The 124,051-nt window shown below is 45.4% G+C and overlaps 4 protein-coding genes across 6 annotated transcripts; 1 reads left to right on the top strand and 3 right to left on the bottom strand.

Annotated features, from left to right (window-relative positions):
• Positions 1-19,857: 19,857 nt before the first annotated feature.
• Gp2 (glycoprotein 2) lies at positions 19,858-36,163 on the bottom strand. Of its 2 annotated transcripts, none has more exons than XM_087908527.1 (11): positions 36,013-36,163; positions 34,765-34,907; positions 31,714-32,142; positions 30,115-30,396; positions 29,415-29,626; positions 28,766-28,914; positions 27,376-27,621; positions 26,264-26,426; positions 24,673-24,757; positions 23,010-23,054; positions 19,858-20,316 (listed from the first exon to the last, which is right to left on the bottom strand). In XM_087908527.1, the coding sequence occupies exons 2-11, from the start codon at positions 34,844-34,846 to the stop codon at positions 20,258-20,260; spliced, it is 1,752 nt and encodes a 583-aa protein (XP_087764653.1). In that variant the 5' UTR covers positions 34,847-34,907; positions 36,013-36,163; the 3' UTR covers positions 19,858-20,257. The 2 variants fall into 2 exon arrangements, with proteins under 2 accessions (XP_087764653.1, XP_087764654.1); XM_087908528.1 differs by having other exon boundaries at positions 34,765-34,956; positions 36,013-36,114.
• Positions 36,164-39,958: 3,795 nt separating this feature from the next.
• On the bottom strand, positions 39,959-53,065 carry Umod (uromodulin). Of its 2 annotated transcripts, XM_048460501.3 has the most exons (11): positions 52,910-53,065; positions 51,185-51,322; positions 49,338-50,123; positions 49,146-49,253; positions 47,750-47,958; positions 46,720-46,868; positions 44,649-44,894; positions 43,239-43,401; positions 42,513-42,594; positions 41,788-41,829; positions 39,959-40,284 (listed from the first exon to the last, which is right to left on the bottom strand). In XM_048460501.3, exons 2-11 carry the CDS (start codon positions 51,282-51,284, stop codon positions 40,223-40,225), a joined length of 1,947 nt encoding a protein of 648 aa, XP_048316458.1. In that variant the 5' UTR covers positions 51,285-51,322; positions 52,910-53,065; the 3' UTR covers positions 39,959-40,222. The 2 variants fall into 2 exon arrangements, with proteins under 2 accessions (XP_048316458.1, XP_048316459.1); XM_048460502.3 differs by lacking the exon at positions 52,910-53,065 and having other exon boundaries at positions 51,191-51,322.
• An 8,814-nt stretch (positions 53,066-61,879) lies between these two features.
• Pdilt (protein disulfide isomerase like, testis expressed) lies at positions 61,880-93,878 on the bottom strand. The gene is made up of 12 exons (XM_048460523.3): positions 93,665-93,878; positions 88,581-88,780; positions 84,342-84,548; positions 79,032-79,165; positions 77,759-77,896; positions 74,039-74,149; positions 73,832-73,957; positions 70,802-70,999; positions 66,943-67,063; positions 64,695-64,873; positions 63,159-63,248; positions 61,880-62,241 (listed from the first exon to the last, which is right to left on the bottom strand). Exons 2-12 carry the CDS (start codon positions 88,771-88,773, stop codon positions 61,969-61,971), a joined length of 1,770 nt encoding a protein of 589 aa, XP_048316480.3. The 5' UTR covers positions 88,774-88,780; positions 93,665-93,878; the 3' UTR covers positions 61,880-61,968.
• Positions 93,879-96,213: 2,335 nt separating this feature from the next.
• On the top strand, positions 96,214-122,789 carry Acsm5 (acyl-CoA synthetase medium chain family member 5). The gene is made up of 14 exons (XM_048460159.3): positions 96,214-96,554; positions 98,489-98,708; positions 102,544-102,754; positions 105,279-105,486; positions 107,418-107,561; positions 110,816-110,969; positions 113,521-113,600; positions 114,996-115,119; positions 115,953-116,033; positions 116,150-116,251; positions 118,585-118,712; positions 118,792-118,891; positions 121,710-121,829; positions 122,169-122,789. The coding sequence occupies exons 2-14, from the start codon at positions 98,508-98,510 to the stop codon at positions 122,250-122,252; spliced, it is 1,737 nt and encodes a 578-aa protein (XP_048316116.2). The 5' UTR covers positions 96,214-96,554; positions 98,489-98,507; the 3' UTR covers positions 122,253-122,789.
• Positions 122,790-124,051: the final 1,262 nt, after the last annotated feature.

Here is a 124,051-nt window from a genome sequence, read left to right as displayed (position 1 = left end):
CCAGGGTTAATGTATTAGTGCAGTTTCCTGTGACTGTGACAGAGTATTCTGACGGAAGTGACTTCAGTGGGCAGAGGTTTATTTTGGCTCCAGATTGCAGTCCATCATAGCAAGAAAATCAAGAACAGTAACTTGAAGCAATCGGTCACCTGTCTGGTCAAAAGAAGGGGCCGATAAACTCACACTTACTGCTGCTCAGCTCCCATTCTTACAGTTCAGCATAGCCCGTGCTTAGGGAATGACGCCACCCACAGTGGACAGATCTTCCTGTATCCATTAGCATGATTAATATAACCCTTCACAGGTGTTCTCAGAGGCCCATCTCCCAGGTGGTTCTAGAGTGTGTCAAGTTAACAATTAGACTAACCACATCAGCCACATAGTAAAGCTAGTCAGAGACAAGACTGGAACTCAAGCTCTCTAAAATGTGTGTTTCCAATACCTGACAGTGTCGGAGGGGGAGTTTCTTCTATACTTTATCACGTCTAGTCCGCAGTTTACAGGTGAAAAACCAGACACAGGAGGTAAAGCCTCTCGCCTGAGGATGCAAAGGTAGATCCAGTCTCTAGGAGTGCTTTTCTCAAATGAAGCCCTCCCTGGGGACAGAATCTATCCCACGCCCTTCATCTCAAGGCTCTGAGATCATTTCAGCTGAGGAGGAGAGACTGTGGGAGCTGAAGACAGTGGATCACTGCAAGGACTCGGTGTCTTCCAGGCACAACAGGGGGGCTGCACATAGGAAATCACAGTGCTTGTGCCGGCATGTGCAAGGGCTGAGGAAGTTCAAGCCAGGGAACAACCTCAGCACGGAGCGAGGCAGGGGTGGAGGTCAAGATGCGGTCCCACTCCTAGCTGAAGATCCATGGTGATTAATAGTCTCGGGAAGAGGGTGAGAGTTTTCTTGAAGAGTACAGCTAGCTCCCAGTAGGGCTAACACGCTCCAGTAGATGGTTATAAACATAAGAATGTATTAGGCAGCACTAATCCCTTTATGGATTAGAAAAAGTGATGCAAAGTTGGGTGAGTATAGATTGAGGAGGATCTGGTAGAGGATAAGGGAGGAGGATGAAAATGTTCAAAATTCAATGCATAAAATTCTCAAAAATATTACATAATAGAAATACTTAAGGAAAAATCCATCAGACTAGAAAGTGAAAATACCCACATTGCTTTGTAGTTTCATTACTTGCTACAATTTAGGGAGCAGGTGATCTTGGGTAGCTCAGTCGGTTTTCTACCTCAGTGTCCCTCATCTGTAAAACAGGACTAATGTCATCTTACCCACGGAAAGGGAATACTCTGCTCTTGCAGGATGCCGTGACCACCACCATCTCCTTGATGTCTTCCCTTCCCAGCCTTGGTGATGCGACTTTGAATGCCTTGGAGCCTACTCCCCACAGGATCCTCGTAGAAACCTCACGAAGCCTTTCAAACGCCAGAGTCATCAGTTGTTTCCTGATACAGCATGTCATTTTCCTGATCGCCATCCAAGGAGGATGTCCCTACTGCACATGTTTTGTTTTTATTTTTTGAGGCTGATGCCAATACCTGGGGTTCAATCAGCTAACGATAGACTGGATCTAGAACCAATCTCAGGATTGCTTCTAATTCAGTTTTAAAAGCTCCGTTCAGGGCCGAGGAGATAACTCAGTGGGTAAGAGCACTTTCTGTCCAAGCATGAGGACACAAGTTCAAATCCCCAGCACCCATGTGAAGAGCTGGCATGGTTGTGTGTGCACTGAGGAGAAAGGAGAGACAGGAAGCTCACTGACCAGCCAGCCCAGCCAAACGACAAGCTTGCTTCTGGCTTAGTGAGAATTCCTGTCCTGAGAAAATGAAGTAGAGTGAGTGACAGAGGAAGAAACCAGACATCTCCCTAGGGCTCCATACCATACGATCACATACCTGCACACTCATGAACATGCACAGCATATAAACACACACATCACATGGACACATGCAACACACAAGCTAAATTAATTAACTAATTAAAGCTTTATTCATTTTCAAGCCAAAGCAGACCACAGAGGACTGGATTTCCCATGCTGTTAGCATAACTCACTGTCTTCTTGGTAGCAACCCTATCCCCCAAGTTCCCTTTTCCTTCTCCTCACGGTTAGTGCTGCCCACAGCTTCCTGCACATTGCTCCAGGCTGGCATCTGGAGACTCTATTTCGCCCTTCCTGGAATTTCCTAGGTCCTCTGGCACGTGTGTGTTTATTCTGGTCAAACGTCATTCCCTCTACTCACCCAGAAAAGCCCCAGTCTCTGACAGCTTCCCTCCTTGCTGGGAAAGGCTCTCCTTACCTCACACTCTATGAAGACAGACTCGGTGGGAAGTCGGAAGTGACTGCTGGGAAGTGATTTGTCCCATAGGACATAGGATTGCTCACACACAACTTTTGGAGGAAGTCTGTTGGCCTTGGAGAAGAGAGGATGGAGTGGCTTGCTGCTCTGGAGCAGGCTGTCTTTCTCATCCACCTTCCCCTTCCTTCTTCAGCTGAAGCTAGTAGCAAGCTGCTCACAGGTGTTTATCCAGAGTGCCTGTGTCCCCTTGAACTTGAGTTCAGTGAGAATATGTCTTAATGGAGCCCCTGCAGGGAAGATGGGAAGAATGGGTCTCAGTGCCTCCCCAGCTTGTTCTCCACTGTCTGTCTTTATGCCAAGATGGCCCCCAAGCCTAACCCTCCATGGGTAGGAACCTGTGCTCTGCAACTGTATTCTCAATGAACAACCTGCAGCCAGAGAGACCTGCACACATCAAATCTTGAGCCCATTTCTAGCCTTCAGTGTGACCATGGCAATAAATGCACTTGGTTTCTCCAAGACGCAACTTCTTCATCTGAGAAATGAGGTGACATGCTTTCCGGCACTGCTGAGGAACACAAGCTGGATAATGTTGGTACAGTGCCTGGCACCCCATGGGACCCCAGCCTTTCTCCTCTCTCTCCATGCTTTCAGAAAACCTTTGCCAGGCAAGGCCAATCCATTCGGGTGTGACTGATGACAACTTCCATCACCTACAGAATGAGAGCTGCCTTTAGATATATTCTGATTTTTAACTCATGCAACTGTATTAATAGGGGCTATTATTAATTCTTCCAAGGCCTACTTTGCAGAGGAATAGATTAAAAAGTCCTAGAACTTAAGTTTGGCATGGTAGTTCACACCTGTAATCCCAGCACTCGGGGAGGCAGAGGCAGGAGGATCACCATAAATTCCAGTTCGTAGCAAGTTCCAAGACAACCTGGGCTATGAAGACCCTGGCTCAGAAGGTTAAAACCAAACTAAATTAAAACAAGGTGTAAACACAAACAAAGTGTCCAGGAGTCCAATAACACACCAGGACTAAAGAATGGAGCACTAGATCCCCTTCCCTGAACCTCCAGCCTGACTGCCTGTCTCCTGGGTAAGATGTCAACCCGTGTGCCTGCCTTGCAGTTACATGCTTATAAGCTCAAAGAAATGATCACTGAATGGAGGCTTGATTGTTGAGGCAGGGAGGGGCTCCGTGGCATCCTCCCTGTGACCCTGTCTCCTAAGGCTGATAGAAGACAGAAGACACCCTTGCTGTGTTCTGAAATGTCCCCTCCTGCCCAAGAAAAGGTCCTTGCTGCAGTTTTCCACCGGGAGGAGTCCTGGAAAGGATTCAGCACCTGCCTTACATCCCTTAGCAGCTTTCTTTGCATGACTAAGAGGAGAAAAGTGATGCTCTTGGCTCCTGTGCCCTCCAACCTTAGTGACAGCAACCAGGAGGGTCCCCAGCTCTCAGGTTCTGGAGAAGGTGCCTCCCACAGGGCCGGGAGGCAGAAGGATAATGTCTCAGACCTCCTAATTCTAGAGGGAGGGCATGTATGCCTTAGCCAGGGCGACAGAGACCCACATTGGGGCTCCAGAGGGCCCTGGGAATTGTGGTTTCCCTCCCCCATGCTCACTCTCACACTCGCCACTTCAGGGAGAGAAGAGGGAGGGAGCTGGCAGTGACTGAGAGCTCCATCCAAAGCCAAGCATCGATCTGCCTCTTGATGTTGTCATAGCAACTGCTTTTCCACACAGGGAGAAATCAGCTGGGCACCACTGGGCCCTCTTTACCCTCTAGCTCCCTGCTCCCCCCCCCCACAATCCCAGATGCTTTTCCTTCTGCTCCTGACAGTTGTCCTGTGCTGTCACGGCCCCCCCTTCTCCCTCACCCAGGTTCTTTATCCCTTCTCTTCTGCTTGACAACCCCCATGGCTCACTTTTTCCTGAATCCTTCTTCTGGCCATGAGGTCTCAGGCCCTATGGCTGTCTCCTGGACACCCACAGAGATTAAGGGAATGGGTGGATGGGATCTTCTCCTGATCCTGGCTACACAAGTCAGAGTCTTTCCCTACCTCACAGAAAGTTCATTTGTTTCTTGTTCCCCAGGCCCAAGTCTCCTTGGGGAGAGGGCACAATGTCACTGAGCCACTTTGCCTGAAAGAAACCGGAGAGGGAGGAGCTCAGATCCTAAAGTCAGACGGGCCTGGATCCTACTCCCAGAGCTGCCACTTTCTAGCTTTGCAGAACCCTGCAAGCAAAGGTTTCTTGGAACAGGTTCGTCGGTTGAAATGGAAAATACAAAAAGAGTGAGCACTTACTAAGTTATGGTGAGGACAGAATAAGATGCTAATAGCAGCTCGCATGAGCTAGGAATTGGTGTTTGGTGTGTATAATCCAGTCCTATGATGTTGTCACATGGTTGCCTCCAATTACAGAGAAGGAGGAAGTGCTCACAGAGGGCATGGCTTGCTGAAGGTAGCTGGGTGGTGTTCCTTGGGCATTTTTTGACCACAGGAGGAGAGTGCTATAGTTTCTTGACTTATAACATGGTAGTATGTCTGGTACATAGCGGGTCAATATATGTCATACCCTCTCCTGATGGTCAATTAGTTAAATTATCACAAAAATTAGAATCACAGTGATAAACCATTCCTTGCTCTTGCAAACCATAAAAGCGCTCTCTCTCTCTCTCTCTCTCTCTCTCTCTCTCTCTCTCTCTCTCTCTCTCTCCCTCTCTCTTCCCCTCTCCTTACCCTCAAGGTGTAGAGGGATTCAGAAACATAATCAGAGAAGGTGATGGTGGATGGACAGGTCACAGGTGACATGTGACACACAGGTGCTAGGAGACAGACATGCAGCAGGTAATATTATCTGCTCAGTGATGCTGGGACCCTGAGGAAGAAGTGGTTGGTTCTGTTAGAAAGAGCTTCTCAGAAGCACCAAGCCCCTCCTGCAGAGTCTTAGAGGGACAGCTGTTGGGAGAAGCATGTCATTAAGGCAAAGGATAGATCTAGAAGAGAGATGTCAGGCAGGCCAGTGGTGTGTGTGTGTGTTGTGTGTGTGTGTGTGTGTGTGTGTCTGCCTGTCTGTCTGTTCATCCACTTTGGCTTGAACATTAGGAAGCTCTGCAGAGACTTCTCTTTGGTCTGGTTTGGTATGAGTACTGGGTTGCATCTGAGCAGATTCATATGTAAGAGGGCTGGGGTGGCCCAGTCAACGGTATGTTTTATAAAGTCCCTAGAGGATGCTGATATAGTTCCAGCATGACACTCTGGGTTAGGTATTTTAGAAGCACTAACTCACTTAATCTCCATGACAACCCCATGAAGTCAGTGCCAAGGCTCAGACTTACAGATCACATGGCAAGAAGTTGTAAGGTTGAAGCAAGGTAGCGTTCTCTCTCTTTCCCTCTCTCTTCCCCTCTGTCTCTCTCTTTATCTCTGTATGTGTTGTATATATATGTTTGTGTGTATGTGTGTGTGTATGTATGTATGTATGTCTCTTCTATCAAGGTAGAGAGGAAGTTGTTAAAGGGGAAAGCAGAAAGAACAGAGAAGGTTGTGGATGGACAGGCTGGTTATAGGTGATATGCACCATCTCATGAAAGGAACATTGAGAATAGAGAATGTGCTTTCAAATCCCAGCTGGGCTAACCAAATTGTTAGTAACTACAGCAGATGTGGATCAAGTTGGCTGCACGTAATAGAAAATCTAAATGACATTGACTTGTTGAAAACAGGTTTTTTTTGGGGGGGTACAAATGCAGAGCTGGGTGCTGCAGAGCTGAATGGTGCAGAGCTGGGCTGTGCAGAGCTGGGAGGTGCAGAGGTGAGTGGTGCAGAGCTGGGTGGTGCAGAGCTGGGTAGTGCAGAGGTGAGTGGTGCAGAGGTGAGTGGTGCAGAGCTGGGAGGTGCAGAACTGAGTGGTGCAGAGGTGAGTGGTGCAGAACTGAGTGGTGCAGAGGTGAGTGGTGCAGAGGTGAGTGGTGCAGAGCTGGGAGGTGCAGAGGTGAGTGGTGCAGAGCTGGGTGGTGCAGAGCTGGGAGGTGCAGAGCTGAGTGGTGCAGAGGTGAGTGGTGCAGAGCTGGGTGGTGCAGAGGTGAGTGGTACAGAACTGGGTGGTGCAGAGGTGAGTGGTACAGAGCTGGGCGGTGCAGAGCTGGGTGGTGCAGAGCTTATGGTAAGTTTCAGATGTCACCAGTATTCCAGACTCTGATTTCGGCACCCCATTTTCTCTAACATCCATCCTCAGCTTCTGTCATCACCATTGCTTCAGGGACACCACAGCTTTGGTCCCCAGGATCGTGCTCCAGAAGCATGGAGGGAAGAGGTGCAAAGGATCTGCTTCCAAAGTCAGAGCATCTCTGAAGAAGATGGTCTGGAAACTGCATCTGCTCAGAGCTTTGTCACACACACATCCCTCCCTGAAAAGGATGAGGAAATGAGGTTTTGTTCATTTAATGCTTAAAATGTTTTATTTTATGCTAATGTCTGGGGTGCCCATGGGCATCAGGTCCCTTGAAACTAGAGTTGCAGATGGTCATAAGCTGCTAGACCTGGGTATTGGGAACCAAACATGGGCACTCTGAGAAAGCCTCAGGTACTCTTAACCACTGAGTCATCTCTCTAGCCCCCTTTAGTTGTGTTTTTTTTTTTTTGGTTTTTTTTTTTTTTTAAACCTGGATCTATCACAACCAACAAAATATGGGTTCTGCTTTTAAGGGTAAAGAAGAGAACGGGTCACATAACCAGCTGTCTCCTCCACTCAGGAGGCACCTTCTAGTCTCATTTTGTTATTTCTCCAAATACAAACTGAATTGAATTTATTGATCAGAGAGATCATAACCAACTCCAAGGTTATCGGACTTTATGGTTATGTACCTGAAGGTATTTGTTGGTGATGTTCCCTGACAGGAGAGCGGTCAAGTTGTGGTCCTGTTGTACTCCAGCTGTGTGTCATCACAACTTGACATCAGAACACACAATTCCACCATTCAACCATTCAACCACCTGCTGAAACAGGAGCATGACGCATCTCCTAAGTACCAAGGACACATTGATGAGCAAGACAGACATCGTCCTGCTCTCCTGCCCTCTTCAAGCATACAGATCAACTAGGAACATAGCCACTGACAAATACTGTTGCAAATGTTCAAATAAGTGCCGTAATGAGTGTGGACAAGGTACAGAAAGGCTGTGGAGAAGATGAGAAGGATATGACTTAACGGGAGGATGTGGGAAGAGGCTTCCCCAAGACTTTATTTCATTTGAAACTAAACTTCGAAGGAGAAAGGAGTACACTGTTTGAAGTAGAGGAATTTCACCCTAGACAGAGAACAGGAGAGTTAGACAGGTACCGAAGCAGAGGAGAGCTGGACTCATTTCGGAAAATGAAAGAGGACCAGCATGCCTAAAGACCATTAATAAGGAGGAAGCTGGCATAGATTAAGGCTGAAATACTTAAAAAATGCTACATCTTGCTGGGACATATAAGCCTTAGATTTTATTCTGAAAGTGATGGGAAGCCATTAGCAGAGATAGGGCACAGCTGACATGATGAGATATGAATCTTTGGATAGTTATCTGGCATAATCACTTACCTCTCCATTCATCCTCTCGTGAAGCTACCCACATATCTATCTTCTCTCCACTTATTCATCCAACCACGTATCTTTCAGCTATCCACCCACCCATCCCTTATCCCCTTATCTTATTATCAATCATACACTTATCCATGCATTCACCTATTTATCAATGCACCGCTAATGCTCTTATCCATAAGCCTACTCCTCTGTCCATCCATTTCGTCACCCATTTATGCATAGATCGATCCATTTGTCCATCCATCTTCTATCTATCTATTGGTTCTTTATCCAGTTATCTATGCAGCATCCATCCATCTCATCCATATAATCATTTAGTTGTCCACCAATCTACCTGTCAAATTATACTTTTTTAGGAGCTCAACACAAAATAGAATCACCCAAGAAGAGGGAACCTCGGTTGAAGAGTTATCTTCATTATTAACCCGTGGGCTTGTCTAAGGGAGATTGTCTTGATGGGTGGGTCTGAGTTGCATAAGAAAACCAGCTAAGAAACCCAGAGGTAGCAAGCCAGTAAGCAGCATTCCTTCATAGTTTCTGCTTTAAGCTTCTGCCTTTAGTTCCTACTTTGGCTTCCTTCAATGATGGACTGTAAAATGTAAGATGAAACTGTTTCCTACTCAAGTTGATTGTGGTCATGGTGTTTACCATAGCAACAGGAAAGAAATTTGAATACCACCCATCCCTTATCTGCCCATCCATGTATGTTCATCTATCTGTTTAACAATCTACCTTCCCACCCATCCACCACCCGCCAATCTCCCTTGCCGTTATGCAAGGATTTATGTACCATCTTTAATCGTCAGGTTCTGTACTTGATGCTTGAGGGGAGTCAGATGGTTCACTCTCTATAATATTTTACAACTCACAGGGGTAGGAAGACATATAGACATCACCTCAGTTCGCTGCAGATCCCAGCAGGGAATTTTAAGAGGTGCGGAAGACTCACCTATGGTGATCTGTTTGCTGGGTGCTGATGGAAGTTGAAAATCCAATGGGCCATTTATGGCCCTGGCTGCTGAGACTGAGGACTTCTGGGCCGCAGGGATCATGTTTGCAAGGAAGAGCAGGCCAGGGGAAGTGACAGCCTGGGGATTTAGCTTGGGTACAAGAAAACTCCCCGGAAGACACCAGAAAGTAGACACATAGACACATTCAGAACGGATGAAGCTCTACCACGAGCCTGCCCTCCAGGGTCCCTCTGCACGAGTTTGAAAACTCCCTGGCAGCACTTTTGTAATTTTTCATCCAGATCCCAGGGACTGTGAGTGGGGGCAGGGTTGACTGTTCCAGGCATGGAAACAAACCATAATAGAACAGCTAGGGATTTAGAACCAGGCTTTCTTCAAACTGTGTCCCACTATGAGAAAACAACACGACCTCTTTGAGGCTTGACTGCTTCAGTTCTAACGTGGTGGGTAAGGCTGAGCTTGAGGTATCATAGAATTAAGATAGCTGAGTTCCAAGTTCAATGCTTTGTCTATTGTAACCAGACCAGAGAACTCGAGGGAGCTTATGTAATTAGAGTAGAAAAGAGGTAGTGGTTAATAGTGTGGATGCTGGAATTGAGTCTTCCCATTTTTCTCTTTTTCTTGATTCCATTTGTGTCTAGAAAACCACGACTTCACAGCAGGCATAATGTCAAGATATTCTACTTGTCCCCCCTCTAAATACTTCAGATCACTTGACAGAGGGGTGCTGGGAATTGAACCCAGTGCCTTACTCGTGCGAAGTATAGACTGCATCCCACAGTGCCCCATCTGAAGCTCTCCTCAGAACATCCTGACTCTTCTTCTGACAGATGAAATGTATCCTTCTCTCTTGGCTTTATTTCCCAGAGACCAAAGCAATCAAGAGCTAGCTAGGGCTAAGCATGGACCCTCACTTCACAGAGGTAGGGAGAATGACTTCGGGGAATGATTGGAGGTCATGTTGCTGGCAAGCATACAGGGAGCTGGTGTTTGAACCCAGGTCTGTCTAATTCAGATCTTTATTCCATAGAATTTGAAGCTGACTTGAAAGACAAGCCTTGGAGCGGGTAGATGAGTAAATAAGCAGAGTAATTATAAAAAATAAGTTCTGAGCTGTGGGGACTGTAAAATGGGTGATGCAGCGGACAGGAAATGACAGAGGTCTGTGAATTTGGAGACCAGAAGATTATCAGAAAAGAAGTAACCAAGTCTCAAAGATCATTCCACACAACAGTACTGGGACCTCAAATGGTCCCCATAATCAACAACAACAACAACAACAACAAAAACAAAAACCTTTCTCAAAATCATGGAGTCAAAGAGGCAGCATCTGCTCTGTCCTGCCTCCAGCATCTAGCTCCCTTCCCTGCTGGACTAGGAGGAAGGTGAACCCTTTGACATTGAGAGCTTGAAACAGTGGCTGTGGCAGGCTCCAAGGCAGCGGTCACACTGGGTGCTTGGCAACTCCTCCTCAGAGTGAAGAATACCAAGGGGCTAAGAGTCATTGTCACTCCCCACACAGCAGCCATATGACCTTGGGCAAGTCCTGTCTCCTGTCTGGCTATCTGTTTGCTCATCTGTAAAATGAAGGTTTGGAACTAGATAGATTTTGCAAATCCCTCCTGGCAGTAGCTGTTGTAAGAACTGGTACCGCGGCTTTGCTCCTCCTGTGGGTGTGTTCTCACAGTGCCCTCTACCGGCCATTCAGCAGAGAGCCGGAGCAAACAGACTTCGGAAGTTCTCTTCTGGGGGCCAGTGGGAAATCAGCTTGTCAGATGCTCCCTTCCTGTGGGTTTAGAATCCCAGATCAGAGTTGGGACAAACGACTTCCTGGAATCACAGGAGTTTAAGGAAATAGACTTAGGACCATTGTATCAAAGCAGTGTAAGCCAACATTTGTTTAGGAATAAAGAACTCCCAGACTAACTACAGTCTCTATAAAGTGATATATAAAGATCCCAGGGTCTGCTTGAGAGGGGCTGTGTCCACATGAGGCTGTGGAATGAAGACGTGTTTGTGTGAGGACCCAAAGAAATGAAGGGCATGGAGTCTGTAGTTATTACCGGTGCTAATGAGTCTTGGAATGTTCAGGTCATCTTGCCTAAGGAAACATTTTGGGGAATGACTGGACAGCAGATTTAAAGCTGAATATACACACCGCAGCGTAAATGAGTCTGAGAAGTCCGTATCGCTTGAAAGCTGGAAACAATATACATTTCCATCAACAATAGAACAGATCAATGAACATTAGCAAAGCGAGCTGTATTCTTCCAATAAAAAGATGTCAGCAATCAGAACGATCAAAGTGTAATTAAACATAACAAACAATACAAAACATACAAAGGTAACTTTGACCATTAAAAACTGGCTCAGAGACCCCTATTGTATGAATCCTTTTGTAGAAATTTCAAAGAATAGGCGAAGCTATAGAAGAAGAAAATGGTTAGCCTGGGGTGGGGGTGGGGGGTGTAAGGATGAGAGGGGTAAAGGATGGCTCCTGGGGAGCATCTACTGTTCTGTTTTACTTCCTGTGAGACAGGCCTTTGCTTTGAAGCCCAGACTGGCTTTGAATTCGAGATCTTTCTGTGCCACCGGGCTAGGGTTACAAACGTGGATCTCTGTATCTGGCTTATTTCAGGACAAGCGTGCTCACCCCACAGAGAGACATGGGCATGAGCTGTGTATGTGTGCCAATAGACTCTAGCAAAGGTATTCTGTGGCTGTAGACTGACCTGGCTTTGTTCGTAATAGTCATGCCTGCTTCCCCGCCAGCAGGAATAACACAGACATGGCTGTTTTGAAAATGAAATTCTAAGTGCTATCCTCTCCTTCATGGGCTTCAGATAGACAGGAGAGCGCGACAGGGCAAACCAGTTCTGCTGAGTACCTAGGAACCCCTCACCAACGGGTTGCCTCACTGGGTTCCTCAGTTAGGGTCTGAAAGAATCAAAGAAGGTCAAGTCCTCTTTCTGTTCCTCTATGACATTGAACTTTCTTTCTACCTGGGCTTTTCAAGATTAGAGAGGTGTTCTTTCAGGTTCTGATCTAACTGGAGGGTTCTGAGGCCAAGGTTATAAGAGGGACTTTGTCTTGGGGCAGTGCTGGACCAGGTTAAAGAAAGATGAGCTGGGGAAGGAAGGTTTGAAATGCACAGCTTGCCAAGGGCAGAGTCAGATCGCCGAGCATCTTCATTTACAGTGACTCCAGGAAGGGCAAGTGGTGTGTTTGGATTTTCACATTAGTGGAACTCATACTGAGGGTGAGTCGTTTGGTTCCAGTTCCATCGCTCTCAGGGTGTCAGTCTCCTTGGGGACAGAGAGAAGGTTGGGCTAGTTCTCAGGGTGTCAGTCTCCTTGGGAACAGAGAGAAGCTTGGGTTAGTTCTCAGGGTGTCTGTCTCCTTAGGGACAGAGGGGAGGTTGAGCTAGCTCTCAGGGTGTCAGTCTTCTTGGTGGGGGAACAGAGAGAAGGTTGGGCTAGCTCTCATGGTGTCGGTCTCCTGGGGTGGGGGCAGAGAGGAGGTTGGGCTAGCTCTCAGGGTGTCGGTCTTCTTGGGGACAGAGAGAAAGTTGGATTAGATCATCAGTGATGTTCTGGGTCTATGAGGTCCAAAGCCTGCTCTGAACTTAACAATATTGCAGAAAGAGTGGCTTTAATATTCTTCAGCCTTGCCAGAACTGGTAACTGTCACCACCCATATTCACAGGCACATGGGCATGCATGTACGTGCATATAAACATGCATCTGCACACGTGTATGTACACAGACAACTTGGCAAAATTCCGAGTCAGGGTTTTGCTGTCATAGACCATCAGGAGTCACACAGGGAGCTGATGTGTCAAGGAAGATCAGCAAAGTTATGTCTTTATAGTTGGTCTCCTATGAACTATGCTGCTTTGGGCAAGTGACACAATGCTCTTGAACCTGTGTCTCAGATGCAAAGTGTGACCTTTGATGCACTATTCCACATAGAGGCACCAAATAAGCGGCAGGTGTGTGATATTTAATTAACATTGAGGATATCTGTTAAGCTTCTCTGTCACTGAGTTTCTTCTTGTATGAAATGGAATAGTAGAGCCATGTCAAAAGATTATTGTGAGGAGTCAGTTAAAGACTCGATCAAACAATATATAATGTTTTACAGGGTTTTTTTTACATACTAAGCATTCACAAACTATATTGCATGTATTAAATGATGGCAAATGCAATTTTTAAAATTCAAATATAACAACTGAATGCCATGCTTTTCTAAGAAGCATCCATCTAGTAATGAGAAGACTAAAAGTCTCTTGTGGGAGGGAGGACACAGCAATGACTTATTAAGAGGAAAATCATTCTGAGCAGGGCATCGGTATGGAGTGTAGGCTTTGCCCCATCACACCCAGAGCAAACTTCCTTTGTCCTATAACACCATGTCTTATATAAGGTAAGCGGTACCCACTCCGGGAAGTGAAGGACCACAAGCACCGCTAGACGAGCCTTTCTGACTCAGCAATTAGCCCATCTTTTGTCCTCTCTAACTAGGTTTAATGTAAATATGTAGCTTTCTGACTGTAACCCAGTTTGGGGGAAGAGGGAGTTTAATGGGCAAGTATGATGTAGTATTGGTCGCCAACAAAACCTGGAATGAAATGGGAAGAGAGTTGTGATGAAGGATTGTCTGGATCAGGTTGACCTGTGGTTGCGTCTGCAGGGTCAGGGTTGTCTTAACTATACTAGTTGGTCTGGGAAAAGTTCGTCTGCTTTGGTACCACTAGTCCCTATGCAGGGGGTCCTGGACTGTGTTTAGTGTAAAGACAGGTAGCGAGTGAACTGAGCACTAACAAGTGTGCATCTATTCATTTCTTTCTGTGCTTAACTACAAATATGATGTGATCAGTAGCTTCAAGCTCCTGCCTTGACTTCCTCATAATGATGGACAGTGACCTGGCGCTGCAGCCAAATAGATACTTTCTTAAAGATGCTTTTGTTGGGGTACTTTATCACAGCAACAGAAACGAAACCACAATGTATGTAATGATGGTCACATAAAGGATATTCAATGAACATAAAGATGGGCTCATAAAGGCTTCTTCACTTGAACTCCCCTCTTGCTAACCCCATGTCTCTTTCCACCAAATTTCACTTCCATTTTTCCATCACATATAGAAACAATTTACGGGTCCACATGAGATAGAAGATATGTGATATTTGTCTTTCTGGTCCTGGCTAATTTTGCTTACATGGTGGTCTCCAGTGCCATCCATTTTCATGAAAACAACACAACTTCATCTTTATGATTCAGTGAAGCTCCCTTGTGTATACACATACCACATAGCCTTCGGCGAGTCAGCTGCTGAGGGACACATAGGTTCATTCTCTACAGCGTGACTAGTGTGTAGAGTGCAGCAACAAACACAGGCGTGAAGAAAGCACTCTGTGGCGTGCTGACTTTGAGTCCTCCCTGACCTAGAAAACCCGATTTTCAAGAACGGCCTTTAGGCCACACGTAGGGAGTAAGAGAGTAAATAATGAGCGGTGAGAAGCTGCTTCCAGCCATTCTCACGAGAGTTACAGTCGGCGCGATGATTGACAGTGGTGAGGCACGATGGTTGACGGTGGTGAGGCTGCCGTTGTCCTCCTCTGATACATTGCAAAACCACACCACAGTCTGTGTCCTTTGTCTCTGGCAACCTCCAAATTGCAGCTTGTTCCTGTTCCCATGGAAGGAAGGGAGCATTTGCATGGGTAGCCTGGAGACAGAGGACAGGGCTCCATCCCTTCTTTCTTCTCAAGAAACCTAGAGCCAATTTAGAAACTGGGATAGAACATATTCAAACAGGTCCACCTATCCTCGCCAACACAGTCAATTGACAAGGCATTTTATGAAAACAAAACTAATTTTGCTCCTAGATAGGATCTCCAAGAATCTGATATGTCACCTGCTCCCCAACAAATATTTTTATATTTTAATTGAATATATGACTTCACGCATTCTAGACAAGTTCTCTCCTGATGAACTATGTCCCAAGCCCCACATGTCTTTTCTGATACTGTGCACCTAAAAGCGTCACTAGACACTTCCCAAGATTTGATCGCAGGCTGTCTACTGCAAGCATTAAATTCTGAAGTTTATTTCCCTCCCCATTTTGCAAGTAAATAATAACCGCCCTTGTGTTTCTCTTGACTGGCCCTCTACCAATAACTATTATTTTGATCCGAACCTCACGCACTCTACAATTCAATGATAAAAAGGATCACAGCCTTCCTCCTTATTCACCCAGCCTTCCTTGATTTGGTTCCCGATGAGAAGGCTTCATGAGGCTTGCCCGGGGGAGATAATGTGGATGGGTGGATTGAGAGTTACTGGGGGACAGGAAGTCACTGTTGTCAGAGATGTAGCTACTGGCGAGTTGTGCTCTAGTGGGCAGCTTCCCACCCAGGCCCTGGTTAAACCCAGGGGGCCACAAAACAGAAACAGAAGGTGTGAAGGTAGAGTGGGAACCTGATAAGGGGAAGGGGGGGGGAGAGCAGGCGGGAGGAGGCTGAAAAAGGATGGAAGTAAGTAGGGCCAGAATGTGTTATATACATGTAGGGAGTTGTTAAAGAATATGTAAAATGTTTTTTTAAGAACACCCTCAGTCCACCAATTCTCTCCCAAAGCCTCAGAGGATAGGAGATAAACAGAAAAGACGTTCACCTTCTATAAGGCAGAAGGGAAATGAACACCTTTGGGAGAGACCAACATTCTGAATTGACTCTTTGCAATAATTATCTAATTGAGCAGGTCTCCTTTACTTCTACAATTCAGCTATTTCGCTGTTTGTCCCCCTTACAGAAGAGGACAGCACAATTGTTTAGGAGGTCCAGGAAGAAGGGAAGAAGGCAGCCCGCCTCTTCATTTGTTCGGCCAAACGTGTTTGAATTTGTAAAATCCCTGCCCTCCAGAAACTGGTATCCTGGGGTGGAGGGTAGAGTGTGTGGGCCAGGTGATAAGTGTGATCAGGGAGGCAGCAAGGTGCCAGCTCTAAGTCACACAACAGGACAAAGGACCCAAAGTCAAATCATGAAGTTGGCACTTCCAGCATGGGGAAGGGAGTAAGAGCATCCTGAGCAAAGGAAGATAAACTGAGACAGGATAGCTCTGGAAAACGCCTGTCGCTAGAATGTGGTTTATGAGGCGGGTGAGCATAAGAGGAAAGTCAGGAGAGTCCAGCAGCGGCTCAGCGACTGGCAGACTTTTGTTTCAAGTAGGTAAAATTCTTCCCACTCGTGCCATAGATGGTGGAGAGATGAAAATGAATAAATTTGTTTTAAGTGCTTATGAAGCGTAGAGAATGCATGGGAAGGAGTGAACCTGGAGAAAGACCAATCGGGAAGCCATTAGTGTCCCAGGGAAGGGAAGGCAGCAGCTCCAGAGAAGTGAGTGGATATCAGAGAGTCTTAGAAGATGAGTTTGAGGCGGTGAGAAGAGAAAACTAAAGGCTTCCTTCACGGGAGGAAGCAGCTGGGGCGAGGGGAGAATAAGGGGGACTACAAAATGGGATGGACTGGGTGCAACTGATGCTTGGCGGCCCCGATTCCACATCTTCTCCAGGACACCAACTGTATGTCTGCCCAGGCTTCTTTTCTGTCCCCCTTGTCAGGCACATATTATAAGGGATAAGAACAGACACACTACTTCTCTTCTGAGCCTTAGTTCCCGTCTACAGAATGAAAGGACTAGGCTCACGGACACAGAGAACGTTCTTCCTCCCCAATATGAACAAGTTCGCCTCACTTTCACTTAGTTTTGGCTGCCTGAAATCTGTATGCCCTGTTTTGCTAAGGAAATTCTGAACCCCCAGACTTCCCTGTGCCCTGTGCCCTGTGCCCAGTGCCTGGTGCCCTGAGCTCTGAGCCCGGTGCCTGGTGCTCTGTGCCTGGTGCCCTGTGCCTGGCGCCTTGTACCCTGTGCCCAGTACCCTGTGCCCTTGTCTGTGCCATGTGCCTGGTGCCCAGTGTCTTATGCCCAGTGTTCTATGCCTGGTGCCCTGTACCCTGTGCCCAGTACCCTGTTCCCTTGTCTGTGCCCTGTGCCTGGTGCCCTGTGCTCTGTGTCCTGTGCCCTGGTATCATCCACCAGCTATAGAGGCTCCATTGGGACTGTCTTCTTTTTTTTTTTTTTTTTTTTTTTTTTTTTTTTTTTTTTTTTCTTTGGCTATCCCTGTCATCCTTCTACTACAGAGCTCCCAGATGCTAGAAATAAAGCACATTAACTCAAAACATAGTAGCAACTCTGACATCCTGGATTAGACATTTTCTTATTCAGTGTCTCACTGGGCAGCATTTGGAGTCAAGGAGAAAGAAGAAAGCTCACGGGAAAGGACGTGTGGCTGGAGTTGGCCGAGCTCACAAGTTTGAATAGTGTGTGTGCGTGTGTGCGTGCGTGTGAGTATGTGTGTATGTATAAGTATACATTCATGCATGAGGATCAGCTGTGAGAGTCTCTGTATGGTATATGTCTGTGTATGTATTTGTACACAGAGCAATGCCTATGATAATATGTATGCTAGCCTTGAATATCAACACCCGTATGCTTCTGTTTGTTAATTCATATATCTGTTCACATGTGTCAGTGAACATATACATGCACACATTTTCTATTGGCACATACATCTATGATGGAATATATAGATATATCACATGAACCTGTGCTATTGCGTGTGTACTGATTAATGGAGGCAGAACATAGAGTTTAAGAGCATGTGCTTCAAAGTCTGTCTACCTGGGCATCAGGCCTGACCTCAATATTTTAAATCTACATACCCCCACACACACAAAGATGGTTAACTCATCTTTAAATTGGACAGAATAATTATACCTACTTTTGGTATTTAGTGTGAAGGTAGGATGCCCATAATGCATAAAAATATTGATCATTATAAAGTTATTCGTGCTAGTAATAAATATGTAAGTGACTGATCTGGAGGGCTTAAATGAGACTTTCTGCATGTAAATATAGGGCCTTGGGCATGACCATAACAACCTTAGCATACATATCTATTAGACTTTGTATGTTAGGACAGACTGAAGCATTGAGGTGCACAGGACTGGCAACCAAGGGAGGACAGACATGTATTTGAGTGTGGTATTCTTAAAAATGTTCTGTCAGAACAAAGCTGAGGGAAAGAATTGTGTCTCATGTATTATCTTAACTAGAACCCAGGCCTGAGATTAAGCAGATATTTGGTACTGCTAAATTTGGTGTTGACAAGATGTATATACGAACGAAGAGGAGGGACTAATCGGAGACTATTGCTCAAATAGCATGCTCATTTGTAGGAGGCATAAAAAGCAGTACAACTAGTTACCTAGCTAGCTTTATGACACATAGGTGGATAAATAAGTTGATAAGTAGATGAGATGGAGGGCTAGACAGATGATAGATACCAACAGGCACACAGACAGCAGGTATTTGTATGCCCAAGTTTGGCTCTAGTTGGGTGGAATTCTGTTGAATCTTTGGAAGAGATACTCCAGTTCCTACTTCCCAGGAAGCCCCAGTGTTCTGCTCCTGGTAGCTTTATGTGTTATTTTGTGCTTGCTGTGAGGTCCTGATGAAAAGGGAGTCACACATGGAAGAGATAAGCCTCCCACCTAACAGCACCAAGAGTCTGTTTGTTTTCATCTCAAACTATTGGGGTTCATGTAGAATTATACTTAAAAGAAGAACTGTACCATTTAAAAGATTTAAGAACCTTGTTCTGGGCCCAAACCCTCCATTCTACTGAAAAGAGAGACTGAGCCATAGAGAAGGGAGATGTTTAAGATGGCCAGACCTCTACTGTAGGCAAGTTCCTACCATACCACCACCTTTGGAATGCAGTAGACATGGACCTTAAAGCTTTCAGAGAAACAGAAGGTGCTCTCCTCATGGCCTGTGGGATGTTGAAGAAAGAGACTCGTTTATTTAGACCCACCATGAGGTTAGTCTCATTGGCTACTTAGAGTTGGTTGGTGCCACCTACCCAGTCTCAGTTGTGGGGAGCTAGGATATACCCTGATTCAAACAGCAAATTGGATTGTCCTAAGGAAGCATGAGTGGGGGACAGCAACATGCTAGACCATAGCTGCTGCTCTTTGAACTAGGAAGTTATGTGCAACTGAAGTACAGAAGACACCCAAAGATAATTAGCAGATGTACCAGCTATGTAGCTTCAGGAAGGCTGACAGGTGGAAAGATGGGCAAACTGGGCTGCATCATGGCTTCTCCAATCCGATTCTTAGTGTGTGTGCACTAAGGATGCACTAGGATGTACTACTCACCGCTGGCCTTCTTGCTTTGATACTATCACATTATTTAATACAATCTCTAGAAATCATAAATTAGTCAGACTAGAATGTGATATACCTACAATTATTCCTCTTTCGCCTGAGTTAGTTGGAGTGAGTGTCTGTGTTTTGGAACTGTATCCTGTCTGTTCAATGCAGACAAGCATGCCTAGCACCCAGGCTCTGACTCTGGCTTCTATTGTTCTTCCATAAGTCAGCTTGGAGAGGCCTGACATGTAGCTGTGAGGAGAGGAAGCTTTTGGAAAGTGTTTTGTGATAATTAGTTAGAAGTCTTCAGGAAGGGACAACACCTATCTTTCAGGTTTTGTGGCTAGAGTCCCACAACAGCGTTGATGTATCATTTTCAGTCTGCCTTCCCCTGCTTAGTCCTCCAGAGCAAGCACACCACAATGATAACAGCAAGGGCTATTCCCCATGGTAATGGCAGTTCTGCATCAATATATATATATATATATATATATATATATATATATATATATATATATATGCAGTTCCTCCAGCATCTGGGCCCCAAGAGTAGAGATGTGTGCACTTCTAGGTACCATTGTAGTGATGGAGGGTATAGATGAGTGTTGGGTCTAGTCTCCCCTTTGAGAGTCCTCACTCCCCTCCCCACAACTGCATGTTCGCATGTGACTGTTGCCCGAATGAACACAGCAGAGAGAATGAATGCCAGGGTCAATGGGTTTCAATTTACTAGCTTTCAGGACACGAGACATTTAGGAAGAACCATGGATTTCCACTCACCAGACACCTCTATCCAGGAGTTATAATATGCATTGCATTTCCACTAATTACTAGCATCGAAGAGAAACCAAGCGCGTCTGGGTTCCCTTTCTAAGCCTCGCTAATGAGTGAGGAAGCTGGCCTAGGACAAGCTGGCAGGGCCTCAACAGCAGAGAAAGAGGAACATAACAGAGCATGCTCTTCCCTTTCTCCAAACCCAGCCTAGCCTTGAACCAGGGCAGTCCACATGATACACAGAGGGATCCAGCTCTACTGAAGGCTGGATGAGAGCCATCGCCAGAGGGAAAAACATAAGCTTCTCGGCCAGATGCCCAGCTGGCCTCTCAAAACAGCCAAGGAAGGAAGACAGGCAGGAAGAGCATGGGCCAGGCCATCAGGAACCCTGAAACACAAGGGACAGGAGTCAAATGTTGGGCTTTGGAGCTTAGCAGCCAATGCCTGCTGGCCTCCTTGCCACTTGCTGTGGAAGGGGAAGGCAACATCGCCCTAGATTTGGTTGGGACAACAACTGCTTTTCCCATTTTCTTCTGGACAGTTTTGAAAATAGGTGGTATCATATGAATAGATCCTGTCAGTGAAATAAGGATGGAAGTTTTAAATTCCATTTGTAGGATGAGTCATAAAAGCCTCCTGCATACTCTCTCATTTGCCAAGTGTCTAAGATCTGACTCACAGAACACAGTGACGTTGCCAGAGGGTAGGAGGAGCCTGGCTTTCTTAGGACTTCCTAGGTCAGAACTGTATCCCCTAGCACAAAGGCATAGAGGATTTAGGGCTATTGGTTATAGCGCTAGCATTACTTACAGTGACTACGAATGCAGAGGCAGGAAGGATTAGAATGTGCTGTCTGAGGCTTGACTAGCTAGCTAGGAATCTTAGCTCTGTATCTACCTGGGTAGACCTGAACAAAACATTACCCTTCTCTGTGCCCAAATGTCCTTATGTACAAAAGGCAACTATTAATAGCACCTATTGATTTATCAGATTTCATAAGGTTTAAGTGAATCAATTCATATCAAGCATTTGGAATACCATTTGTGGACTGAGAGCTATAGTTCAGTGGCAACACATTTGCATAGCAAATGTGTGGTTTTAGGTTCAATATCTCATGCTGCAATAAGATAAAATATAAAATATGCTCCTAGAATGTGCTAAGTATTGTGTGAGTGTTGGTTTTGAAAATTAAACTGAGATATCTAGGATGTGTGTGTGTGTGTGTGTACATGTATGTGTGTGTGTGTGTGTCTGTCTTCTGCATACTATTTAATGTTCAGTGTTAGGGAGGGGGAATATTGAATGACAGTTGTCTTCTATAAGCATGTCGACCCCTTTGAGACCACTGCCAAATCACAGTGTCCCCCACCCCCAACAACTGAAAGTCACTTGATGATGTCCTAGTGCACGAGGAAGGGAGTGTGATTCTCAGGAACACAGATGAATGACAGAGCTTTTACAAAAAGACTTAGATGCTTGATCCTGAAGCATCAGAAGGGATTCTGGGTGTTTGCAAACTATGGGAAGCCCAGAGCCCTCTTGTGGTGGCTGTTTGCTCTCAGCAGCTCCGTTCCCCTCCTCTAGAAGGATCCGATGTCTGCAGCCCACCTGGGAAGTTCTGAGTAAGATGCTAACCTGGAGGAGTGGTGGAAATGACAGACGTGAGGTCCCTGATTTCCAGGTGCGTTTACTCTGTGCTCTGTGCATTTCACACCACGGGTCTTTCTTTTCTGAACGCCATCTGAAGTTACCACTGAACTGTACTTATTTGGGAAATATTTAGACTGCCGCAAAGTTGAGGATTTGAACACAAAAGGAACCTTTTCCCATCTGGGTTCACTAATGTCTGTCTTTCAGAAGATAGAAAAACTGTGTTTTCCATAGTATCCAAAACACATTCTTCAATGTCTCTGGTCTTAAATTCTAAGTCATTCATCAACACCCCACTCAGGCGTCTCTGTGCCATGTGAAACTCTCTTGACCATATATAGTTTGGTTAATTAGGTCCCTAAGCGCTCAGACTCTGTCCACCCACTTGACACTAACAGCATATGCCCTGTCTCACTTATTTAGTCAGCTCTTGTTGCCTCTGCCTGTAGGGTTCCACTCATCTAGTAGTTCCTGATCTAGAGACATTTGCTCTCTTGGTCAAATATTATTTCTTCTAACAATTCTGACCTACCCTATCTTCCTACTTCGGTCATCACACCATCAAACATTGTTTGGACACATGGCCATCCAAAACAAAGATTCCATTTCCCATGTTCATTTGCAGCCAGGTGTAGCCACGTAGATAATAAACAATGAGATATAGATGAGGTGTGAGATGCCAACTGCCCGAACTTTCCATAATGCTCATTGAATTCCTTCATGTTCTTCCTTCTGGAAGCCTGGATGTTATCTTGGACCATAAAAATGATGACCACAGGCCGGGCAGTGGTGGTGCATGCCTTTAAACCCAGCACTCGGAAGACAGAGGCAGGCGGATCTCTGTGAGTTCACGGCCAGCCTAGTCTACAAGAGCTAGTTCCAGGACAGACTCTAATGCTATAGAGAAACCCTGTCTGGAAAAAAATGATGGCCACACCTGAAAAAGTAAGCTGGAAGAATCTTGAATCTTTGATTGATGGCTCTATCATGGATTTTCTTACCCAAAGATTTCATTTATGTGTTGGAAAAATAAACTTCTCTCTGATTTAAGACTTTATCATTTATGCCTGTAGCTTCTTATAGTACTACCTATCTTTTATTTCTAATTATTTTTCTTACTGTTTATTGTCTATTTATCATCCTGGAATATAAGTTCTATGAGAGTAAGCACCCTGGACTGTCTTGATCAGCAACGTATTTTCAGTTCCTAGAACAGTTCCTGGCACAGGGAAACACTTGGAAAACACTTGCTGCTATGCAAGTGTCTCCTCTGCTAGATTATAGAACCACCCTTGGCTTAGCATCATTTCCCGAGTCAGGACCCCAGAACAGGGCCTGGCACATTGAAGGGGGTACACTGATACCCAGAGGGTTGGAGGATGGAAGGAAAGAGACTCCACAGTGCTGTGAGATGCTAAGGAAGTCAAATACCTGCAGTGCCGGGAGTCCCATTCGAGGTCTCGAGATTCTTAGCACCTGTGGGCAAGAGCAGAAGGTGAGGGTCTCCTTGGGCATCCTCTGATGGCTGCAGTCCTGCTCCCAGCCCTCCTGGACCAGGTCACCACCCCCACTGGCAATCCTCACTGTGGAGGCCTTGGTGACTTGGCAGGCGCATATCTAAGTACTTTCCATGCAGTTTCTGCCTAATCTTTCTAACAGGTTTATAAAGAAAGTCTCTTCATCTCCCGTTTGGCTGGGATGGTGGGGGGAGACAGAGACTCAATGATGTCAATGAACTTGCTAAGTTGATTTTTTTTCAGACAGTGTCAGAGTTGGGATTTCAGCTCCAACATGATGGTTACTTCCCACCATCAGCTAGGAAGGGTTGAGAGGCACCTAGGAGATGGCAAAGTACAGTTCCAGGTGTGTCTGCGAAGGATTTTCCAGAAATCAGCTCGAGGAGTAAGAGACTTCCCCGAATGTGTGTGTAACTATTCTACAGCCTGGACCAAAGGGGAAATAGGGAAAGCTCCATGGATTCCCTCCCTCTCCCTTCCTTCTCCCTCCTTCTCCTTTCCCTCCCTGGCTGCAATGAACTGAACAGCTTTGTTCCACCTCATTCTTCCTCTGGGACCTTCTGCCTGGCTAGAGGCCCCAACATATGGAGGCAAGTCCCCGTAGACCAAAACCTTTGAAATTGTGAGCCCAAATAGGTCTTTCTTCTTTAGTCCTTTCCCCAGCAATCTTGTCCCTGCAATGAATAGCTAACAAGACCTGTGTGTTTGCTTCCACTGTGGATGCCCACAATCCCTACGTCCTCAAATTGTCCTGTGACACTGCACAAGGCTCTAAGTTGAGAGCTCGACATGGTGGGGAGGGGCAGGACCACTCAAGGCAGAACTTCCTCACGAGACAGCTTAGCTTGTTTATCCCGGAGGGAGAAGAGAGGACAGTGCTGACCACCTGAGGCTGCCATGAGCAGCCAAGCTGATGATACACATAAAGCTGTTCAACACAGAGCGCAGATAAAAATATTATTATTTGATGAGAATTCATATTACTGCATCTTAACTTTGTCAAGGCAGAATGCTCTTTCTTTCTTGGCAGGAGGGGCTCTTGCTCCTCCAGTCAGGTGGCAATAACAACCATGACAGTACTACACACACTTGTGTGGGATGAATGAAGTGTTAGAGAGCGGTTGCATAATTTCCCCCATATCCTATCTCCAGAGGATCGTGGCTAAATTTTGGAAAGCACTTTCACCCTGATAGAGCGGAATTACCCTGTGCCAGCTGTGGGGAAAAGTGGTGAAATCAGACTCATCTGGGTTCATTCTAACTCCTGTCACTCATAAGCAAGTGATCTTAGGCAAGTCTGTTAATCTCTCCAAGCCTGGGATTCTAACAACTAAATGAACACAGTCGTGGGAGGATGAAGAATATTGATGAATGCAAGAGTTTCACCCAGCTTCTATTCCACTGACGCCGCCATAAATGCCAAGAGAGTTCCACTCCATAGAAAGACACAGTCACAGCAATGAGAGTAGCGAGAAAGCAGAAAAGCCCACGGCGGGCTAGCCTTGGTAACCCTAAATGTCCACAGGTAATTATCGACACTCGGCCAGTTGTCCTTGCACCAGGACTCACATACTTACCTTTCCTACTGATGGGTCCTAAATCGAGAACCTGGGCCAAGTTGATGCCTGGTCCACTGCTGCGGAGCTGACTTCTAGAGCAAGACTGTAGAGACATGGGACTCTTGTTATATCAAAATGCAAATACCTGATTCCTATGTGCAGGTTGTCAAGGGTAGGAACATCTGTGAAACTATGGCCCAAGCACTTGGTTAGCCCACCCTATGACCTTTTTGATGCTACGGTTTCTTTCATCTGTGAGAATTCATAGTCACGCTTTAATATACCTGGGTTTGACTCTCATCTCTATCCTCTCTTGTATAATTGGGACGAATGTCTTTATCTATCTATGATCAAATAGTTCATATCTAGTTTTATTTAGCTAGTTATTCATACATTCATTTGTTCATTTATGCATACAGGCATGTGGGGAGCAAAAGATTGATATCAAGTGTCTGTCTATATTGCTGTCATCTTACTTTTTGATCAAGATCTCTCAGTGAACCTAGAGCTTGTCCTTTTGGTTAGGCTGGTGATATAGTGAAACCCCAGAATCCTCCTGTCTCTCTCCCCTCAGAACCTGGGTTACAGACAACGCTAACATCCTAGTTTTCACATGGGTGCAGGGAATCCAAATCCAGGTCCTTCAGCTTGTATAGCAAGCATTTTACCATTCGGATCTCCCAAGCCCTGCACATTTGGTTTTAAACATTAACATGAAGTATGACAGCAACATATAGACACATTGTAAGCATCCAAGGAATATCAGCCGTTCAAACGTTGCCCATTAGATGTAAAAGTATGGGCTTAGGAGTCACAGCTCAGATGGGGAACACTTCAATTTTGATACCCTAGCCCTATATGGGGCTATGTCAGGGGCTTCTCTGAGCCTCAGTTTCTTTATTTGCATAGTGAGGATTGATTATTTAGTCCTTGTGAGAGCTCAAGTAGATAAGGTGTGGGGGCTTTAGGGCAGAGCCTGACACAGAGAAGGGACTGAAAAGGCCTCACCACAAATCACATTTGTCCCCCACTGAAAACCTGAGGTCCAGGAGTAGTCAGTATTGGGGAGTTTCTCAGATTTTGGAACATTCACGGTCTTTACAAGTTAGTCATTTATAATCTGAGAATCTGCAACCCAACCTTCTCCACAATCTGAAACTTTTGAGTTTCATCTTGTCCCTCAAAAACTTTAAGAGTTTGGATCATTTTGGGTTTGAAATTTTTGAATCCATGATGCTGAAGCTGTAACATCGTAATCATTCATAACAGTTGTTATGCCAAGGAAAATTGATCTGCCTTGTGAAGAGACAATGATTGCTCATAAATAGACTTTGGGGATGCTCAGTCTAGACCTTCTTTCTTCTTTCTTCTCTTCCTTATATCCAGCCTCCCACCTCTTCAAGCATCCATCCATCCATTCAGCCAACTTTCTTCCTTCCCTTCCTACTTCCTCTCCTCTTCCTTTCTTCCTTCTTTCCTCCCTCCCTCCCTTCCTTCATTCCTCCCTCTTTTCCTTCTGTTTATATATCTAGCCACCCTTCTTTCCATCCACGACTCCAATAAATAAATGTGGAGAGCCAACTGGATACCAGTCCAAAGAGACACTCACTGGTTCACACTCTTCGTTAGTGGAGTCACATAGGTTCACCTCACAATGCAGGAAAACTAGGTCGTAATTTCCAGCAAACATGAACATCTGTACTGAGAATCGGCTTTCTGAGGACACCCCATTCTCCTCCACGTTGATGGTGGAATCGTGTTGATTTGGGCAGCTAGGAGGATAAAAGGGGCAAAGGTGTAACTTCTAAGCCCACACTGGAGAGCATTAAGGAGTTCTCTGCCACAGGCTCTGTCCATCATTCTCTCATTTTTCTAGTCTGTCTTTCCATAATAAGTTTGTATGGTTTAAGTCTTGGAGTGCCCAGTTTCTAGGATGAATCAGAAGATTCCAGTCCCCATTTCTCTGTAAGTGATCCAGGCCTGGCTAATCATCCTTGTTGTGCCTCCATGGTCCAGTTTATTTGTTTTTCCCTCCATACTCTTTTTAATTTTTTCTGTATTCTCGAGTATTCCATGCACATATACAATGAAATGTGATCATACCATCCATTTTCCTCCAACCCTCCATGTATCCCTTGACTGTAAAGCAGAGACAGGCATGTCCATTTCATATAATTGAGATGAGCACTTAGGGAGACCACTGTGTGCATTTCTCATAACAGAGCTGGTCACACAGCTGAGCTCAAGCATGAATTTTACTAAGCACCATTAATATTTGAATTGTAACCTCCAGGCAGGCATTTCCTTTGTTTTATCATTAAATGACATACAAGAATATCTTGTCCTGTAATATTCGTATATCACATTCACTTTAATCAGTATAAACATTTGTATAATAGTCCATTATTACTCAATTGAACTATATTTTAACAGTAAACATAATGAAAAATTATCAAGAATACTAAAATGGAAAATTATTTGCATTTATTTGCCCCACTCATCCAGTTTTTTTTTTAAAGACTTTAGGTTAAAATATCAGGAATAACATTCCAAGATCAAACAGGGTGCTTAAAATATGTAAAGACAAATCATTTCCAAATAAAGTGAATCAATTTGCACCTCAGCCAGCAATGGATGAGACAACGTTTTAATCCAAAACTTAGCTATGAAAAGAACAAAACAAAATAAACAAAAACAATTAATCCCAGAGTGCACTGATACCTGTCTCTGATGATGAAGTACTTCACGGGGTCATTCTTATCTTTTGTGGGTGTGGCATAGCAGTTTCTCAGCAACAGCTTGAACCTGGAGTCATCTCCTCTCTCCAACATGGCACCCACATAGAGCATAGACTCCACCTGAAGTGCCACTTCGGCCCCTTCATAAGGTTGTGTGTAGTTCTCGTCTTGGAAAAGGGCCATCCTGACAGTGAACTCTCCTGCCCCGCCCACATCAATATTCAGGGAACTAAGACGAGGAAAATCACAAGAGTGGAAACATCAGGCTTTGACAAGAAAGAAGCAAATAAATCAAGCCTTACACTATGACAATATTATGGAGAAAAAGATGCATCTCTGATCTGTAAATGAACAAGTTGATAATCCATTGAAACAGATCATTTATTGGCATTTAAGCTCTGAACTTGACAGACTGGCAAGCCTGTCTCCAGGGTTTACACCCATCCTCCCTGTGTGGCAGCTACATCAAACTCTTACTCAAGGAACATGGGTTAGTACACAGCACCATCTTTTCACCTGGGCAATGGGGCTTGGGATCAGCTCTTACAGGCTCACAATTTTTAGCCTCGTGTCGTCTCTTGAGTCCACCCCACAAGCTTCAGCCGAACCCAGTTTGAACAAGATAAATGACTTTCATTTTTATATTTATGAACATGGGCTCCAACACGATATAGCCTGAAAACCTTTGAACTTTGACATTTTTAATTCTTCTCATCCTGCAATTCTGTGAGCCCAGGAGGCAATCGGGGGATGAGACAAGCACCCTGGATTTCTGGCTGACAGTTTAGAAAAATCCCTTGGCAATTCTAGAGTTGTATAAAACCTAATTTAATGAGCTTCGTTCTGGGGAAAAGGTGCAGTGATAAACAAAATGCAAACAAAAACCCTGCCTGGATCCAATCACACCAAACCGTCCTTTCGTTCTATTTCTTGTGAGTATAGGTGTCGTTTCTTCTAAAGTAGACTTGACTTAAATCTCAAGCCTACAGGAAAGCCTCCTAGACCCCTTCTAATCTCTACCACACAAAGATCAGGTCTGGGATCCATGTCTACTGACCTGAAGCGCCCATATTGCTCCTACGTTGCATTATCTGATTTGCAAACAACTATCAACTATGACTGTTGATATGATTGCTTGTCCACTGCCTTTCCCTCAAGGTGAATGAACCTGTCTGAAGGTTTTGCTTACTGAGCACATTTCGAACACCAATCCATGGTACAGCATTGCTTCCTAGTAAAAATCTTTACTAGTCATGAGTTTCTTGATCACTCTAAATGTCCTTAGCTACAATACAGAAATGTAGTGATTGGAAGCTCCTGCAGTGGGGTGGTAGCCACTGTGTGGTCATCACAGATTGTGTGTGTGATCATACCTTACAATGGGCCGGAGAGCAGTTTGGAGGCTGATCTTCATGTCCAGTGGGTAGGCACACTGGAAATTGACATTGACGATGATGTCCCTGATAATGAAATCAGTGGCCAAGGAGAGGTTGTTTCTGTAGAGGGCATGAGTTCCATTGTTCTTTGGCATAAAAAAATGAAAGCACATATGTTTATGCAGATGAGTGTAGGTGTATCTCAAACTCAGATCTGCCTGAGTCCGTAGTCAGTGCTCCCAGCCATGCAGTCACCCTGAATTCTGACACACATCCCCCCCCCCAGGGAATGCGGGGAATAAGGGGTCCTCTTTTTTCCTGCAGTGCTACTACTTACAAGAAGCCCAGAGTAAACCCTAGAAATTGAATGATTAACCCTGGAGAAGAGTCAGGGGCTGCCATGCTTGCTCTTCCCACACCACCGCTAATGAAGACCACTGTGATCAGAGCTGACCTCATGAAGCTCAAGCGCTAAGCCCAGCCTAATCTGAACCAGACTCTTCAACATGGACCAACATGTGTAAATCCACAGAACCCTGGCAGCCAAAAGAGGACAAGCTGGTTGCCTACAATCTCACGGCTCTAAAGATGCTCCCACTAGCCCAGATCCCACCCACTGCTAGCAGCGGTGTTTAATACCACTTACATCCAGAATGTTCCCACAGGCACCAGCCATAACGGGGCTGGTGGTGGACACCCAGTTGTTGGGCTCATTCTGCATGATTCCACCGCAGTTCCCGTCGTTCAGGAAGGCAATGATCTCCTCCTTGAAACCCAGACCTCCCAGCAAGCACTTGTCCAGCTTCACCTTGATCTCACTAGGTCCACAGTCCAGCTCAGGCTGCAGACTCTGAGGATCTAGGAGGTCAAGGGTAAGGTCAGTGGTGTGGACAGAGGACTGGAAACAACGAGCAACGTCTTCCTTCTCTGCCTTTTGGCAAACTGACCATGCCCATTGCAGGATAGACTAGATGGGGTCAGAGACTCCAACGCAAGTCACACTCACACTGATAAAGAGGTCTCCGATTAAAGACTTCTAAGCCTCTCAGATACAGGCTTGACTTAGCTGCTCTTGGAAAATCAAAGTGGTTCTATATTCGATGCTAAACCAAAGCCAGATGCCCGTGCCACCAGTTGCCCATTCCAACAGCTGACCTGGAAGTCTGGTTGGGCCCCACCTTCTCTCACCCTTGCAAACCCACCGGCTTCATAACAAGTAGCCTAACTAAATCTCAAGATGTCCCCAATGTCAGTTGCATGGCCCCTGACGCTGGTCCCTGCCTTATCCTGACCCTCTTAAGTCTCATTCCTTTTGCCCTGTCTGCTCAGCCCCAGGAGCTACTCACCAGAAACACTGAGGTCCGGATTACAGACGCAGGTCCAGAAACCATCTTGGAGAACACATTTCTCCTCAGGACGGCAAGTGATATCACACTCGGTGGGTTCAAGGGTGGGTCCAGGGGTGGGTGCACGGATGGTTTCAGTGATGGGTTCGGTGGTGGGTACAGGGGTGGGTTCAGTGATGGGATCGTAGGTGGTGGTGGTGGGTTCAGGGGTGGTGGTGGGTTCGGGGGTGGTGGTGGGTTCAGTGGTGGGTTCGGGGGTTGTGGTGAAAATTTCTTCAGGTTCTAGAAGGACAGAGGAAGAAGAATAAGATGCAGAGCAGGGAGGGTCTGAGTCCTCCAAAGCCAACTCTCTCATTCCTTCAGTCTTTACAAACACATGAGATTCTTGCCCGAAGAGCCAAACCTCCAACTCCTGTTTCCTGATTCCCAATTCCAGCTGAGTGAGCAACACCCCTGAAGCCACCAGGCCAAAGATTTTAAGTCCACGGTTGCCAGGGTTATAGGACCTGGGTTTAAAACCTGGCTCTTCTGCATCCCAGCTCTGTGACACAGGGAGAGCTCTTGGACCTTTCTGTGCTCCAGATCTTAATATGAATGGCTGCATAGACTCCATTTCATGGACTGACTAGGGAGATTCAGGGCATCGATGTGTTTAAAGCAGAATGGTCGCAGGCGCACTGTGGGCAATGCAAGCTCTTAGTTTTGCCCTTTTGTTTCAGATAAGAAAACAGGTTCTAAGAAGAGTAAAATTTGACAAAAGTAAAATTTGAATGAGCCTGGGTTCTTGATATTATTCGTGTGTGTGTGTGCATGCATGCGTGTGTATGCAAGTGCTGTGCATGGATATGTGGGCATGAGCACTCACCTATGCACAAAGGCTAGAGGAAGACATCAGGTGTCCTGCTCAGCCCCTCTTCACCCTATTCCTCTAAGATAGGGTCTCTCATTGAACCTGGCTCGAGACTGACAGCTAGTAACCCCCAGACTCCTGTGTCTGATTCCCAGTCTTGGGGTAACAGTCGAGCTTTACTGCTTTCAACTTTTTACATGGGTGCTGAGGATTGTCCCCACAGTCCCCACACTTGTATAGCAAGCACATTTTAGCTACTGAGTCTTCTAACTAGCCTGACATTATGCAATATGCATTTATAATTCAGGCTATCTCACCCTCAAACGTGAATCTCTGGCTTGTGCCTGGCAGCTCCCAAATTATGTTTCCATCTGTATTTCTGACAGGAGCCCAGTGCTGGCTGCTTGGCTTAGTCTCCTCTTGACCACCTCTACTGGCTCCTCCGAGTCCTGGGCACTAAAAGTCACCCTGTCCTGCAGCTGCTGCTTACCTGTGCAGTATCTCAGACTGCATTCAGGGGTTCTTACCTGTGCAGTATCTCAGACTGCATTCAGGGGTTCTTACCTGCGCAGTATCTCAGACTGCACTCAGGGGTTCTTACCTGCGCAGTATCTCAGACTGCACTCAGGGGTTCTTACCTGTGCAGTATCTCAGACTGCACTCAGGGGTTCTTACCTGTGCAGTATCTCAGACTGCATTCAGGGGTTCTTACCTGCGCAGTATCTCAGACTGCACTCAGGGGTTCTTACCTGTGCAGTATCTCAGACTGCATTCAGGGGTGCCCTGGAACTTGTACACGTGAAAGATTCCTGATTCTTCTACGCAGGCCTTCACCTTGACCTCAGAACTCCAGAAGCAGCAGTTTTCATTCCAGTTGGCACAGGCTGTGTGGCTGATAATGCCATCTCCCAGGTCGGGGTGAGCTCCATTCAGCCACATGGGAGCAGAGGTATGGCACCGGAATACGTCCACGCAGGTCTCTGACATCCTCACTCCCCCTTCACCCACAAAGCGGTACCAGCCCCACAGATTTTCATCACACTCCTCTCCTTCCTCCATGTTCTCTGTGCTTCTGGACGGGTCATCCAGGGTGATGTAATTCTGGCAAGGGTCAAAGCAGGAGCCAGGGGTTTCACAGTCCAGCCCATCAGAGCCACCGTTCCTGGAGCCTCCATAACCTGGGAAGAATGGAGAGCATGCCGGTTTATTAAGCAACGCCATAGCCTTCAGGGCTTTTATCCCTTCTCCATTCTGCTTTGAATGCCTTAATGATTCCAGTGAGGCCAATAGGTACACACTACAGTAATTAATGCCAGACTTTGTCACTCAGGGAGCAGAAGGGTCAGGAAGAACTTTTCATGGCATTTTGCATACAGCAAGGACATCCCAGCCACCTCCTTACGTAACCCCACTGCCCCACCCAAGGCTTCAAAGAGCTTCTCTGTGGGCCACTAGCAGGACACTGTGTGTGTCCCATTCAGTCAATGTTTGTTTTTCTCAATATATAACACAGGATCCCTGAGAAAATCCCCAGATATTAGTAAAGTGAATTATGTTGTAATGTTGCTTGATTTGGCAAAATATGTCATAAAATGAAAGTTGTGCTAAGTTGGACCCAATTTCTAGAAGCAAGCACAAATTTGTTGTATAACCTTTGTAACTTTCCCTGTGCAGACACAGACACACAGACACACAGACACACAGACACACACACACACACACACAGAGAGAGAGAGAGAGAGAGAAAGAGAGAGAGAGAGAGAGAGAGAGAGAGAGAGAGAGAGAGAGAGAGAACAGACAGAGATTCATTTTAAAACATTGGTTGTTGTCTTTTAATGTATTACAAAAACAGCACTGTTCCCTATCAGTAGGTAATAGGTTGGCATCCACAGATCAGTCAGGCCACTCAATCTCAAGCTTAATATTACTGGTATATTATTGGCTGTGTTATTCACTATTGTGTACCTGCCTTCAAAACAGAATCAGAGAACCCTTGGCCTCTACCCTCTCAAAGCCAGTAGCCGCTTCTGAAGACTCTGGGCATCTCCGATTGTCCCAGAAAGCTGAAATCACCTCCACTGAAAACCACACATCTAACAGGGCCAATTCTGCAGCTGATTTTTCACTTGAGGGTTAGGGTGGGGGGTGAGTCACGCTGTATGAAGAGACAGAGAAGTAATGAAGCAGATGGTCAGAGGCTGGAAGCAGAGATTTAAATGCAACTCTGATCTGCTGGCTGGTGACCTTGAAAAGTGATAAGGATCTCCTAGGACTCAAATGCAAAGCCACCCCAATAGTTCAAGGTTTCCAAATGCCCTTCCCACACCTCAGGCCCTGACATTTGTACACCGGTTTTCTTGTTCCTGTGATTGACTTGTAGAGACTTCTTCAGTGATTCCTTTTAAAAATCAAATAATTAAGGGATACTGAAGAGATAGCATGAAGACGTGAGATCGATCACAGAGAGCTCACTTTAAAGAATTGGGCACAGTAGCATGCGCTTCTGATCCCAGTGCTGGAGAAGTGGGAGTAGGCAGGGCCTTAGGGGTTCACAAACAAGTCAGCCTAAGCTGTGGCCAAAGTGAGAAACCCTGTCTTAAAAAGCAAAGCCGATGGCATTGGAGGAATGGTATCTAAGGTTGTTTTCTGGATTCCACATGTGTATGCTGTGCACACGTGTGCACACACACACACACACACACACACAGTTATAAATACATAGATAAGTAAGTTTCATCTAGAGGAATAATATCTCTGATAACATAGAAATGTAGGGATGGTTGTATTAGTTATATTATTTACTATTCATGAGTAAATATACAACCATTAAAAAAAATTGAAACACTTTCCAGGCTGCCAGGGTCATTTTGAGTAGGAGTGCTTCATTTTGGAGGTAAATACTTAAAGATGAAATGAGATGGTTACCGTACAATGTCACAGACAACACCCAGATGCAGCCAGTTACCCCTAGAATGATAAACTAAGGGTCTCTTTGGGATCACAATCTTATGTGTGCCAGTGAGACTTTGCTATAAGAAGGCAGGGAAAGGCCATTTTCCAGTCTTGATTATGGCTATGTTTGCTCTTAGGAGAGCAATTGTCCTTGTTATTCTTGGGTCATTTCCAGAGCACCCGGTGCTTTCCCACGGGAGAAGGAGCTCAGCTCCCAGAGCTCAGTTTTCTTCCCAGCTTCCCACCACAGGGCTCACATTTGCACTCCCAGCTGGGAACTTTTTCTGCAAGTGTCTGGGTTGCTCTCATTTACAGATTTGAGAAGCTGGGTGGGGTGATGATGTGTGAATTTAATCCCAGAATTCCGAAGGCTGAGACAGGAGAATGGAGAGACAGCAAACACACGCACGCACACACACACACACACACACACACACACACACACACACACGGGGGAGAGAGAGACAGAGACAGAGACAGAGACAGACAGACAGACAGAGACAGAGAAATAGAAGACAAGAATATTGTTAATTCTAGCACCTCTGTTTTTATAGATGAGCAACTTGATAGGGAAGGAGAAAGGAAGTGACAGGGTGACCTTCTTATCTCCCAGTCTGTGCTCTCTGATCACCCTCAGAAAGGGGCTGCAGAAGCAAAGGTTACTGACTCCCCTGCCCTTTCAGGCTACGAGAGAGAGATTGCTGCTTTTCTTGCTCTCTCTATCTCTGAGTCTTTGCTCCCAACTCCCTGTTCCTGGAACCAACCTGAGTGGCCTTTTCTGTTCCCGCCCTCTGCTCACTCCCTAGGCATTGCTGAGTATCTGTGACCCCTGGCGAGCAGATACTCACCTTGCTGTGTTGTTGTAGATGAAGAGGCCAGCGTCAGAATGCAGAAGGCCACAGCCAGCCACAGCAGGTCACAGCCCACCATCTTTTCCCGTAAAGTGAGGCTTGCAGGTCACACCACCGCCGTCTGCAGACTCTCCATGTAACTGTAGGAATGGAAAGGCTCCCGTCAGGTCTGGCCACAGACCACTGTGCCTGGGGGTGGGGTTGAAACTCAGTTCAGCACCTATCGTGTGACGAAATTTGCTTGAAGCCCCTTTGCATGGCTTGCCTCACTTTAGTCTCTGCCCCACTCCACAGGAAGGTGCTGTCATGGTTCCCATTTTGTGGTGAAGAAGTTTAGTTTATATAGTATGTTAAACCAAACCTATCTATACAGCTGCTTCTCTGGACAGCTATGGACGTGACACAGACCTGGCAACAGGTCCAGGTTTTCAAAACCCTACTGCTGGCCTGATGTGCAGAAATGGAGAGGAATGGGATTAAGGGCTTTCCAGGATGAAATCCATTAACAAGCAAGCCAAAGGTGGTTGAGTGCTGCAGAATGTTCTAGAGCGATGTTTAGAAAGTCCCTGAGCAGGTGGGAACAGACACTCTCTAATGCCTGCTGATGCCTATGAGTAAGAGTGGAGTCTGTCTTAATTATAAGCATCAGACCCTTTGGGATTTCAGAAGCATTGTGTTATGTTAGATTAAATTCAGGACCCCCTATCTCTTAGTACAGAAGATAGCACACACTGACTCCCAATTAAAAAAGTTACATGATATAATAATTAATGAATGAATAATCAAAGCAAAGAAGCAAGTAAATAATAGATAGGCAAAATGTATGTCAACTTCAGGTGACATTTATCCTTCTGTACCCTGAAAGGGGACCTCTAGGCGAGTTCTTGCAGCCTCTAAAAAAATGTTAAGTTGGAGCTAGAAACCTGTTTCTGATGGGATATCATGAGTCATTATGAGAGAGCAGGATCAGAGGAGCACCCAGGACTGCAATTTGAGAGTCGCTAACCCAAGTTGAGACTGGTATCTTCTTAGTAAAAAGGTAAAGGATGTCCTATATAGCTGGCCAGAGCCAGCCAGTGACTGGGACTGACTGTGAGCTGACTGATTTGGGGAACATTTGACAATGGCTAAGGTCCAGAATCACTTCTGGGTTTCCAGATGCCCCAGGTAAGTCAAGTAGGTAAAGAGGGTGAAACTCACCTGCAGGTGAGGAGAAAGCCTGTTGGACCTTGGAGCAGGACTTACCGTCAGCGAAGAACCCAGAGGCTCCTTCCTCTTCTGCCCAGCGTGGGAACAGAACTTGCTATCTGCTTCATTTATACAGACACTCCCCACTCATGTGGCTCTTCTTGATTGGTGCTGAGGCCGGACTGGCGCTAAGTTCCCAGGCGCAAGGGCCTGTTGGACGTAGGTAAGATAAGCCATTTACCGTAAGGGTAGTGAAAGGAGGGCTTTTGTGCCACCTGCATGGAAACTCTTCCAGAAGACGCTATTCCACATGAATGGTTCTCCACAAGCAATCGCAATATGTACTTAAGGTTGCCTACACCAGTCATTGCCAGTACCTTGCAATCATGATTTCTCCCATCTAATCCTCCAATAAACTCATAAAGTTAATGCCATGTTCATTCCCGCAGAGCAAACATGAGTGAGAAGGAAGCAAAAATGCCCAGAGGAAAGTAGACAGAAACCAAATAGGCTTGTTTGCTCAGTAGGTGTCCAGTGTAATGCCTGCTCCAAGCTAATTGCATTAGGGCACTTCCTCTTTATTCATCTGGTGCCAGGGAGTGTGAAAGAATGAAGGAAGGGGGTTGAGGAAACACCATTCTTAAGCCACAGAGTTTACCCGATTTCCAATGACATATTAAAAAATGGGCTGAAATGTAGAATGGAATGAGATCGTCAAGGCTTTTGGACAAAGTCAACATTGGTATAGCCTCCCCTTCAAGTCCTTAACATAAGCGGGCTATCCTAGACTTTAGAAGGCATAGAACTGTGAAAAAGACTTTAAAAGTTTGGTCATATCCAGCCCCTTACCCAAGTCTTCCAAGATCTAGTCCCATTGTCCCCTACCTATTGTCTTCTTTTTCCTCCAAGGCCAATGTGTACTGCCCAAATATTCTTGGATGTATGGGTGTTCCCTGGGGTGTAGTTGACCTACCAGGGGCTTCACTCTGAAACACAATGGACTTTCCCTCTCCCAGCCAATATCACAGAAGTATTTTCTCAATTGTGGTTCCTCTTCCCTGATAACACTGGCCTGTATCAAGTTGACAGAAGACTAACCAGAACCGGGGGCTTCAGTCCATGATGGCGGAGAGTACAGTATAGTTTAGTCTATGGCAATGGGAGCATGCGACACACCACCAAAGACCAGGAAGTGGGGAGAAAAACAGGACATGAACTCAGAGCTGACCTTCAATAGTCTGCCCCCAGTGGTGGACTTCTGCCAACTGCACCCCATCTCTTAGGGGCACCATGGCATCCCAGACAGCACCACCACCTGAGGAAAAATGCTGGTAAGAAGAGACCATGAAGGCCATTTTAGATTCAAACTATAGCTCAATTTCAAATTCCCCCACATGCCGAGTCCCATCTTAGATCACTCTCCTGAGTCCCAAGATCTTTCTGAGCTTCTCCTCTTGGGAACAGACACCTGAGGTCCCTCAAACTCAACAGCTTCCAGTCGGAGTCCATCAGTCTCCTGACTGCCCTCCTCTCCCTCTGTCTACCATCCACGTTGGCCGATGGCAGTGTTCCTCACCAGTCTTCCAAGCTGGAGACCTGACTCTTTCTTTTCTTCCTCGGGCCTCAATTCCAGGAAGCTCCATATCTCATTGTTCTGCATTTCAAATTCCTCTTGGTTCTATCAAGTCTTGGCTTCACTTGACCAGTCCAAATGGAGGTCTCTATCTCGCGAGAGGATGATTTTAGTGCTGGTTACAGATTGGTCTCTGTGCTTTCTCTCTTGCCTCTGTTTCTGCAGTCTGTCTTATCCCCTGCTCCTAGCTCACTATGCCCTGGGGATCTGACCCCGCTCACACTTCCTGCTTCTACTCTGACTTCGCTGTACCAGCTCTGCTTCAGCCAATGCCAGATTCTCCGAACTCTTTCTCATCCCCGGATGCTTGCATAATCCTCCCCTGCCTGGATTGCTCCATGCTCAGCCTTTTCCTTTTTATCACCTCTGCCAGGAAGCTAGGATGGAGAACCTAGCTCTACATCCGGTCTGGTTCTCTGCTCTGTCCCCGTGTCTCTCCAGGACAACTCCAATCACATTTCCTGGCCTGGTAACTAGTCTGTCAAGTCTGCAGGCGCTTTGAGGACCTGGCTCTTGATCTTCACTGAGAAAGCATTTGTTTAGTAAACAAATGGACAAAGGCAAATGTATGTTCTAGGCCCCCTATCATGAGTCATGCGTCCCATGTCCAGGTGGCAGTCAGCCTTGATGGAGAGGCGTAAGAGTCTGCCTCAGGATCTTTGCAGTTACTAGTTCAGCTACCTGTGACAATCATCTCCAGCTGTCCCGAGCAGGCTAGTTCACTCCTTTACTCCATCAGCCTCTGATGTCAGGGAGGTCATACCTTATTATACCCTATCATTCTTTGTGAAATGGGACTCCTATTGGACTATCATGTTATCTGTTATCCTTGCCTTTCTCCCCTCCCCTGTGGCTGTCACCACTTGTCACATTGCATGGTTATTATTTCAAAGTATTGTCGTTACCAAAAGTGGCTCTTTTGATAATTCGTTATTTCCTCACTACCATAGAAGTGTCTGGCATCTAATTTGGTTTCTAATTAATATCAATTAATTAATATCTAGGGGCTACATTAAGCTGTGTAACCAGCAGACAGAAAGCAAGAAGGGAAAAGACATGGAAGGGGCAAAGATGGCATTGTGACATGTCTCCTCTGCCCCTTACCCAGCCTTTGTCTTTAGCCTATGCTCGTTTCTCTTGACCCAGACCTTCCCTTCAAGTCCTGCTGCTCCTGAGTCACAGCACAGACCGTTCCGTATGAACTCCCTCAGCCCAAGCAGAACACAGACTAATCGTGGTTGGGATAGCACTGGACTAGCCTATGGGTCACTTGCAGAGCTCTTATATAATAGCAAGAAGCCTGCATGTGCTGTGTGTGTCTGTGTGCGATAAGAGCTCTTAACATAAGACATACTGTTCCAGCAGTCCTTGCTTCGGACTCACACGTGTGTCTTTCCCTGATCTGAGGCCTTGGCTGCCCCAGGAAGGTCCAGTGAAAGGTCAGGAAACCAGGTGGCTCAGAGAAAAGAGTTCCCATCAGCATTGGTGACACTTTTTTTTCTAGAGACTTTTGAAATCTCTGGGTGTCTGAGCATAGATGGGATCTGGTCCCTGTCCTTGGATAAAACCCCACAAAGTCTCTCTACCCATGGAAAGGGTTTGTCTGTGCTCTCCTTTACTGTTGGGGCCTGAGAGAAAATCTGCAACTTTAGGATTGGCAAGGAGAAGTCTGAGCAGTGAGCAGGAGTCCGAAGGAGACACAAGACACCTGCCATTGCTTCTACATCTCTTCTCTAAGACTTGAGATGCCCGGAGACAGGGACAGGCTTTGTCTCATCCGCCAATGTTTCTCAGCATCCAGTGTAGGCCTGGAACATGTGAAGTCCCCAAAGTTCATTTGTGGGAAACCAAGTGTGCCCTTGTGAGGACACTGTTGGCTGCCCCCATTGCAAAGAATCAGCCACCTCCTGTTGCCTGTTAAACTCTCCATGTCTGGAGTCCCTGGCAGCCTTTGGAATTGCATGTTCAAGTTCTGAGGCATGACGTGTGCCTATGTTGCTCACAGCCTGTATCCAATGATATACTCCTGGCATAGCTTAGTAACTGGCACAGAAGGAGCTCGGCAAATGGAAAGATGAATGTGTGTGTGTGTGTGTGTGTGTGTGTGTGTGTGTGTGTGTCTGTCTGTCTGTCTGTCTGTCTGTCTGTGAGTGGTGGTTATACAGGTGATGTTCAGACACATTGTGTGCCTTTTCTAAGGTAGCATAGCAGAACTTTTGTTCTGAGATCCCAGTTTCTTGGAGCGTCTGTGAAGCCCATTAAGATAAGGAAAGGGTCTGCTTTAGTCCCACCATGTGATGCTCGGTACAACAGACAGTGCCCACAGTGACGGTGTGCTCAGTGAAGATTTGAATGAACGAGTCCAAAAGCTGATGTTTTAAACTTATTATTATTATTATTATTATTCCGTAAGGAGACAGGGGCTCCGTGTGCTGATGTACCCCAAGTCCCATCTGGAGGGAGAGCAGCACTGAAAGATAACAACTAGGCTTTGAGAGTGAGGGCTAAAGGGGGAGAGTAAGCGCAAGCTGGGAGCAGTGTGAGTCCCTCTCCTATGGCTGGAAACCAGCCTGCATCTCCCCTCCTGGCCGGCAGGAAGTGAGCTGGGAGCCACACCAGGTTTCCTTCCGTCCATCAGTGAGACATCAGGGTCAAAGTGACTGAGAGAAACAGAGGCAGCCAGACGCTCAGGAGCCCTAAAAGGAAAACAATTAGAGGGACATGGCAGGTGCTGGTGGGCTTCTGTGCAACATAACATAAGACACTTTCCTACAGACTAGCCAAGAAGGAAGGTGCCCTATCTGGACGAGGAAGTTCAAAAAAGTTGTCTACACTAAACGGGGTGGGGTGGACTCAGGCTCCATTCCACGTGGACTAGTCTGGAAAAGACAGTAGTGTCTCCTGAAGTACTTGGTGAGCACTCTCATGCAATACCTAAAAGACCCAGCCATCCCAGAGACCTGAAGGCTAGTCACAGACGGCACGCCTATGTCATGGGAGGACCGTGACTTTCCAGCTCTGAGCTCAGCGGCACAGAACTCATGCCAAACACCAGGTTGTCATAGCCGCCCTCTTAGACCCAGGTTCCACAAGCCAAGAAAAGCAATGGCTGTGTGAATTCAGTTTTCATTTGGGGTGACAAATCAGGTAGCAGACAGCAGAAAAGGACAACAAAAATGTCGCCAGTTCCTGACTTTTGTGGTCTGAGGCTTGAAGACACAAAATATGGAGCTTCTTGTTTGTCTAATATGCTCAGTGCACGACTAATCTTGGTTCTTGGCAAATAATGGCTCTCAGCAAATAGTTGTAACCTGTAGAGCAGCTTGTGAGGGTGTTAGAGATGAGCTTCAGCTTCAGGATGTGCCAAGAAAAGGGCAGGTGTGCATGTCCTTGGGGAACAGGTTTGTAATAGATACATGTGCACATCTGAGCCGCCTACATGCATGCAGGCAACTGCAGCTGTGTGTATATCTCTGTATAAAGCATGAACATGTGTGATCTGTGCCTGCAGACAGAAGTGTGTTTGATCAGCATGTACATGCATGAACATTTGTGATATGTATGTGTATATATGAGTATTGTGACATGTATGCAAATATGAATGTGTATGGTTGTGTGCAGAAAGGAGTGTGCACAGATATGAGTGTCTATGATCTGTGTGTAGACATGAAAGTGGGTGATCTCTATGCAGATGTGAGTATGTGCGGTCTGTATCCCCATAAATGTATGTGCAGATGTGAATGTGTGTGATCTGTGTGTATATGAGTGTCTGTGGTTTGTGTACAGATATGTATGTGATCTGTGCAGATAGGAGCATATGTGGTCTGTGCACACACATATGAGTGTGTGTGTGTGTGCAGATAGGAATATGATTTGTGTGTATGCAGATATGTACAGGTATGCATACATATAAATATGTGTGGTATCTGTGTACATGTGCAAACAAACCTAGGTACTGAGCTCTCTCAGGTTGGGTCGCACCTGTGTTCCAACACACTACTATGGGGCAGCACAAATGTGCGCGTGAGTACAGCCGGGTCCAGGCATTTCCAAGACAAGTCACCTCTGGCAGCTCAGGCTCTGAAGGCTAGGCCCTCCAGTCCACTAAGAACCCCAGAGAGAAACCACAGCGGAGTGCCGTGGAGCAGGTTACTCTACAGAAAGGAAAGTTACATTGCTTACTCCAGTTACTAACTTACTTAAGTTGCTGGAAGCAGCCTTGGATACAGAGGCCTGGACTCCTGTGAGAGAAACAGAAAGACCCATGAGAAGTGAGGCTTGTAAGGAGGCTGAGACAAGCTCCCTCCGTCTTCTCCTCTTGCAGCCAGGGTCATCTTTCTGAAGCTCAGAAATACGGCCATACCACTCCCGACACTGGATCTGTAGAAAGCCTCGTCCACATTGCTTTCAGAAGAAAGACTAAAAACCTATTGGGATCTATACAGTTCCACAGGGCTAGCCTCGCCTATACTGGCTTAGCCACCACCACGGGCCTAGCTCCCCTCAGTTCTCCTAACAGGCTGGCTTCTCCTTAGTTTTTCCCCATCACCAAGACTGGGTCTGGTTCCTTAGTCAGAACGGCTTCAAACTCTGTGCACTTTTCTCCCTGCGCTCAAGGCAACTGCAATTCTACACATCTAAATGGTGCCAGTTGGACAATGTTTCCCCAAATGATCCAGAAGACCCAAGGCAGTGGGATCTGTTCTGCTTGTCACAAGATGCTAAACCATAGTGAGCACCAAAGCCTGTGTCTGCAATGGACAAATGAATGATGGCACTAAAATTGGTAAAAGCAGAAGGCAGCTGAAAGCCCAGGGAGTCCACTGTTCCTCACTCTTCCTTTCCCAGTCAGACCTAGGAAGCCAACCTCTGCCGCCTTGCCTCTTCCCCATGCAGGGACATGACAGAAGAAGAGATCTCTCACCTTGCCGTGTGATGGGGCCCAAGTTCAGGACCCGGGCCTGATCTATGAAGTTCCCACTTCTCAGTCTAGTACCAGAGCAGCTCTGCAGGAGAAGGGTGACACAGAAAATCACTCATGGTTGGGAGGAAGGTGACGTGTGATCCTGGCATGAAAAGTGGGCAGCCAGCTCAGAAGAGCATCCTCCTGCCTCATACAGGAGATAGCGGATCATATCCCAGCCCCAGCCCTTATTGGGATTGTGGACAAGTCACTTCAGCTCTCTGAGCTTTTCCAATTGAGAAAATGAGCTAGTAGCTCCCCCAGGGAATTTCTGTGGCGTTTGAATACATTAAAACACCTGAGTTGCACACAGCACTGAAGATTTAAGCTACTGTGACAGGGAGAAGAGCTTGCAGCCTGCTGATAAGGTCAACTTATTGGCCAAGCCCCTTGATATCACCACTGCTTCCCGACTGCCAGGTAGCCCAGGTGTCCTGACTGGTCCTGCCCGCTCGGTCTTGCAGCTATGTGACCTTGTGTCAAAATAGGAAAATGCCACAAATACATGTCTTCCTTTACACCTTTGGCCATGTATCTTGGTGGTAGAGACGGGCATTTCAGCAGACTGTTGTGCGGGGGGGGGGGGGGGGGGGGGAGGGGGAGTGCCAGCACTCTGTTGCAGGTGCGGGGCAGGGTGGGGCTTCCAGCGCTCTGTTTCGAGGAGAAGGGGGAAGGGGGATGACTCACAGGCTTGCACTCTTCATTCACAGAGTCACACAGGTACACCTCACAGTGCAGGTAGACAAGGTCGTAATTTCCTGCGAACCGGAACATCTGAACAGAAAATCGGCCCTGAGGGGACTCGCCGTTCTCCAACACCTGAATGGTTGTATCCAGTGTGTTTGGACATCTGAATGGGAACATTAAGACATACGGTGGCGTTGATTAAGCCAACACTCTGGAGCTCTACTTCCTGGGCATAGATGCCACATCGCCACCGGTTAACTGTGTGACTTTGGGCTGCTCATTAAACTTCTCTGTGCCTCGATGTCTAATACACATATGGGAATAATGTTAAAAGATAGCTGAGGATTACGTTGTTTTATTCAAAATGCTTAGAACAGAATGAGGCACACAGTAGGTGCTGCCTGTGAGTGCAGCTAAAGAAGAATGATGAAATTCTTTGACCAAAGTGTTGGAACAATCCAGAAGTTTGTTCTCATTGACAAGGAAACATATTCAAAAATCATTAACTATTTTATGCTGTCAAATGTGTGCCTGTAATCACAGAAACCAGGGAGTCCAGCCAGCCCTTGAACCAACCAAAGTGTGTGTATCCATCTGCAATGCACACAATGGCATCCAAACAAACCAACATGCAGAAGAAGCTCGGTGTGTGCCGGGCATTCTGGGCAGGTCCTGCAGCGTGGGCTGCAAAGCCTTTCCCTCCCTGCTTCACTTGTCCAAAGGCCTCTTCCTTGCTGTGTATTTCACTTCCCTTTAATTGTCTGTCTTGTCTTCAGAATTTAAGTTGTGTAAGGGTAGGTGGTTTCTTCTCTTCCCCTCACTGTGGTACCCACAAAGTTTGGTACACAGCAGACTTTCAAAGTATCTGCTTAATTTATCTATAACCTCTCAAGGAAGAGACAGCACCCCTGCACCCTCCCAGTTTTAACTGCTCCTTGGCTAACCATGCCCATTCTCTATTCTTCCTGACTGGGCACTGGCTGCCTGTTGCTCTGAGCCTGCCTTTCCATCAGATTTCTTATATGTGCTAAGTCAGGGATGCCCACTTGGATCGCCAGTGAACATATGCAACCCTCTTCAAATATAATGACATATTGTATAAAAATAGGATATTTCAAGAAATACCAAGAAAACCAAAGCACACTTCTTAAAATGTTAAAACATTTGATATGTGGGCGTTACATACTTGTGAAAATACAGTTGACAATGTATTACATAATAAGATCTAGGGAGTCCTAATGAATAGCACCTAAAAACTACTGAATAGCATAGGTAGGTCCCTGTATTCAGGTTGAGCCAAAATGCTAAATTTAAGCTGAAGGAGGATGGACATAAAGATCCGTCCCCCTCCTCCCATTAATTCTAAAGACATGACCCCAGTCCCCATCCAAATAGAATCCACTGTTTTACCTGTCCTGGATAATGAAGTATTTCACAGGGTCTGTGGCGTTGCTACTGGGTGTGGCATAGCAGTTGGTCATTAGCAGTACAAACCGGGACACGTCACCCCCATCCAGTATGGTGCCCACATACAGAAAAGCCTCTGTGGACAGCATCACAGAGGAGCCTTGGTAGGGCTGTGTGTAGGCAGGGCTCTGGAACAGTGCCATCCGCACGGTGAACATGCCTGTCCCACCCAAGCTGATGTTCAGGGAACTGCAGAGGAAGAAGAGCTGTTAGAGGACCTGTTTGAGAACATGCGAAGATGGCTACCCTTTCTGTCCAGCATTCTTGGACTGGTTCCTTGCAGGTATCTGACTGTCTCATTCAGTTGCAGGCCTGGACCCCTCACCGCTGCTTGGCAAACTTCTGTGAGCACTCAGAGGCATGGGGTGTTAGTGGATGCTGGAGAGAAGCCTTCCCTGACTGAGCAGGTCTATGGTGGGACTCGAAGATCCACATCTCGAACAAACTCATCATCAGTGATGCTGGTGTTACAGATCCATAGACCGTATCTTGAGTTAAATGTCCAGGACACTGTGGGTGCCCCCTTCCTACCATCCTTCAAAATAGAATAAATTCTTAAGGGACCTACCTGGGCTTTTTGAGACTCAGCCTTCAACAGGTAAAAAGAGATGAGCTATCAGGGGCCCCACAGACTTGAGCTTTGAAGTTCTGTCAAGGAGTTCCTTCCAATACTGACATCAGATTGGATCTTATAAATGGGTTGCTTTTAATCTAAACACTCATGCTGGTGTGAATTTCACTGTCTGATCTCTCACAGGATACAGAGAGAGTGGTGTCACATAAAATAAGGTTCATGAGAAATGCCCAACAATACAAGGATCTGCTTCACAAGAGAGAACAGGCTGAGACGTCCCTTAGCCCCAGAGAGGTTTGCTCACATACCCGTTGCTCTCTGGCACCTTGCAGGGAGGCCTAGGACATGGCCACATTACTCCAGGGCACTACCTCACCAGGCCATACTCCATCCAATAGCCCGATATAAGCAAGTCACACACATATCAGTCCAGCATTCTTAACATGTTTCTGCCATATGGCAAATGATCAATAAATACTAGTGTTTGCAGCTGTCATCCTTCCCACATGAACATCAGTGGCCTGTGACCATCAAAGAGCATCAGTGGCCTGTGACTCATTATAGTGGCCTGTGGTCCATCATAGACATCAGTGGCCTGTGGTCCATCATAGACATCAGTGACCTATGGTTTATCAAAGAGCATCAGTGACCTATGGCTTATCAAAGAGCATCAGTGGCCTGTGGCTCACCATAGAGCATCAGTGGCCTGTGATCCATCAAAGAGCATCAGTGGCCTGTGGCTCATCACAGAGCATCAGTGGCCTGTGACTCATCATAGAGCATCAGTGGCCAGTGGCCCATCATAGAGCATCAGTGGCCTGTGGCTCATCATAGAGCATCAGTGGCCAGTGGCTCATCATATTCAAATACTTTCAATTTCACATAGTAATGAGAGACTATTTTCCACCAAAATGGATGGAGCATCCCTAGTTCGCCTCTCCAGTTAACTACCTTTCTACCCAAAAAAAGGCACCTCCGAAGAGTGTGATCTGTAAATGGCTCTTTAATCTTAGATCTTCAACTCAGAGAAGGATGGAAGCTGAGATCTAAATAAAAGATATGCTTGCTCAGAGTCCCCTCCAAAAGCAGGGCCACCCAATCCCTCTGAAAAGACAGACTGATATTTGATCCCCTTTGCAGAACATGATTGTCCTTAGAAAAGCCACGCAAATATTATTAAAGCCCCCTGGTAAATGAGGACAACAGTTAGATGATTTCTATGGGTTCCCAAAGCTATCTACTTAATAAATGGCAGAGCCTGGGTTGAAATCTGGATTCCGGGATTCCTCACTATGTGTCCTCCCAACCCTGCACTCCCAGACTCCAAAGCCAGTTCCCACTTGTCAAAGCAGCTGAAGATCTCAGGACTGAGGGGCTGAGGGGTTGCAGGGCTGTGGGGTGAAGCCTCCCCAGAGCACTGGAGCCCCCTGGTGGCCACACCTGACCATGGGCTGTAGGGAGGTCTTCAGGCTGACTTTCATGTCCAGGGGATAAGAGCATTCAAAGTTGATCCTGATGTTGATATCACGGATGATGATCTCATTTGCCAGGTAGAGGGTGTTGCTGTAGGTGGCATGGGTCTCATTCGTCTGTGTTGGGTGAAGAGGAGAAGGAGAAAGAGACATGAGACCCCCATGCAGAGTTTTATAGCCAATGGGTTTGCCTATGGAGCCCTGAAAGCTGCCCTCCCAGTCTGTGGGTTACAATAGCAGTGACTTTAGGAGCAGACGTCATGTTTCAGATACTGAGCTCCATTCTCCTCCTGCATCATTCTACCAATGCTCCCCACAGCCTAAAGAGGCAGGGCTGCTGAATCCCTGCTTTGTGGATAAAGGGATGGAGGTTCATGGTTCCCTGAGAACTGAGTCCATCTATGCAGAGTATGGGTTCTAGAAAACCTGAATGGTGGATGTGGGTTCTCCATAAAACTTGGGCCAGTTCCAAACCTGCAGGTTTCCTCTTGAAAACTGAGAATCACTAGCAAGCTGTCGCTAATTTCAACTCACACTGTCCTTGACAGTGGCCATCTCTCCCTCCCCCCTTTCCTTTTGCTCGTCCCCATTTTCTTCCCAGGGATGAAGTCAGGAGGAAGCTTAGGTGCCAGCCTCACAAACATTGAATGGTTGAACTTCGCAGAGGTCTCTGGGGGTGACACTCTTCTTGGGGTCCCTGAACACAGACAGGCTTGCTTCTGGTCCCAGTGTGAACCTTAGTGGTTGGAAGCCATCATTGACAGCCTGCCTAGCCCTTCCTTTCCCATTCTGCAGAAGGGGAGTCATCCTTACAGATCACACTGGACATATGGAATTAATTTAACCCTAACATCCCTACAGAGAAGTGGCATCCCCTCCATGTTGAAGTAACTTAGTCAGGTCAAACAACTCACTCAAAGATCCAACAAGGTGTGGACTTGGACCTTAAATAGGCACCAGTCACTCCAACCCTGATGTTACCACGGGCAAGGACTTACCCTCAACACTGTCCCACAGGGGCCATCCTGGGCAGGTGTCACCACGGACATCCAGTCTCGTTCACCCCTCTCACTGAAGCCCGAGCACTGGCTGTCACTCAGGTACATGAAGACTTTCATAAAGCCCACACTCTGGAGCTGGCATTTGCTGAGGGATATTTTGATGTCGTTGGCCCCACACTCTAGCCTGTGATCCAGAAGGGATATATCTGAAAAGGCCAGGGACAACAAGATTAGGAATCTTCTCCTCCAGGACTAGGCAGGTCTCCAGGGACACAGCATGCTTGCTGGACTGGCCATCAGATGGTGGCTCTTAAGATGCCTTGGGTTAATCATAGTCCCCTCTCAGCCAAAATTAAATTATGAACATCGCTGTGTGGATCCAACAGTCAACCACCCAGCTCCAAGTTCTCCTAAGAGTGCATTGTATATACAGTTTAAGGTTTGAGGGTCTTTCACTGGCACAGCCTTAACAACATCCAACCAAGACAAAAGAAAAAAAGAGAAAAAAGAAAACATTAATCGCTACCCTTTGGCATCCTTGCTACATAGAGGTGCCAGCCCTTCCATTGGCAGTGACTCTGATGATGCTGTTGATTAGTTTCCCTCTCAGAAAAAGAGCAAGCTCAAAGTTTGGAACAGGCAATAAAGAATAACTAGAATTTTTCCTTATTTTCCAAGTATTCAGGAGCTGGTGTGATGACTCAGTGGGTAAAGGTGTTTGCTGCCAAGCCTTACTACCTGAGTTCAGTCCTTAGGATCTATATGGTAGAGAGACAAAGACTCTCAAGTAAGCTTCAATTTTTGGAAGTGTTTCTTAATTTTTCCTTTTCAGTGTGGAGCACTGCACATCTGTAGAAGAGCAATGGCTTCCTTACCATTGTGCTCCCTTTTACATTTAACTTTTGACATTTTACTTGTAAAAGCAGCACCGACACCCACACCCTGAATCAAGCTCAAGAAAGCAATCCCACCAAACTGGAGAGGAATGTCTTCATCACGACATTTCGCCACACAGACAGTACTTGGAAACAAGCAGCATCAGACCGTCGGCACGACACGTGACCCAAGTCTGGAAAAGACCTCACCATCTTCAATGACACCACGAGGAAACGGGCTGAGAGAAGACCTGGCCCATGCCCAAGCATCCCGCACTGGCCACAGAACTGCCGCAGTCAGTTTCTGATGTGGCAGGTGGCTTGGTAGTTTCTGGTTACTTCTGGTTACCCGGTGTGCCTTTGGAGCCCATTGAGGAGGAGCCCCAAACAGACCAGACTCTTAGTGACTTTTGCTTCTCACTGGTTGACTATGTATCCTCTGGTCCAGACCCACACAAGTACGAGCCTCACCCCTAAGCGCTGATCACTTTCTCAACCAATCTCCCTCTGGGCCTCACCCGTGATATTGAAGTCCTTTTTACACTGACAGCGCCATCTGCCGTTTTCTGATATGCATTCCTCGTCCACCCCGCACTCCTCGCACGTCCCCTCCACGGAGCCAGGATCTGAAATATCAGCAAGACAAACAGTCAACAGCTTGTTCCTCCAGAATCCTACAGACGAAGGAGGTAGGGTGCTGCTCTGCTCACCTGTACAGTAAGCCAGATTGCATTCGGGGGCCTCCGTCAGGTTGTAAACATAGTAGCCATCTCTGCAAGCCTTCACCTGAATCTCTGTGGACCACATGCAGCAGTGGCCGCTCCAGTGCGCACAGGCCGTGCGGCTCACGATGCCCTCGTTGTTCGACGGATGCGAGCCATTGAGCCACATGGGCGCAGCTGTGTTGCATCGCTGGACCGGCACACAGGTCTCAGCCATGCTCACGCCACCCTGGCCCGTGAACCGGTACCAGCCATGCAAATCTGAGTCACAAGAGTAGCCGGCACCATACTCCGTGCTGCGCCAGTATTCGGTCAGGGTCTCATGGACGTTGCAGGGGTCTACACACACCAGTGCTCCCCCTGGGCCCTGGGGCAAGCAGTCCAGATCTGGCCCACAGGAGCCTGGGGAGCACTCACAGTGCCAACCATCCCCTTCGTAGCCCTTGGGACACACGCAAGAGTAGTTGCCCTCCCTGTTGACACAGGTGGCTAGTGCATGGCAGTCACTGAGTCCAGGCTCGGTGCATTCATCCACGTCAGTGCAGCCCAGCCCAGGCGTCAGACGGAAGCCATCCTGGCAGGTGCACGCGTAGGAACCCAGTGTGTTCACACAGACGCTGTTGGCAGAGCAGTTGTGAGCTTGAGGGATGGCACATTCATCCACGTCTTCACACTCCAGTCCACTACCAGTGAAACCCAGCTTGCAGAAGCATGTTGTGGCCGCTCCATCCATCAGGCAGGTGGCATTGCTGTGACATTCAGAACACCTTACTCCTGGCAGAAGAGCACAGCCTCAGAACCCGGGGCAGCTGGGCAGATACCCCAAAACCAACACCCTTGGAACCCGCCCATCCAACCAACGGAGAAGATTCTCCTATTTGTCTAGTTAAGCATGGCCTTTCCTTTGTGCCTTCTTTTAAAATGTCTACATTGTCACATCCAAGGGCCAAACACACACTATCCTGGGTAACTGGAGAGGATGTGTGACAAAGCGGCCACCCCTTCCTAGTCTTCTCAACAGTTTGTCCCTTCTGCGCAGGTCCTCTCTCTGCCTCTGCAGCCTTCACTAACACCTGTTCTGTGTCCCTTCTCTCTGAAGACCGTTCCCAGTCCATTTGACAAGACACTCACACTTGCTTTCCGCACTGAAAAGGAAAGAGCCGTTGCTTAGCGTCATGTACTGTGTGTTGGACACAAGGATGTGCACCTTTCATTCTGGAGCTTACTTACCAGCGGCCCCCTTTTAATTTATCTTTATTTACAGACATGAACATTGAGACTCAGAAGGGGCAAGTCCCTCACAAGTTGCCAAACATGATATACACACATGGCATGTCCACAGAACATGGGCTCTTAACCACGACCCCACAGTTGTATTTACTATGGCTCCAGAGTACTCCAGGATGGAAGCCCCGTGGAATGACCCCACACTTAAAGGAGAGGTGCCTCTGAGCCACCTGGGGCTGGTCAATTCGCTTATGTAACTGAGCATGTTTGTGACTTTACAATAAAGTGCCAGAAAGATTCAGAGATGCTCTAGCCCAACATCAGCATCACCCAAACTTTGTTATTTCTTCCATCTCAGGCCTCTTGTCAGACATACTAAAGCAGGATTTGCATCTTAGTAGAACTTCTGAGTGAGTCTGGGCACATTACAATCCATAAAATGGGCTAAGGCTACAGATCATGTCAAGGGTGCTAAAAGAAGGATTAAGATGGCTTAATCTTAACGAAAGATTTACTTAATTAAGGATAATTAAGCACAGAGAACAGTACTACATATACGTGCACACACACACACACACGCATGCACACACACAAACACTCGCACTCACCCTTACTTGCTTCTGATGAATCATTGGCTCCAGCTACAGAGAGCCAAGGGGTTATCAGCATTACCACCAGCAACCCGGTCAAAGAGAACAGCCGTCTCATCCTTTCTGCTCTTCCCTCTATTGCCGGTACTCGAACACCTGCCCAAAGGTAATGTTGGTTAGAGGCTTTCCCTTGAGTTTCTGATGCCTGGAATCCCGAGAGCAGAGATGAGTGAGGCACATGTGTGGTCTAACTCCCCTCCCCACAGACAGAAGGAATGTCTCGGTTGTGCACCGCTGATAGGGCTCAGAAAAACTGCAGGGCTGTCGCTCTAGTTTTGGTGGGCTTCCGTGTGCGTGGACACACCCCTGCTCCTTACCCATGCCCCATACCCCATACCCACCCACCCATGCTCCATGTACTGCTCATTTTGTAAAGCTGAATCTTTTGCTTGGAGCAAAACGTCACAAGATGGGGTGGTGATCTCTACTCAGAACCTTATTAGAGGCAGCTTTGGGTTTTTACAGGCTGTTCCTGATTATCTGAACTTACAGTTTGCTCACACCAACTTATTCATTCAACAAACAGTTACTGATTGGCACTCTGTGCCAAACAAGGAGCTAGACACCAAGCAGAATAATGAATACAGTCGACATCTTTAGACAAGTCATGTAAAGGAAAGACACAAGATAAGGAACTCTGGAGATGCCTAACTTAACAATAGGGCATATTACGATTTTTCGAAATGGTTGTGGTTGCAGCAGCCAAAATCATTCTAGAAGGATACAAGTATTACCCTAAGTTGTACAGCAGCAAACAAGGATGGCATCAGAGGTAGGCTCTTGGGAACTGAGCTGAAACAGAGCCCAGTCCCTGAGTCACCTCTCACATGTTCTAGTCTTCTCATCTGTGCAGTGGGGACCTCCTCTTCCACTGACTGGTGTATAGGAACTGTCGGGCCTGCTTCTCTATGCTCAAAGAACTTGTACTGCGAGGACAAATGTTCTCGAGACTGGGGAGATGGCTCAGTAGTGAAAAGCACTCGCTGCTCTGGCAGAAGCCCCAGGTCAGGTGCCCAGCACCCACATTAGGCAGCTCACAACTGTCTGGAACTCCAGTTTTAGGAGAGTCAACACCCTCCAACCTCAGAGGATACCCACACATAAAGGCTGCACATAAATTCATGCAGTTACACACACACACTAATATAAATAAAATAATAGATATTAAAAAAACCAAATGTTCTCTCAACTTCTGAGTCTGAGATATAAGAAACACACACACACACACAAGTAAAAGTTTATAAGATAACTCTTATCCTTACGATGTGTGTTGCCTGCTGACATGGTCTATTTAAATGAAGAAAATTCAGATAAAAACCACATGGTATAGTTTGGAAAGCACTATAGCGCTCCTATGGCTAACTAAACAAAAGCAAGGACCCAGCACATAGCAGATACTTCTGTTCACAGCCACAAGCCCAGTACCCAGTACGTAGTGTGTGTTTCAGGAGAACCTCTGAATGAAGGAAGATCAGTTTGCACGGCCATTTCAAAAGCTCTGCCTCAATGAGAAGGAAGTTGATATGTCACAGATCCCAAAGTTGACTTTCAGAGGAGTAATGAATCTTGCTGCTCTTACCCCAGTATCCAGATGCTAAATTTCCTCTCCCACCTCCCTGAAGGAGAAAGGGAGTAGATAGAGAAGAAGGGGATGCAGGAGATGACAGCTCCAGTTTGCCTTACCTGAACCCAGGAGGACAGGACTGGTCCATTCATAAGTAGGTGCTTCTGATCGATATATATATACTCCTGCCCGTGACAGGCACTCATTCCAAGTTATTCTCTGCTCCTGCTCCTTGAGATTGTTCCTGTGGGGGCAGAATTTTTCTTTCCATTTGGCATAGTGTTCACCTTTTCCAAACCATGAGACTGTGGTTGTTATTTTTCCCTGAGAGTTAGAGACACAAAATTATTGACATTGAGGGTCACACCTGTTCCTGGAAATACAAGGTCCCTGTGTTTCAACTTTTGGCAGCAAGACATTCCTCAGTTAGACATTAACTGGTAAAGCAGTGCCAAGATGCTGGGCTTTTTCTTGGTCCTGGGCAAGAACAAGGTGGGGACCCAAACTCAAGGGATAAGCAGAAGACAGTATCTGAAACCTTGGTCCTGGGCAAGGACGAGGTGGGGACCCAAGCCCAGGGGATCAAGCAGAAGACAGTATCTGAAACCTTGGTCCTGTGCAAGGACGAGGTGGGGACCCAAGCCCAGGGGATCAAGCAGAAGACAGTATCTGAAAGGTCCCCGTGTTAGCATAAAAGGAGTACTAGCTTCACAGTCTGGAATACACACCTGCTCTGAAGAACAGGCTCAGATCAGCTCTCTTCTCCAGAGTTCAGATAGGAGCAGGAGAGTTGCTGAGAACGACATCAGGCCACGATACCATCTGGACATCCTCTGTCAGACAGAAGGCTGAGATCCAAACAGTGAGGGTTCCCTGGGCTGAGAAACAACCTTAGAATTGAACAGGCTGCGTTTGCCTGGGCCCGCCATGAATTGTATCCCAGGGAATTTAACTCTTCTCTTTCATGAGACCATTTTCTTCACCTCTGAAACGAGATGCCCCTCCCTCCCCAGGAGCAGTGGCGGTGGCTGACAGAGATGATGCAGGTGGAAATGTATGGTGATGGTTGATTCGAGCCGACTCTGACAGATGCTTTGCTGACAGGGAGTCACAGAGATAGGGTCACTAGAGGTCGAGTCACAAGTCACACATACCTTCTGACCCAATCCCATGTAGGTGACAACCCAAAATTTGGTAGAATAAATGTCAATATGTCGAAAAATATCCAATACATGTACACTTTGGCTGCATGACAACCGCATTGACATTTTCTTGGGACTTTTTCTGTCCCCTTCTTAATTTCCTGGAAGTGAAAGTTCTGGATCAAAACAGTGTGTATTTTTAAGAATATTGATAGCTCTTTCCAAACAACAGCCCAGTGATATTTTTAAAATAAATCTACAGGGACTAAGGATGCAGCTCAGCTGTGGGAATGCTTGTCTAGCATGCACAAAACCTTGGACTCAGTCCTCAGCACAGCATAAACGAGGTATGGTGGTACTGTAGTCAGACCATGGGAGAGTAGAGACAAGAGGATTATAAATTCAAGGCCATTTCAGCTACATAGTGAGTTTGAAGCCATCTTGGGCTGCATGAGACCCTGCCACAAACAATGCAACAAAATGTAATAATGATTATTACCTTTCCTCTAGTGCAAATTAGTTCTGAGTATAACTTTAGCATCATTTTCACCAACTTTCATCTTTTTTGCCAAAAATTGTTGAGAAATATCTTATTCACTTTGCAGTTGTTTTTTTTTCCTTTTCTATGAAAAAGAACATTTCCACCTCATTTGTTTATTTGTCATGTATTTTTCTCTTTGTAACTCTAGTCATTGGTGCCCTGTGCCTTGCTTACAAGGCATGTGAGCCATGTGAGGGCTACTCTAGTATCACTGGTGTCCCTCCTGGATTTGAAGATTTTCTGTAGCTTGCAGGGTTTTCTGGTAAAGCTTTAGGCAAGAAAAAGGAGAGCTTGGGCTAGTGTCTACTCTTAAGTGTTAGATAGCACCATGTTTTCTCGTTTCTAGATTTCATGTTTTCTAGTCTTAGTGTCTGGCTGGTTCTGGGAGGGCAGATATTCCTGGGCTGGCTAGTTCCTGGAGATGCAGACATCTTGCTACAAGGAGCCTTTCCTATGTCCACCAACCACTCCAGAGCGACACTTGTCTCCTTGGTGGGGCTATCATGTAAGGCTACTATTCTTTGCTCTGCTCACCCAAGGAAGACAGCTGGGATTAGAAAACTGAATACAGCTGCCGTTTCCCAAGAACTCACTGAAATTCAAGAAGCCAACCTTCTCTAGATTTGCTTAGCCCACCCTCCTTTCTTACCTGAAGAAACCTCAGCAGGGTTCTAGGAAAATAACTCAGTCACTAAAGTGTCTGCCACACAAACATAAGGATTGTGTTCAATCCCCGAGCACTCCCATAAAAAGATGGGTATGAAGGTGTGCACTTACTTCAATCCCAGCACTGGGAGGCAGAGACGTACAGATTCCTGAGGCTCGCCAGAAAACCAATAGAGCTTGCTTCATGAGTTCCAGGCCAGTGAGAGACCCAGTCTCAAAAGCAAGGTAGATAGGGCCTGAAGAACGGCACCCAAGATTGACCTCTGGCCTTCACAAGCTCACGTGCACATGGATGCACATTAGCACCACCACCCCCCCCACACACACACCACACAAAGAAAAAAACAAAGACTTATGCACTCCTGACCCTCCTGCTCCCTTCCTTCCTGACTCCTCTGGTACTTCTGCACATACCTTCCTCCTCCATTTCCCTGGCCTCCATGGCGTACCATGTCCCCTTATCTTAGGATCTATGAACATAGTAAACAACTTGTTGATGGCAGCATCATTCTGCAAATGGCCTTGACTTACAATAAACTAAAACCCACATTTTAAGAGAAGAACCATTACTTTTATCCAATATAGCTGGACCATTTTTGGTGTGTCTCCATCAGTCATTTTCTTGTTCATCCTATCTTCCTCAATCCTTGTCATCTCTTGCCAGTTATGTACACTGGATGACGTCCTGGCATCCTTCATGGATGCTGTTGGTCCCTCATCTTCTCGGGCTATCTGCATCTCTTCTCCTTGGGATGAAGACCACACCATTCTCTTCTTGGGACGATCCCTCTCTCCTCTGGTACTCCAATATCTTCCCTTCTCTCCTTCATTTATCCTCTCCTTCTGTGTAGACTAACAACTTTCAGTGACACTTCTTTGATCCCACACTTGCCAGGCTACTTTATGCCCTACTTTTTTCATGACAAACTTTCTCAAAGGATGTATATACTCTCTCCAGTTCACACTAGTGTGCTTTCTGAAGGGTCAGATCCACTGAAATTACTCCACACCACAAAAGACAACCATGCTGCCAGATGAAATCTCACTCCTCACTCAGTACATACTTGGTTTTGAATGAGACTTGGGTCCCTTGAAATCCTCTTCTCTCTTAACTCCCCAACATGAACAGGGTATGACAACTGTTGCTTACCAAGTTCTTCTCATGGAACAGGCAATGCTTTTTCTTTTATTGTAAATAGATTTTTTTATACGCAATATACTTTGATTATGGTATACTCCCCTCCCCCTCCACTCTCTCCAATTCCTCCTAATTATTATCCCATCTGGGAACACCCTGTTTCCGTCTCTCATTAGTAAACAAACAGATATCTAAGGAATGATAATAAAATAAACAAACAAACAGATGGGGGGACAATGAAACAACAAAATAAGTAAAAGAGCCAAAGGAAAACCCACAAGAAGTACATCTGGGTGCAGAGACACACACATACATTCACACACTCAGGAATCCCATGAAATCCCAAACTGGAAACCATAATAAATATGCAAAGAACCTGGAAGGTAGGAAGGAAAAATAGCTCCCTAAATTAACATGATGAAACAAAGATCCTCCAAAGACATTGTTCAATTCATTTTGTGTTGGCCATCTAGGGCTGGGCATCGGGCTACCCTTGAGTGATTTGTTTCCCAAGTGAGACTCCCTTGGAGGGAACTTATTTTCATTTGCAAGTGGCTACCAATTAGAGACTTGCTTCTGGGTTAGGAATGGAGGCAGGTGTCCACTTTTCCTTGAAACTCTAGAACTCCACCTGGTGCAGACCCATGCAGGCCCTGTGCATGCTGCCACAGCCTGGTGCAGACCCATGCAGGCCTTGTGCATGCTGCCACAACCTCCGGAGTTCATATGTGCTCCCTCCCTGTGGCGTCCAAATGGCCTTGATTCTTGGGTGCCCTCCATCCCTTCTGGAGCTTATACTCTTTCTGCCTCCTCTTCTGCAGGGTTTCCTCAGCCCGAAGGGGAGGGATTTATTGGAGAAATCCCTTTTAGGGTCGTGTGTCCCAAGGTCTCTCACTCTGCATATTTTCGGACTGTGGATCTCTTTATTTGTTCCCATCTGCGGCAGAAGGAGGCTTTTCTGAGCCGGGCACTGAACTAAGTACAGAAGAATGTTATTAGGAGTCATTTTATTGTTAAGTCCTCTTAGTGGGACAGTATTTGGTTTTCCCCTAGGTCCTTCACCTATTAGGTCTCAGGTTCTTGCCCACCACTGGGTATGGCTCCCATCTCATGCCTTAGCTCAAATAAGATAATGGTTGGTTGCTCCCATAAGTTCTGTACCACTGTTGCACTTGCGTATCTTGCAGGCCGGTTACTCTTGTAGGTTCAAGGGTTTAGGCTTGAGTTGGTATTTACCTTTCTCCTCCGGTGGCACACAGAGGACTTTCTAGGACCATGAACACTAGTCTATAGAGGAGAAGGCTCTTTGTATGCACCAGCTCAACGTCTCCATGTTCAGTGAGTTGTGTCGGTGTTGTCTTCAGCAACAGGCCCTTACGGTCAGCTTGTGGAGAGACACCAAAAGTCTTGGCAATAGCCTGAAGTGTTTGTAGGCTCCCATGGAACCCTTCAGGCCAACAACTGGATTAGATGTAACTCATTTCTGTCATTGCAAACTGCATTTAGTGACAAGAGATGTCCAGACTCTGTGTTTATGTTGCCTCAATGAAATAGGAGAGAAGATGGAAGTTCAGAGAAACAAGTCACTTACTTCCCAAGGTTACAGAGCTAGCTGATACTGACTGCAAACTAAAGCCCAAATTCTATTCCGATTTACCACTTCAGTCAACTTTATTACCTGAGGGGTAAAGAGTATTCCATGCTTATCCATGGAAGAATCTTAGAGTGATAAGTGGTTCCAGATTTTTGGTAGGCTGGAGTTGACGGTGGGCTTTGAGAAATTAAGCAGACAGAACAGAAGGGGTTCAGATGACAGGCAGACACATTGGGAAGGAACAGGAAATGAGCCGAGAGAAGCCATTCCCAGCAGAGGGGTATCTGTGCCCCATCTCTCTGCTGTTTCTTCTCTCCCCACCTTAGAGACTCCAGGTGCACCTGTGGAATATGCATGTTACAACCTTGTTCTCTATCTCACTGGATGCCATGGGCTCTGAGCCACGTGATTTAGTCTCAGCAAGCCCCCAAGGAACCCTCCTTTGACAGGCAGCCACATGGCTGTGAGGTGGAGGCAGGTGAGTCTTGCATCGTGTCTTGAATATTAAAACCTGCCCCCTGGAGGGGCATCTGGCTCTACTGAGTTCCAGGGCCCCAGGCTGTTGCCTGCTTCACTTGGATGTGAATAAATCAGGTGCCGGGGGTTGGGAACTGCTTCTAAGGGTCTAGAAACACAAACAGACTTTGCCTTGTGTGATGAGTGGAAAGTATGAAGGCCCAGAGGGTTTTTAGAGCACACAGTCCCTACAATAATACCCCTCACTTCTGCTCAGAAATCCCACTAGCCCCCAGTGAAATTAATCATATAAACAGCATGAATATGAAGGACTAAATAATGACCCACAAGTATACCCACATCCTCATTGCTGGAACCCATGAATGTTGCTTTGCAGAATGAAAATTACTGTGTGGCTGTGATGATGCTAAGGAGAGAGAGATGGAGAGGGGATCCTAAAGGTTGGGCGTCATCACAACAGTGCACAGAAGACGGATGCCAAGAAAATGAGATGTGAGGATGAAACATAAGCTCAGTGTAATTCCCAGGCAAGGCACAAGCCGGGGCATGCAGGCAGTCCCCAGGAGGCTACAAGACACAGGCTTCTTCCAGAAGGCACCGACCCTGATGAACTTTAATATTTAATCTCACGTTAAAAGAAATTGAGACAGGATCTTCCTAGCCAGCTCAAAATCATAAATCATAATCCCCCTGCATCTGCCTCCTAAGCACTGGAATTACAGGTGTGCACCAAGACTAAGCCTTGAAATTGATATCTAATTTCTGGCCTCTCGAATCATTTGAGAATAAGTCCATGTTGTTTGAAGTCATTAAGTCTTTGTTAGAACAGTTAATGCAGAGACAAGCCTAGAGCTAGGGACAGTGTCCTTACCTCTTCCCTTGGGGATAACTATGACATGAAGTATCTCTCGGAGAGAGGGAGCTACCTGATGATTCCATTTGCTCCAAGGACATTCACTAAGCATCTACTATGTACCTAATGCAGAACGCATAGCTGGCACTAAGAAAGCAGTATCTCTGTATTCGTGAAACTGGTTGTGCAGTGGGTGGGAGCAGGTGTACACTGTGCCATCACTTGATGAAATAGCAAAGTACTTTCAAATATATAGCTCAATATAAATGATTAAAAAGAAAGAAAAGAAAAAAGGAAAAGGAAAGGGACATTAAGGGGCCACCAAGATGCTCAGGAGGTAAAGGTATTTACTTGCAAGCCCAGTGACATGAGTCTGCATCCCGAAGCCAAGATGAAAATGACAGAATTGACACTCTGTGTCATGCCATCGCGGCTTGTTGTCAGGACTTGGAGGCTTAGTCATTTGCACTGGTCCTCACTTCACATGGGCATCTATCCTGCTTTGGCCTCAATCCTGTTATTAATACTGGAAAATAGTACTCTGCTATATATTTGTTGATTAGTTCATGGTACCATCAACTTCTGTGTGAGCAGAGACTTGAGGCATTCTTTATCAGAGTCCGTATTTCCCCCTTTCACCAAAGACAGAATGAGGTTCAAAAGGAAATGGCATGCCCACTTTAAATAAGGGTGCAAGACTTTTGGTTAAAATAGTGTCTATTTAAAATTATTTAAAATTTATTAAGGCAAGGAAAAATTCCAAAAGCATTTGACGGCCATGAAAAACACATTATATGGTTTTTGAAATGAGGTTTAGAGTTATATTTTCCATTTCTAAGACAAGATTAAAAGAAATATCTAATAATGTTTATTCCATACTTAGCTGGAGATGGTATGCCATCTGTTCTGTGGGTGGAATGTGACAGAAAAACTAGTTTCACCTGGGTGACATGAGATACTCTTTTTTTTCTTTTTTTTTCTTTTAATTCTCATGGTCATCATGTTTTCAAAGCTGCTTCTCAGTCATGGATGCTGGCCCATGGCAATAAACAACAAGTACTCTGATGGGAAGCAAGGCATGGGGGGAGACTGAGAGGCGTCCAAGAGTCTGTGGAGAAGGGATATGTGTACACACTTACTGTTTTCACACCAATCCCACCTACAGATTCTTAGATAATTCCTTAGATATTTTGGTTTTTTCCTATCTTACAAGTGGCTATAGGCTTTTGCTGTGTTTTTTTGATGCTGTTTTTAAATATTATATTATACGTTCTGATTGGTAAACATGGCCACAACTTTAGAGTTATCACTGAAGTTGTCTGTATTAGTTGCATTTAAATATATAAGTGCTCTCAAAATGGTTGCCATTTAGCTAAGGACTTAAGCAATTTTGGATCTGTGAAACTTGCTATAATAAAAAATACTGCTGTGTATTTTTTATTATATATATGTATGTATATATATAAAGATATACATATTTATATATATGTATGTATATATATAAAGAAAATGACAGAATTGTTTCCACAAAGTTGTCCTATGATGTCCCACCACGGTCACCACAGTCACACAGTAGCACATGCTCCTCACACGCATTACACAAATGTACATACATTTGAGTTAAGATCTAAATGATGAGCGTGCAGCTGTGTGGAGATGGGGCCGGGAGCAGGGCTCAGTATTCTGAGGGCAAGCACTTGGATAGAGGGAACAAACCCATGGAGAGAATTTGTTGTGTTCAAAGGATATACAAGAAGGGTGGATGATGCACAGAGACTGGGAGAACTGGGGAGAAATAGCGATCTGCGGGGCTAGACCTCCCCAGACTCTGCAGATATAAAAAGAAGACTGGAAATAGTCTAAATGCCAGGAAGGTGCCAGTTGAGGATGGAGATGGGGCAGAGACAGTCAAGGCGGAGAGATACGGTGTTTAGACATATCTCTGTGTTTGTAGGACTATGAGGTGTGGGGAGGGGGGGGGGTGGAGAGAGGACATGTCGACCGTTAGGAGAGACCAGTTCCGAGTCTTCTGCTCTCAAACAATGGTGGGCTACCCTCAGTAATGCAGGGAAGTGGACAGAATCATGCGGGGAGTCACATGGGAAGTATGTAGAGTCAGGTGGAGGGGAAATAAATAAAATCATGAGGATCACCAAGTTTATAGTAGTAAGAGAAAAGACCACAGGGGAGCATTCTGTCACGAGTGGGACACTTACTGGCATGTAGACATTTAGGCACAAGCTTAGAATTGGATCTCTATGGTGCCAAATTGCAACCTTAGCCTATCAATGACTTCATTTGCAAGACTTAGCCAAACTCCTGAAGGCCCAAGTTGGAGTGGGGGGCATACATAGTGATGAACCAGGTGAGCTCTGTAAGAGCTACAACTCTCAACAGTCCTCAAACTGTGTAATTCTAACTGATAACCCATCTCTTTGTGCCTGTTTCCTCCTCTACAAGTGGGGACAGTGAAACTGGCCTCAGGTGATGGGGATGGAGGGTGGAGGCTTGCTAGCCCTTACTCAGTATTGGCATCATGGTTCCCCTTGCAGCCCTGCCTGAATTCCAGGCCAAGTGACGCTTCCAGTTAGCACCAATCAGGGAAAAGAGGACATGAGTAAAGAAGATCAAAGACACTCGTGGGCTTTATTGCCTAATCCCACCCACCCACCCTTTCATGTGATATATGGCATTGTCAGAGTAGATTCATTCCGAAACTGACGTCAGGACCTAGAGTTAGGCTCCTTCCTTCCTGGCTTCTGAGAAGCTAAAGTTCTTCTTTGACTTCCCGTTTCCTCGCCGGTTGAGACAACTGCTCCAGCTGAGCCACCTTCTCGGCCTTCTTGGCTGTTTCCTTCCTTCCGGCTGGCTCTGCCGCCTTGCTTGTGCTCCCCAGCACAGGTGGCACTTTCTCTTGCCTGTCTTTGGTTGCTTCCTCCAGCTTGAGCAACTGCTGCTCGGGCAACTTTTCTATGAGCTGGGTCTCTGGCTCAGCTATCACTTCCTCCTCTACGGCTTCGTTTTGCTCAATGGACAATAGCTGTTAGAGAAAATGTGGGAACAAGAGAGGGAAGCGGGAGGAAAATAAAGAAATATGTGTGATCATTGTGGTGACAACTGGTCTGGCTGTTCTGCATGAGCCCAGAAAGAACCCTATTTAGCTTAAATGTCCTCAGAGACACAGTGAGATGACAAAGTGCCCTGCTATGCTTGTGACCCCTTTGTCAGGGGACACACCTCTTCTATGACAGGTGCAGACGTCCAGCCCCTAACTCCAGGATGAAACAGGTGACTTTGGCTTAGTTAATGGGATACATCTCTAGCATCCATGTTGCAACTACTGAAAAACGGATCTTATCTTTCTAAACCGGGAGGAGGTAAGTTTGGAGCTATGGGGTAACCGTTAGCATCTACTGGGAAGTGACTGCTTGAGCAAGCTGCTAAGACGGAAGAAAACACGTGGGAAGGCAGAACACAGATATGAGCTTCTGAGTTTGTCTGTGCCAAATGTTCTACCCGGTAAATGGAATAAACACCCATTGCTGCTGAAGCAGGTGAAGAGTGTCTTTGATATTAGCAACAAAAAGCATCCTAACTGATTCAGATGGCACCTTCTAGTGCAGTGTGGCATGGTTAGGAGAGAGGAGAAACTGTGGTCACATCCATCAGGACAGCAATGCCGGCTCCCATCATCTCAGGAAGTGACAAGCAGGCTGTTTGGAAGGCTGGATGTTACTTCAGAGTCTGATTTTTAATGACTGCCATTTCTACTTCCTGGTGACAAGTTCCCTTAAGACAGCAGTGAGCTCACCAAAATGGTTGTCCATGCAGCCTTAAAACCATCTCCAGAGAGAATGAGATAACTGATAGAACTCAAGGCATAAGTTTTATGTGGGCCTTGGCTTCCTGGTAATTGTGTGGGAGAGAGAAGACCCAGCCTGCAGTTCTGCCACTTACTTCATCCTCTTCCTCAGTCCTAATCTTGACATGGTGTTCCAGGAAGTCACAGAAGCCCTTCATACTGTGTTCTCCTTTATACGGGACAGCCTAGGAAGGCAAGAAAGCAGGATTAATATGGGAGCCTCTTCCTGTAAGTTGCTCGTAAAGTGTTACAAAAAAAAAAAAAAGAAAGAAAGAAAAGAAAGAAAGAAAGAAACTTGGAATCAAATTCTTAACAATCTGGACCTACCCCCCCTCACACACACCAAAAAAAAAATAAAATAAATAAAAAGCCTTAGCCTCTGTGAGCTTTCTTTACCATGGCTCTAAGACAAGGATAAAAACTCTTTCGTCAGAGGATGTGAGGAATGGACCATATATGAGCTATAAAGCCACACTTTATACGTCTAACCCTTGACTGTTTTCTTACCAGTGTGGTCTGCTTACTGAACTTATGACTCAGTTTCCTCACATGGTGTTCATTTCAGGAGCTTCCCCACAGGGTTGTTGGATTAAATGAGCTAATACAGAAAATGTGCTTAAAGTAGTGTTTGGTTTATGCTAAGTACCACATGTGTTTGCTCTTAAGAGTAGCTGGTATTAGTAGCCTTATAACAATAACAAGAAAAATAGTTGTTATTTTATAAAGCACCTACTGCATGGTCAGTGTTCATTCGTAATAGTTTCCTTTCCTTTGTGGATCTTTAAGAAGATTAAAAAGCTACTTCCTACCCACTGATTGCTTAAGCTTTTTACTGTATAACTTTAGATTGGTGACAGACTCATCCTATCCATCTAAACTCATTTTCTACAGTTTCTCTACATGTGACGTCTGCACTGGGATGGCATCTCATGGTGCTCTGGTCATTCTGCCCACCTCATTCCTCATGTTACACATCTTATAGAGTTCATGTCCCCTCCTTTAAGTCTTCACCATTCTCCAGGGTTCCAAGTCTGTATAAAGACTTTAGCCTTATCTTCCCTCCAGACTCTGCTTCCCCATTGCATACATAGGTAGACCCTGTCACTATGACTTTGCCTCCCACTCATCCACTCTTGTCTAGAGCAAAGACCTTGGCTCATGCCCCTTTGATTGATACCCTTCCCCATCAATTGAGAGCATGTTCCACCAGTCCTGGTGATGGTTGCACAAGAACCAGAATTCCCTGGTGCAAAGAGGATTGTTGGTGTCTGGTACACATGCTTTAATCTGGTAGCATTTCACCCCAATATCCCTATTGGGAGGTTCTTACTTTATTCTCTGTAGCTTGTGGAGAGCTTAGCCTCAATACTAGAGGAAACTCATCATTGTCCAATCAAAACATCCATATCATTGTTGACACAGTGATCAGTCGACAATGAGCAATGGACTCAAGTTGTGCGCAACTGTAACGTCTTAGAACTTGAGTGGAATAAGTTGGAAAATAAACTTGAACATGGGAGCATACTAGGGACTGGCGCTGAGAATATTCAGTAGAGGGCCGAGCTGGAGAGACACTGAGTTCCTGGTGGTGACATAACATTTTCAATTATGTGATCCCAAGAGCCCCTTACCTCTTGTGAGTCGGTGGGGAAGAGCCTGAAGAATGGATACTGATCTGGATTCGCCAGCTCAATGTCATTTGCTGTTATGTCCATCTTGGCAATGATGACAGTGGAGTGGTTCTGATATTTTATACCCAACTCTTCTAGCAGCGGTAGCAGTGCCTTGCACTTCTCAGACCAGGGAGCATCTGGAAAAGAAGGGTCTTGCTCAGCTCCCACTGGCTCTGAAAGCTGATGCCACACAGCACCACTGTGTTCTTCTCACCACACATCTACTCAGCGGATCCACACACTCTTTCACTCTCACCAGAGGTTATTGGTATATCTCAGTGTATAATTACTGTTAAGTAAACTAGAATAAAAATTAGCCTTGTCCTATTCCTTCTGGACACTAACATTTTCCATGTGTTAATGCGTTCTTTAAAAAAAAAAAAACCCTTTCTTTTAACATAGTGTTCCACTCCAGTTGAAGAGAAAACCAGGGGAAATATTTATGCTGCTGTTATGTCTGAAAGAGAATGTGTGTGTTTACAGCACAGAAGTTAAGCACTTGACCAAGGTCATCCAGAAAATTAAGCAAAGGAAACAGGACTTGAAGACAGACCACGTGGGCTTGATTATACTACAAATATGGCATAGCATGTTATATAATGTACATAACAATATTAATATATAAATAATATATAAATACATAACAATATTATATGCCTTTCAGTCCCTGTGAAGAGAACATGCTCAAAAAACTGAACAGGTATGTGCTAAAATTATGACAACTACCTTGGCGGGTATACTGGCCTTCCTTGTGAAAAGTCCTTTGAGCCTTGAGGGGTCAGACAGCTGGCCCCTTTGAAAGAGACCAGAGCACAGATCCCAAACAGGGAAAGCCAGACCTTACTGGTTTGCCCTCATCTGAAGCTCAGAACTCAAGAGTTTTGCTCTGTGGGAGGAATGGCCTCAGATGCCCTGACATTACACTTTTGCAAGCCCATCTATCCATTTACCAGCCAAGTGTCCCTTGTGATCAAATCTGTCTACAGCACCAAGAGACCCCCTGGAGCCTGATGAGCCCTGGGTAGGAACATGGGGGATAATGGCTGAAGCCTTAGGGTGCAATCCCACAGCCCTACTTCCAAGAAAATGAGGCTGGTCTTGCTTTTTATCAGGAGAAAATGAGTGTTCTCAGAACTCTGTGTGTCGGTAAGTACAGAAAGGCTGCCCCGGCTCCGTGATGAAAGGGAGCAGATTGCTGTGACTCAGCTGGGCAGCTCTCAGAAGCACTGTCAGCCCACAAGTGTCTGCTTCACGGAGGCTGAGATAGGAGGCAGGATGGAATCAGCAGAGAGACGGCTTCACTTTGAGTCTTAGTACTTACCGTGTGACCTTGACCTGTGTCATGGAGGAAGCGACTGTGCCTTCCTCATTGTTTTGTGTCACACGCCACGTGATACACTTAAGCCCAGCTCAGTGTACAAGCTCACTAAAAGTACCTTTGCCTGTCTGAAGCAGCTTTGGAGTCACCTTCTCCACTGTCTTCGTGGAGAGAAGGCTCGAGCTTGGGGGGCTGGCATATACACTAGGGACGACTGGAAAGGGCCATAGTCCTTTTCAAGCCGTGGGGATAATTAGAACAGCAGGAAGAGCAGTCATCATTTGTAAAGTGCCTGCAACATGCCCAGCACTATTCCAAGTCCTTGAGATGAAACATTTATGCCCCTACCTCACAGGGCCATCGGATGAACCATTTAAGACCCAAAGCAAGGGATTCTGGGTGATAACATGAATGGAGGTGCTGGAGCTGAACTGAAAATGCTCAAATCCCATTTCCAGCACTTAGTGGGTGATCCTGGGAATGTTTCTTCCCTGAGATTCTGTTGAATGATCCGTGCATGGGAGGCATAATAGGAGCTGCTTTCGGGAGAATATGGTGGAGAATTTAATGATATAGGTGTACAATGACTCAAGCCCGAGTCCTAACATATTGGTGCATCCAAAAAAAACCATGTTAGTTGCCAGTGTTACTGTTACACACTGTCATAGGACTGGATTATGTGGAAAGCATTCATGCTTACTAAGAATTAATTCGGGGCACCAAGTTGCCTGTGTCTTGATCTAATCGTTTTAAGAGAAGGGAGATAATTCTCAGCATGGTTTGAGAGTCTATGGGTTTGGAGACAGCACCACCCATGAATTCAGAAGCAATACTGGAAAAGTAAGAGTGGGGTCCTTAGCCTCTCATTGTCTCCATGGAGATACTTACAGAACATCACAAACACGTCCTTCTCCTTATCAAAGACAACCACATTGAAGTTCTTCCCCACAAGCCTCTTAACTGGCCCTTGGTCCCAATATTTTGGAATATCTTCACTGGATTTGTGTTTCTAGGAAGCAAATTCAAGAGGTCTAACACTCTCCACTCCAGAAAAAAATAAACAACTGGGGTTCCCCCACCTCCACCCTCAAATAAGGAAAGGAAAAGGCTTTGTCTTGAAAGGTTTGAAATACAGAGATAGTCACAATCTCAGTGTCAACTCTGTGTTGTCCAGAGCAGACAGGGGTCAGATAGCTGGGGGTTGGGGAGGTCAGAGCCTGAGAGGGGTCAGGGCACTGATGGGGGTGTCAGAGTCTGAGGGGGGGTCAGAGCCTGAGGGGGGTCAGAGCACTGACAGGGGTCAGAGATATGGACTGCCATTATCCATATCTATGATTCTCAGGATTCTCAGATGACAATGGAACTCATGTCATTAGCATCTCAACTAGACTGCTTGGGAACAATGGCTGTTCCCAGTAACTGAGAGGCAAGACCAAGGCAGTTCTATGCCACCTTCCCTCAAGTCCATTGTTAATTTTTCTCTTGCCTTTCTTTAGCTGTATTGATCGTCAATTGGCCCCCAAAGCCTAACCATCTCCTGACTCAGGCTGGCATATTCTTCCCACGGCCTGGAAGGCCTTCTCCAAGTTTTCCTCCCCTTCCTCTATTCAGTGAACTCAAATTTATTCTTCAAGATGAGAAGTTATTTGAAATGCCCATTTGTGTTACCTTCAGAACGGTATCAATGATTTTTCTGCCTCACTAGATGGTGCCTTAAAGAACTTTTTTCTTTTCTCACCAAATGTCTACACATAGAAAGTACGAGTTTTTAGCTCAGTAAAGAGTTTTCCAATGAAGTACAGAAAGAATGGCTCCGTCATCTGTTTTAGCTTAAAGAAAGCTATAGAAATCTTAGAATATATTTTCTATACAACCACTGACTCCTGCGGAGTCTATACTCTCTTTTCCATTTTCTCTATGACTACCCTAGTCTAAATAGTGCATGCTTCTCACATGGAATCCCCCTGCGTCTCCTCCAAATCATCCGTATACCTTTATTTTCTACAGGTAAAGCTCTATTTTTATCATGAAGATCTGATTTCTCCTTGTATATGGAATGCCAACTCTTTTCTATGCTTATGAAGTCCTTGCTGCCTGGCTTCTGTCAAACTCTTTAGCATTTTCTTTCGTGGTACCACCCCTCCTCTCCCTCACAGCCTCTGGAAATGACTCAAAGGTCTTTCACTGGAAGCAGAAAGGTGCGGGGAGACTGGGCACAGAAGACGAGCAATGAGGCTCATAGTGAAGAGCTAGGACCAGGCAGATCAGGCAGAGACCATTGGCCATGAGGAGGATGCTAATCTGTATTCTGGAGCACAACAGAGCACGCTGGCCTTTGAAGGGTGGGAAAACCACCTTGCGTCTAACTGGAGGGAAGAAGAGCGCACTCTGGAAGCGATACTGGACAGCGAGGGGCACTAGCGTGAAGACTTCTCTTTCCTTGGGGATTTATGGGTAGAGGGCTGGGCTGAGAGTGGAGGTAGGAATGGGATGGGACCAGAAACTGACCTGGAGGTAAAGAGATGAATACCTTAGAGGGATTTAGACAGATTTCTTGGGGGCATTTCTTGGTAGAGGAAAGTTTGGTTGGTGGGTCTACAGGATCAGTCAGTCTCATGGTGGAGTTCCTCTTTTCTGACATTACTATAGAAATAGTAGAGAACTTAAATGGGTGCAATAAGACCTGGGTTTTGGCCTGGGGGTATAGATTCCTTCTATACCTTCAGGGTGTAAAAGAAGAAGAACATAGAGAAGATGAGAAAGTGACCAGGGTAACACACTGTAGAATCCAAGTTAATGGAGAAGACACCAGAGAGACTGAGACAGCCTCCAAAGATTGAATGCCATGGGACAGCTGAAACTCTTTACTTATTTTTTGTTGTATATAACTTAAAGATTATTTTATTTAACCACATATAGACATCACCATTTCAACAAGTAGTTAATGGCAAACAGTAAAATGTTTTACAGTTTTCTTTATTTTAATTTTTCTTTTTTTCCCTCCTTTTCATTGTTTTTATTGAGCTATTTTTTCTTCACTCCTTCCCGTCCTCCCCTCTTACCCCCTCTCATGATCCCCACGCTCTCAATTTACTCAGGAGATCTTGTCTTGTTCTACTTCCCATGTAGATTAGATTCATATGTCTCTCTTAAGGTCCTCTTTGATGTCTAGGTTCTCTGGGATTGTGAATTGTAGGCTGGTTGTCTTTGCTTTATGTCTAAAAACACTTATGAGTGAGTACATATGGTAATTGTCTTTCTGGGTCTGGGTTACCTCCCTCAATATGTTTTCTAGATCCATTCATTTGCCTGCAAATTTCAGGAAGTCATAGTTTTTTTTTTTGTTTTGTTTTTTGTTTTTTTTTCTGCTGTGAAGTACTCCATTGTGTAAATGTACCACATTTTCCTTATCCATTCTTTGGTCAAGGAGCATTTAGGTTGTTTCCAGGTTCTGGCTATGAAAAATAATGCTGCTATGAACATAGTTAAGCACATGACCTTGTGGCATGAATGGACATCCTTTGGGTATATACCCAAAAGTGGTATTACTGGGTCTTGAGGAAGGTTGTTTCCTAATTTTCTGAGAAATCGCCATACTGCTTTCAAAGTGGCTGCACCAGTTTGCACTCCCACCAGCAATGGAGGGGTGCTTTCTTTGCAGAGTGAGGCTCTTTAGCAGTGTGGTCAGTGAGGTGAACTAAGAAGAGGAGAAACTTGAAATGAGACCTTTGGAGGAACTTCTAGCTGTAGATAAGGAACACTTGAGCAGAGGGCTGGGATGGTGGGTGCATACCAACCCATGGGGAACAGAGCTAAGCATGGTGGACGTTAATGCCTACGAATGATGGCAAAGCAGCATGGCGGTACCCTGCACTGAGGAGCCTGCATCCTCAGAGGGAGCAAGGGAGATGGTCAGAGGATAACAGCAAGGGATAAAAGGAAATAGTGTGATGCCAAAAGCATCAAAAAAAAGGCCAAAAATGTTAGGTTTTAGATGCTAGAAAGAGAAATGGTTTGGAAGTACCAGGAAGGACATCAGCTTTTCCCTTTGACCTCACAATCATGTGAGTGAGAGAAGACCTTCCTTTCCACTGAGAAGGCTGTAGAGGAGGAGGGGTCCCTATGGAAATAGATGGAAAGGAAGGGAAGCAGCCAGAGATAAGGTCTCTGTAGATGCATAGCTACCCGAGGACTCTCTGTGCACTCCTGTCATTATCCAAAACACATCTGAAGGATCCTCTACTTACTCTCAAAGATATTTGGGTTTCTACAATAAACACTGTTACGCATCGGGAGGGCTAGCAGGTAACTTCCTGAACCACCCTTTCAACAGCATGGACGGTGTCTCTCCACCCTTCACAATCTAAAGGTCCCTGAAGCTCTTGAGGCTAAATCCTGGCTGCTATTTGCTCCGTCTCCTTCCCCTCTAACCCTAGGTCAAGTGGGTTTTCTGAGAAGAGGCTGTAGGAAGGACTAAAGCCTCCTTCAGAAGACAAGTCAGTTTCTAGAACATCTCAACTTCTTCTATTCTGAACTCCTATTTTCTTTATGACTAAACAACAGGTAGTGAGTTTCCAGTCTCTGAAGAAGCCTCAAGCTTCAGTGATTGAAGGCGGAGAATGGAGAGACTGTGCCACGCTGAGCCTTAGGATGGTCTTTGTTCTATCTCTCCAGAACGAAATGAAACCAGCAAAATTCTAACGAGGTCCTGGGGTTCTAGACATGACTTACCTGAGAGCAAGCTTACCTTGGCAGTTTTGCTGAGGAAGCTCTGGCAGAATTTCTTGAGGCTTTCAAAGGTTATGTCGTCTGTGGGCATTTTGTACCTGGTATCAGAGGTTATGTTCAGGATTTGAACAGATGGGACATTGACGGTCGCGATCCGGAAGTACTCGAAGACACGTTTGTTTTTGGGTTCATCCGCATTCACAAGGATAAAAAGAATCTGCCAAATCAAGCAAAACCTCTTGCAGCTCTAGACCCTTCATCAAAGGAAAGGAGCAGTTGAGAAGCAAGGAGCTAATGATACTCAAATAGCAAGGCCTAGGGAGTGCCTCCAGGGTGACTCACTCCCACACTCACAAGCGCACAGGCAACCTCCCCCAGGCTGGTTTCTGCGCTATGCATAATCCACTCAACTCCAGGAACTGAGCAAGTCCTGAGTTTCATCCTTGTCCCATGCCTTGGTTTCCTTGTCTGTCAAAAGGTGATTGTGTTCATACTTGCTTTAAAGGATTGCTTTAAGAATGTATGCAAACAGACACTGGGAGAAACAATTAATTTAATGGATCCTCCTGAAACTGAGATGTTTCTGTAAAGCAAAGGACACAGTTAACAAGACAAAATGGCAGCCTGCAGTATGGGAAAAGATCTTCACCAATCCCACATCAGACAGAGGGCTAATCTCCAAAATACACAAAGAACTCAAGAAATTGGACACAAAAGAACAAATAATCCAATAAAAAAATCGGGTACAGACCTGAACAAAGAACTCTCAACAGAGAAATGGCTGAAAGACACTTACAAAAATGCTCAACATCCTTAGCCTGGTGCATTTACACAATGGAGTACTACACAGCAGAAAAAATAACATCTTGAAATTTGCAGACAAATGGATGGCTCTAGAAAACATCATATTGAGTCAAGTAACGCAGACACAGAAAGACAATTATCACATGTGCCCACTCATAATTGGCTTTTAGAAATAAAGCAAAGAAAACCAGCCAACAATTCACAATCCTAGAGAACCCAGACAACAAAGAGAGACATACATGGATCTAATCTAAATGGGAAGTAGAACAAGACAAGATCTCCTGAGTAAACTGGGAGCATGGGGACCCTGGGAGTGGGTTACAGGGGAGGGGAGAGGAAGGAAGGGAAGCAGAGAAAAATGTAGAGCTCAATAAAATGAATAGAAGAAAGAATGTGTGCAAAGGCCTGGTTTGAGGAGTGGTGGTGGAAGAATGCTTTCCACATGTGAATTCAAATTTGCTCTACGAGGGAAACCCATGCCCCATTATTCACATGTTCACGCAACAAATATTCACATCTAACTGGACACTGGGGACATGGTACTGTACAAGGAAGACAGGATATCTGCTCCGTGGAACTCGCATTCCAGTGGAGGAATTGGGTAGGAAGTACATTAGATGATGACAAGTGAGAATCAGAGCAACCGTGCAGGTGAGGTGAGACGGGCTCAGTACGGTAGGGGGCCCGGAGAAGAAGCTGTTCTAGCACACAGAACAGGAAGCAGCACCCCAGAAAGTAGAAACACAGTGCAAAGAAAAGCTCTAGTAGCAAAAGGAGCATAGAGAATAGAAGGTTCTGGAAAGGAAAGACATCAGCAGCATGATGAAGAGCATCATGGGAGATGAAATCAGACGCTATAAAAATGACATGTGAGATCAGAAGTCCAGTAAGAAGCGTGGGTCTAGTTTGGTCAGAATAAAGATGGTACCAAGCCAGAGAGTGTCATGGTGGAGATTTTCAAACAATAGATCTAGCTGCAGGAAAGGAGCTAGCGGACACAGAAGATGAGTTTGAGGCTTCGGCAGGCACCTGCGGTCACATACTTTCAGGTCATTCATCCAGCCAAGGGTTTGCCCACAAAAGAAAATTTGTCAGCCTTCTGGATGCTAGAGAAACTACAGAACATAGAAAAGATGGTTAAGCCATCTAGAATCTAGCCAACAAGTACCAGTTATTGCTATACCCTACAGGATAAGGTTTAGAGAGATAGTATCAGCCAAACTCTTTATTTGTAGCTCAGTAATGACATCTGGGATGCCCTCTGACTGTGGCAACATATCATCTCCTAATACGTCTCACAGTAAATTCCAGATGCATTAAAGGGTTATTGAAAAATGGGAAAATATAGCTGCAAGCCAACAAGATAGCTCAGCAGACAAAGATGCCCACTGCCAAACCTGATATTGGAGTTCAATTTCCAGGACCCACATAGTAGAAAGAGAGAATAGACTCCCAACAGCTGTTCCCTGGCCTCCACACACATGCTGTGGAATGCATGGGCACGTGTACATACATACACTAACAATATTTTTAAATTAAATATGGCTAAGTAATGACAATTATTGCTTGTGAGCAATCAGGTCACAGTCACATTAAATACCTCTAAGTGTAACACTGAAAAACAGCAAGATAGATTAATATTTGCAAGCGGTATCTGCGATTGGAAGAATCCTTCTGAAAACTAGTGAGTTGGTACATAGTATACCTGTGAAATGTGTTCATGCTTCGGTCTTAACTCCATGTTTACACGTCAACATTACCATTTCATTTAATTTCGGAATAACTTCAAATGAAGAAAAAGTCTTTCATGCCCAGATGCTGGTAAGTGCACTACACACAGCCAAAGGGCGTAGGAGGCGATTTTTTCCCCTGGTGCTGATGATACCAATTACAAGCACCAGGAAGTGTATTTTAGCTCAGTGCTTTGCGTGTGAGCTTTCCAGATTAAAGTCAGCGTCTATGTAGAACATAGACTTTAAAGGAACACCTTTAGCATATTTATTAAGAAGAGTGAAAGACCATAGGCTTGACTCCCTGCAGAGGAAGAATGGAACAGATTCGTGTAAAATAAAATAGCAAACATTACATATCCTTGGCGTGTAGCTCATGAAATAGACATATGCAAAATAAATGCAAATCATTTCTGAATTAATTTATAGTGAGGAGAAAAGACAACTACTCCCAGAGTCTGCTGCTCTTGTGTGCCCATCAAAGAGCCTCCAACAAGAACGAGTTGGCCACAAACCTTGTTCTGGAATTCCTTTGAAACCAGTCTGTAATGCCGAATTATGATGCTGTATGGCTCAGAGCGTTTGGAGATAAAGAGCAACATGTGATTCGAGATGCTGAGTTCATAAATCAGATCCTTATTCTGAAATGGCAAGGAAAGCATGTCATTCAAAGTGCACACAAGGGGGCCCACAGGCCTCCCAGGACCGCTTTGCCCACTGACCTCAGGGTTGAATTCAATCACGGAGCCTGTAAGCTGCTGTTTCACGACCTGATTGAGATAGTCTTTGTTGGTATTGTCATTAATAAGCTCTTGACGTTTCACAACTTGTCCCTTGAGCCAAAGGAAAAGCATGTTAGAGGGCAGTAGCTTTCATAACACACACCTAGCAAGTGCAAACAGCACTCCCCCACACATACCTGGGATGAAGCCAAACACAAGGATGTTGGCAGGTATAACACATAACCCAAGAACTTACCAGATAAGAACCCTGAACAAATCAGTCTGTGTGTCAGATGTGGGTATGAGAAGGAATCTGACGACTGCAACCCTAGCTAATGTACTCTGAAATCCACCAAAACATGTGTATCAGGGTTGAATACGATGCCGCACTGCCACCAAACAGTGGCTGAAGGCAAACCCAAATTGGAGAGTCTGAGAGGCACTTCAAATCGGAGGTGATCTATCAGCCTTCCTAACTCCAACAGGGTCACACCTTCACTGTGGTCTGAAGGCTCTCTGAGTCCCCCATCCCTGTGCTTTTTTTCCTAATGAACAGGTTGCATATCTAATCCTGCTGTTAGCCACTTCCCAGAAGGATCTGGATAAACATTGCGCTAATAAGATTGTTTACGGTCTGAGCATTCCATATTCTTTTCATCTCCACCAGTCCCAACTTGGTACATACTTCCCAGCTAGACTCTTGAAGCCTTCTCCCTACCAACTTCTACACACACACACACACACACACACACACACACACACCATCCCACACCAGGTAGCCTGATGTTGTCAGAATACAAATCTGACTCTTCTTTTTGTTTTTCTTGCTTCCAAGTTGTTCTCTGGATAAAGTTCCATCTCTTTATTGGTTATAGCAGCAGTCTCAAAATACTAATTAGGTGAGTGTGGGCTGTGACCGCCCCAGTTGTAAACATGCCATACACAGTTTACTCAGTCCTCATGGAATCTCCCAAACTTTGTGTTAACATCAACCTCCCACTTTCCCCTTCTTTTTCTTCCTTTCTTTGCTGTCCTCACATCTCTCCCACTTCCCACATGAGGAGACACAGGGAGGAAAAATAATCCACCCAAGATTACTAAATAAGGAATGAACTTAGGTATCTAGTTAGTGCTAGGATTGAGTCCTGAGCTTCACATGCACTAAGCATGTACTCTTCCTGTGGAATAACCCTCGTGTACACTGTAAAGACTGCTCCCTCTAATGGGTTTAGTAAAATGCTTACTACCTAGTAGCCAGGCAGGAAGTATAGGCGGGGCAACCAAACTAAGGGTGATAAGAAGGAGAAGGGAGAAGTGAGGAGCCACCAGGCAGATGCAGAAGGAGCAGGAGATGAACGTGTCAGGCTAATAAAGGTACCATCACATGGCAGAGTGTAAATAAGAAATATGGTTAGCTTGAAACGAAAGAGCTAGTTAGGAATAAGCCTGAACTATTGGTCAAGAATTTATAATTCACATTAGGCCTTTGAGTCCGTTATTTGGGACTGAGCAGTCAGGACAAGAAACTTCTGTTGCTCACGTACTCTACCAATGAACTGTACCCCAACCCCAAAGTCAGAATTTAAAAATGGGCAGACTAATCATAGTGCTTATATTATTAGCTGTTTAGTATATACCTTCCTATAACATCATATGGAATCAGGAGGCTGTGTGTGTGTCTGGATAGATAGATAGATAGATAGATAGATAGATAGATAGATAGATAGATAGATAGATAGAGGTGTGTGTGTGTGTGTGTGTCACAACAACAGAATAAAAAGAGACCATGACTTTGAGAGAGAACAAGAGTACAGGAAGGGGCTGGAGGAAAAGAAAGGGATGAATTGTGTAATTGTAATTTCAAAAATAACAACAATAATAAAATTAGTAAATAAAATATACTTCTTTGCTTGTAGGTATGTCACAGAATCCAAATAATTAATAAACATATATATCATAAATATAAAAATATCTGGAATTTATTTTTCATAATTGTTATTTGGCTTTTGATTTTGTGATTGGTTTATTTTATAGGACTTTAGATACATAGACAGCACACATTTAACCGAAATGTAATAGGGTTTGTCCACATTTTGTGGAGGGACTACCCAAATTCCTTGTATAGGAAAAAACTTGGATCTGAAGAGATGGTTATGTGGTTAAAAGCACTGACTGCTCTTCCAAAAGATCTGGGTTCTATTCCTAGCATCTATATGGTAACTCACAACCTATAACTCTACTTCCAGGAGATACAATACCCTCTTCTGGCCTCCAAGATGCTCAGATACATATAGGCAAAACACCCACTTACATAAAATAAAGTTAAAACAACAAAACAAAGCAAACTATCCCATATCATCATATGGAAACATGACTTCATGTTCTACAGCTTCGAACCAGGGTCATATGGAATTTAATTTGATGGAAGATCTACAGTTTAAGTGTTTTCCCTACCTGGTTATTCTCAACATCCTATTTTTAATAGCACTATTTTCTCTTCTGGTTTCATGTATTAGAGTTCTGTATGTAGTTGGATCTCTTTCTGAGTCCATGTTGTCTCATTCAGAGGACAGATTGTTTTATTCTCCATCTTAAAACCTTCTCGATGAGTTATCTGGGCCCAAGGGGGGAAAAATGTGAGACTGAGTGTCACCTCTGAAGGTCGTGTAGATGTGAGCATCACTCCACATATCAAGTGTGGCCTCAGATAAGGAGCTAACCTCATCTGTAAGTAAAATGGCTATTTACAGATCTTACTCTGTGTGGGGAGACAGGAAGGCATGACTAGAAGGCCCCCATGTGAATATTAGGATTGGCTATGAGGGAGGGTTGTAGAAATGTGAGATATTAGAAACCCAGAGTTTCTGGCTTCTTCCACCAAATGAGGGGTGGTGGCACTCTTTGCTATGACTCTCCAAGTCTCCAAGTCTTTTTTTTTTTTCGGCCAGGGGGTGGGATGTTGAGGCAAAGTTTCCCTGTGTAACAGCCCTAGCTGTCTTGGGACTCACTCTGCACACCAGGCTTGGGTCGAACTCACAGAAATCTGCTGCCTCTGCCTCCCAAGTAAGTGCTGGCATTAAAGACCATCATGCCTGGAGACTCTCCAAGTCGTAAGAGAACTTGAAGAGGAAATTATGACTTTGGCATGAACCATGATGGACTGTCTTGTTCTACATATCAAAATCTGGAGTTAATTCAAGTCTAGATGGAGACAGAGGTTTTTTTTTCTGCTACAAGTATTTTATTCTTTGAAATGAAGAAGCAGTGAGAAGAAGGAGGAGGAGGAGGAAAAAAGGAGGAGAAGAAGAAAAAGAAGGAGGAGGAGGAGGGCAAGGAAGAGGAGGAGGGGTGATCTCCACAAATCTTTCAGTTTATATAGGCATACAATCCCATAGGTGGTAAGAATAATATCAAGCATGCTTTTTCACAGAGTCAAGACAGAGATTTATAAGTCATGGGTATATATGGTAATTATTGATAGAGATGGATGAGAAAACATGAACCAGAAAAATAAAGTCCATGGGATTGAGTCTTAATGTGACAGATACTGGCAAAGCGGAGAATCAGGAAAGGTGGTGGGGGTCCAGGAAACAGATTTCTCACAAGTCAACTAGTCCAGGAGCACTTAGTTCACAGGTAAGGGAGCCAGAGCCTGTCCCCAAATGTCATCATTTAGTTTGAAGTGAAAGGCCCCCATGATCGTATAGGATAAAGACCTACCTTTTTAAACACCAGGACGCTGTCAAGGATCACATGGAAACGCCCAAAGGCATTTTTGATTTCTATCATTCCAAACGTTAGCTCTGGGAAGTCCTTGATTATGTCATAAAACAACTCTGCCACTTCTTCCTCTAAATCCTGTTTGGAAAACATGTTATGTATTTCTCTGGAGGAGGCAACAGTGCCTGTCTTGAGGGGAAGGTGGAAATGATAGTCTATCTGTGCCTTTTTTAAAACAAAATTCTGGATTTTTGCTGGGTGGTCTAAATCCTCCTTCATGGATGTTTCCCACCTAGAATGGTCCTCTATCTAGGACTGAACCCCACAAGGCAAATCCTCAGCGATCAATGATGTGAACTAGGCATTTTTACTTTTTCCTATTATGAAAACAAAGATTGTTCTAACCCATGAATTGAGAATATCTCGAAAATTAATTCCTGAATGGCTTTCAGAAGCCACTGTTTGACCGCATGTAACACCAAACGTGAACTGGTGGTGAGATGCAGAGGCATTTTTGGACTTTGAGACTCAACATTCAGCATGGAAGAATATTTGGGCCAAAAACACTCTTGAGGGAGCAAAAAGGAAAGAGCCATGTGCTCTCCTCACATATTAATATGATAGCAAAGATTGACATCTAGTGAGAGAGGAAGCTTTGTCGGTTAAAGCACATGAAAAACTCATTTTCTACAAGCAAACATACTTGGGAACATTTATGACTATAAAGAATGAAATCAATAGGAATCAATCATAAGTCATTTCATAATCACATTTAAATTATTTATGAGCTAGTCCGAGTATCTCCCCGTACTTGATCTGGATGAGGACTGACTGACCCTTCGATGGGTGCATGCTACAATGTTGATAGTTTAGTTTCTATGGAGACTTGGGAAGAATTTATGGATAAGAAAATGGCTTAAGCAGACAAACAGACACCTGTTAGAATCATAGTTGAAATAGTTCTCAAACCAGAAAACAAAGATGGCCTCTTATTCTCTGGTATTCTAAATAGATACCCCAAAGATCAGTTATAGTATTAAAACCAGCTAAATATTGATGACAATCTCTTATTCTTTCCCTTTTCTAACAAACTGCTAACATTTCAACTTCCATGTTTCCTTTCTTTGAAACCAGGAGCTCTCCCAGGACACCAGCTCAGTGGATAAGAAACTTGAGCAAGTACCCACACAAGTCAGGAACCCCCCTCACCCGAAACCCTCCACGCACAGCGCTCACCAGGTGAAAGCCACCTCCCACCTCTTCCCCCCAGTACCTGGAAGAAGCCTACAATGACCAAGGGCCTGGATTTCACAAAATCTGCCACTTCCTCGCTGCTGTTGAACAAACGGGCTCTGTGGAGAATTTGTCTTCTCAACCAAACAACCAAAGCTGTAGATTCAACCACATCTGAAGAGAGACGTTTACAGGAATTCCATCAGAACCTTCCTGAATTCAGTGAGCAGAAGTATCTTGTCTTGAATCCCACCCTTGGCGTATCTCCATTTTCTTTTCCTCCAAAACTCCAAACACCAAGACAAGACTGTATTAAGAGCAGCTAAATGTCCCTAAGCTCTTGCCATGGCTATGCCCCTGTACTGAATATTGTGCTTATATTTGCCCTTAGCAGCAACTCTAAGGAGCGTGCTCACTTCTTCCCTTTGTCCAGACGAGGAAACAGCCGGTTCAGCAGCCCACCTGGGAATCTAATCTTAGAGGAAATATTCCCAACCTCCTCTAAGATGATAGGAAAAGAACTGGTTTTCTTAACATGTAAGTCAAAAGGTCACGTATTTCTGTAATTTTGGGGTTCTTCCGGTACTTAATGTGGGTCTTCCTACATCAGTTAACACAATGAAAATGACCCCCCACAGGTGTTCCCAGAGACCCATCTGCCCGGTGATTCTAGACTGCTCCAGATGGCAGCATGAACCATCCGAACTCCTAAGACAGTGGTTCTCAACCTTCCTGATGCAGTGACCCTTCAGTACAGTTCCTCATTCTATGGGGACCCCAACCATAAAATTATTTTCGTTGCTACTTTGTAACTGTAATTCTGCTAATGTTAAGAATCATAGTGTAAATATCTGATATGTAACCCCTATGAAAAGGTAGTTCTGACCCCTAAAGGGGTCCCGAGCCGCAGGCTGAGAACCTGTAGGGTAAAAACGGGCAGAGGCAAATAATTGTATGTGCGATGACTTTTCACAAAACAAACATGTGCATGTAACTGCTACCAAGATGAAGAAGTGGGGTGTGGTCTTGGCCAGCCCTTCAAACTCTTCGAAGAAGGCAATCACACAAATAAATGGGAATGATGTGTGTGCCGCTGAAGCCTCCCACCCACACCTGGGGGTAGCCATGTTCTTAGCCTCTAACAGCATGCACCGTTCAGCTGTTCCTAACTCCCCTACAGCTGGGACCCTAGGGTGCATTTACCTGGAGCACAGGGACTGACTTCCATCAGTCTTATGGGCCAGGAGCAGGGTTTCTGGGCAGAGAGGATGTCATGCTCAGCTTTGCTAGATACGGTTACAATTGAAGCGAGAGGTGATGCTGCATGCCTCTAACCCTAACCCTCAGGACAGAAGCAGGAAAAGTCTGAAGCCCAGGCCAGCCTGGACTACACAGTTAATCCCATCGCAAGCAAGACAAAACAAAGCACATAAAAGAGAAAGAATCCAGAAAACCTCCAAGTGAACTTAAACCCAGGTCATCAGATTCATGGCTGCAGGCTCAACTTTCCCCTGCCCCAGCCATTTCCTCATTCACCTCCTCCCTGCCCCCAGTCATTACCTGCCTTACCACCCTCCTCCGCCCCCTCTGCCCTGCCCTGCCATTATCTTATGCCTTCTTCTGTTCTTCCATAGGTCTATCGCTTTCTGAAACCGCTGTTATAATTTGGAGTAAACTCATTCATTGTGAGCTGCCAGGCACGTACTTGGTGCTCAAGAAATCTTTTTAGGATGAGGGAATGAAGGCAATGGACCACTAGGAAAGCCAGCTTGGGAGAAGTTACTCTGCTCCCAGGCCTCCTCTGCTAGGGTACACGGCCTCTGGTTGCCCCTCTGAACCCTGCAGAGCTTAGGTAGTTTTGAACTTGACTAAGATCTTATTCCCAAGTGCCTACAGCTCGGGCACTGCCCTTGCCAGAGGGCACTGCGCCTCCCCTGGCTCTTGACTCTGTGCCAGAGGACACGGTGACAACTCAGGTGTGAATGCTGTGTCAATGATTGACTGGGCCAGAGCTTGGCTGCGTGTTTCCAGACGCAAGCTGTGACTGCATCACTAATAGGGGCCCCAGAGGCCTTCTGAGTCTCCTTCCTCCAGGGCGGGAGACACGGCCAAGTCTGCCACCATCAATCCACGGACACTGGAGGACAGGACCAGGCTGTGACCCAGCAAGGACTAAGTTCCACCTGTGTCCCGAGCAGGGCTTCATCACAGTCACATTGCAGGTGGCATGCCAAGCAGTGTGCCCTCTTGGAACCCCGAAGAGCCCAACCAAGCAGGCCTTGTTCATTCTGTCTAGAGTAAACAAATGCAAGCCAAGGTCTACAGCTTTGCTCAAGTACTCAGAGAAAGAGTGCTTCCTAATCCTGAAGGCCAGAGTCCCAGACTCCATCCTGGCACCCCATTTCCTCTTTCTGGGCTTGGGAAATAACGTTGAAGAAGAGGGAGATGAGTGAGTTCAGAAGTATATGTGTCCTCTTGTGCCTGCCTTCCTGCAGTGCGCTCTGGTAATTGCATCCTCTTCAAACTTAACAACTACTAAGAACATAATTCTTCCAAGCACTGGACTAGGCTTAAGCAAAGAAGAGTTAATAGTAAACACTTCTACTTATGTCATATACAGCACAATGTAGATCAGAGCTCAACAAACTATAGCCCATGGACCAAAATCTGCCCCACTGTTTGCTTTTATAAATAAAACTTTATTGGAATACAGCCATATCTGTTCACATAGTGCATAGTAGAATGGGTAGCTATGACAGGTTTTTCTTCCTCCTAAGGCTAAAATTCCCTTTCCAGGAAAATCTTCCCTGACTTTACTGCTTCTTACCTGAAGTATTATTTTTGTTTTTAAAAAAAGAGTTCAATATTTCAGTTTATGTATTTATGTGTGAGGATGTACAGGTACCAGGGAGCATGCGTGAAGGTCAGAGAACAGTTTATTGGATTCCAGTGTGTGGATTCCGGGGATAAAGCTCAGGTCACCAAGTTTGGCAGCAAGCACCTTTACCTGCTGAGCCGTTTTGCCAGCCCCAGCTAGGGTGCTGCATAGAAGCTGTTCCACTTTCCTGTGCTCCATCTGTAAAATAATCGCCATGCTGGGCTGTTGTGAGGCATAAGCAGCACCTGGAAGCCAGTGCCTGCTGCAGTGATCTGTCGGACCCTGTGCCTTGCACACATTGCTTTATTTTCTCGCAGCCAGGGGTGGTACAGTTTTACAGTTCCCTGTTTTCAACTGGGGAAAACTGAGTCTGCACAAGAGGGACTGACTGCTTCTGAGGCAGGAACTGGGGGTTTGAATGCAGAGACTGGAACCCCAAGGACAGACCAGCCCCTGCCCTTGTGGTGCTTTGAGAAAACAATAAACAGCAGATAGCATTCTGTGAGTCTCGATCGCTATGCACAGATACCGTGCGAACACAGCTGGGGAGCGGGCAGACTCCTCTGGAGAGGAGATTGCAGGGCAGAGGAGGTCTCAGCCACTCGTTGCCACCAAGACTCAGACGTCCTGGAGTATCTTCTCTGCCAACCTCACATAGGGTGTAAAAAGCTGCCACACAATCATCTTGTCGACTCTTGATAGAATCAGATCTCAGCTGTCTTTCAACAGGGAAGGGCAAGCCAGCACCCGAGCCACGCCATAAACAAATGTTGGACACATTGTCCAGGGCCCCTTGCTTGGGCTAGATGGGTCCCTATATTTGAAGATCACTCCTCAGAATTCCTAGCAGTCAGATCCCCATCTCTCTTTCGCCAAGTCTCCCCACTGACTCGCACACGTTACCCTCCATTTGGACTGCTGGGCATTGAAGCCCTTGCCTGCTCTGTGCTATAAAGTTCTCCCTGGAAAGCTCTTTCCCAGCCAGCGTGCCCAGTGTCTCTCCCACGCCCTCTTGTGAGCATCCAGGGCAATGTACTTTCATTTCTTGCTCAGGGAGTCTCTTTCTAACCCCTTGGCTCCTGCAACAACAGTCCATCAGGTTTGCTTGAAGCTAAAACCCCTACCTGCTTTCCATCTTTTGCTTGGCTCATCTAGTTCCTGGGTTTTCTGTGTGCTCACTCGCTCCCTGCTTAGAAGAGAGCTTCCGAAATGCCAAAGCCTGTAAAAGGCAGAGCCTGTTTTCTGATTCCACCACATACACCATGAGACCATTCTATCGGCATCGTAGAGGATGGGCTAGGTTCTTTTGTTACATTTATTTATGAATTAACTATCAAGGGCATATGCCACAGTTTGCCTGTGCAGACCAGAGAACAACTCTCAGGCATAGGTTGTCCGCTTCCACCTGGGTCATAGCAACTGAACTCAGGTTCAGTCTTGGCGGCAAATGCCTTCACTCACCGAGCCATCTTAGCTTCCCCGCCCACTGGGTTCCTTTGGGCTTCACCAGTTTTGTAACATCCAGCAGTGAGCCCACCCATCCATCTGTCAGTCCATATCCATCTGTTCCATAATTGTTTACACTTGAAAACTAGAATCAGCCATGTCACATACTAAGGTACGTAATTCTACAGACAACTTCAATATCATGGTAATAGACACCCCACCTCGACCTTTTGCCCCATCACCCCAAGTCCTCTTGCTTGTTTCTTTGTATGTATGTGCATGTGTGCATGTATGTGCTTGTAGAGCCCCAGAGATCAACCATAGGGTATTATGCAGGCACCATCTTTTTTTCTTTTCCAAATGGGGCCTCTCGCTGGCCTAGAACTTCCCAAATAAGCTATCCTTGCTGGCTTGTTAGCCTCAGTCACCTGCCTATTTTCACTTCCCCAGCTCTGGGGTTGCAAGAAGGCACCACCAAGCCTGGCAATTTCCCCCAGGAGTTCTGGGGGGGCCAAAACAGGTCCTTGGCAAGCACTTTGCTGTCCCAGTTATGTCCCCAGCCCCTTACAACCTCTCTTTTAGCCTAGTATTGCTTCCCTGTCAAAACCCTCTACAGCAGAAGAGTGGAGATAGAAAGAGCCTCATGTCCCCCCTTAGCTGAGAAGTGGTGGTAGAAGCAACCGAATGATGGCCAAGTCCCATTTTCCTTCTAGACACAGAGCTGAGCTATGTTTCTTAGCCCTCTTGCATTTGTGTGGGGTCCTGGATCAGAACTCCAGCCAGAGGATGGCAAACAGGAGTGATTTGGCACTCTCCGGCCACGCATGCTACCCGTGGTGAGCTCCCGCATCTGGATCCTGGGGAAAGAGCAGGTGGCTCTAGGGTTAAGCAAGATGGAGCCACAGCTGGAAGAAGCCTGGGTCACTGAGAGACCATGTGGATCGGAGCCTCCCACATCCAGCCTTGAACTGCCAAGCAGGCTTTTCCCACGAGCAGGAAACCAACCTACACCCCGGCCACCATTACCTTTGCAGCTGGTGGGGCTGGACCTGTTGCCCTCAACAAACAGCTTCAACTCCGGGGCCTGCTTGATGTCAAACTCCTCCTTAAGCTCCAGCTGCACCGTGATGTCCACTTTGCCAAAGCCCAAGCCGTTCTTGCCCTTGCCGAAGATCTCCGCGGCTCTGCCTAGCTCCTCGGCCAGCTTCCTGGACTGTTTCGAGGATGGATCATCTGAAAGAGTCAGTGTAAAGAGAGACTACAGAACCCCTCTTCCTTCTACCTTTCTGGTCTTTGTTTGTCCTGGGAGCCCCAGGATTTTCCTGTGTTCACAAGAGTGGGTTTCAGAAATTTGACAGAAGATGAGACAAATGGGTCGTAAAATGGAAGAATTTGGGAGATTATCAGGATCAAAGGGAATTAATTTAGCAGTCAGTTACAAGGGCTTACAGGCACCAAGTCTATTGGTTACAATTATTATCACAGTTTTATAGATGGTGGAATTGAGGCACAGCAAAACGATACACTTGCTCAAGGCCCTGATAACAAGATATACTCAAGCTGGCTGAAAAACTTCTGGTTTTTTTTTTTAACTTTCACTAGGCATGTAAAAACACTTAGATCAATGCCTGAAACATAACAAGGACATGATGCATTTTAATTGCTATTGTTATTAATGGTATAAAAATTTTTTGGGTTAGCAATTAAGGCCAGGCGATGTGGCTCACTTGCACCATCTGGTGGAATATTTTGGAACTAAGCACCCCTCGTGCTGTGGCTGGGAACTCTCTCAGGCAAAGGCAGGTGAAGTGTGAGGAGCAGGTGGGTAGGGTACGCTGGAGGCTCACTCTCCTCTCTGACCCCACCACCCTGAGAAGAGGTAGCTAAAGGGACCCCGGTTCTCTGTTAAAGGGTGTGCTATTCTGGGATTTTTAGTTGCTCACACAGCTGGGCTGAAAACAGCCTCAGAGAACGGAGCTTGGCCAGGGGGATGGGTTATCCTGCTGGAGTAGGAGGAGATGAAACTGCAATTCTGATGGCATTGCTAGGCTGAAGGTCTTTGCAGCCACATGTCTGAGACCGGTAGACTGTTAGGACTGGGGGAGACAGTTTCGCTTTCAAACCAGAATGCTCTATCCTTTCCAAACCTCTTGTCCATCTGGAGCACTTGGAGAGAGTGCAGGTCACCTCCTGACTGGTCACCTCCTGGCCACATCTGACAGATGTATGTTTTGTAAAGCACAGCCAGGGAAGTTGGGCCCCAGGACAGCTGGCACTGGCTCAGGTGCCAGTCACTGGCTCAGCAATGGAACCTGACTTGGGAGTGATCATTCAGGAAAGACTTTCTGCTTTTCTCACAGGTCGATGCTTCTCCTGTCTGCTCCATCACCACCCTCAGCATACCCCTCCACCAGCTGCAGCAGCTCTGGACTCTTCGCTGGTCACTCTGCTCTGTGGCTTCTCCAAGCTTCCTTGTGGACTTGGCCATGCTGGGTCCATGGTTGCTGAGTTTATGAATGCATATGTTCAGACAAGAGAAGCATTGGAATGGTTGTCAATGGTGGAGCATTTGGAGACTCCATACACATCCCAGAGCCCTGGGGGGGACGGGTCTGACACGGAGGTAAGGGAGACCGTGTTGCCACAGCCATAGGAGGTGAGGGAGACCATGTTGCCATGGCCATAGGAGGTAAGGGAGACAGTGTTGCCATGGCCATAGGAGGTGAGAGAGACTGTGTTGCCACAGCAGAGAACTCTCACAAGTCTATCACATCCCACCACCCATAGCACTTTTAGTCACACGACACACCCCATACTTCACTTCTGGATCTGCTTAGCGCTTGTCTCTCCTCTCCTGCCTGTAAGTTCCAAGAAGGTTTAGCACTCATTCCTCAGGGCCGAGAATACATCGGGGCATAGCAAACCCTCAATACTTAGGAGTAAATAAGTTCATCTTCTGGAGATCAAGGTAGGGGTGCAGAATGGATTGAGCGGTGGAAGACTTGGTTTTAAATTCAGACCAGTGGTGTGACTCTAGGGGGGCTTATCTAACCTTTTTGAGACTTGTCTAATGGGAAAGACGGGAACCGTGGTACTGAGTTCGATATCTGCAATGCAGGTGTTGGATAAATACCCACTAAAATCATCACCACCATAGTTAAAACCATGACCACTGTCATCACCAACACCTCATCACAGCAGTCAGAATCCCCATCAGCATCTCCATCACGACCACCATCATCATCTACACCATTCTCAATATTCCCATCATCATAATCTCTATCATCATTACCATCCTGTCCATCGACATCACTATCTCTAGAATTGCCTCTACTCTGCATTAGTTACTCTTGTTCTGCTGTACCAAAACACTGTGACCAAAAGCCACTTGGGAGAAAAACAATTTATTTGCCTTGCACTTCTGGGTCATAATCCATCGCTGAGGGAAGTTAGAGCAGGAATTCAAACAGGAACCAAGTCCGAAACCATAGAGAAATGCTGCTTACCAAGGACTACCTGTCCAAGGAAAGGCGATACATTCCACTGTAGTTTGAGTGCTGCTGTATCAATTAATAGTTAATATAATACCTCCTAGACATGCCCACAGAAAACATTACCTAAGCAATGTCTCAACTGAGGCTTAGTCAAGTTGGTAATCAAGGCTCTCCTGGACAATTATCACCATTGCCATTAGTAATCGATCATCATCACCATCTCTATATTACCTCCATCGTCACTCACTATCACAATTATCCCAGTCCTAACGAGCATCTTCATCATGATCACCTTCAATATCTACTGTAACCCCAAGACAGATTCTTGCTACCTTTGCTTTAGAGAAAAGCATCCAATGGCCCTAAGACAACTACTGAATTTTTTCTTGGTCACTTTCTACCAAAAGTAGCCTTTCCTTCTCTCTTTGACTTATTCAAGTTAATTGCCACAGAAAAAAATGAGGATCCAAAAAACATATCATTCATTCATTCACTTGACATGTGTGGAGACCTACCGTGTCCCAACAGTGTCAGATCTAGGGAATCAAGACAAGGGTAAGGTTTGTGCCCTGGAGTGCGAGAGTTAGGAAATGCTGTTGAGATGACCTGACAAGGGCCACTGGAAGGAAGGCGGAGGAGACCTGAAAAGATTCTTACCCAGTCTAAATGGGAGTGAAAGAAGTGTCCGAACAAGAAGCTTAAACCTCCCAATCCAAGTGCAAAAGTGAAGGACGGATGCTACAGGGCAAAGGGCGTGACGAAAGGCCTAGAGACTTGAGCCAGAATATTCCAGAATATTCCATTCTGACAACTAGAGCTGTCAGAAACCATCTCTCTGAGTGCTTGGCAGAGAGCACATTGGAAGGAGCCTGGAATCCACGGAGGAGCCTACCTCGGGGCTCAGGTGGGGAATGGTGAGAATGGAACAGAGGCAGTGACGCAGGGTGTGGAGAGAGCTGGGGACCACAGAGTATGAGATGCAGAACCCACAGGATTCCATGAGGTCACAGCGAATTTGGGGATGACCTTGAGGTTTCTAACTTTGGAATGGAGTGCTTGATGGCATCATCAGGGCACACAGGACGTTAGAAGAAACGGACGGTCAGAACCAAATCCCAAATACTAAGGCTTGTTTTAGACTCAGACCTGAGAAAGAAAGGTCCTGCTGAGCATCAACCTTACTTCTGGAGTCATCAGAAAGATAAGAAACTGGCCAATGATTTGAGAGTCACTGAGAGGCCCCTGACAACTTTCCCATAAAAAAAAAAAGAAAGATTTACCTGAGGGAAAGTTTATAATCCTTCCCCAAAATGGTTTTCCCAAAGGCCACTTTAGAAGGCCTACCAGATTTCAAAAACTCATTTTGAATTCAATTGTGTATTGACAGAATCAATGATGGGAACATAATGAGTTTTATTTAGAGCCTCTTTTAGACAACGAAATCTCAGCTGGCGTCAAGGGAGGTGTTCGGATACTTTGACTTGTACACATTGGTTGCTATTGGAGTAACTAAAAATGTAAAAGCAGGAGCTAAGGGTGCAGGTCAGAGGTCGAGGGTTAAAGGAGAGAGATGAACTTGGTCTCCCACTGTGACAAAAACAGCTGAGTGCACAGAGCTTTGCATTCTTATGAGGACAGACCTTTCCCCGGCTGCCAGTGCCAACAGTATTTTTGTGTCTTTCTATGCATTGGATAACATGTAGGACTCTTGTCATCCCCCCCATCAATGAGACAAGCATTGCCCTTCATCGTCAGAGCTGGATATACTCACGGAAAATCACCATTAGGAAGCGGGTCTCATTCAGTGTCTGCGTCAGGCCTGCGGGAGTCAGCACCATTAAGCTTTGGTCCTCCAGGATGTGCACAGGCCGGGAAATGTTAACACCAGCATCTGTCTCTGGGGAGCCAAGGACCTCAGAGAGGCAAACAACCACCAGCAACAGCGGCGTCCAGAGCAGTTCCATAACTGGCCTGCAGGGGGCAGAAGAGGAAACAGAGTTCTCAGACCTAAACCTTCCTTATGCCTGGGGGGGAAATACAGGACTCATGGCATTCTGCAATGCACGCAGCACACAGCATGGTAGCAGCCCTACAACAAAAGACAAGGTTGTTTGGCCAACCTCGACCACTGGGCACTGACTGCAGAAGAGAAGCTAGAATAACTCCCATTCCTAAAACCTGGAATCAAACAGCCCATTGGAGCCCACTGTTTTCCCAGCCACGTGAAGGGAACTTTGCAGAGATGAGCCCCATTCCAGAATCCCAAAGTGAGCCTCTGACTGGTCCCCTCCCACACCCGCCTTGATCGATACTGATGCTGCTGCCTGTTCCTCCAACTCTGCCCAACCCACTGCCTTGTAATAGACACTGCATTTGGTCTTTGAAATGTTCTCAAGAGAACATACTAGACCACATAGTAAGTCCCAAGCCTGAGCTACATGGTACAATACTATCTCAAACAGGCAAACAGCAACAACAACACAAATTGTCAAGTAAATAAAGATTTATTTCTCTATGGAGAAAACTGCTCACTGATAATGAATTCCCACTAATGTTGAAAATACCTATATGTATTATTTTTAAACAAACACAGATTATAGATATTCTTGAGTTCTCAATGCTCTTTTCTATTTTATTAAATTTTCATTTATTTTACACACGACCACAGCTTCCCCACCCTCCTCTCCTCCTGTTCCTTCCCCTCATCTCCCTTCTACTACCCCCTCTCTTCCGTCTCTGTTCAGAAAGGGCAGGCCTCCCATGGAAGCCAACAAAGTATGGCACATCAAGTTGAAGCAGGACCAAGCTCCTCCTCCTGCTGATATGCTGAGCCAGCATGGGGATTAGGTTCCCAAAAGTCAGCTCAAGTGCCAAGGACAGGCACTTGATCTCGCTGCTAGGAGCCCCACAAACAGACCAAGTTACACAACTGTCACAAGCATGCAAAGAGCCTAGATCGATCCCATTCAGGCTCCCTAGCTATTGGTCCAGAGTCTGGGAGCTCCCATGAGCTCGGGTCAGCTGTCTCTGTGGGTTCCCCTGTCATGACCTTGATCCCCCTGGCTAGTAAATCCCTTCTCCCTCTCTTCGACAGAACTCTAGGAGTTCAGCCAAGTGCTTAGCTGTGGATCTCTGCATCTGCTTCCATCAGTTACTGGATGAAGGTTCTCTGATGACAATTTGGGTAGTCACCAATCTGACTACAGGAGAAGGCTAATTCAGGCACCCTCTCCACTGTTGCGAGGAGTCTCAGCAGGGGTCATCCCTGTGGATTCCTGGGAGTTTCCCTGGCACCTTAATGCCAAACCCTAACCACAAAACACTCCCCATTCAAAACATATCTTTCATTACTCTCCGCCTCCGTTCCACTTCCAACCTGCTCAACCCAATCCCTCATGTTACAACCTTCCTATCACATTCCCCCACATTGTCTGCCCCCAGTTTACCCAGGAGATTTCTTTTATTTCCACTTTCCAGGGAAATCCACATGTACCTCTTTGGGCCTTCCTTGTCACCTAGCCTCTCTGGGTTTGTGAATTGTAGCCTGGCTGTCCTTTACATTACAGCTGATATCCACTTACGAGTGAGTACATGCCGTGTTTGTCCTTCTGGGCCTGGGTTACCTCATTCAGGATGAATTCTGTCTAGTTCCATCCATTTGCCTGAGAATTTCCTGATGCCGTCGGCTTGTTTGCTTTTGTTTTATGTTCTTTGTTTTGTTTTGCTTTTTATTCCTGACCACATTTTCTTGATCCATTCTTCAGTTCGGGGGCATCTAGGTTGTTTCCAGGTTCTGGTTATTATGAACGACTAACACTGCTACAAACACGGTTGAGCCAGTGTCCTTGTGGTATGATTGGGAATCCTTTGGGCATATGCCCAAGATTGGTATCACTGGGTCTTGAGGTAGATTGATTTCCAACTTTCTGAGAAACCATCATGTCGATTTCCAAAGTGACTGTATAAGTTTGCACTCCCACCAGCAGTGGAGGAGTGTTCCCCTTACTCCACACCCTCTTCAAAATAGGCTGTTATTAGTATTTTTGATCTTAGCCAGTCTGACAAGGGTAAGATGATATCTCAAAGTCATTTTGATTTGCATTTCCCTGGTAGCTAAGGATGTTTAGCAATTTAAGTGTATCTTGGCCACTTGAGATTCTTCTGTTGAGAATTTTCTGTTTAGATCTGTACCCCATTTTTAATTCAATTATTTGGTATTTTAATGTCTAGTTTCTTGAGTTCTTTATATATTTTAGAGATTAGCCTTCTATCAGATGTGGGGTTGGCAAAGATCTTTTCCCATTCTAGAGGCTGTTGTTTTATTTTTTTTTGACAGTGTCATTTGCCTTACAAAAGCTTTTCAGTTTCAGGAGGTCCCATTTATAAATTGTTGATCTCAGTGTCTGTGCTAATCTTGTTTGTATGTATACTGTGTGTGTATATAGTATGTACACATATTCCTGTGAATGTGTGGGTGTGTGCAAGCTACCATTTGTATGTGAAGGTCAGAGAGACAACCTCAAGTGTTATTCCTCACTTTCTACCTTACTGAAGGCAAGTAAAGTGCTCTGTGTCTGCTTCCAGATCCCTGGGTCTACAACATGGAGAACAGACCATAGTAGCTGGTAAGACAAACTCACTATCTTAGTCAGTGTCCTATTGTTTTGAAGAGACACCACGACCACAGCAACTCTTATAAAAGTATTTAATTGGAACAGGTTCAGAGGTTTAACCCATTATCATCATGGTGGAGAGTATGTTGGCATGCAAGCAAGCAAGGTGTTGGAGAAGTAGCTGAGAGTTCTACATCTTAATTCGCAGGCAGCAAGAAGACTCTGGGACTGCTTGGGCTTCTGAAATCTCAAATTCTGCTTCCCCAGTGACACATTTCCTCTAACAAGGCCACACCACCTAATCCTTTCAAATAGTTCCACTCTTTAATGACTAAGCATTTAAATATGAGTCTATGGGAGCCATTCTAATTCAACCCCCACATTCCAATTCCTGGTCCCCCATAGAGTTGTAGCTATATCATAATGCAAACACATTCAGTCCAACTTCAAAAGTGTCCATGGTTACTAACAGTCTCAACACTGTTTAAAGGTCCAAAGTTCAAAGTCCCATTTGAGACTCTTGGCAATTTTTTAACTGTGACTTCCTGTAAAATCAAAATTTAAAAAAGCAGATCATACACTTCCAACACAAAATACACAAAATATATAATACCATTCCAATAGGTGGAAAATAAGTAAAATGAGGAAATACTGGGCCAAATAAAACCAAAAACCAGTTGGGAAAAGTTCCAATTCTGCATCTCCATGTATGATATCAAAGAGCTCTTCAGATCTCCAACTCCTTTCAGCTTTGTTGACTGCAACACACGTCTCTCTCTTGTGCTGGTTCCACTCCCTGTTATCAGCTCTTCGTGGGTGGTATCAAACAACTCTGGCATTTCCAGCATCTTGGGATATCTAACACAATCCAGGCTTTACCTTCACAGCTTCACACAATGGCCTCTCTAAGTTTCCATGAAGAGACACCACACTCCCTAACACATGCCTGGGTCAGCAGCTTTCCCTAGTCTCAGAGGGAGGTTCCACAGCTCCTTTCTTCTATTCTTGACTCTACAGATAGAACCACATGGCCAGAGCTGTCAAATTCTGCTACTTAATGGGACTGGAACTTAGCCCACTCATTCAAACATTTTCATCAGCTTTCTGTTTTCTATGGTTTCCTTCATTGCTTAAGTTGTTCTGCAATTCCTTTTCACAACTTGGAAGCTTAGCTGATTGGGATCCTGCCCTGGAATCACCACTCCCTTTATTCCATTTCTTTATCTGTTTATCCCCTTAAACATGGGACTCCTCTCCATCACAATACCTGATGTTCCCTTCCTCCTCAAATTGTACATTTTGTATTTTTTCTTGCTCAGCTTGCCCCTTTTCATTACAGATCTGCAAAAGATTGACCACTAGTAACCATGTGACACAGTCAATACTAAGCTGTTTTGAAATCTCCTCTGCCAGTGTCATTGATCTAAAACTCTTCAATTTAGCTTCAGGCAGATTTTTTTTTTGGACAAGGGCAAAAGGCAACCATATTCTTCACCAAAATATCACAAGAACAGACTTTAGACCATTTACAAATATTCTTCCCCTCTGAAACTTCCTGAATTGAGCCCTTGTATTCCAGATCACCTTCAGAAACACTGTCTTCCATGCTCCTACTAGGATGGCCCATTAAGCTCCACATAAAGTATTCAATTGATTTCCTAATCCAAAGTCCTGAAGGTGACATTCAGCCAACAATCAACACGGTTAGGCCTGTCACAACAATACCCCAGTCCCTGGTACCAACTTCTATTTTAGTTGTGTTTTCTATTACTGTGAAGAAACACTATGGCCACTGTAACTCTTAGAAAGGAAACATTTAGTTGGGGCTTGCTTACGGTTTTAGAAGTTTAGTCCATTATCATCACGGCAGAGAGCATGACAGCACACAGGTAGACATGGTGCTGGAGAAGTTGAGAGTTCTACACTAGGATCCACAGCCAGCAGGAAGAGATAGAATCGCTGGACCTGGCCTAGGCTTTTGAAATCTCAAAGACCACTCCCAGTGACACACATCCTCCACCAAGGCCACATCTCCTAATCCTTTCGAACAGCACCACTCCTTGGTGACTAAGCATTCAAATCTATGAGGCTATATGGGTCATTCTTATTCAAACCCAGCAGGTTCTGATTTAGTAGGTCTGGGGTAGGGTTACGGTGAACCTATAAAAATATTGCACGGACCCTAATGCGTAGTCATCTTAAACAGAAGGCAGGACACCTGTCAATCAGAGCAAGCTCATACCTGGAAGGAGCGGGGTTACTCTCAGGCTGTTGGGCCACGCTGAACTGGGGCAGTCAGCTCTGTGGCACCTCAGAAGGGATGTGGGGGTCTGAAGCGCAGACCTCAAGCTTCCCTTTGTGATGAGAACAGGACCTGTCTGCTAATGGGTGTTCCCAAGAAATCCAGGGGCAGAAATGAAGTTCCTAGTTAAGCACATGGAAGCCACAGCTGTCCCTGGAACAATGTTCTGAGTTCTGGGGTTCTAGAGAACCACGCTGAGGGGTTGGAGAAGAATGGGCCATTGTTGAGTAAGAGGAGCCTGGCAGAATAGCCCTGCTAAATGAATGTACCCAAGAACACCAGGGACCAGAGTTCTGAGGGACTAAAAGTCGATTGTAGGGATCTGGATGTGTACCGATTGGAGACTGAGTCCCAGCACTGCCCTAACCAGTGTGACCTTAAACACGTAGTTTACAATTCCTGAGGCGTGGCTTCTTCCACTCTTCAATGATATGGAATTTGTTGGGTGTGGAAAGGGTTAAACAAAAAGGTGCAAAATGAGCAGTTGAGTGTACTGAAGGCATCAGCATCCTCTGCGGTCTTTAAGTCCTCCCCTACCCTCTCCTCCCCTTCTTTCCCCTCCCCTTCTGAAGTACTGGGGATCAAGGCCAGGGCTTTGCACATGCTTGGCAAATACTCTACCTCTTAGCCTACCACTGAGCCACACCCTTCCCTTGGCTGTCCTCCAGCCACATCAACCTCTTCTTCCTCAAATACGATGCCCGTGTTCCTACACCAGGGCCTTTGTGCTTGCGCTCTCCCCAGTCAGAGAGCTCAGGAATACTCAAGACTCAGTCTCTTGGCGTCTTCGAGTCAAATGAAATGTCACTTTCCCAGTTAGGCCTTTCCCAATTACTTTGTATAACATGATAACAGCCTCACCCGAATTGATCACCTCCTAAATTACACACATTTCCTTTGTCTAGCACATGCGAGGCACCCAGCAGATGTTTGTTAAATAAAAGCTCTTTGTGTTATTGGTACATCACTGTTATTGCCAGAGTTTTCAGTCTTCGGCTCTCTGCTGCCTTAGCTCTTATCAAATACTGATAGAAATAGAGATATTGAGATTATATCACCTGAAGATAGCTCACTTGTCATATTCCTGGGCGTGAAGATCATATCTCTAGAAATTGCTGTAAATTCAGGAGTGAGTCTATTGCTTAGGGCCCAGTAAAGAATCTGTGGCCGATTTATGTTGGGAGAAAGAGAAGCTAGGCTGGTGGAAATGGGCCAGGTTGACCTGACCAACAAATGAGACGGGGAGCATGGCACCATTAGTGTTAGGTACCGTTAGTGTGTAAGGCTGAGCATTTTCTCCATGACAACCCTTCACCCACTTCTAGTGTTAAGAAAGATGCTCTGAGGTCTCCCTGTGCTGGGGTTTGGGAACTTCACCAGGTTAGATTTTATTCTAGAAACAAAAGCCAAATACACCTTTTCATACCTACGGTGTCAGAAATCAAATTGTAGCTATCGTTCATGGAAAGCCCCAGCACAGTGTCTGGCGGTGAAAAACTATTGAATGAATCTTTGCATTTGCTGCTTGTGAACTCCACAAGTAATCATGAGCTCCCCCAAACGCAGAACTGTTCTAAGTGCGGGGATACGGGGGGTGCAGAGGATCCCGCAGCTACAGCAACATGGAGTTCATGTGAGAAGGGATAAACGCAGGGAGTTAACTAAAAGCATACAGAGTTAGAAGGGGGCTGTCCTAGAAAGGAAAAGCTAGCAAGGAATGGTAGTCCAAGGAGATGTGGGGAAGTATGGCTGAGGGAGAGTCTTGTGGCAGGAAATCAAGCAGAAAAATGGTTCTCAACCCCCGGGGAGGTGTCTCATCTCAGATAGCTTGCATATCAGATATTTACATTCATAACAGTAGCAAAATTACAGTTAGGAAGTAGCAATAAAATACTTGTATGGTCGGGGTCACCACACCACGAGGAACTGTATTAAAGGGTCGCAGCACTAGGAAGGTTGAGAAGCACTTGTGGAGAAGGAATGCTTAGGCAGGAAGACACAGGCGTGCAGCAGTGCTATGCACAAACGGATCACAGTGGGGAGGCCGGGACACAGATTAACCGGGGAGCTACTCGCAGGTTCTGGTGATAGACAGCCCCACGGGCTGCATCTCAAGGGCTAGGGAGCAGGAGGGTTTTGCTGCTGGTCTCAAGGAAGCAGCCCGCTGTGCACCGGTGTCACAACTTTGGCTTTGACCCATGCAGAAATTGAGAGCCTTAGAAGGTTTTTTAATCTAAGTTCAACAGCTTTATTAGATAAGATCCAATCCTTCTTCTTTCTCCCCCCAGGAAATTTGTGTAGTTGTGTTGCCTTGGCCCCCATCCAAGAACCATTTCATTAACTCTAGCAATCCTGCTCTTGTCCTTAGCAAGAGGGCACATTCATTTTCTAGCTTTAATCTTGTAGGGGCGGGGTAGGGGGCGGGGTAGGGGCGGGGAGGCGCTTCAAGTGAAAAACAAGCCCGGGTCTGGTTTCATGTCCTTTCTGTTAAAGCAGAGTAAAGTTCTCATTCCAGTTTCAGGCTGTTGACCTAATTCCAGGGAGCAAATGAGGAGTCCAGGTCAGGGTTTAGTCTTGCAGGCACTGTGTGCCCGGGAAACTCTGGCGTGGAGCCATTTTCACTGGTTCGCTATGTTCTGTCCCGTTAGAAGTTGAAGCCGTGTGTTCTCTGCTGGCTTCTAATCCTTCTCTCTTCAGGCTGCGTTTGGGGCTCCAGGTCAGAACCCGCTCTTCATCAGCCTCTGTGCAAGCTTCTCGGAAGCCTTCGGGTCTGCCCGGCTGCTGAAGGCGAGAGCAGATGCCTTGTGTCCACCTCGGATTTTAAAACCAGGTAACTGAGCAAGAAATCCTTCACCGACAGGTGTCACCTGCCCAGAGGTCTTTGGTGATTAAGTCAAGGATAGACACAGCATGAAGCAACCTTAGGAAAGTGTAGAGAAAGGCCTGGAGATTCTGGAATTCGGCCCCCAAGGAGGGAAGAACCAAAGGGAAAGGCGTGGGACAGAATACAGGGGTGATGCCGGGTGATTGCTAGGCCCTAAATTCCCCGAGTTAGCAGCTGCGACAGAGGCTGAACGCAGGCTTTTCTGGAAAATGACGGCTGGGCCTCACTTTTCCTCTCTTGAGGAGAGTACCATTCTTGGCAGAGTTGTCATGGGGCATAATGAAAAGCTTTTTTATAGTTTTTATTGTTGAATAAGCATATGCTATTAGACACAATAATGGGTTTCACTACAGCTCCCTCAGACACATAGAAACTGCTGTTTCATCAAAACCATCCCCACCCCCACCTTTATCCCTTTCCACCCCAGCCATCCCCTTCTTCTTCTCAACTATTCCCGCTGACATTTTTGCTCTTTTAAGTTATTATTTCTGGAACCCAGTGTGTTTATTACAGGTTGCTTACAAGACCGTGAATGGTTAGTTCCAGGAACTTGAGCAATGTATTGGTGTGAAATTAATGTTTATAGGGTTTTTTTTTTCAACGTGCTGTTTTCACAGTCCTTCAGTGGTAGTGGGGATGAGATCCCCCCGTGGTTGAAACACACGTGCATTGTTTTCCTCTGGCCCGCTAGAAGAACTTGGGCCAAGGGACTGAAACTGGGAGTGTCCCCAGGCTACAGACAGGTCTGGGATCCTGAGAACACACAGAGTGGCACTCACAGGTGGCAGCTGAGGCTGTGTGTCTGTCACAGACTCTGGACATCACTCATGCTCCGAGGCCCAAACCCTGAGCAGCAAGGCCCTAAAACAGCCCTGCCCTGTTTGTGCCACCGCCCACTCCTGGCACTTGACACACAGCTGATCTAAACCCAGCTACACACATTGCGTTTCCAGTCTTTGTACAAAAAGACAAATATCTCCTAAACGATTTCTTCTCACAGGGCAGCCATGTAGAAGCAACAAAGTTATTCATGGGCCCAGTTAAGTAAGAGATATTATTCTAATTAATGTCTTAGGTTTCTTTTTACTTTTCTGCATCTAAGAAGTAGAAAGCTGTGAGTTGCGTGTGTGGCTAATAATTTGTCTCTCCTGGGCAGCGCTGGGCGGTTGGGGGTGACAGCTATGTTAATTACACTGACCCACCATCACACGCTGCACAAATCAGTTGAAATGTCACAGTGTGCTCCCTAAATCTGTGTGATTACATATCAATTAAAACAGTTAAAAATATCCGTGAAGGGGCTAGGAAGATAATCCAGTCAATAAAGTGTTTGCCCTGAAAGTATGAGGATCTAAGTTGATCTCCAAAACCTAGTTTGAAGAGCTGCAGATGGTGAATTCCTAGGGTGCAGTGCCCGGCTCTTCCTAGCCTAACTGGTGAGTTACGTATAAGCCAATGACAGACTTTGTCTCAGCAACAACAGCAAAAGACAATGCCTAAGGGACAGCAGTCAAAGTTTCTGCTTGTACATGAACACGTGTACCTGAACACATACACACACAAACACACAACATGCATATTAAAGTTTTTTTTTTTTACTACAGTAGCCAAATGACTGTTACTGGGGGATCCCTTTGAAAGCTCGAGCCTTGAGAGGTGGGCTCTGAATTGATGACCTCAGATACACGCAGGCTCCCACACAGGGAGAGGTAGCACAGTACTTCCTGCTCAGCAAAGAGACTCTTCCAGTGTCTCGGCCGAATGACGCCAATGACGTGCCCTACCATCGGTAGGAGCAATGCCACTTTCAGAGCTGATCATAGACTCCTCCTCAATCCAGTCAAGGATGCAAGACTACAGTCTCTCCTCTTTGGTGACAGGCAGGAGGCAACAGACGACATGAAGTTATGGCGAAGAGGCCTGGTCCTCCAGGCTCTGAAGAGCTCCTGGGGCATCTGCAGGGTTCACGGGCAGCCACCACCTCCACCTGTCCCTGAGGCTGTGGCCACCTGGGAAGCCATCAGCCTGGGGAGACAGCCGGTACCCGAGTACTTCAACTTTGCCCACGACGTGCTAGACACGTGGAGTCGGCTGGAAAAGGTGAGGCTCACCCTGCCCTGGCATCGCACCAGGGCATCTGAAGTCTCCCAGACACTGCAGTGAGACTCAGGACTGTAAGACAGGGGCATTTCGACACTATGACCCGAGAGCCTGGCAATTCCTGAAACTTGAACTGTTAGCCCTCAAGTCTGAGGGGAGGAGATCTGACCCAGGCCGTATGAACCAGACACACCTTACACAGCACTTACGGTGTCCCTGGTCCCTGAGCCCAAACCACACAGGGCAGTCATGCTTTTTCAGCCTCCTGTCGTGGAACCCAAGACAAGCAGAAGAAGCTTTGCTTTGAAGATAGCCTGTCTCTCACTCTTACAAGTACTTCCCTCCTGAGCAGGAGAAACAGGAGCTCAGGGTCCTGGCTTTTCACCTAGTAGTGAACAAAAACAAACAAACAACAAACAAACAAATTTGGATTTCATCGTGTCTCTTACTGCACGCACTTCTTGATTTTCCCTCTCAACTTGCCTATTATGGAAATCTCTCTGTATTACATTTGATGCTAATGATTTATTGCTAATAAGAGAATATAAATTTTGATTCCAAAGAAATTTTAGGATTAATTTTGTTTGTTTGCTCTAAAAAAGCAAAAACAAAATAAAACCAACAATAAAAGAGGTTTATGATTGGCCTGTAACTTGTTATGCAGACCAGAATAGTCTTGAACTCATAGAGATCTGCCTGCCTACCTCTGAAGTATGTTTTTTTGTTTGTTTGTTTTTGTTTTTGTTTTTAAGATAGTCTTACACTGAAATCCAAGCTGGCCTGGAACTATAGCCAACCTGTTGTTCAACCTAGCCTTGAACTCATGGCAAGCCCCCTGCCCCAGACTCCCAGGTGCTATGATTACAGGCTGTCTTACCTGTGTTACTTTCAACCTTGTCAAAGCTGCCACTACTAGACAGAAATACTATACTGCCACGGAATATGGCAAATTGGTAAAGACAGAGACTCAGAGACAGCCTTTGCAGTCACCAGACGTGCGTCCTCCACAAACTTAAATGTGAACTTGGGCAAGTTTGCTGAGATCTCTGGGCCTGAGTTTTCTCATCTGGAACTAGGAAACAAGGCATCTGCTACGCCATGCTGTAGTGAGCATTGAATGAGAAGCATATGTGACTCAGGCCAAATGCTCCAGCCTGAGCTATCAGCAAAGAGTAAGTTCTTTTTTTCCCATTCTAGAGGAATTTCCCTCTTTCCTTTCCCTTCCTTGTGTTTCTTTTCCAGTGTTGGAGATGAAGTCCAGAGCCTAGCACCTCTTAGGCCAATGTTTTATCTTGTTTTGGAATTTGGAGTTTTGTTTAGGTGTTTGTTTTGTTTCCTTTGAGACAGGACTTTTGCTGTATAGCCCAGCCTGGCCTTGAACTAATGATCCTTTGGCCTGACTTCCCAGTTGTTGCTATTAAAGTTATTTGCCACAAGACCTGACCTCTTAGCAGTCTTCTGATGATAGAAACAAAATAGGCAGGAGTAAGTCATAAAAAAATAAAACCGGTTTTCCAAAGTTCTCAGCCTCATGAAAGTCACAGTGACAAGGACAACACCGAGGAGGATTCAGGATCAGCATCTTCAGAACAAGCAGAGCCCTTAGCAGCCAGTGTTTGTCACAGCTGTTGCTGAGCCCGGGCGCAGCAGTGAGCCTGGAGGCATTTTAAGCTTCCCTGGTCCTGACCCAACTTTCTAGTCACCTAGAAGACAGCAGCCCTTGCCCCCAGTGGAGCCGGGCAGCCTCAGAAGGCCAAGAATGCTGCCAAGGCTTTTTCCAAGCTTCATTTCTGAAGAATTGCCATTATTTGGTGTTACACCCCATCTTTTTCTTTTACCTTTGAGATTGTAATATAGTTACATACCCCTCCTGCTCTCTTCCAATGCCTCTTGTTTTCTATTTCTATTGCTATGTGTTTATATGTTTATGTATGCATTCTCTCTGTCTCTGTCTGTCTCTGTCTCTCTCTCTCTGTGTGTGTGTGTGTGTGTGTGGTGTGTGTGTGTGTGTGTGTGTGTGTGTGTGTGTGTGTGTGTGTCTCTCTCTCTTCTAAATATAACCCTCTTGGTCTGCAGAATGTTACTTGTATGTATGTTTTCAGGGGTGACCACCTGGTATTGGACAGCCAATTGACTTGTTAGCTTTACAAGGCTGTCTAGATTTGACACCGCTTGGAATTTAACCAGTAAACAAGTCTGTTCCCAGGAAGCCTGCGGTGACATTTTGTTTGTGCTGTAACAAATGAAGCTTGATGATTGGAGTGCGGAGCTAGCCACACTAGTTAGACACCGAGGCCAGACAGTGGTGGCACACGCCTTTAGTTTCAGCACTCTGGAGAAAGAAGCAGAGGGGTCTCTGAGTTCAAGGCCACCCTGGGTTCCACAAGATTGATCCAGTCTAAAAGAGAATCAGAGCCAGGTGGTAGTCGCTCACACCTTGAATCCCAGTACTTAGGAGTCACATGCCTTTAATCAAAGCACTAAGGAGGTAAAGACAGTAAGGGATATGGCTGGGCGGAGAGAGGAATATAAAGTGGGAGGAGACAGGAGCTCAGTGCATTCAGTCCGAGGATGCCTAGGGACAGGATCACCCTTTTTGGCCTGAGGATTTCGTCCAGTTAAGAACTCTAGTGGCTGGATGCTCTGCTTCTCTGATCTTTCAGCTTTCACCCCTATAGCTGACTCTGGGTTTTTATTATTAAGACCAATTAGAATTCTCACTCTAGAAGCCATTTGTCTAAAACAATTGTAGGCAAATAGTTTTACTTTGTGATTGCATGAGCAGATGATGTGTTAGAAGACCACATGGGAAAAGAAAAATAAACCAGAAGCTAGTAGAATAACCTAGAAGTCAAAGGAAAGAATGGATAGGGACTGAGAAATGGACATACGCTTTGAAAGTCTCTGGTATACTCGTGAGCATCTCAGAAATGGTGTGATTAGAGCTATGAGCATCACCAGGGTCATGCATAAGCCTAAGAAAGATCTGATGACGCTCTGGGCAGGCTCTCAGGGTTTATGGGCTTGTCCACTTCAAGTTTGTTTTCTCTGTGCAGTTGGGTGCTCTCCCAGCTCCCTGCTCCTGCCACTGTATCTTTCCCACCATCATAGACATCTAGCTCTCTAGAACGTTAAGTCAAAACAAACACTTCCTTAAATTGCTTTTGGTCGTGGCTTTAAAAAAAACAAAACAAAACACCAAAGCAGCAATAAGTAATGCAACTATACAGCCTTGTAGAACTATACTCAAAACCAATGTGTTGTGTACTTTTATGTGCTAATTAGTAGGTGATGTGAGTAATGTTTTCATTAAACAGGGAGGGACACAGGACAGCATAAATCTTCATATCTTTTATGTTACAAAAGTTGGTATGGAAAATTTGCTTATGGTTTGCCTAAGCTCAACACTGGGAGAATAAATGTGTAAGTAGCAAATACAACTGGTCACTCTCTGAAGCACCCGGAGGGAGCCAGCCCTTTGGTTTTGTGTTTAACTGACTGGCTTTTTCTTTTATGAGGGAGGGTCTCATTAGACACAGTTGGCCTTAAACTCACTATGTAGTCAAAGATGTTCTTGAATTTCTGGTCCTCTTGTTTCTATCCCCTAAGTCCTGGGGCTACAGGCATGCCACACAGCACCTGGTTTACCAAGTGATTGGGACTGAACCTGGAACTTTGCGCATGGGTTAAGCAAGAACTCTTATCCACTGAGTCACACCTCGGCCTGTCATTTTGATTTTTGAGCTTTGTGAACATATAACTATTATTTTAAAAAAATGAGCAAAAACACCCAACGATGGCTTCTATGTTTTTCCTCACTGTATTCCCTGTCCAGGTAGGGCACCGGCCCCCAAATCCTGCCTTCTGGTGGGTGAATGGCTCAGGAGCAGAGGTCAAGTGGACCTTTGAGGAGCTGGGGAAGCAGTCCAGGAAGGCAGCCAATGTCTTAGAGGGTGTGTGTGGCCTGAAACCTGGAGACAGAATGATGCTGGTGCTTCCACGCCTTCCAGACTGGTGGCTGATCAGCGTGGCTTGTATGCGAACAGGTCAGTGAGCAAGGTTAGGGCTCCATGGTAGGACTGGTACTGCCCACCAGAGCTTTGCAGGTCCCACGAAATTTGGAGGATGGGACAAAGAGAACCCCGTTTGGGGTTTGTTTTCCCTTTGCCCAGCAGTGGCCAACCTGACTGCTTGCAGAGGCTAGACAATGATACGACACTTAAAATTCAACGGCTTAGTAAGGGCAGACGTGTAAGGAGCCCTTGCAGAGTTTTTTTTAAGCACCTACTATGTGCTAGCCACTGTGTTAAGAGATTGTTTTCATAATCAAAACTTTGTTTAAAGTGTTATTTATTTTTGTTAAGAATTTTCTCACTTTTGCCTACTCTACAGCTTTTATATAAATAAAATAACAGCCCTAAATAAAATAACACAACTATATTTCACGTTATGGGGTGAGGCATCGACTCCACTCCAACACTGCGGAAGATACCGAAGCTGTTGTCAGTGCAGCCCCATCATATGCACTTGTTAGGCTATAGTGATTGACTTTCTCTTAGTGGCAGCTATGGCTGTCAACCATCTTCTGTCTTAGGGTTTCTATTGCTGTGAAGAGCCACCATGACCATGGCAACTCTTATAAAGGAAAACATTTCATCGCGGTAGCTTCCCTTTTCAGAGGTTCAGTCCATTGTCATCACGGCAGGGAACACAGCAGCATGCAGGCAGACACGGTGCTAGCATCACGTTGATATGTAGGCAGCAGGAAGTAGACTGAGGTGCTGGGCAGTGTCTTGAGCATATAGGGGACCGCAAAGCCCACCTCCACAGTGGCACACTTCCTCCAACAAGGTCATGCCCACTCCAACAAAGCCACACATCCTAATAGTGCCACTTCTTTGGGGCCATTTTCTTTCAAACCACCACATCTTCCTAGGCCTCAAGCTTGACCACAGTCCCTAAGACATAACAAACAAATAACCTCTACTGGATGTGCTAACAGAGAAATGGAATGAAGAAGCATGTCAGGACTGGAGTAAGAGCTCACAAAGACCTCAGTTTGACTCCCAGAACCACATTAAAAAGGAAAAAGCCAAGACAATATGTACCAAGTGTTATGGTACATATTTACAATCTCAGCCTTGGGGATGCAGAGATGGGTAGATCTCTGGGGCTCCTCAGCCAGCCAGGCACATGTGGCAAGTTAAAAGCCAGTAAGAGATCCTGTCCCAAAAACAAGATGGCATTTGAGGAGTGACACCTGAGGTTGTCTTCTCCCCCCCCCCAACATACGTGTATAGCACCCACACTCGCACAAATACACACACGCGTGCCGCACACTCACCTGCATAAAAGATGAACACCATTCAACTCAGAGTGCTCACATTGGGCACAAATTGTGCAAGAGCTTGGTAGACAGGGCCAAGAGTGATGAGAACATGAACTTGGCTCTGGTGTTGTGCTGAACTGACATTTTCCTCTGCCTCTTGTTCTCACTAGATGTTTTCCTCTGTGAAATGAACGTGATAAAACTCAATAGAAAAGACTAACAATTTGCATTCTGAGATATCAAGGACTTTCAAATGTCAAGTTTGCCCCTCTAATCCTTATTCCTTGGAGGTGAATGGATCTGTCACCTTTAGTGCAACTTGGGTTGAAGCCATGTGGGGGTTCTGGAATCCCTGCCTGCTATACCTCCTTTATCAGCAAGTAATCACATACAACTGAAGGATTTATTGCAACATGTTATTTGAAAGACCTGGAAAACAATTGAACTAAGGAGTTACTAAGGCAATACAATGTAATATATTCAAGATCATGGACTCTTAGTCGGGGTTTCTATTGCTGTGATGAAACACCATGACCAAAACCAACTTGGGCAGGAAAGGGTTTATTTGGCTTACACTTCCACACTGTGGTCCATCACTGAAGGAAGTCAGGACAGGAACTCAAGCAGGAGTGGAACCTGGAGGCCGGAGCTGATGCAAAGACCATGGGAGGGGTGCTGTTCACTGACTTGCTCATCTTGAGTTGCTCAGCCCGCTTTCTTACAGACCCCAGGACCACCAGCCTGGGGATGGCCCCACCCACAATGGGTTGGACCCTTCCCCATCAATCATTAATTAAGAAAATGCCTTATGGCAGCATTTTCTCCATTGACACTCCCTCCTTTCAGATAACTCTAGCTTGTGTCAAGTTGACATAAATCGAGCCAGGACAGAACAGGTTTTACTGCTGTTTCAGCTTCTCAATTCTGGCTTTATTACATCAGCTATGTACTCTTGGGCAAGTCATTTGATTCAGTTAAGGCACGAAAGTCTAAAGACCCATACTCTTTAAAAATGTACTCTGTACAGAGTGTTTATCACAATATGGTGCATTTCTGAGCATCATGAGAATTAAGTGAAGGAATGCCGGGAAAGCTCTTACCATAGGCAATGTCTTTTTCATCTTACTGTTACTATTATTGTTCCCGCGGGTGTTCCAACCCTCTTCAGCCACTTGTTTCCCTGGCCTCGGCATTAGAATCTTCCTCCTCTCTAACAACCTCCCTTCTCTGTGTGGCCCAAGGTGTGGTCATGATCCCAGGGATCTCCCAGCTGACAGCGAAGGATCTCAAGTACCGGCTGCAGGCAGCCAGGGCCAAGTCCATCATTACCAGTGATGCTCTAGCTCCGCAAGTGGATGCCATCAGTGCTGACTGTCCCTCTCTCCAAACCAAGCTTCTGGTGTCTGACACCAGTCGCCCAGGCTGGATCAATTTCCGGGAACGGCTTCGGTAAATGGGAGTCTCCAGGAGAGTATCTATCGATGGGGTAGGCTTTGGGTATCTTCCTTTTCAGCATCAGGATTGAGCATAAGGAGACTGAATCGAAGAGATACTGGCCAGACACATCATCCTGTGACACCTCAACATTTAAGGTCACTCAGTTACTGTATGTGCCCCTTCATCCTAATGTCATCTAAAATTGGTGGCAAAGATTGCGAGACTTCTCAGCCAGAGCAGATGAGCTAAGCTTAGTGATACATTTAGCTCACAGGAAGCTGTCAATAGTGACATAGCTGCCTTATATTGGTGCCTGCTGTCTGCCAATAAGCATTCACCTACATCCATTTGTGCAAGAAGGCTTTCATGAGGCCTGTTCTGTAGCTCAGAGCACTCCGTGCTTTGGTGCTCAGAACACTCCTTGAAAGGAGCCCCACAGACGAGAAAACGCTGTTGAAAAGGTAAACTGACTCACCTAAAACGCTGAAAAGGAGGAATAAAGTCAGAATTAGGATGGTGTCATGGCTACTTTTGCCTTGCCACGAGGATGCAACAGGCATTTATCTGGGGATTTGAGAGTTTTGTCCTGATCAGAGACCAGATGCCTCTCCTGGTGGCTCTCTCCTGTCACCCTGGCACTCAGAAGGCTAAGGCAGGACTATGAGTTTGAGGCCAGACTGAACTACACAGCCAGACCCTCTTGTAAAACAAAATTTTAAAAAAAGGAATAATCCAAATCAGGCTGCTGAGTGCTGGATTCTCGAACCTGGAGTGGCCACCTTGATAACCAGAGAGGGCTGAGTATTTTAAATAGAAATTGCACAATCTAGCTTCTGGCCTACTTAGCCAGGCATATCTGAAGCAGGGCCCAGGAGCCTTCATTTCTAAAGAGCAGCACATGACATTGTGGAGAGTTGTTGGATTATATCTACTTAATCTAGTTAATCCAGATATATCCTTTTAATTTCAGTTGTCAGTAAAAATTACCTGAGCTTAAGAAAAAAAACAATCTTCTGACTTCATTTTGATCAAAGTGGAGCACAAGTAATGGAAATTATTTTAAAAATTAACTCAGACATCTTAAGACACAGCCAAGGCTGAGAACCAAGAAGACCTGAGTCTTCAAATCACAGCACTTGGAAATTTACCTGAACTCAAACCCCTACATTTTTGAGAAAACATATTTTAGAAAAATATCTCTACATTGAGAATTGAAGAATTGAATTAGGGATAGAACTATTCATAGATGAAGAGAATTACATGCATGAGAATGTATGTGTGTGATTACCATAAACTGCTCAGCCCTACTCAAAGAATGTAGAAATCTCTCTCTCTCTCTCTCTCTCTCTCTCTCTCTCTCTCTCTCTCTCTCTCTCTCTCTCTCTCTCTGTGTGTGTGTATTGTATGTATGTCGTGTGTGTGTGTGTGTGTGCTTGTTCATGTAGGTGTATGCGTGTGCGTGTGTACAGGACAGATGTTAACATCAGGTATTTTCCTCTAGCATTCTCACCACCTTGTTTTTTGAGACAGGGCTTCTCCCTGACCCTGGAGCTCACCAGCTCGGCAGAATGGCTGCCCCGTGATCTCCAAGGATCCCCTGTCTCTGCATCTCCAAGCCTGAAATTACACACGCAAGCAACTTTTATGTAGATCCTAAAGATCTAAATTCATGCCTGGCCTTTCCCTTACTGACTGAACTATCTAGTCAACCTCATAGATCTTTCAAATGAGCCCTTTGGGCCTTTGGAGGCTCAATTCCCGTGGCTACAGCACTGTTGTAGAGATAGTATCTATCTATCAAGGTGTGCGCAGTGGGCACAATCCTCCATGCACACCACAAGCATTGCATGTTGAAATGGCAGTCCCACTGTCGTTGTAGCTTTGGGAACCACTTGGTGTTTTTGTATTAATGGTGTCACCTAGCATTCTTGCGTTTTTTTCAGAGAGGCCTCTGCAGAGCACAACTGTGTGAGAACCAAGAGTGGAGATTCGGTGGCCATGTACTTCACCAGTGGAACCACAGGAGCTCCCAAGATGGTGGAACATTCCCAGTGCAGCTATGGATTGGGTTTTGTGGCCAGCGGAAGGTACTGGGACAGCTTATCTAGAAGGTCCAAACCTAAGGTGTATGAGTGAGCAGAGGGAGGAAGTGAAGGAGGAAGAGGTGGAAATGGAGGCCAGAGGGCAACCAGAGGGCAAGTCAGGAAGGCCTTGAAGGCGTTACACTGAGGAAGACAAAACTGTTAGGTATTTTAAATTAAATCAAGATATGCAATGCATACCTTTAATTATTTTTCTTAAAATTGTTCCAGGGGATATATAAAAATTGTTCATAGTTACGGAACACTGTGTGACAGTTTGAAACACATATGTTACACAAGCTTTAAGTCATGGTAAAACTACTCCTGGCCTCAAGCACTTGTCATTTATTTGTGGTAAAATTAAGCATTCAAGATCCTTTCTTCTAGGAAATTTTATCAGTTTAAGTGAATCTCGTCTAATATCATAATATCTACATTTTGTGCACCCATCACCACTATCTGTCTACAGAACTTTTACTTTTCTCAGGCAGAGACTCTAACCCATTATATAAGAGCCTCCCATCTCCCTCCTCCCCCACCTTTCTGGAAGCCTCTATTCTGCTTTCTATCTCTACTACTCGGACTACGTCGGAGCAATACATGATTCTGAAATCTGGCTTCTTTCACCCAGAAAGGATAGTTAGTATTGTCAGGATTCATTCATTTTCTGTTAGATTTTTCCTACATCTACCTTTTAATTTTTCATTAGCATACAGAGTACCAGATATCACCATGGCCTTTTCAAACATAGCATGTATCAGCAGATTCTCCTGCTCTCTCATCTCCCTGACTCCTGCTACCTCTGTAATACCCTGTCACCTCTCCTCTGTCATGCCTCACGTGTCCTTTTGCCCCTCACATTCTCCCTCATTACTGTCCTTGGATCGTCTTGGTGTCATGTCTAGTTTTGCGGGTTTACATATACTTGCATACATACATGTACACATTACAGAAACACATGAGCAAAAACATGTGGGTTCTGTCTTTCTGAGATTGAGCTTCCTCATTTAATATATTTCTCAAATCCATCCTCTTTTTGCCATGTGATCTAGTTTTACCTCCCCTGGGCAAATACCCAAAGACTCCGTATCCTACCACAGAGATACTTGCACGACCATGTTCATGCTGCTTTATTCACAGTAGCAAGGAAATAGGACCAGACTATACACTCATCAGCAGAAGAATAGAGAATAAAAATGTGGCACATATTCAGAGTGGAATTTATGCAGCCATACAAAATAAAATTTTCAGGGAAATTTCCCTACTTTTATGACTCAAAGATATTCCATTGTGTGTGTGTGTGTGTATATATATATATATATATATATACACACACACACATATATATATATGTATATATATATATAACATTTTCAAATATGTTCAACTGCTGGTAGATACATACATGGGCTACTTCTATATTGTACCTACTGTCCCCACTGTATCTTCTTTGGGTATCTCTCCAGTGTAGAATTGCTCAGTCATTCAACAATTCTATGTTAAGCTTTTTGTTTACTTAAGAAATATTGGATATTGTGAGCAGGGATATGACATGATTCAGTTTAGTTTTTAAAGGTTCCCTCAGGAAGTTGGGTTGATAATAAATAGTAAGGATCAAGGAATGAAGCAGAGTTAGAAAGGAGGACACTACATTAAAACAAAAGCATATTGACTTGTCTTAGGGAACAGAGGTGACAGGAGTGAAGAGGTTATGAACAACTTAAACATGGATATAATGACATTTTCTGACAGTTCAATATAGAGTGAGCATTACATGGCTTATTCTCCCAAAAATAATGGGGAGAAAACTATGGAATAAGCTGGGCAGACGGAAGAAAACCTGAAGTTATTCATTGGCATTACAAACTCAATGAGTTGATTAAATGTCTCCATCCTTCTAACCAAAGCAGAGATGTACAAGTAGAGTATAGATCAGCATGTGTAGAGGTAATGAGATTCCTCTCAGGTTCCAGTAGACAGATGACAATTAATAGATTGAGGCTGGGTGCAATTTGAAGAGAATGCAGATACATTTCTGCAGTGAAGGGAGGAACAGGAACTGACTCAGAGGGAGACACTCATGATGAGGTCCAGAAGCAAATATGTCCTGGAACCCAAAGGCAATCTTGACAGCCTGTCTATAGCCTGGGTTTGCAGACATCGCGCCCCTTTCCCAGGATGTCCCTCCTCTGCTTCACCACCATGGTTCCTGCACATCAGTAGTGCCTATTCAAACCACTTCAGAAGCTGTTCTCAGACCCATCTCCACTCTCACCATGGACCCCATGGAAACATGGGATGTCTCTTAATCGATGCTCCATCACCATGGGTCGAGATAATGGTCTCCTTGCTCTGAGTTGGGTGTTTATTCTCTACTATCGTACACGACTTTGATTTTAATTCTTAAAATGTGCTCTCCCATTGATACTGGGCCCTAAGTTGGCCCTCAGTGGGACTCTTCCAGGACATCCTGTTGCTGCACTGTGTCATCGAGATCCTGGAGCTCCAGCAGATCACAGATGGGGTGGATATTGGGCGGGGGGTCAACACATAACCCTGGTTCTGGGCCTGGGTAGTTGCCAGGTTGATCAGCCTATCAGCTCTCCCTGTCTTCACCAAGTGTGAGCTCTCCAGCGTTGACCTGGTTAGTCCACCCCTTGCAGTGATGAGCTTGAACCAGACCAACGGTTCTTTGCAATGAACGCCTGCTTGTAAAAATGTATGCATAAAGGAGTTTACTGTGTGACTCACTGGGTCACACTGCAGCTTCCATGACAGGATTCCCCCTTTCTCCCTTCTTTTTTCTCTTAAATCTTACATTTTTGAGGGGATAGCAGAAGGGAGATGGATGGGATCGGGAAGCATGAAGTGAAAGACACAAAGAACAAATAAAAATAAGGCTCTTCCAGGGCTTCTTGGATACTTATACTTACTAAACTACTTCTACATCCCCAGTGCTAACTCCAGATTAACTTAGGTGACTGTGGAATGGAAAAACTGCTTGTATCACAGTGCACTGAGATTAATTTTCCCGTACAAATTGCTCTCACTAAATGGTGACTTCTTTGAAAGTACGGGACCTGCTCTTCTAATTTTGTCTTCTTGGCCTAGGACACAAATACAGAGAAAGTGTTGAGTAACTGTTTGCTGAGATGGTAGTTGAGCTGATGAAGCTTGTGTAGAATTGTTATGTGAATAATGTAATCCATTCTAAAGGTGGAGCCATTGATGAGGATGCTCTGACTTTCACTTCTTGGCAGGAGGTGGATCGCCTTGACTGAATCTGACATATTCTGGAATACAACTGACACCGGCTGGGTGAAGGCAGCCTGGACTCTCTTCTCTGCCTGGTCCAACGGAGCTTGCATTTTTGTACATGAGCTGTCCAAAGTTGATGCCAAAACTATCCTAAATGTAAGAAAAAAATCCCGGTGCTGGAATCCCTATTACTCTCTATGCAAATGCCCTAGTACTAAGCCCTCATTTTGCAACAGTCATACTATATAACCCCAAACAACCTTGAGCCAGAAGTCTTCTGCAGTTAAGTCCCAAGGGTTGAGGTTGTACGTGTGCACCACCATGCCAAGGGTTGAGGTTGTACGTGTGCACCACCATGCCAAGGGTTGAGGTTGTACGTGTGCACCACCATGCCAAGGGTTGAGGTTGTACGTGTGCACCACCATGCCAAGCTCTGGAACAGCTTTCGTGTCCTGGGTTGAGCCGGATGAGTGAAATACCTAGCATGAGAAAATAGGTGGGTCTGATGACAGATTCACCCAGGGCCTTCTCTAATCTGGTTCCTGTTCACCTAGCCACCTTCAGTCTTTGCTCATGCTCAATACAAATCCCTAGGCACGAAAAAATTTCATCTCTCCAAACCCTAGCAAAGCCTTTGACTACACACTATGCCTCTCTTTCCACAATCTTCTTCCCTATGCTCTTGCCAAAGCACAAGCTATCTGTCAAAACTTTAGGTAAAATCAAAAATCTGCTCCTCAAGGTATGCACAGCTGTCCCCAGACCTTATCGGGAGCTTTCACCCAACCGTAGACCTGACCCTTCCCATTTTCTTTCTCTGGAGTCTTATCATGAGGGAGGGGGACTGGCCACCCCAGTGAAGACATGCCCTCATGATAAGACTCCAGAGAAAGAAGATGTGCCTATCTCCCCATACCCATCTCTTTGAGACAAGCTAGGTTATATGTGACTAGAAAGATGGGCTTCACCATTGGCCATGCTCGGACTCTCATCCTAGTCTTCTGACTTCGTGAGCCCCACTTTCTACCTCCAAAAGAAAGTGTGTGCAGCTGTCCAGATAATGAGAAGACCCTGGGGTCCTAATGCATTAGCTCTTGTTGACTCCCCATCACCACTGTTCAGGTAGGACTTGTCAGCCACATGTGCAATTTTTCTCTTCAATGTCCCCAGCCAAAGCACTCTATTGATGATCTACTGCTATGCTATAAATGGAAATTAGCAGCCTTAACATAAGCATTTATTATCTCACAACTTCCCGTGGTTGGGAACCTGGGAGCAGCTTTACTGACCAGGTATTCTCAGAGAAAAGCAGCCTTGTAAAGTTGCTGTCAAGATTTCACCAATTCACACCCCATACTAACTGCAGCATTGTTACTATGCACAGTAAAGAAAAGGCAGGAGCAACCCAAGCACTCATCAGAAACTGAATGTGTAATCCAAATACAACACATGTGTATGTGTGCATGTGCGAGCGCGTGCGTGCGCACGCGCGCGCGCGCACACACACACACACACACACACACACACACACACACACACACACACGTTAGTTGACCTTCAAAAGGAAGCCAATTCTGGTAGTCTGCAATATGAATAATTCTGGAGGACCTCATGCTAAGCGAAAGAAGGCAGGCATCAAGGGACATATACTACATGATTCCATTTATAATAGGCACCTAGAATAGTCATGCTCGTGAAGACAGAGGAGAAGGGCGGTTACCATGAGTCTGGGAAGAAGGTAATGGGAATCTATCACATAATGGGTACACAGACCCAGTGTGGAAAAGATGAAATAATTCTGGAGATGGATAGTGTCACAAAGTAAAACTACCCCTTAAAAATGAATGAAGTAGCTAAATGTCTGACCTGTATCTCCAAGGATAATTTATGTTTCTGTGTTATGTTCACATGGATGCAGGTAAATGGACGTGTGTAGGAATATGTGTACATGTACTGTACATTTACGTGTGGAAGCCAGTGGTCATCTTCAAATGGCATTCCTTGGGTGGCACCCACCCCATTTTCTGAGACAAGGTCTCTTTAGGCTGGAGCTTTTTTATTGGGCTAGAGTGCTGGCCAGTGAGTCTTGAGGATCCACCTGTCTCTGCCACCCAGTGCTAAGTTTACAAACATATATAAATGCCACGCTTGACTCTTTCTCTCATGGATTGGGCTCTTATGCTTGTCCCTGCAAGCACTTTACCGACTGAGCCATCTCCCAGGATCTTCATTAATAATTTTTACAAAGCTGTCCTCTAGGAATGCAATCATCTCAGTGTGTGCTTAATCCTGGGTAAGCTGTTTCACTTCTGGATTGTAGTTTTTATCAGTTGGGCACTGGCCTCACTGTGTGCCCTCATCCCAGTGGTAGCTAGAACATCCTCAAAGTCTGGTACCAGTATCCTCCAGAGCGAGTCACTCAAAAGAAGGAGAGATGTGAGAGCATCCAAGACAGAAGCTGTCCTCCTCCTATAATCTAATCTGACACCCACCAGGTCAACAGGGACCAACCTCGGTGTGGTGTAAGGGGAGAGCCCATACAGGTACAGATGCCTGCAGGTAGAGATCATGGAGGTCATTTCGACAGATGGCCTGTTTAGTTTTCTACTTCTCTGCTTTGTCAGTGAGACTATAAATATCTAATTCATCCACCTCATCACACCTGAGTGTCTCTAAGTAAACTGTCTAAATCCCTTGTTTTGTTTAGACTCTCTGCAGGTTCCCAATAACCACCCTTTGCTGTGTTCCAACCCTTTTTCGGCTGATTGTACAAGAAGATCTGACAAGGTACAGCCCCTGCTTGCCAATTCTGGGGTTCTTATATGAGGACCTATATGCAAATTCACCTTTTCAACCCAACTCTTGTTCTCCGTGGTCCTCTGTTTGCCTTCCCGTGACTCTCTCGAGTCACATCTGCCTCTTTCTGTGCCTTCATGTGTCTCTTTGCCACTATCTGCTGTCTTTCACGTAAAACACTCCCCCATTCCTTACATAAGGCCTTTAAAGACGATTTTGTTGCTCCTCAGAATTTGTACCCAGAGAAAATGGAAAGGATTTAAGGCAATCCAAAAATTCAACATTTGAGGTAAACTTTATCACCACTGTATACCATACTCTTAGCATTGTGTCTGTGACTTATGTCTCAGAAATTATTAGATTTCCACTGACCATCTATAGAATGGAATTGGTAGCTAAGGAGCTTTCATTTGCTTGGACTAACAAGTTCAACAATGGTATATACTACATCTCCTACCCACAAATGAACGCAAGTCTGCCATTCCTGGGTATCTGAGTTTGGGAACAACACTCTGTGGATGACTCTTATCCTGGCAAATCCAAAGCAATATTCACTAGTTGGGCAGAGGGATTTGCTGGGTTACTGGGTGAATGCACTCCTCGATCAGTAACTTACTGATCCCAACCCATGTCTCCTTTTTCTATTCTTTTCCAAGATATACCCTTCACACGCTCTCATCTTCCTTAATCATACTCCCTGGCTATAAAATATCCAAAAGAAGGGAGCATTTACATGATTTTGAGGGTATTATTCTAAATATAAGAATCCATCCCTTTCATTCATTTCTTGTGAATATCTCCACATTGTAATTCTGGCTAGAAGCAGTCCTTGGGTAATTCTTCAAGACCAATAAGATGCTGCCTGGCAATATGAAGTAATTCAACTGAATCAGTGGACTCCACCTGGGAGGAGAAAAATGATTGAAAATGTATTTATACTTAGGATAATTTTTGAACTGAGAGTCACATTTGCTGTTTATTTAATATCTCTGGTAATTTTAGAACCAATATTCAAAATTGGGGGATTCTTAGAAGGCTGTTTTTAATCTCTAAAATTTATATTGCTTTATTACTTTGAGTTGGATTATTGCCTTGATTTATTATCAATTAGTTTGTTTATAGGTAAATTAATTTGGAAAATCCACTGTTATGCCCAAACCTACCACGTGAATCCTATTTTATCCAGAATTTAGATAGTATAGGTTTGCTTTAATTATTTGCTTCTGCAAACCATATCTGCAGAGAGAGGTTGAACCACATGGAACTGCTATGGAACAGAAGGGAGTTTGTCCGCTAGTGTCTTTGGGACTCTGAACATCTAGCAGTACTCGAGGGTAGGTAGAACTCTTCATGACGTAGATGGTCTTGTCTTCCTACCTGAGAAAGGTACAAGTTTCAAAGCCTGAAGCACTGTGTGACGGGTGGGGAGGCCCTCAACCCTGATGTGAGGGACAAGTGGAAGAGCCAGACAGGCCTGGAGCTCCATGAAGGCTACGGACAATCGGAAACAGTGAGTTGGTGTCCCAGACCACCTCGTCTGAGCCCTCTGCCCATCATAGAGGATCACTTACCTGCAGCAGTGACTCACCTGTCCCTGACACCTTCCCAACACTGCATGGGCTCTAGGGGACACTGGCAATGAAATGCCATTACCCATTCTTCCTTTTAAAAGGCCGTCTCAGGTGATTAATTTCACATATACCTCAGCTTGCAAAGCAGCTTCTCTGATACCATAATTACTTTTGGGTAGCTGTGACAAGATATCTTGCAGAAACAGAGAGGGGAGACTTACTCTGGCTCATAATTTGAGAGGGTTCAGTCATGGTCCCTAGGACCCATGAGCTGGGAGAACATTACAACAGTGAGAGCTCATGGCAGAAGAGGTCCCATCATAACACTCATGTTCAGATTGGTCTTCCCTTCTCAGACACACTGCCTGCTAGATGATTCTAGATTCAATCTAGTTGACGATGAGGATCAATACTCACAGTCGCTCGAGGAAATTGTCTGTCACCCCATAGTAGCCTACCGCATATTTTTAGTAAAATCTTAAGCAGTAAAATCTGCAACTATCTTGGCAGGATGTGGGGGTGAGTTTTTGAGTTTAATGATGCAATCTAGTTCTCCATCCATGAACACTAATTAGAGAACCCCATGAAGATCTGTCGGCTATGAAAAGACGATAAAGAAAAGTTAAGGGGAAAGGAGAGAAGAGTATGAGAGGGAGGGCAATGAAGAGGGCTGAAGAAAGAAGAATGAGCTAACAGGGAGAGCAAGCGAGCAAGCATGGAGCAGGAAACAAGGGGATGAGGCTCCCCCTCGTGGACACGGCTTTCTCTCCAGGTCCTCATCTGTGGCAATTCAAGAGGCTCCACAATCAAATCTGGATCTATGGGGAAAGCAAGCCCACCTTACGATGTGCAGGTAGGTAGCCTCTGCTCGCTGTGCACGGAGTTATCCACATGCTTGGGAGTACAGGTTGGTGGGTACCCTGGTTGTGTAAATGATGCTCTGAGGCCATGGAATGATCTCTCTATCAGATTGTGGATGAAGAGGGCAATGTCCTGCCTCCAGGGAAAGAGGGGAATATTGCTGTCCGTGTCAAACCCACCAGACCCTTCTGTTTCTTCAACTGCTATCTGGTAAGAGGGGGGAACCAGCTGTGAGAAATCACAGCAGTCATTGAATGCACACCCCTAAGAAGCACATTTTGTAAATATCTTAAGTTTAACCCTTGCAGTAACTGCATGAAGTTGGTTACTATTGTTATTGACCAGGAATACTGTTGTTGGTAAGGAGGCTACAAAGGTGGAATGGTTTCTCAAGTGTCATGTGACTAATATACAAGGTCAGAAGCTTTAGGGAGAGTGTGCTGAGAGCACCAAACCCATGACAACTTCCTTATGATGGAAAAGGATAGGGAAGATTAGGTTCAAGGAAGTGAAGGCTTTTATCAAAGAGCCAATTGCAAGTTTGTATGAGAGCCAAGTTTTCAGGAAGCTTTTTTCTGGTTTGTTGACTGGATTTGTATCCTGGATTTCAGTCCAAGATTCCAAAATAAGACAGTAATTCTCTCTCCTCTAGATATGCTTTGGCTAGAGTCTCTTCAGACTCTTTTTTTTTATATATATGTAAAACTCTCAAACCTGGATGTGCATCAGAAACACCCAAGAAGCTTCAACTATATAATGCCTACATACCACTTAAACCAAATCAACTAAATTTTTGAATGCTGAGGGTCAGGCTCCTGGATAATTCAAATGGGCAGTCAAGAATTGAGAACCACTTGTCACAGAGATACCATGCCATTCATATGCTAATCTGAATGAATGTGCATTTTAGAATCAACTTGTCAAGATCCATAAAAACATTTGTTAGAAGTTTAATTGGATTTTGCATTGTCTGTAAATCAACCCAGAGAAAACTGACACTGTATGCATTCTTTCTAAATTCTTATATTAATTAATTTAGTGTGTGTGTGTGTGTGTGTGTGTGTGTGCATACAGACACACACACACACACGCATGCATGTATGATGCCAGGACGTATGTGTGGAGGTCAAAGGACAGCTTGGGGGAAGTCAGTTCTCTCCTTTTGCCGTGTGGGTTTTTGGATTGAACTTGTGGCACACATGTACCCACCAATCTATTTCAGCAGCTCCTCCTCACTCTGTCTTCCCATTTGTTTATCTGTCCTCTAATGCTCTATAGACTGATACGACTTCTGTGACTCTACCTTATAGACTTCTGCTAAGCTATATTCTTAGATATTCATTAATAGCTTACCTCTTCCTCAAAATGTATTTTTGAATGGAGATAAAATTTCCTTGTTAAAAAAATGCATCCATGGCAAGTGTACAGGCCAATGATTTCTGGCAACTATGTGTACCTATGTGGTCACCGCTGCAGTTCAGGCAGGAACACTGTCTTCACCTCTAAGTGTTCTGTGAGTTCCTTTACATTCAACCTTCTCTACCTGAGACCTCAGGCAATTGGTGAATTGTTGTTACCAGAGAGCATTACATATACTAAATATTTACTACCTACTGTATACAACAACAGTCATTTTGTTTCCTTTCTAAAACCTACACATGGAGTCATAAGAGATCCATTTTTATGTATCTTAAACTCAGGAGAATTTATTTCCCAGTAACCCATATTTTTGCATGAATTAGCATTTTTCTTTCTATTAACAAATAATAACTTTATTTTTTTTGAATTGAGCTGGAGAAGTAGCTTTGCAAATAAAGCATGTGCCATGCAAGTGTCAGAACCTGAGCTTGAATCCTCAGAACCTACCCAAAACTGGACAGAGTAGCATGCGCATCTGAAATCCCAGCTCCGGAGGGAAGATGGAGCCAGGAGAATCCCTGGATGCTCACGGGCCAGCTAGCTGGTCCACACAGTGCAAATAAACAATAAAGGACCCGTCTAAAACAAAGTAGAAGGAAAGGACTGAACCCCAAAGCTGTCCTCAGACTCCAACACAAGTGCCATGAGACTAATGTGTCCACATTCACACACCCCAATGCATGAGTGCACACACACACACACGGAATTTTTAGAATCATAGCTTGACTTCTTTTTTTACCCTTGCCTCCTGCCAGTGGGGTTTCAAGCCAACCCTTTACTTCCTGTCTTCTACCCTCAGCGTATTCACTTGTTCAGACCAGTTGCCTTGTGTGTGTGTGTGTGTGTGTGTGTGTGTGTGTGTGTGTCTTCCTTGAGTTCAAGTCTTCCAAGGATGTTGTTAGTGGGCAGTTGCTCGCCATCCCACCTGGAAGCTTTCATCCAATTAAAAGAGAGGAAGTCACAAATCTGCAGCACTCCAGCCTCCTGCCCTATAGGGAATGAGCCTTGAGAATCAATAGACCACCTGTTGAAGGGTTGTTGGCCCCCAGCATCGGATCCCCAGGCAGGGGCTAGCCTGAAAGGTTATACCCAAATGATCCATCATGGTCTTCCCTGTCTTCTAGGAAAATCCTGAGAAGACAGCCTCATCAGAGAAAGGAGACTTTTACATTACTGGGGACCGAGCCTACATGGATGAGGATGGCTACCTTTGGTTCTTAGGGAGAAATGACGACGTGATCAACTCTTCCAGGTCGAGCAGTTTTCCCTTTCCTCTCCTCGAGGTTCTATACGGGGAGGAAAGCCATTTGGAAGTTTCTTTTCTCTTCCAGCTACCGGATTGGGCCTGTTGAGGTGGAGAGTGCCCTTGCTGAGCATCCAGCTGTCCTTGAGTGTGCTGTGGTCAGCAGCCCAGACCCCATTCGGGGAGAGGTGAGTGCTCCAGGAAGAACATAACTGCCTTGTTTCCTACTTAGTAGCACCCAAAGGAACAAGCAGGATTGCCAGACCCCTCCTTCAACCTCAGCCCCACCCCGAGTACCACAAAGCTGAAACCCCATCCTCAGTCACCCATTCCTTCTGGTTAACCCACCTTTAAATAATAAATACACTCTACAAAGACAAGATGGGAAAATATAAAATGTTGTTTCACTTGGACATCAGACAGTTCAGTCTACATGAGGCTGATGATTGGGCAGGAGATCTCCGTGGAAGGGAAGACAGACTGCCATTAATCCTTTCCAGTAGGGAAAAAAAGGTTCTTCTGTTTCAGATAAAGACCTTGCAAGCTCACCGGGCACGGTTGATGAGGGCTGTAGCTGGAAGGGATGGCCAACGTGATGACAGAATGTCTCTATGTGGCCTTGATATACTAGAAGGATGAGGCAAATTTAATGGGCTTTCATGGCACAAACCCCTTTTCTGTGGGGTTCAAGAGAAGGGAAAGAGTAGCTCCTAGGCACTGCTGCACCCATAGTACCTGACAGATACAACCCAAAAGGGGAAGACTTATTTGGGTTCACAATGTCAGAGGGTTTGGTCCTTCACAATGGAAAAGGAAAAGCAGAGAAAGGAAGTTCATAGTTTGATGGGGGTGGAGTCTAAGTGTGTGGTAGAAGTTGTTCATATCATAGCAGGCCAGGGAGTAGACATCCAGGCAGGAACCAAGGACCCAAAATAACCTTCAAAGATCCAGTCCTGGTGACCCACTTCCACTAGCTAGGCCGCACCTCCCGAAGTTTTCGGAATCTCCCAAAATAGGGCCAGGAGCTGAGGAACGAGCATTCAAACCATGTGTGGCAGACAGTTCAGATTCAAACGTGAGCTGTGGTTGCCACATAATGCTAGTGCAAACCAGTTACTCTGGAAAGTTGGAGTGATAGCAAGTCTGTGTTCTCAGAAGCATTAGGGCCTGCAATTCTCAAAGTCTGGTCCCCAGATGATTCATGGTTGCCGAATTCAAGTTCTGGTTTAAAATACCGACTTTTAGACTTCAAGTCAGATTTGCTGAATCATATTGAGTGGAGAGGGGTCCAGAGCACCCGCTTTGACCTGAAGCCCTTTGCTGAGTGATTCCTCCCGAAAATTGGAGTTTGCAATAGGGAGAGAGAAGTGTGACTCTCATGAAAGTTTGCTGGAGAAATTGCACCTGGCAAGGAACACATGGTTCTGAACATTGTGGATTAACTAGAGTGTTGATAAGCAGACACCCTCCCGTTATTCCGTGGGGAGGGCTTGGAACATGGTGTGCACATACCGGGTGCTCAGTGTCACAGTGTCACAGTACTCATGACCAGAGACAGCTCTGCCTAAAGGCCAGGCTTGTCCGAACACAAAATGATAGTGAGCTCACACCTCTGGGAAGTGTGCAAGGACAACCACCCCTTCACAGAAAAAGAGTTGATACAGTTTATTGTTGGTGAGACCTGCAACCAAGTGACCTTTTAAGCTCTTCCACTGATATCAGAAACCACTTTTTTTTGAGACTATAATATAATTACAACTTTCTCCCTTTCCTTCCTTCCCTCGAAACCCTTCTAGCCCTCTCTCAAATTTGTGACCTCTTTTTTCACTAATTGTTGTTACATGTATATATGTATGTATGTATGTATGTATATATATATATATATATATATATATATTCCTAAATGTAGCTGGTTCAGTTTGTATAATGTAACTTGTATATATGTTTCCAGGGCTCCAGGGCTGATCATTTGGTATAGGACAGTACCAGTAGTCTTTCCTAAGGAAGATTCACTCTCTCATTCTCGGCATTCCCTGGTTGCCTGTGGTTCTTTGTGTAGGGCTGACAGCTGTGGGTTTCCCCCTGTCCACTTTGGCATTTATATTGGTTTCATCCTTGTTCAGTTCATGTTGAGACAGTCATATTGGTAAGACTTTATGGGTATATTTTCTGACATTTTTAGGAGACAGCTTTGAATGTATTTTAAAATTTATTTACTCTGTGTGTGTGTGTGTGTGTGTGTGTGTGTGTGTGTGTGTGAGTGTGTGTGAATAAATGCACATATGTATCACAGGACATGTGTAGAGGTCAGAGGACAAACAAACCGTGCAGGGTCCATGGAACGAGCTCAGGCTGTCAGGCTCAGCATCAGAAGCATTTACCCTAGGAGCCATCTTATAAGCCCAGGAATTATGTTCCGGACAATTGTTCCCTCTTTATCAGGAGGCAAACTGTAGGAGAAACCCAGGTGACAAAGCCAAGGAGCAGAGTGTCCCCTGGAGGGGTGGAAGCAGAAACAGTGTAGCTTCGTGTTTGCTGATGGGAAATGCACATTCAGGCGCTCTCCAAAGACCCAGCAGTCCCACAACAGGGCTGTGTTTTCCTCAGCCTGGGCAACCCAGTCCCCCTCTGTCCTCGTGCAGGACAACTTGGAAGCAAATGCCCATTGGTGTTGTGAAGCTACTTCCTCCAGGAGGGTTGCATCTTAGGGGAATCCATGCTGGCTCCTAGTGGAGTCATTTCAAGTATGGGGCGTGCCAAGGGAAATGAAGTTGCAAAATGAGTTCACAAAAGCCAATAATTCTTTAGTTATTAACTCTAAACAAGCAGACAGTAGGGACATGGATGCCATTCATATCACTGACTGTGCTCAATAAACCAGCAGAACCAGCAGGAACTAGCCAAATCCCCATGACAGGATAGTACAAGTAGCCACATGTGCACAGGCTAACCTGAGGAGAAAAACATCATTCCTGAAGGCTGGGATCTGGGATTCCCTCCCTGCAGGTGGTGAAGGCATTCATAGTCCTTTCTCCAGCCTACACATCTCATGACCCAGAAGCACTGACTCGGGAACTCCAGGAGCACGTGAAGAAGGTGACTGCTCCATACAAGTACCCCAGGAAGGTAAGCACCTAGGGCCCTAAGACATAAGCCAAGGAGGAATCAGGTGGGCGCCTGCTCTCCTATATAGGGCAAGGCTCTGTGCCAGAGGTATGCACACCCAAGTTGCTGCTTTGGCTTTGGTTTTATTCAGCAGATCTTTCCCAAAATACATTATGTTCTTGCTCTAAGAACTGCCCTGTGGATGAGTAAAAGGGTCTGGTGATAGGTGAAGGACACGTGCTCTAAGCTCTGGCAATTTTAACTTCCCAATGAAGTAGTAAATGTTACAACATAAGAAAAGGGTCATTCTGGGAAATGGTGGTTTCTAAGCATAATTATATCTGTTTATTTGGTTACTAGGTGGCTTTCATTTCGGAACTGCCAAAGACTGTTTCTGGAAAGATCTTAAGGCGTGAACTGAGAAACCAAGAGTGGGGGAGATGAGGTGTAACCCAAGGAAGATGACAGGATGCTCTGGCGGTTCTGAAAGACAACGGAAATGGGACTGGCCAGCCCCTCCTTGGAGCACCATCCCTTCAAAGAATAGGCATCAAAGAGGGTCAGCTTCTGGATGGGCACTGTAGGGTGATGCTGGTAAAGGTGGGAGCATCCTTGGTCCAGAGCTCACAGTCACTGCCCCATCCAGCCAGTGTCCAATGGTTTCCCTGACTAGAGACATCCTCACCATCTGTCCATTGGTTTTACTAAGAGAATTCTGCTGTTCCTGGGACAGACAGATCACCATAACCTTAGGGTATCTGTGGTCTCACTATACCAGTGGGAATTTAAAGCTTGACCCTTTGGATTAAGCCATTTGATAATGGCATCTGGGCCATAATATTGACAACACTCTTCCATTTAGTAATCACACCTTTGGGACTCATTATAAAAGAAATAATTCAAAATGCAGAAAATATGTGGTATACAAAAATATGCAGTGAAGCACATGCACACAATTGAGAAATAAACTAATTAACACTAGTTTGGCCAATTAATTTAACTATTCTATTACTTATGCATAGTTTGTGTCCTAAAAAAATTATGCTATAGTTTAAAAAGAAAACTGCCACTGGGAAGCAGCTGAAAGGAAGCACACTGGAGGCATCACTGGTCCCTTCCCTTAGACATTTGCCCTCTCCTGTAAATGGAAGTTTTTTGTCCGAATATTTGTTCTCAAATACATGCCAGTCACTTCCCAAATTACCACACAGAGGCTTATATTAATTATAAAAGAACAGTCAATAGTTCAGGCTTATTACTAACTAACTCTTACATTTTTATTGAACCCATATTCCTATTTATACCCTGCCATATGACAGTACATTTATTAGCATGGCACATTCATCTCCTGCCCCCTCTGTCCTGTTGGAGAATCCTCACTCTACCTTTCTTCTTTCTATCATCCTTAGTTTGGTTGCCCTACCTATATTTCCTGCTTGGCTACTGGCCAATCAGTGTTTCATTAAACCAATTTGAGTGACAAATCTTTACAATGTACAAAAGGATTAGTCCACAGCATTTCCCCCTTTTTGTCTAATTAAAAAGAAAGGTTTTAACTTTAACATAGTAAAATTATATACATCAAAAACAGTTATCAAGGAAGATTTACAGTTACAATATCCAGTCTATTTGTTTTTGGCAAAATTAGAGTAAATACTTAATTATCTATCTTATCTTGGTGAGTCTAAGGTTTTGTATCTAGTTCGATTTCTATCCTAACTTGCATTACCAACTTAAAACTACCTTTTTATGTCTCTCAACCTTATATATTTTAACCTCTTTTGTTTCTTTACTGAATTTGTTAACAAAGAAAACTGTAACTATAACTATCTAGTCTTCAACTACATCAGAGACCTGAGAAGGCTATATTACCTAATTAAACAGTAAGTGCTGAGCAAAATACTTCCAAAATTAAGAAATAACAGAAACACTGGGACATCCATCTCTGGCCTACAGACCTAGAATGTCTGACAGACTTTTCTGTAGAGTGGAATTTTTTTTTAAAGACTGTGTCCTGCCTTGTCTTGGCAAAGTTTGACAGTTATGTTCTTTTGTGTTATGCTTGTCCATTTTGCACAGTATGCTGTCAGAATTTGAGAAAAGGGCAGTGGCTTACTTTTGTGACAAAAAAAGTAAACTCCATGTGGAGTTTTTTTGATGTCCATCATCTTCTCTGAAGTATATTTGTGCTTCCAGAATCAGACATGTCTCACTTCATAAAAAAGAACCTTATGCTATTAAAA

This window comes from Myodes glareolus, chromosome 7 (genome assembly GCF_982192425.1).
Source record: "Myodes glareolus chromosome 7, mMyoGla1.1, whole genome shotgun sequence".
NCBI lineage: Eukaryota > Metazoa > Chordata > Mammalia > Rodentia > Cricetidae > Myodes > Myodes glareolus.
The sequence above is the reverse complement of the archived record's forward strand: the minus strand, read 5'-3'. Positions and strand labels throughout refer to the sequence as shown.

Bases quoted from the DNA above. Each gene is read 5' to 3' on its own strand.
- Umod (XM_048460501.3), bottom strand. From the start codon at position 51,284: ATGAGACGGCTGTTCTCTTTGACCGGGTTGCTGGTGGTAATGCTGATA. The intron at 44,895-46,719 runs GTGTGGCCACCA...CTTCCTCTGCAG, and splicing joins TCCCTACAGCCCATGGTCAG to TTCCCTGAACATCAGCTTGG. The intron at 41,830-42,512 runs GTGAGAGATCTC...TTTCTCTCACAG, and splicing joins GGGCCCCATCACACGGCAAG to GAGTCCAGGCCTCTGTATCC.
- Acsm5 (XM_048460159.3), top strand. From the start codon at position 98,508: ATGAAGTTATGGCGAAGAGGCCTGGTCCTCCAGGCTCTGAAGAGCTCC. The intron at 102,755-105,278 runs GTCAGTGAGCAA...GTGTGGCCCAAG, and splicing joins CGTGGCTTGTATGCGAACAG to GTGTGGTCATGATCCCAGGG. The intron at 110,970-113,520 runs GTAAGAAAAAAA...TGTTTTGTTTAG, and splicing joins ATGCCAAAACTATCCTAAAT to ACTCTCTGCAGGTTCCCAAT.
- Gp2 (XM_087908527.1), bottom strand. From the start codon at position 34,846: ATGGTGGGCTGTGACCTGCTGTGGCTGGCTGTGGCCTTCTGCATTCTG. The intron at 29,627-30,114 runs GTGAGTAGCTCC...TTGACCTCCTAG, and splicing joins TCCGGACCTCAGTGTTTCTG to ATCCTCAGAGTCTGCAGCCT. The intron at 28,915-29,414 runs GTAAGTGGTATT...TTTATGCCAAAG, and splicing joins CCTGTGGGAACATTCTGGAT to AACAATGGAACTCATGCCCT.
- Pdilt (XM_048460523.3), bottom strand. From the start codon at position 88,773: ATGGAACTGCTCTGGACGCCGCTGTTGCTGGTGGTTGTTTGCCTCTCT. The intron at 77,897-79,031 runs GTACTGGGGGGA...TTTTCCAAACAG, and splicing joins TCATTGTAGGCTTCTTCCAG to GATTTAGAGGAAGAAGTGGC. The intron at 74,150-77,758 runs GTAGGTCTTTAT...CTTTGGCTCAAG, and splicing joins GCGTCCTGGTGTTTAAAAAG to GGACAAGTTGTGAAACGTCA.